Source organism: Pleurodeles waltl, chromosome 1_1 (assembly GCF_031143425.1).
Source record: "Pleurodeles waltl isolate 20211129_DDA chromosome 1_1, aPleWal1.hap1.20221129, whole genome shotgun sequence".
Classification (NCBI taxonomy): Eukaryota; Metazoa; Chordata; class Amphibia; order Caudata; family Salamandridae; genus Pleurodeles; species Pleurodeles waltl.
In genome coordinates, this window is record NC_090436.1 from 33,383,468 (window position 1) to 33,527,646 (window position 144,179).

The following is a 144,179-nucleotide window of genomic DNA, read 5'->3' on the forward strand; positions in this document are numbered from 1 at the left end:
AGGAAGGGAACACCCCTTCCTATTTGCGAGTCTGAAATGCATTTTGCGAGTCGGTAACGACTCGCAAAATGCATTTCTGCATTGGGATACGCGTTTTGCGACTCGCAAACGGCAAAGTTTGCCGTTTGCGACTCGCAAAACGTTTCGTACATCTGGCCCGAAATCTCTTTTATTCAGAAGTTGACTCAGCAAGGCTTTCGAGGAAAAAGTGCTAAAATATTTCTCACCTCCTAGCTAAGACATGCCAACATTTTAGAGAAGGAACGAGGGAGTTTTTTTTTTTATCTGTAAATTGTATTTTCCCAATTGACCTCTATTGAAGCACAGGGCATCTAAGGCGGGAGACAGCCCAAATTAACCAATTTTTTGCTTCACAAAATCGGGGGTCTCCCGCCTGAAACTGCATGCAGTGTCCTGATATTTCAAATAATTCGTCTGACTCTGATCTAAAGATGGTATTATTATTTCAAGTATGTAGCGCTTACTACCCCTGACAGGCGTTGAAGCACTCTGCTGAATAGCACACTATTAGAGAACCCAAAGTTAGCGGCAATTGTTTCAACAGCAGAATTGTTCACACTTTAGCTTGTCTCAATTGTTCGTTAATGCATTCTGGGAAATGTCGTTTTTATGGAAGTAGCGATGAAGCAACACATCAAACGCATTACCATTGCAATCTAGTAATACTGCAAGTCGTTTTCAAGGGAGTGCTTTCCACTTAAATCGATATTGCTGTCAAATGATTTCTTTGACGACTTCTCTACTAGATTTCTGGAGAACTGTGATTGCTTCTGCCATTCTATGTGTCGCAATATTAAATAACTCAGTTTGCGACCCTCAATTCTAGTCTGTTGCACAGCGCTCGCGCTTTTACAGTTCGATTAGGGGCTATGGTCCGGGTTTTTGTTTTGCATTCTGGGACTTGTAGTTCTGACTTTATGATGAACTAAATCAATGCTGCATCAAGTACTCATTCATGCGCGTGGAAAAATCGAGGGCTCCGGTATTTACTAAAATGTAATCTGGCTGTAACTTGTTACTGATTACTAACAGTAACTCAGATTGTGCAGATTCAGAGGTGTTTGGGTCACATGATTTTAGGTTTTCTGTCTGCCAGTTGTGATTTTGGTTACCAGCCTCTTTACTGGTTGGTTGAGTGTTGGCCACAGTGTTCTCTATTTGTTGATCTTCAGTATGTTGTCATAGGTGAGTAGATTTAAACAGGTGGCAATACGATTGATCATTATAACTCTCAGACCATAAGCTGCCGAGTTTCCCAAGTCCATGCGTGATGTGCTGCTCCAGTCCAGGTTTTTTTCTTTGAATTCTGGGACCTGTAGTAATGTTTTACCATAGAATAAACAGGACTACAAGTCCCAGAATTCTAAGAAAAAAAAACCTGGACTTATGCAGCACATCACACATTGAGATGGTAAACTTGGCAGGACTGTCAGAGGTTTTACAGTAGTGTCAGCAAGCTTAATTTTGTGATGAGTTGATTTTCAATTTCATTCAGTTCTTTAGAGAACGTCTTTCTTATTGAGCTTTAAGAATTGTCCATCCAAAACGTAGTTCTTGGTAGCAGGGTTACCAGGTGCCACCTGGCGTTTTTTATTTTTCTCCATATGAACAGTGTTTTAATGTTCCAGTCAGTACAAAAATAAGGAAAATTACCTAAAGCCAGTATTCTTCCCCCATATCAGTGCATACTTAAAATAGTAATCATAAAAATCAGTCAATCAATCATTGGATTTATAAAGTGCAGCTTATCACCCCTGGGAGTATCCAGGTGCCTAGGGTTGTCACTGTGAGTCAATTGCCGTTCCTCAAAGAGCCATGTCTTGAGCGTTCTCCTGACGTCGAGGAGGGTGTGCTAGGTGGGTAGATGGGGCGGGGAGTCGTTCCATGTCTTGGCAGCGAGGAAGGAGAAGTAGCGTCCTCCGCTGCAGCTGCATCAAACTCTCGGGACATGCGTGAGGGCTAGAGTAGTTCAGCGGCGTTCCTTGGTTGACTGGTGGAAGGTGAGTCTGTGGCTGATTAGATTGGGTCCGATGTTGTGGAAGTCTTACTGTCAAATATGGTGCAGAGACGCCTTAAACACCTCTGAGTGAGTCCCAAACAGGTATGGTCTCAATTTTTTCAGTGCCCAGACCACAGCAAAGGCCTCTCTCTCTATGGCAGACCAACGCTTTTCTCTAGGGGTCAACCTTCTGCTGATAAAAGCAACTGGTTGATCCTGGCCCTCAGAATTCAGTTGTGATAGTACTGCACCCACCCTTAATTCAGATGCATCAGTTTGAACAATGAATTTCTTGGAGTAACATGGGCTTTTTAGGACAGGTGCAGAGCACATGGCCTGTTTGAGCTCCTCAAAAGCTTTCTGACAGCTAGCTGTCCATAACACCTTCTTAGGCCTTTTCTTGCTTGTGAGATCATTAAGAGGGGCTGCTATGGAGCCATAATTCTTGATGAATTTCCTATAGTACCCTGTAAGGCCTAAACAGGCTCTCACCTGGGTCTGTGTTGTAGGGGGCACCCAATCCATGATAGTTTGGATTTCCCCCTGTAGTGGTGCAATCTGTTCTTCACCAACCAGGTGGCACAGATAAACCACTTTCCCCTGCCCTATTTGGCACTTTGAGGCCTTGATAGTGAGGCCTGCCTTTTGCAGGGCCTCCAGAACTTACCATAGGTGGACCAGGTGCTCATCCCAGGTGGAGCTAAAGACAGCAATATCATCTAGATATGCTGCACTGAAAGCCTCCAACCCTTGCAGGACTGTGTTCACCAACCTCTGAAAAGTGTCAGGTGCATTTTTCAAACCAAAGGGCATTACTGTGAATTGTTAGTGCCCTCCAATGGTAGAAAATGCAGTCCTGGGTTTAGCATCTTCTGCCAATCTAATCTGCCAATACCCTGCAGTTAGATCAAAAGTGCTAAGATACTTGGCAGAAGCTAGTGTATCCATCAGCTCATCTGCCCTGGGTATAGGGTGAGCATCTGTCTTGGTTACTTGGTCGAGCCCTCTATAGTCAAGACAAAACCTCATGTTTAAAACCTCTTGTTTAATGCAGTCTCTGACATGGTCCGGCTGCCTATAAATCTTACTTTTGACAGGTAAACTGTCTCCAGTATTGATTGTATGCTCACACCAAGTGGTGGTACCTGGTATCAGTGAGAAGAGTTCAGAAAACTGACTTAAAAGATTTACACAGTTATCTTTCTGCTCAGCAGTAAGACAATCTGCAAGTACTACTCCCTCCACTAAGCCATCAGCTTCAGTGGTGGAGAAGAGATCAGGGAGAGGGTCACTCTCTGCTTCCTGTCCCTCATCAGTTGCCATGAGCAGGGTGAGATCAGCCCTGTCATAGTAGGGTTTTAGGCGGTTGACAGGGAGTACCCTAAGGGGACTCCTGGCAGTGCCCAGGTCTACCAAGTAGGTAACCTCACCCTTTTTCTCAACAATTAGATGGGGTCCACTCCATTTGTCCTGGAGTGCTCTTGGGCCACAGGCTCCAATACCCACACCTTCTGTCCTGGGTGGTACTGGGTCAGGATAGCCTTCTGGTCGTGCCATTGCTTTTGCAGCTCCTGGCTGGCCTGAAGGTTTTTACTGGCCTTTTTCATGTACTCGGCCATTCTTGATCTTAGGCCAAGCACATAATCCACAATGTCTTGTTTAGGAGCTTTTAAAGGTTGTTCCCAACCCTCCTTTACAAGTGTTAGAGGACCTCTTACAGGGTGCCCAAATAGGAGTTCAAAGGGGCTGAAGCCCACTCCTTTCTGGGGTACCTCCCTGTAAGCAAAAAGGAGGCAAGGTAACAGGACACCCCATCTCCTGCTGAGTTTTTCAGGGAGTCCCATTATCATACCTTTGAGAGTTTTATTAAACCTCTCAACCAGACCATTTGTTTGTGGATGATAAGGAGTAGTGAACTTGTATGTTACACACAGATTCCCAGGAGGGCCTTTGCCACTGCAGGAGCTGTAGTGGTCCTTAAGGGAATAGCTTCAGGGTATCTAGTGGCATGGTCCACTACCACCAGGACAAACCTATTGCCTGAAGCTGTTGGAGGGTCAGGGGGCCAACTATCCAAAACCCCTACCCTTTCAAAGGGCACCCCAACCACAGGAAGTGGAATTAAGGGGGCCTTTGGAGTGCCACAAGGCTTACCACTGGCTTGGCAGGTCACACAAGAGCGACAAAACTGTTTAGTGTCCTCTGACATATGAGGCCAGTGAAACAATGGAACAAGTCTGTCCCAAGTTTTACTTTGGCCCAAATGCCCAGACAAAGGAATGTCCTGTGCCAAGGTTAGAAGAAACTCCCTATACTGCAAAGGGATGACCAATCTCCTGGCAGCTCCAGGTTTAGGGTCCCTTGACTCAGTATACAGGAGGTTGTCTTCCCAATACACTTTATGGCTATCACTGACATCCCCATTCTGCTGTTTGACAGCTTTCTGTCTTAAACCCTCTAGTGTGGGACAGGCTTGCTGTGCCACACTCAGCTCTTCCCTAGCAGCCCCCCCTGCACCCAAAAGCTCAGCAGTGTCTGCTGCCAACTCATCTGGTGTAGGTTCTGCACAAGGAGAGAATTCCTCTTCCTCAAAAGGGGAATCTTCTGGTGAGGGAGGGATAGTGGGCAAGGATTTACCCTTCCTACCCCTAGCTTTTGGGAGTACTTAGTCCATTGTTCCAGGATCCAAGTTTCCCTGTCCTTTTTGCTTTTTGGCCTGAGCCCTTGTCAAAGCAAACATATGCCCATGCAGGTCCATTGCTGCATGAGCCTCCAACTCCACTTCAGCCCAAGCTGAAGTCTCCAAATCATTGCCTAGTAAGCAATCTACAGGTAATTCAGTGGCTACCACAACTTTCTTTAGACCATTAACCACCCCCCCCAGTTGAGATTCACAACAGCCATGGGGTGGCTAAGTGTGTTATTGTGAGCATCAGTCACTTGGTACTGCTGACCAAGTAGGTGTTGATCTGGGTGAACCAGTTTCTCTATAACCATAGTTACACTGGCTCCTGTGTCCCTGTAGGCCTCAACCTCAACACCATTGATTAGGGGTAGTTGCTTGTACTTACCCATATTAAGGGGACAAGCAACCAAGGTGGCAAAGTCAATGCCAATGCCACCATCAGAGACTAAAACGGATTCTGTGGTCTCCCTAACAAGACCAACCTCAACTACACTGCCAAAAGTGAGCCCAGCTACACCCTTGGATTTGCTATTTGTAGTAGACTTCCCACCACCACTGCTATTACTAGGGGCGCTAGAGGTTGCAGTTGGGGTTGTGGTGGTGGGAGCCTTGGTGTTTTTCTTTGGACAAGTGGCATCACTTGCCCAATGGCCTTTTACTTTACATAAATAACACCATGGCTTTTTCTGATTGTGAGAACAGGATTTGGACCCACCACCCCAAGAGGATTTTTGTGGGCCTGATGAAGACTCAGAATGTTTTTTATCCTTGTCCCCACCCTTGTCAGAAGACTTACCTTCCTTCTTCTTGCCATCCTTGTTACCCCCTGTATGAACTTTTCTGTTCACTCTTGTTCTGACCCATTTGTCTGCCTTCTTTCCCAATTCTTGGGGAGAGGTCAGATCTGAGTCTACCAAGTACTGATGCAACAAATCAGACACACAATTGTTCAAAATATGCTCTCTCAGGATTAGATTATACAGTCAGTCACCTTACTGCCATGTAACCAACCCTCCAAGGCCTTCACTGAACAGTCTACAAAGTCTGTCCAGTCTTGAGAGGACTCTTTTCTGGTGTCTTTGAACTTAATCCTGTATTGTTCAGTGGTTAAGGCAAATCCATCCAAGAGTGCATCCTTCAAAACTTTGTAATTGTTAGCATCACTTTCTCTGACAGTAAGGAGCCTATCCCTACCTTTACCAGTGAAAGATAGCCACAAGATAGCAGCCTACTGCCTTTGAGGGACCAACTGTATCATATAGGCCCTCTCAAGTGCAGCAAACCACTTGTTAATGTCATCCCCCTCCTTGTAAGGGGGGACTATTTTATGCAGGTTTCTGGAATCTTGTTCTCTAACAGGATTGCTATCAAAAACACTGCTGCTGCCACCATTGGGAACTAACTCCAACCTCTGCCTTTCCCTTTCCACATCCAGAGATTCCCTGTCTAAGGCCAGCTGCTGCTGTTTAAGCTTCAGCCTGGCCTCTTGCAACGTACACTTTCTGAGTTCACTTTCCATTAATTTATCCTCAGGGTGGGAGGCTTGGGAATTGTGAGACACAGAAGAAATATGGGAATTGGCAGAGAGAGACATGTTCCCAACTGGCTGGACTCTATTGACTTGGCCTTTAGGAGTGAAAGGTGCCCTATTAGCGTGTGACCCCCCTCCCACTACCAGTGTCACTAGATGGCCTGTTAGCTGACAGGTCCTTGGAAGTACCCTTCCCAGCATCCTCGGGGGACTCCTCTGAGTCTGGCTGGGTACCCCCCTCCTTTACCTCCTGATCCTGGGATGAGCCAGACTAGTTTTGGTCACTTTCTAGGAGAAGGCTAAGGAGAAGATATTTTGTAGGATTCTTACCAATTGCTAAACCTCTTCAATGCAGAGAACCCTCAAACTTTTAAAGTTTAGATTCCCATATGTTGCCTGGACAACTGTGGGAGTAAGCTCTACTGCAGACATGACAGAAAAGGTTTAGGACAGAGAGAGAAAAAAAAGTTTTTAGAACTTTTTAAAGAACAGAGAAAAACTTTTTCAAACTTTTGAAAGTTTTCAGAAACTTTTAAGAAAGTTTTAGAGAAGGACAGTTTAACTGTTTAGGTTACTGTGTATATTCTGAAGTATTTGGTATATGTTTTTCTTATTAAAAGCACCAATGACAAAGTGGTAAAGCAGTTACAAGTAATTATCCCACCGCTGCCACCAATGTAGGAGGCTGGCCTGGCTTATAGTGGGTACCTGATGGTACTTACACCTTATGCCAGGTCCAGTTATCCCTTATTAGTAGATTAGTAGTGTTCTAGCAGCTTAGGCTGATAGATGTAGCTATAGCAGAGCAGCTTAGGCTGAACCAGGAGACCTGCAAAGCTCCTACTATACCACTTAAATCATATAGCACTATATGCTTTGCACAGGGGCAGCCGGGTGCAGGGTGCAAACAGGACGTCGGACTTCCAATTGTGGTCTATGAGGGGACTACAGGGGTCACTCAGAGGCTGCAGGCAAGGTCCAAGGGGGTGTCTCGGGCACACCACTGGTTGGACAGGGAGGAGGGCCGCCTGATGAATGTAGCTGCACCGAGTGTCGGGGGCCTGGGGGCTGCGGGTGCAGTGGGCCTTTGCACGTCAGATATCTTCGTCTGGAGCCTCATGGTCAGGGGGCTTCTCGGGATTCACTCTGCAGGCGTTGTCATGGAGGGGTGGAGAGGTCAACCCTGAGTGTGCACTTGCTCGCAATCGCCTGGGGACCCTCTCTAGCTGGGTGGACGACCTGGACAGGGGCCGTGGGCGGCAGGCGCATCCGGAGGGAAGTGGGAGTCTTTGGTAGTTGTTTTTTCTTAGACAGGGCAGCTGTCCCCGGAGTTCTTGGTCCTTTAGGGTGCAGGGCAGTCCTCTGGAGCTTGGCAGAGGTCACTGGTCCCGCTGGATGCGTTGCTGTTCTTTTGCAGATTCTTTGAAGCAGGAAACAGGCCCGTGGGGCTAGGGCCAAAGCAGTTGTTGTCTTCCTTCTTCTCTGCTGGGGGTTTCAGCTAAGCAGTCTTTCTTCTTCTTGTAGTTCACCAGGAATCTGGTGAGTTGGGTTCAGGGAAGCCCTTAAATATAAGATTTAGGGGCATTAGAGGGGTCAGAGGGAAGTAACCAATGGCTACTGTCCCTGAGGGTGGTGATACCCTCCTTGTGTCCACTCCCTTATTGGAGGGGGGCACATGCCCATCCTTACTGGTCCCTGTCCTCCAAACCAAGATGGGGGATTTTGCAGCTCTGGACACCTTTGGGTGGTTCCTGCTGAAGTGGTCACTCCTTCTTGGTTTTCTTAAGTTTCCCGCCGAACTGGCTGCCAAAATTGTGGGCTTTGTCCGGAGGGTGGCCATCTCCACTACCTGGAGTTCCCTGGGGCACTGTAACACGAGGCCTGAGCCTTTGAGACTCACGGCCAGGTGTTATGGTTCCTGCAGGGGGAGGTGTGAAGCACCTCCACCCAGAGCAGGCTTTGTTTCTGGGCTCAGAGAGCACAAAGGACCTCACCCATGGGGTCAGAAACTTGTCTGCTGGTGGCAGGCTGGCAAAAGACCAGTCAGTCCATTGGGTCAAATACAGGGGGCATCTCTATGATGCCCTCTGTGCACATTTTGAAATAAATCCCACACTGGCATCAATGGGGGGTTATTGTGCTGAGAGGTTTGATACCAAACTTCCCAGTATTTAGTGAAGCTAGTATGGAACTGTGGAGTTCGTAAACTCAGAGACCATATACTTAATATGGCCACACTGCACTTACAATTTCTAAGAATGGACTTAGACACTGTAGGGGCATATTGTTCATGCAGCTATGCCCTCACCTGTGGTATAGTGCACCCTTCCTTAGGGTGCTAAGGCCTGCTAGAAGGGTGACTTACCTATGCCACAGGCAGTATTTTGTGTGCATGGCATCCTGAAGGGGATGCCATGTCGACTTTGCCTTTTTCTCCCCACCAACACAAACAATATGCAAAGGCAGTGCGCATGTGTTTAGTGAGGGACCCCTTAGGGTGGCACAACATATGCTGCAGCCCTTAGGGACCTTCCCTTGCCACATGGCCCTTGGTACCACTGGTAGCTTTTACCAGGGACTTATCTGTGTGCCAGAGGTGTGCCAATTGTGGAAACAATGGTACATTTTTAGGGAAAGAACACTGCTGCTGGGGCCTGGTTAGCAGGGTCCCAGCACACTCTCAGTCAAGTCAGCATCAATATCAGGCATAAAGTGGGGGGGTAAGTGCATGAAGTGCCAGTTTCCTACACCCAGTGTTAACTCTCGCCATCGGCGAGGCATACAGCAACCTAAATCATTTGATCCATGTCTCTCCTAGCCCTATGCGAAGCATGGTAGCTTCTAGATAATCCCACCTCACTGTGTCGTAGGCCCTCTCGAGGTTGACTGACACTACCATTGCTTTAGAGTCAGGCGGATGGGGGTGACTGTACAGCACAGTATACAATCTACAGAGATTATGTGAGGTGTTCTGGGTAGGTATGAACCAACATTGGCCACTGTGAATCAAAGCCGGCATATGTGGCAGCAGCCTATTGACTAAAACCTTACTGAGGATTTTAATTGAAACCTTATTAGTTAACGCAATTACGGCAGATGTCTGTGTGCAATCAGAGAGAAAAGGAAGTAAATCCTGGTTAGCTGGAGGGGTAAAGTGACTAGTGCAATACAGTGCTATGAGGTCCCAGCCCGTGACTGAAAGCACTGTGAACATGCAAGACATTATTTTAAAATTGCACTACACGCAGTATGAGATAGGCTGCCACAAAATGTGCAGACATGGTGTCAAATATAAAACAAATGCTTTTAAAATATATATTTTAGTGATAGGCAATAGGCAATAGGAATACTTTGCAAATAGTTCACAAGTTTAAAGTTCTTTTCAGAGCTTCTTCATGCCCAAAAGGGAGACATTTCTGATGTGTCTTTCCAGGGACTTCACTGCTTTCTTTCGAGAAAGTGTCACACATTTGATGGTTGAAAGTCACTGTTAAGTGCACTGAAACCATGAAAATGACACAGAAGCAATCTGAAAACTGTGGCAGCTGTGGAGCTGGCCCTCCTCCAGGGGAGTGTTTACACCACCCCACCAATGCCTTCAGTGACAGACATTAATGTGCAGTTTCCCCTTCCGCTCTCTCCGCCTCTTGTTGATGGGCCCTCCTCCCCATCCCACCTCCACCCCTAGTTACTGCTGAGGCTCCGAAGGGGTAAGAGCGCCTTCCAGCGCTTGCGGTTTGAGGGGAAGCCTTCGCCCCCAAACTTAACATAAATAGGCACCTGCGCCCGCAAGAAGTTATAGCGCTTAGCATTTATTTTAAATTTAAAGCGTCTCTTCACAGGGCGCTGCTGACCCCCGTTTGTACCGCAAGAGCCTGGGCAGGTCACGTGACATGTCTGGGCACACAACAGCTTTAAAAATGCAGGAAGTAAAGGACGAAATCTCTATTTTATTCAAAAGTTGACTCAGCAGGGCTTTTGAGGAAAAAGCGCTAAAATATTTTTCGGCTCCTAGCTGAGACATGCCAACATTTTAGAGGGGGAAAGAGGGAGTTTTTTTTTATTCTGTAAAATGTATTTTCCCAATTGACCTCTATTGAAGCACAGGCCATCTCAGGCGGGAGACAGCCCCAATTAATCAATTTTTTGCTTCACAAAATCGGGGGTCTCCCGCCTGAAACAGCAGGCACAGTGTCCTGATATTTCAAATAATTCGTCTGACTCTGATCTAAAAAATTTATTATTATTTCAAGTATGTAGCGCTTACCACCCCTGACAGGCGTTGAAGCACTCTGCTGAATAGCACACTATTAGAGAACCCAAAATTAGCGGCAATTGTTTCAACAGCAGAATAGTTGACACTTTAGTTTGTTACAGTTGCTCTTCAATGCATTCTGGGAAATGTCGTTTTTATGTAAGTTGCAATGAAGAAACACATCAAACACTTTACCATTGGAATCTAATAATACTGCAAGTCATTTTCAAGGCAGATGGTATGAACAGTGCTTTCCACTTAAATCGATATTGCTGTCAAATTATTTCTTTGACGACTTCTCTACTAGATTTCTGTAGAACCGTGATTGCTTCTGCAATTCTGTGTGTCGAAATATTAAATAACTCAGTTTGCATGTAGTTGCGACCCTCAATTCAAGTATGTTGCACAGCGCTCACGGTTTTACAGTTCGAGTAGGGGCTATGGTCCGGGTTTTTGTTTTGCATTCTGGGACTTGTAGTTCTGACTTTATGATGAACTAAATCAATGCTGTATCAATGCGCGTGGAAAAATCGAGGGCTCCGGTATTTACTAAAGTGTAATATGGGCTGTTACTGATTACTAACAGTAACTCAGATTATGCAGATTCAGAGGTGTTTGGGTCACATGATTTTAGGTTTTTGTCTGCCATTTGTGATTTTGGTTACCAGTCTCTTTACTGGTTGGTTGAGTGTTGGCCACAGTGTTCTCTATTTGTTGATCTTCAGTACGTTGTCATAGGTGAGTAGATTTAAACAGGTGGCAATACGATTGATCATTATAACTCTCAGACCATAAGCTGCCAAGTTTCCCAGGTCCATGCGTGATGTGCTGCTCCAGTCCAGGTTTTTTTTTCTTTGAATTCTGGGACCTGTAGTAATGTTTTACCATAGAATAAACAGGACTACAAGTCCCAGAATTCTAAGAAAAAAAAACCTGGATTTATGCAGCACATCACACATTGAGATGGTAAACTTGGCAGGACTGTCAGAGGTTTTACAGTAGTGTCAGCAAGCTTAATTTTGTGATGAGTTGATTTTCAATTTCATTCAGTTGTTTAGAGAATGTCTTTCTTATTGAGCTTTAAGAATTGTCCGTCCAAAACGTAGGTCTTCGTAGTAGACATCTGGCGTTTGTTTTCTCCATATGAACAGTGTTTTAATGTTCCAGTCAGTACAAAAATAAGGAAAATTACCTAAAGCCAGTATTCTTCCCCCGTATCAGTGCAGACTTAAAATAGTAATCATAAAAATCAATCAATCATTGGATTTATAAAGCGCAGCTTATCACCCCTGGGAGTATCCAGGTGCCTAGGGTTGTCACTGTGAGTCAATTGCCATTCCTCAAAGAGCCATGTCTTGAGCGTTCTCCTGACGTCGAGGAGGGTGTGCTAGGTGGGTAGATGGGGCGGGGAGTCATTCCAGGTCTTGGCAGCGAGGAAGGAGAAGTAGCATCCTCTGCGGCAGCTGCATCAAACTCTCGGGACATGCGTGAGGGCTAGAGTAGTTCAGCGGCGTTCCTTGGTTGGCTGGTGGAAGGTGAGTCTGTGGCTGATTAGATTGGGTCCGATGTTGTGGAAGTCTTACTGTCAAGTATGGTGCAGAGATGCCTTAAAGACCTCTGACTGACAGTAAAGCAAACAAAGACAGAAAGGCTATGTTAAAATTGAAAACAGACGATTTTGTTTTGAATTTTTTTTTTTTTTTTTTTAGTTGATTTTAGGTATCATGTCCATGCCTTTGCAGAAACTTAAAATGTGATCAAATGGCCAATATTGTTCTCTGGGAAAGATGGCATCCCTACTTAGTAGAGGCATGAACATTCTTGTGAAGGAAGGGGAACTCCAATGACTGTCCTCTGGTTCATGTTTCAGGCTTTCTGCAAAGATTTGCTGTTCTTGGCATTCACTCCAGACTCAGGAGGCATTTTGACAGGGTAGGTATCATATTTAATTGGTTACAAGGATGTTGGTATGTACAAAAGTTTATTTTGTCATCAGTAGCAAATACAATGCTGTGAATTGTAAGGTGTTAATTACAACAAGGAGTCAAATATTGGGGACACAACATGAGTGTTTCCCTTTCCTAACAGCAACAGATTGAAACAAGCGTTGCCAAAGCCAATAGGTTTTATGTATGTGAGAGCTGTTGGCTTTGCCAATGTCTTTTAGACAACGGGTACAGCAGCGGAGAGCTGCTGTCCAGCATGGCTAAAAGTTAGTAGAGTAGATTGGTGTTGAGTGGAGTGGCGCAGAATAAAAGTGGGATGGAGCGGTGTCTAGTAGTGTCACGGTTTCGGGCGGGTCTGATCAGGACTCTGGTTGGGACACCCCTTGAGGTCACAGAATATCCTAAAGAGGTAGTGTACTGGGGCAGAAGAGCAGCTAAAGGCATACACGGAAAGGACAGCTATGGACAGGCACAGGAAACAGGAAAGTAAAAGCAGAGCAACCCTTGTGTGAACAAACAGGAAACAGATTACCAGTGGACAAACATGCTGGGGTTGTACACAGAGTAAGGCGCAGAACCTCCCACAGTGACAGGGAATCTCAATGCCTCTGTGCAGTTTGCTCTTACAGATAGTCACCCTGCCAGCCCGATAGAAAGGAGGCAACAGAAGTGATTCTGTCTCTGGACCCTAGAGCACAAACAAGGATAGTACTTACATACACAGGACACGCTCTTGTGGGTCCAGCTGGAAACACAGTGGCGATTCCTGAGAAAACAGCAATAGCACACTGTCACTGTTAGGCACGAAAGACAACGTATAACACTGGACAAGGATGGGGAGTGGAATTGCCTCCTGGAAACCAGGAGCCAACCCCAGTACAGAGGAGGACACTTATACACTGGTGAAGACTGATGAAAACTTACCAGACACAAAGAACCAAGAGGAAACAGAAACAGAAGGGAACAAACAAAGAGGCAGAGGCAAGAACTGGGAACAGGCTGAAGTAAAGGCAGGACTAGGACTTGAAAACAGGGTGCAAACGTCTGGCTGGAACAAACAGAGATAGGACTTGGAAACTGAGAGCAGGCTCTGACTGGAACAGGCAAGGACAGGACTGGAATACAGGGAGTAGGGATGAGTAGTAAACAGGACTGGGAAACAGAGAGCAGGTTCAGGCTGAAACAAGGCAGGAGCAGGGCAGAGAAACAGCGAGCAGGCTCTGGAAGATACAAACAGGTACAAGGCTAAGAGAAAGGGAGCAGACTCTGGCGGGAACAATCAGGAGCAGGGCAGAGAAACAGGAAACAGGCTCAAGCTGGAACAGAACAGGAACAAAACTGGAACACCATCCAACAAGGGGTCTGTCACACAAAGGAATCGAACTCCAATGCACGACGGGGAGCTTGAGGAAATGGCTGCTTATAAGCAGTTCCAAGCTGGGCTGCACAGGAGAGGTCACAGGTGTGTGTAGTTTCGGACACTTGCAAGTCCTGGAGGAGAGGATCCAGTGAAAAGGAGCAACTGGACTTCTCCCATAGAAGACAATGGGAAACAGAATCCGGGTTTTACTGACTACCAAGCTGTGCATTCTGGGATTTGCAGTCCCAAGAAGCAAATGTAGTCCTACACAAGTGTACCATGGAGAAAAGCGAAACAAACAGGAGTCAGCAAGGGACTCTAGATAGGTGTTCAAGGTGATTCCCAGGCTTCTGACAGTCCCCTTACAGCGCCCCATGGAAATGGGACGACAGAGTCGTAACAAGTAGAGTAGTGTAGAATAGGGTGGCGTAGAGTGGATTGGCATAGAGTGGTGTAAAATACAGTAGTGTTGAGTGGCATAGAGTAATAAAGTTATAGGTGTAGGTAACTAAAGCATCAACAGCTGATAGGGTGAAAGTAATATAAATCGGAAGCCCTATGCCCTGTTAAAAGTAGAAAGCACGTTGCACATCTAGGAGTAATATCGAAACACTTGAAAAATACAAAAAAAAGTGTGTTGCAAAAAAGATGAGGATGAACATATGTACTTGGTCCATTCTCCATGGAGGAGCTAACGCAAGAATCAAAAGGAAGCCGATGGGAGAGCAGCAGCCGAAATATTGCAAATGAGAGAGACTACGAAAGCAATTATTGGTATCCCGTGGGCCGATTGTAAGCCAATTGAATTGTGAATAATACCTGTCGCAGCACAACGCATGCGTTGTGTAGGCAAGACCTAAAAATTGTTTGCGACTTCAATTGCTGCTGCAAACCATTTGTTGGATACCAACACGTGAATGCCTGTGGAATTGTAGGAGCGTTTTTACTAATTAGAAAATAATGCTTATTTATTCATGATTTAGTTAGCATGGATAGGTCTCATACAGATTGCATTGACATCTATTTGTATTTGCAGAAAAAAGTGCACTTTTATTTTACATGAATAAGCTTTTCTGCCTGCACGTGTGCTCTTCCAAGCCAGTGAAAGAGAAGTATTAGCCATGATCTCTGTATTAATAAATTGTATTAATGTGTGTTCTCTCGAGTAAGCCATGCTCATGATGTTATGGTCTTTGTAGCTTTCAAGATCCTTTGCTTGTGTCTAGTCTAGGGACCATTCATTAGCTGAACTGTCTATTGTATTTCTGTGTTAAATAAATGTCATGTCATTTCCTTCATATGCTATGCACACCTCATTCATTGATGCAGTAAGTTAGGCGTTTCTAGATGTGTCTTATTAAATGTATCTAATGTGTTTGACTGTTCATTGGTCTGTCATGTTACATTACTTGTCCAACCCTGACAGACCAGTAGAAGTAACTAAGGGCCTGATTCTGACCGCGGCGGGCGGCGGTCGCCGCCCGCCATGCGGTTACCGCCAGAAGACGTACCGCGGCCGAAAGACCGCGGCGGTCATTCTGGCTTTCCCCCTGGGCTGGCGGGCGACCGCCAAAAGTCCGCCCGCCAGCCCAGGGGGAAACAGCCTTCCCACGAGGACGCCAGCTCAGAATTGAGCCGGCGGAGTGGGAAGGTGCGACGGGTGCAGTGGCACCCGTCGCGTATTTCAGTGTCTACATAGCAGACACTGAAATACTTTGTGGGGCCCCCAGGGGCCCCGCGGCACCCCCTACCGCCATCTTTTCCTGGCGGGAGACCCGCCAGGAACAGGATGGCGGTAGGGGGTGTCAGAATCCCCATGGCGGCGGAGCGCGCTCCGCCGCCATGGAGGATTCTCCCGGGCGGCGGTAAGTCGGCGGGAGCCCGCCGACTTTCCGCTTCTGGCCGCGGCTGTACCGCCGCGGTCAGAATGCCCGGCGGTGCACCGCCAGCCTGTTGGCGGTGCTACCGCGGTCATTCGCCCTGGCGGTTTTTACCGCCAGGGTTGGAATGACCCCCTAAATGTCTGTGGCATTTCTGTCTAAAACCCAAAACAAATTATGTTTTTGGGAGATGTGCCAGACTTTCTTTGCCTTTGTTATTTTGCAGACAGCATGCTAGTCTGTCATCTGATTTATAGTTAGACTTTCTCTGCGTTTTACGCTGAGCAGGCTCTGTTCTTGTCCATTTTTCATTGACTTTTTTTCAGGCTTTTTAATTGCCAGACAGTTGCTTGGATTGCATACTCTGTCCGTCCTCTTGCCTAACTATTTTTGGTTCTGGTTGTTTACTTGCTTCAGAAATATAGTTTGTGCTTATCCACTTGCATTATTTTGTTGTACTATTGAAAGATTTATTGCTAATTCCCTAACTTCTTTATGCCTTCTGTGATGATCCCAAGTTTGAATAAACGTTTATGGTTTTGAATTTGACTATTATCCTGTGTAAATGTATTTAATTTGGCTTTGCCACAGTCTTACGAAGACGTACAAGGTCATTTTATAAACTCAGGTAGTCCCAATCCAACATCTTGTCTCTTAATTAGAGCATCAACAGTATACATTTTCCTAGTTGTAGTTGTCCAAGAGGGACTGCTTCCTCTTTGTGTATGTGGGTTGTGGGCATTAGGGGAGCCCACAGCAGTCCAAGGCACCACTGCATGCTCCCCCCAGTGTCCTTCACATCATGGCTTTCTTTCTGATTGCAGCACAGATCTAAGGTGATGTGCAAAAGTATATTGTGAAGGCAAAGCTTGCCTGCCCAAATTAAACGTCCATTCACAAGGCTGCAGTGTAAACAGACCGCCATCACAGCAGGCTGGAGGGCCCTACACAACTATGCATCAACGAGCACTGAGACATGCAACTCATTATCCCCAGATCAGGAGGTTCCGCCGATAGCAAGAGAGAAACATTGGTGGACACAAGCAGCCTTTGCCCCAGATGCATGCCCTGAAGGTCACATGCAAACACAGGGGCAAGTGAGGCATGGATGAAGAAGAAAGTCAGACAAAGGGACACACTTTGGAGACAGTATGGAGGTAGAGAACCAGCAGTTTCTGCAAATTAACAACCTTGATGGGAACAATGGTCACCACCTATACAGCATGTAAATCTCTGAGATAGAGTAGTACTAAAGAGGTGGGAAAGGAGTTTACACCCAACTCCTAGAGCCCCCTTCCTACGTACATTTCACTGATATTACAATGACGCCTGCGAAATAAATATAGTTGGAATAATGCCACATATTCAGTTACGTGGCTGGTCCTGTGTATCTCCATCTTGCCTTTCTGCCACTTCAGATGAACATAATCTGTAAAGAACAATATATATGACTGAAATCCAGACAAAAAGTATTGTTACCTCTCAGAGAGCTACCAAAATTAGCACTAATACAAAACACAAACGGTGACAGCAGATGCCAAAGACTACTACACAGTCTCTAGATATGAGCTTTGTAGACTTAGATAAAAGTCAGAATCTGTTGATGCCTGGGAGACACTGCTTATTCCCGCCTGATATAAACATGTGAGAAGATAATCGTACTAAAGAGGAAAAACCCCCAGACAATCTTTAAATACAATAGCCAGAGAGAGCTCTCTGTGTACTAAAATGTGAGAGGAGAACTCTACTCCTACAACTATGTTTCCAGCACCCTCACTCCAAACAGAGGCCTACACTGCCTAACAACTATTATTGACTCGTAGAACCAACCGTCCTTCACTACAGATAATAGACCTGGTTTGCTTTTTAAGGGTTTCCGGTATTATGCCTTTGAGACTAGAGTGGCAAAGTGACCCAGTGGAGGTGAGAGGGCAACACCTGCCTTTTTGTAAAGTTGAAAAGTTACTTAGTTGTACTGCACTTGCAGATCTGTCAGCTAAAGTTTACTGTCAAAACAGAACGGAGAATATCCAGTTCTTGCCCATATGTTCACCCACTGCTTACACACCAGTTTACGACAAGTACCTCACATTTTTGTACCCTCAACACCACATTTAGTTCACCCTCTCTTCCAATATGCTGTGGTGCCAACATACAACAGAGTTCAGCGACTCTCTATGGGAGTCTACCTTCTTTTTCCCATTTTCCCTTATACACTTGGACCAGCAGAGTGAACAGTCCATCACCCGGGATAGCACTGCCGGATTGTTGCACATCATACATTGCTACCATGGAAAGCCACTGTTCTCCAAAGCCCCTCACACTATTCACTCTCAATGTCATTGGAATTGTAAATTGCATAAAATAGAAAACGTATTTTCTTACTTGACCAATGTAGGAAAGTACCATCTTGCCTGGCATGTTACCCCCATTTGTACATGTATGTCAGTTTGTTTTTGCCTGTCTCACTGGGATCCTGCTAGCCAGGACCCCCGTGCTCATTGTTTGTGGCCTGAACGTGTATACCTGTGTAGTGCCTAACTGTGTCACAGAGGCTCTGCTAATCAGAACCTCAGTGCTTATGCTCTCTCTGCCTTTAAATTTGTCCCTATAGGCTAGTGACCAATTTTACCAATTTCAATTAGCACACTGGAACACCCTTATAATTCCCTAGTATATGGTACCTGGGTACCCAGGGTATTGGGGTTCCAGGAGATCCCTATGGGCTGCAGCATTTCTTTTGCCACCCATAGGGAGCTCAGTTAAACCCTTACACAGGCCTGCCATTGCACACGTTATTTCACTGCCATTTTCACTGCACTTAAGTAACTTATAAGTCACCTATATGTCTAACCTTAACTTTCTGAAGGTTAGGTGCAAAGTTACTAAGTGTGAGGGCACCCTGGCACTAGCAAAGGTGCCCCCACATTGTTCAGGGCAATTTCCACGGACTTTGGGTGTGTGGGGACACCAATACACATGTGCACTACATATAGGTCAATACCTATGTGTAGCTTCACAATGGTAACTCCGAACATGGCCATGTAACATGTCTAAGATCATGGAATTGTCCCCCAATTCAAGTCTGGTATTGGGGGGACAATTCCATGCATCCCCGGGGCTCCAATATGGACCGTGAGTTCTGCCAAACCAGCTCTCTGGGGTTTTCTATGCAGCTACCGCTGCTGCCAACCCTCAGACTGGTTTCTGTCCTCCTGGGGTCTGGGCAGCCCAGTCCCAGGAAGGCAGAACAAAGGATTTCCTCTGAGAGAGGGTGTCACACCCTCTCCCTTTGGAAATAGGTGTTAAGGGCTGGGGAGGAGTAGCCTCCCCCAGCCTCTGGAAATGCTTTGAAGGGCACAGATGGTGCCTTCCATGCATAAACCAGTCTACACCGGTTTAGGGAACCCCCAGTCCCTGCTCTGGCGCGAAACTTGACAAAGGAAAGGGGAATGACCACTCCCCTGTCCATCACCACCCCAGGGGTGGTGCCCAGAGCTCCTCCAGTGTGTCCCAGACCTCTGCCATCTTGAATCCAGAGGTGTGAGGGCACTCTGGAGGCCTCCGAGTGGCCAGTGCCAGGAGGTGATGTGAGAGACCCCTCCTGATAGGTGCTTACTTGACTAGGTGGCCAATCCTCCTTTAAGGGCTATTTAGGGTCTCTCCAGTGGGCTTTTCCTCAGATAACGACTTGCAAGAATTCATCAGAGTTTCTCTGCATCTCCCTCTTCGACTTCTGCCAAGGATCGACCGCTGATTGATCCAGGACGCCTGCAAAACTGCAAAAAAGTAGCAAGAAGACTACCAGCGACATTGTAGCGCTTAATACTGCTGGCTTTCTCGACTGTTTCCTGGTGGTGCATGCTTTGGGGACCACCTGCCTTCATCCTGCACTGGAAGTCACGAAGAAATCTCCTGTGGGTCGATGGAATCTTCCCCCTGCTCCAGCAGGCACCAAATGTCACCATCACCGGTACTCTGAGACCCCTCTTATCCTGACGAGCATGGCCCCTGGAACACAGGTGGTTGACCCAAGTGACCCAGACTGTCTAGTGGTCCAACTGTCCAAATTTGGAGGAGGTAAGTCCTTGCCTCCCCTCTCCAGACAGTAATCCTGTTCACCGCTTGAACTGCAGCTGCTTGAGCTTCTGTGCACCTTTCCAAGGAATCTTTCATGCACAACCTAGCCCAGGTCCCCAGCACTCTGTCCTGCAATGCTCAGCTCCCTGACTTGATCTCCGGCTTCATGGGACCTTCTTTTGCAGTGTTGAGACGACCGCTGTGTTAAGTCTTCTTGAACCCGTGTTCAAGGGCTTCTGTGGGTGCTGCCTTCTTCTGCGTGGGCTCTCTATATTGCTGAGGGCCCACTCTGTCTCCTCTCCTAAGTGGCAACATCCTGGTCCTTCCTGGGCCCGGGCAGCAACCTTTTTCTTCAACCGCGACCTTTGCAGCTAGCAAGGCTTGTTTGCCGTCTTGTGCCAAAGAAACAACTCTGCATCCTCCAGCACTCTGTGGGACATCTTCTGCATGAAGGAGAAGTTCCTTGCACCTTTCGTTGTTGCAGAATCTTCAGCTTCTTCCACCCAGAGGCAGCCATTTTGCATTTTCATCTGGGGTTTAGTGGGCTCCTGCCCCCCCTGGACACTTTCATGACTCTTTGGACTTGGTCCCCTTCCTTTGCAGGTCCTCAGGTCCAGGAATCCATCTTCAGTGCTTTGCAGTCTGTTGTGGTCTTTGCAAAAAAACAAAAAATCACGACTTTAGTGTGCTTCTGGGGAAATAGTAGTACTTTACTCCTACTTTTCAGGGTCTTGGGGTGGGGTACCTTGGACACCCTTAGTGTTTTCTTACACTCCCAGCGACCCTCTAGAAACTACACTAGCCTAGGGGTCCATTTGTGGTTCACATTCCACTTTCTTAGTATATGGTTTGTGTTGCCCCTAGGCCTATTGCATCCTATTGTATCCTACAACTTTCTGACTGTTTTACTTACCTGATTTTGGTTTGTGTGTATATTTTGTATATTTTACTTACCTCCTAGAGGAGTATATCTTCTGAGATATTTTTGGCACATTGTCACTAAAATAATGTACCTTTATTTTTAGTAACTCTGAGTATTGTCTTTCTTATGATACAGTACCTATATGATATGTGTGGTATGGTACGAGCTTTGCATGTCTCCTAGTTCAGCCTAATCTGCTCTGCTATAGCTACCTCTATCAGCCTAAGCTGCTAGAACACTACTAATCTACTAATAAGGGATAACTGGACCTGGCACAAGGTGTAAGTACCATCAGGTACCCACTATAAGCTAGGCCAGCCTCCTACAACCAACAAAACAGATAACACATTGACCTGTACTGTGCCTTGGACGAGGTGACCTCGTCTAAGGCACCAGTTCCCGTGTGCCTTGGACGAGGTGACCTCGTCCAAGGCACAGGAACTGGGGGGAGCGCTCCCCACCCACCCCCCCAAGGCAGGGATGGAAGGGGAAGCCCTTCCCCTTCCACCCCGACCTCCCCTGTGACGTCAGCGCGCGCTGATTTGTCACAGGGCCTCCTCATCGCTTCCAGCTCTTTCGATCGCGTGGGGGAGGCCCGGAGAGGCTTCAAAGGGGAGGAAATGTATTTTTTTTTGTTGAAAGTGGCATAAGGAGCGACCCCTTGGGCAAGGGTCGCTCCCAATGGGGGGCATTTTTTAGGAAGGCCTTTTCTGCCCTCGGGGGGGCAGAAACCTCTAGGGCACCGGGGATCATATATATATATTTTTTTTTAGGTGGGGAGCGACCCCTTTAGGCAAGGGTCGCTCCCCTAGGGGGCAAATTATATTTAGGCCATTTCTGCCCCAATTGGCCTATTTTGATGAGGCCAATCTGCCCCCAAGGGGGGCAGAAACCACTAGACACCAGGGAGTTTTTTTGTTTTCGGGAATTTCACGCAAGGGGAGCGACCCCTTAGGCAAGGGTCGCTCCCTTGGGGGGGGGGATTATTTTAGGCCATTTATGCCCCCCTGGGGGGTAGATCAGCCTATTTTGATTAGGCCGGTCTGCCCCCAAGGGGGGCAGAAACCACTAGGCACCGTTTTTTTTGTTGTTTTTTTTGTTTTACAGATGGGGAGCGACCCCTTGGACAAGGGTCGCTCCCCTGGAGGGAAAAATTGTATTTAGGCCATTTCTGCCCCATTTGGGGGCAGATCGGCCGTTTTTTGCTACGCCAATCTGCCCCAAGGGGGGCAGAAACCACTAGGCACCGGGGATTTTTTTTGGTGCCAATGTCACGCAGGGGGAGTGACCCCGTAGGCAAGGGTAACTCCCGGGGGTGGGGGGTTTGGTGGTTGGTCAAATTTATTTTAGGCCATTTCTGCCCCCCCTGGGGCCGGCTGAGCTAGAGGCCAAAATCCACAGGTAGGCACTTTGCAAAAAACACCTCTGTTTTCTATGAAAAAATGTGATGTGTCCACGTTGTGTTTTGGGCTAGTTCCTTTCGTGGGCGCTAGGCCTACCCACACAAGTGAGGTACCATTTTTATCGAGAGTCTTAGGGGAACGCTGGGTGGAAGGAATTTTTTGGCTCCTCTCAGATTCCAGAACTTTCTGTCGCCAAAATGAGAGGAAAAAGTGTTTTTTTGGCCAAATTTTGATGTTTGCAAAGGATTCTGGGTAACAGAACCTGGTCAGAGCCCCACAAGTCACACCATCATGGATTCCCCTGAGTTTCTAGTTTTCAAAAATGCGCTGGTTTGCTAGGTTTCCCCAGGTGCCGACTGAGCTAGAGGCCAAAATCCACAGGTAGGCACTGTTTTCTACTGTATGAAAAAATGTGATGTGTCCACGTTGTGTTTTGGGCCATTTCCTTTCGTGGGCGCTAGGCCTACCCACACAAGTGAGGTACCATTTTTATCGGGAGACTTGGGGGAACGCTGGGTGGAAGGAAATTTGTGGCTCCTCTGATTCCAGAACTTTCTGTCACCAAAATGTGAGGACAATGTGTTTTTTTTGGCCAAATTTTGAGGTTAGCAAAGGATTCTGGGTAACAGAACCTGGTCAGAGCCCCACAAGTCACCCCATCTTGGATTCCCCTAGGTCTCTAGTTTTAAAAAATGCACAAGTTTGGTAGGTTTCCCCAGGTGCCGGCTGAGCTAGAGGCCAAAATCTACAGGTAGCCACTTTGCCAAAAACACCTCTGTTTTCTTTAAAAAAATGTGATGTGTCCACGTTGCGTTTTGGGGCATTTCCTGTTGCGGGCGCTAGGCTACCCACACAAGTGAGGTATAATTTTTATCGGGAGACTTGGGGGAACGCTGGGTGGAAGGAAATTTGTGGCTCCTCTCTGATTCCAGAACTTTCTGTCACCAGAATGTGAGGAAAATGTGTATTTTTTTTTTTTTTTTGCCAAATTTTGAGGTTTGCAAAGGATTCTGGGTAACAGAACCTAGTCAGAGCCCCACAAGTCACCCCATCTTGGATTCCCCTAGGTCTCTAGTTTTAAAAAATGCACAGGTTTGGTAGGTTTCCCCAGGTGCCGGCTGAGCTAGAGGCCAAAATCTACAGGTAGCCACTTTGCCAAAAACACCTCTGTTTTCTTAAAAAAAATGTGATGTGTCCACGTTGTGTTTTGGGGCGTTTCCTGTCGCGGGCGCTAGGCCTACCCACACAAGTGAGGTATCATTTTTATCGGGAGACTTGGGGGAACATAGATTAGCAAAACAAGTGTTATTGCCTCTTGTCTTTCTCTACATTTTTCCCTTCCAAATATAAGAGAGTGTGTAAAAAAGACATCTATTTGAGAAATGCCCTGTAATTCACATGCTAGTATGGTCACCCTAGAATTCAGAGATGTGCAAATAACCACTGCTCCTCAACACCTTATCTTGTGCCCATTTTGGAAATACAAAGGTTGTCTTGATAGCTATTTTTCACTCTTTATATTTCAGCAAATTAATTGCTGTATACCCGGTATAGAATGAAAACGCACTGCAGGGTGCAGCTCATTTATTGGCTCCGGGTACCTAGGGTTCTTGATGAACCTACAAGCCCTATATATCCCCGCAACCAGAGGAGTCCAGCAGACGTAACTGTATATTGCTTTCGAAAATCTGACATTGCAGGAAAAAGTTACAGAGTAAAACGTAGAGAAAAATTGCTGTTGTTTTCACCTCAATTTCAATATGTTTCTTTTTCAGTTGTTATTTTCTGTAGGAAACTGTGAGAAGGTAGCCTCTTTCTAGCCTTGTTACCCCCACTTTTGGCCTGTTTGTGAGTGTATGTCAGGGTGTTTGTCACTGTTTTCACTGTCTCACTGGGATCCTGATGGCCAGGCCTCAGTGCTCATAGTGAAAACACCATGTTTTCAGTATGGTTGTTATGTGTCACTGGGATCCTGCTAGTCAGGGCCCCAGTGCTCATAAGGTTGTGGCCTATATGTATGTGTCACTGGGACCCTGTCACACAGGGCCCCAGTGCTCATAGGTGTGCATGTATATGTTCCCTGTGTGGTGCCTAACTGTCTCACTGAGGCTCTGCTAACCAGAACCTCAGTGGTTATGCTCTCTCATTACTTTCAAATTGTCACTAACAGGCTAGTGACCAATTTTACCAATTTACATTGGCTTACTGGAACACCCTTATAATTCCCTAGTATATGGTACTGAGGTACCCAGGGTATTGGGGTTCCAGGAGATCCCTATGGGCTGCAGCATTTCTTTTGCCACCCATAGGGAGCTCTGACAATTCTTACACAGGCCTGCCACTGCAGCCTGAGTGAAATAACGTCCACGTTATTTCACAGCCATTTTACACTGCACTTAAGTAACTTATAAGTCACCTATATGTCTAACCTTTACCTGGTAAAGGTTAGGTGCAAAGTTACTTAGTGTGAGGGCACCCTGGCACTAGCCAAGGTGCCCCCACATTGTTCAGAGCCAATTCACTGAACTTTGTGAGTGCGGGACACCATTACACGTGTGCACTACATATAGGTCACTACCTATATGTAGCTTCACCATGGTAACTCCGAATATGGCCATGTAACATGTCTATGATCATGGAATTGCCCCTTCTATGCCATCCTGGCATTGTTGGTACAATTCCATGATCCCAGTGGTCTGTAGCACAGACCCTGGTACTGCCAGACTGCCCTTCCTGGGGTTTCACTGCAGCTGCTGCTGCTGCCAACCCCTCAGACAGGCAGCTGCCCTCCTGGGGTCCAGCCAGGCCTGGCCCAGGATGGCAGAACAAAGAACTTCCTCTGAGAGAGGGTGTGACACCCTCTCCCTTTGGAAAATGGTGTGAAGGCAGGGGAGGAGTAGCCTCCCCCAGCCTCTGGAAATGCTTTGTTGGGCACAGATGTGCCCAATTCTGCATAAGCCAGTCTACACCGGTTCAGGGACCCCTTAGCCCCTGCTCTGGCGCGAAACTGGACAAAGGAAAGGGGAGTGACCACTCCCCTGACCTGCACCTCCCCTGGGAGGTGTCCAGAGCTCCTCCAGTGTGCTCCAGACCTCTGCCATCTTGGAAACAGAGGTGCTGCTGGCACACTGGACTGCTCTGAGTGGCCAGTGCCACCAGGTGACGTCAGAGACTCCTGCTGATAGGCTCCTTCAGGTGTTAGTAGCCTTTCCTCTCTCCTAGGTAGCCAAACCCTCTTTTCTGGCTATTTAGGGTCTCTGTCTCTGGGGAAACTTTAGATAACGAATGCATGAGCTCAGCCGAGTTCCTCTGCATCTCCCTCTTCACCTTCTGATAAGGAATCGACCGCTGACCGCGCTGGAAGCCTGCAAACCTGCAACATAGTAGCAAAGACGACTACTGCAACTCTGTAACGCTGATCCTGCCGCCTTCTCGACTGTTTTCCTGCTTGTGCATGCTGTGGGGGTAGTCTGCCTCCTCTCTGCACCAGAAGCTCCGAAGAAATCTCCCGTGGGTCGACGGAATCTTCCCCCTGCAACCGCAGGCACCAAAAAGCTGCATTACCGGTCCCTTGGGTCTCCTCTCAGCACGACGAGCGAGGTCCCTCGAATCCAGCGACACCGTCCAAGTGACCCTCACAGTCCAGTGACTCTTCAGCCCAAGTTTGGTGGAGGTAAGTCCTTGCCTCACCTCGCTGGGCTGCATTGCTGGGAACCGCGACTTTGCAAGCTTCTCCGGCCCCTGTGCACTTCCGGCGGAAATCCTTCGTGCACAGCCAAGCCTGGGTCCACGGCACTCTAACCTGCATTGCACGACTTTCTAAGTTGGTCTCCGGCGACGTGGGACTCCTTTGTGCAACTTCGGCGAGCACCGTTTCACGCATCCTCGTAGTGCCTGTTTCTGGAACTTCTCCGGGTGCTACCTGCTTCAGTGAGGGGTCTTTGTCTTGCTCGACGTCCCCTCTCTCTGCAGGTCCAATTTGCGACCTCCTGGTCCCTCCTGGGCCCCAGCAGCGTCCAAAAACGCCAAACGCACGATTTGCGTGTAGCAAGGCTTGTTGGCGTCCATTCGGCGGGAAAACACTTCTGCACGACTCTCCAAGGCGTGGGGGATCCATCCTCCAAAGGGGAAGTCTCTAGCCCTTGTCGTTCCTGCAGTATTCACAGTTCTTCAGCCTAGTAAGAGCTTCTTTGCACCAACCGCTGGCATTTCTTGGGCATCTGCCCATCTCCGAGCTGCTTGTGACTTTTGGACTTGGTCCCCTTGTTCCACAGGTACCCTCAGTCAGGAATCCATCGTTGTTGCATTGCTGATTTGTGTTTTCCTTGCATTCTCCCTCTAACACGACTATTTTGTCATTAGGGGAACTTTAGTGCACTTTGCACTCACTTTTCAGGGTCTTGGGGAGGGTTATTTTTCTAACTCTCACTATTTTCTAATAGTCCCAGCGACCCTCTACAAGGTCACATAGGTTTGGGGTCCATTCGTGGTTCGCATTCCACTTTTGGAGTATATGGTTTGTGTTGCCCCTATCCCTATGTTTCCCCATTGCATCCTATTGTAACTATACATTGTTTGCACTGTTTTCTAAGACTATACTGCATATTTTTGCTATTGTGTATATATATCTTGTGTATATTTCCTATCCTCTCACTGAGGGTATACTCTAAGATACTTTGGCATATTGTCATAAAAATAAAGTACCTTTATTTTTAGTATAACTGTGTATTGTGTTTTCTTATGATATTGTGCATATGACACTAAGTGGTACTGTAGTAGCTTCACACGTCTCCTAGTTCAGCCTGAGCTGCTTTGCTAAGCTACCATTATCTATCAGCCTAAGCTGCTAGACACCCTATACACTAATAAGGGATAACTGGGCCTGGTGCAAGGTGCAAGTACCCCTTGGTACTCACTACAAGCCAGTCCAGCCTCCTACATTGGTTGTGCAGTGGTGGGATAAGTGCTTTGAGACTACTTACCACTCTTGTCATTGTACTTTTCATAAGAGAAAAATATACAAAACAAGGTCAGTGTATATACACATAGCCAAAAAGTTTTGCATTTCCTCTTTTCACTCTTTTCTAAGTGCTGAAAAGTACTTCTAAACTTTCAAAAAGTTCTTAAAAGTTTAAAAAGTTTTTTCTGTCTTTCCAAAAAGGTCTGAAAACTTTTTTCTCTTTATCTATCACTTTAACTCTCTCTAAAAAATGTCTGGCACAGGCCAAAAAGTTGAACTGTCCAAACTTGCATATGATCACCTTAGCTGGAAAGGAGCAAGGAGTCTCTGCATAGAGAGAGGTTTGAGTGTAGGGAAGAATCCTTCCTTAGAACTGTTAATTAATATGCTTAGAGTACAGGATAAGGCCATAAGTGCCCAATCTGTAGAAAAAGTAGCTAATGGTTCTCAATCTGATCCAGGGACTCCCCCAGGAAAAGGTTCAGGAAAGAAACTTCTCAGCCTGCCCATTACTAGACAGTCTAGCATAGTTGGTACAGAGGTTGAATCACACCATACTGATGATGTGATCTCACATTATGCTGGTAGCCAAGCTGTTAGGGTGCCCTCTGTAAGTGACAGGTCTCCTTCTGTTCATTCCCATCATACCTCTGTATCTAGAAATGTCCCTCCCACCCACCCTGATGACAGATTGTTAGAAAGGGAGCTCAATAGATTGAGAGTGGAACAAACCAGACTGAAGCTCAAGAAGCAACAGCTGGATTTGGATAGACAGTCTTTAGAAATAGAGAGGGAAAGACAGAAAATGGGTTTAGATACCCATGGTGGCAGCAGCAGTATTCCCCATAGTCATCCTGCAAAAGAGCATGATTCCAGGAATCTGCATAAGATAGTTCCCCCTTATAAGGAGGGGGATGACATTAACAAGTGGTTTGCTGCACTTGAGAGGGCCTGTGTTGTACAGGATGTCCCTCAAAGGCAGTGGGCTGCTATCCTATGGCTATCATTTAGTGGAAAGGGTAGGGATAGACTCCTTGCTGTGAAAGAAAGTGATGCCAATAATTTTACAGTTCTTAAGAATGCACTCCTGGATGGTTATGGCTTAACCACTGAACAGTACAGGATAAAGTTCAGAGAGACCAAAAAGGAGTCTTCACAAGACTGGGTTGATTTCATTGACCATTCAGTGAAGGCCTTGGAGGGGTGGTTACATGGCAGTAAAGTTACTGATTATGAAAGCCTGTATAACACAATCCTGAGAGAGCATATACTTAATAATTGTGTGTCTGATTTGTTGCACCAGTACCTGGTAGACTCTGATCTGACCTCTCCCCAAGAATTGGGAAAGAAGGCAGACAAATGGGCCAGAACAAGGGTGAACAGAAAAGTTCATACAGGGGGTGACAAAGATGGCAATAAGAAGAAAGATGGTGAAAAATCTCAAGATAAGCATGGGGATAAGGGTAAAACCAAAGATCCCACTTCAAATCTTAAACACTCTTCAGAGGGTGGGGATAAAACAAATTCTTCCTCTTCTTCCCAACCTGCACACATTAAAAAGCCTTGGTGCTTTGTGTGTAAAAACAGAGGCCATAGGCCAGGGGATAAGTCCTGTCCAGGTAAACCCCCTGAGCCTACCACCACTAATACATCAAGCTCTAGTGCCCCTAGCAGTAGTGGTACTAGTGGTGGGACTGCTGGCAACAGTCAAGTAAAGGGTGTAGTTGGGTTCACTTATGGGTCCATAGTGGAAACTGATGTAATCAGTCCCAAGACAGTTTCTGTCACACCTAGTGGCATTGGCCTTGCCACACTGGCTGCTTGTCCCCTTACAATGGATAAGTACAGGCAGACAGTTTCAATAAATGGTGTTGAGGCCTTGGCCTACAGGGACACAGGTGCCAGTTTCACTTTGGTGACTGACAACCTAGTGCACCCTGATCAACACATCATTGGACAACAGTATAAGATTATTGATGTCCATAACTCCACTAAGTTTCTTCCCTTAGCTATAATTCAGTTTAGTTGGGGTGGAGTTACTGGCCCTAAGCAGGTGGTGGTATCACCTAGCTTACCTGTAGACTGTCTCTTAGGTAATGACCTAGAGGCCTCAGGTTGGGCTGATGTAAAGTTTTATGCCCATGCAGCCATGCTGGGCATCCCTGAGGAATTGTTCCCTCTCATTTCAAGTGAAATGAAAAAGCAAAGGAGAGAAGGCCTGAAAACTCAGGATCCCTCTCCATCAACAGGTAAAAAGGGTATCACAGTATCCCCTAACCACCCTACCATTCAGGATACTATTCCTGTGGTGGGAGAAACCTCTCCTGGGGTGGCACCTGTTCCAAGGGAATCATCAGCTGGCAAAGCTGGACTCCCTGAGGTGGAAGTACCTCTCTGTGGGATAACTAACATTGGTGAGAAAAAGAGCACCATTTTAGTTAACATGGAGCATCCCTCCAACCCTCCCAGAGAAACTTTAGTGCAGAAACTCTGCACTGCCTCACAACACTTAGGACAGCATCCCTGCCCTAGTGTGGAGCTGATAGGACAGCATCCCTGCCCTGCTCCAACCCAAGAGAAACAGCATCCCTGTTCTCTCTTCCAGCCATATGGACAAAGTTTTTGCCCAGCTATGGCTTTTCTGAGACAGCATCCCTGTCTGGCATTTCCATCACTACAATTAGGTTCAGTGGACAATTCACACTGCTCTAAACTAAAACTTACTGATAGAAACTCTGAAAATACATCTTCACATTGTTGCTTAGCTAAAAAACTTCAAACAGGGTGGTTTACATCCCCACAGGGAAGTAACCATATAGTGGATGATAAAGGGAGTAACCAGTCTATTGCAGAGCTACTCTCTACTTATCACCACTTAGACAATAAAGTCTCAACTGGCCAAGGTTAGCCTTATTGTCCTTCGTTTGGGGGGGGGTTGTGTGAGAAGGTAGCCTCTTTCTAGCCTTGTTACCCCCACTTTTGGCCTGTTTGTGAGTGTATGTCAGGGTGTTTGTCACTGTTTTTACTGTCTCACTGGGATCCTGATGGCCAGGCCTCAGTGCTCATAGTGAAAACACCATGTTTTCAGTATGGTTGTTATGTGTCACTGGGATCCTGCTAGTCAGGGCCCCAGTGCTCATAAGGTTGTGGCCTATATGTATGTGTCACTGGGACCCTGTCACACAGGGCCCCAGTGCTCATAGGTGTGCATGTATATGTTCCCTGTGTGGTGCCTAACTGTCTCACTGAGGCTCTGCTAACCAGAACCTCAGTGGTTATGCTCTCTCATTACTTTCAAATTGTCACTAACAGGCTAGTGACCAATTTTACCAATTTACATTGGCTTACTGGAACACCCTTATAATTCCCTAGTATATGGTACTGAGGTACCCAGGGTATTGGGGTTCCAGGAGATCCCTATGGGCTGCAGCATTTCTTTTGCCACCCATAGGGAGCTCTGACAATTCTTACACAGGCCTGCCACTGCAGCCTGAGTGAAATAACGTCCACGTTATTTCACAGCCATTTTACACTGCACTTAAGTAACTTATAAGTCACCTATATGTCTAACCTTTACCTGGTAAAGGTTAGGTGCAAAGTTACTTAGTGTGAGGGCACCCTGGCACTAGCCAAGGTGCCCCCACATTGTTCAGAGCCAATTCACTGAACTTTGTGAGTGCGGGACACCATTACACGCGTGCACTACATATAGGTCACTACCTATATGTAGCTTCACCATGGTAACTCCGAATATGGCCATGTAACATGTCTATGATCATGGAATTGCCCCTTCTATGCCATCCTGGCATTGTTGGTACAATTCCATGATCCCAGTGGTCTGTAGCACAGACCCTGGTACTGCCAGACTGCCCTTCCTGGGGTTTCACTGCAGCTGCTGCTGCTGCCAACCCCTCAGACAGGCAGCTGCCCTCCTGGGGTCCAGCCAGGCCTGGCCCAGGATGGCAGAACAAAGAACTTCCTCTGAGAGAGGGTGTGACACCCTCTCCCTTTGGAAAATGGTGTGAAGGCAGGGGAGGAGTAGCCTCCCCCAGCCTCTGGAAATGCTTTGTTGGGCACAGATGTGCCCAATTCTGCATAAGCCAGTCTACACCGGTTCAGGGACCCCTTAGCCCCTGCTCTGGCGCGAAACTGGACAAAGGAAAGGGGAGTGACCACTCCCCTGACCTGCACCTCCCCTGGGAGGTGTCCAGAGCTCCTCCAGTGTGCTCCAGACCTCTGCCATCTTGGAAACAGAGGTGCTGCTGGCACACTGGACTGCTCTGAGTGGCCAGTGCCACCAGGTGACGTCAGAGACTCCTGCTGATAGGCTCCTTCAGGTGTTAGTAGCCTTTCCTCTCTCCTAGGTAGCCAAACCCTCTTTTCTGGCTATTTAGGGTCTCTGTCTCTGGGGAAACTTTAGATAACGAATGCATGAGCTCAGCCGAGTTCCTCTGCATCTCCCTCTTCACCTTCTGATAAGGAATCGACCGCTGACCGCGCTGGAAGCCTGCAAACCTGCAACATAGTAGCAAAGACGACTACTGCAACTCTGTAACGCTGATCCTGCCGCCTTCTCGACTGTTTTCCTGCTTGTGCATGCTGTGGGGGTAGTCTGCCTCCTCTCTGCACCAGAAGCTCCGAAGAAATCTCCCGTGGGTCGACGGAATCTTCCCCCTGCAACCGCAGGCACCAAAAAGCTGCATTACCGGTCCCTTGGGTCTCCTCTCAGCACGACGAGCGAGGTCCCTCGAATCCAGCGACACCGTCCAAGTGACCCTCACAGTCCAGTGACTCTTCAGCCCAAGTTTGGTGGAGGTAAGTCCTTGCCTCACCTCGCTGGGCTGCATTGCTGGGAACCGCGACTTTGCAAGCTTCTCCGGCCCCTGTGCACTTCCGGCGGAAATCCTTCGTGCACAGCCAAGCCTGGGTCCACGGCACTCTAACCTGCATTGCACGACTTTCTAAGTTGGTCTCCGGCGACGTGGGACTCCTTTGTGCAACTTCGGCGAGCACCGTTTCACGCATCCTCGTAGTGCCTGTTTCTGGAACTTCTCCGGGTGCTACCTGCTTCAGTGAGGGGTCTTTGTCTTGCTCGACGTCCCCTCTCTCTGCAGGTCCAATTTGCGACCTCCTTGTCCCTCCTGGGCCCCAGCAGCGTCCAAAAACGCCAAACGCACGATTTGCGTGTAGCAAGGCTTGTTGGCGTCCATTCGGCGGGAAAACACTTCTGCACGACTCTCCAAGGCGTGGGGGATCCATCCTCCAAAGGGGAAGTCTCTAGCCCTTGTCGTTCCTGCAGTATTCACAGTTCTTCAGCCTAGTAAGAGCTTCTTTGCACCAACCGCTGGCATTTCTTGGGCATCTGCCCATCTCCGAGCTGCTTGTGACTTTTGGACTTGGTCCCCTTGTTCCACAGGTACCCTCAGTCAGGAATCCATCGTTGTTGCATTGCTGATTTGTGTTTTCCTTGCATTCTCCCTCTAACACGACTATTTTGTCATTAGGGGAACTTTAGTGCACTTTGCACTCACTTTTCAGGGTCTTGGGGAGGGTTATTTTTCTAACTCTCACTATTTTCTAATAGTCCCAGCGACCCTCTACAAGGTCACATAGGTTTGGGGTCCATTCGTGGTTCGCATTCCACTTTTGGAGTATATGGTTTGTGTTGCCCCTATCCCTATGTTTCCCCATTGCATCCTATTGTAACTATACATTGTTTGCACTGTTTTCTAAGACTATACTGCATATTTTTGCTATTGTGTATATATATCTTGTGTATATTTCCTATCCTCTCACTGAGGGTATACTCTAAGATACTTTGGCATATTGTCATAAAAATAAAGTACCTTTATTTTTAGTATAACTGTGTATTGTGTTTTCTTATGATATTGTGCATATGACACTAAGTGGTACTGTAGTAGCTTCACACGTCTCCTAGTTCAGCCTGAGCTGCTTTGCTAAGCTACCATTATCTATCAGCCTAAGCTGCTAGACACCCTATACACTAATAAGGGATAACTGGGCCTGGTGCAAGGTGCAAGTACCCCTTGGTACTCACTACAAGCCAGTCCAGCCTCCTACATTGGTTGTGCAGTGGTGGGATAAGTGCTTTGAGACTACTTACCACTCTTGTCATTGTACTTTTCATAAGAGAAAAATATACAAAACAAGGTCAGTGTATATACACATAGCCAAAAAGTTTTGCATTTCCTCTTTTCACTCTTTTCTAAGTGCTGAAAAGTACTTCTAAACTTTCAAAAAGTTCTTAAAAGTTTAAAAAGTTTTTTCTGTCTTTCCAAAAAGGTCTGAAAACTTTTTTCTCTTTATCTATCACTTTAACTCTCTCTAAAAAATGTCTGGCACAGGCCAAAAAGTTGAACTGTCCAAACTTGCATATGATCACCTTAGCTGGAAAGGAGCAAGGAGTCTCTGCATAGAGAGAGGTTTGAGTGTAGGGAAGAATCCTTCCTTAGAACTGTTAATTAATATGCTTAGAGTACAGGATAAGGCCATAAGTGCCCAATCTGTAGAAAAAGTAGCTAATGGTTCTCAATCTGATCCAGGGACTCCCCCAGGAAAAGGTTCAGGAAAGAAACTTCTCAGCCTGCCCATTACTAGACAGTCTAGCATAGTTGGTACAGAGGTTGAATCACACCATACTGATGATGTGATCTCACATTATGCTGGTAGCCAAGCTGTTAGGGTGCCCTCTGTAAGTGACAGGTCTCCTTCTGTTCATTCCCATCATACCTCTGTATCTAGAAATGTCCCTCCCACCCACCCTGATGACAGATTGTTAGAAAGGGAGCTCAATAGATTGAGAGTGGAACAAACCAGACTGAAGCTCAAGAAGCAACAGCTGGATTTGGATAGACAGTCTTTAGAAATAGAGAGGGAAAGACAGAAAATGGGTTTAGATACCCATGGTGGCAGCAGCAGTATTCCCCATAGTCATCCTGCAAAAGAGCATGATTCCAGGAATCTGCATAAGATAGTTCCCCCTTATAAGGAGGGGGATGACATTAACAAGTGGTTTGCTGCACTTGAGAGGGCCTGTGTTGTACAGGATGTCCCTCAAAGGCAGTGGGCTGCTATCCTATGGCTATCATTTAGTGGAAAGGGTAGGGATAGACTCCTTACTGTGAAAGAAAGTGATGCCAATAATTTTACAGTTCTTAAGAATGCACTCCTGGATGGTTATGGCTTAACCACTGAACAGTACAGGATAAAGTTCAGAGAGACCAAAAAGGAGTCTTCACAAGACTGGGTTGATTTCATTGACCATTCAGTGAAGGCCTTGGAGGGGTGGTTACATGGCAGTAAAGTTACTGATTATGAAAGCCTGTATAACACAATCCTGAGAGAGCATATACTTAATAATTGTGTGTCTGATTTGTTGCACCAGTACCTGGTAGACTCTGATCTGACCTCTCCCCAAGAATTGGGAAAGAAGGCAGACAAATGGGCCAGAACAAGGGTGAACAGAAAAGTTCATACAGGGGGTGACAAAGATGGCAATAAGAAGAAAGATGGTGAAAAATCTCAAGATAAGCATGGGGATAAGGGTAAAACCAAAGATCCCACTTCAAATCTTAAACACTCTTCAGAGGGTGGGGATAAAACAAATTCTTCCTCTTCTTCCCAACCTGCACACATTAAAAAGCCTTGGTGCTTTGTGTGTAAAAACAGAGGCCATAGGCCAGGGGATAAGTCCTGTCCAGGTAAACCCCCTGAGCCTACCACCACTAATACATCAAGCTCTAGTGCCCCTAGCAGTAGTGGTACTAGTGGTGGGACTGCTGGCAACAGTCAAGTAAAGGGTGTAGTTGGGTTCACTTATGGGTCCATAGTGGAAACTGATGTAATCAGTCCCAAGACAGTTTCTGTCACACCTAGTGGCATTGGCCTTGCCACACTGGCTGCTTGTCCCCTTACAATGGATAAGTACAGGCAGACAGTTTCAATAAATGGTGTTGAGGCCTTGGCCTACAGGGACACAGGTGCCAGTTTCACTTTGGTGACTGACAACCTAGTGCACCCTGATCAACACATCATTGGACAACAGTATAAGATTATTGATGTCCATAACTCCACTAAGTTTCTTCCCTTAGCTATAATTCAGTTTAGTTGGGGTGGAGTTACTGGCCCTAAGCAGGTGGTGGTATCACCTAGCTTACCTGTAGACTGTCTCTTAGGTAATGACCTAGAGGCCTCAGGTTGGGCTGATGTAAAGTTTTATGCCCATGCAGCCATGCTGGGCATCCCTGAGGAATTGTTCCCTCTCATTTCAAGTGAAATGAAAAAGCAAAGGAGAGAAGGCCTGAAAACTCAGGATCCCTCTCCATCAACAGGTAAAAAGGGTATCACAGTATCCCCTAACCACCCTACCATTCAGGATACTATTCCTGTGGTGGGAGAAACCTCTCCTGGGGTGGCACCTGTTCCAAGGGAATCATCAGCTGGCAAAGCTGGACTCCCTGAGGTGGAAGTACCTCTCTGTGGGATAACTAACATTGGTGAGAAAAAGAGCACCATTTTAGTTAACATGGAGCATCCCTCCAACCCTCCCAGAGAAACTTTAGTGCAGAAACTCTGCACTGCCTCACAACACTTAGGACAGCATCCCTGCCCTAGTGTGGAGCTGATAGGACAGCATCCCTGCCCTGCTCCAACCCAAGAGAAACAGCATCCCTGTTCTCTCTTCCAGCCATATGGACAAAGTTTTTGCCCAGCTATGGCTTTTCTGAGACAGCATCCCTGTCTGGCATTTCCATCACTACAATTAGGTTCAGTGGACAATTCACACTGCTCTAAACTAAAACTTACTGATAGAAACTCTGAAAATACATCTTCACATTGTTGCTTAGCTAAAAAACTTCAAACAGGGTGGTTTACATCCCCACAGGGAAGTAACCATATAGTGGATGATAAAGGGAGTAACCAGTCTATTGCAGAGCTACTCTCTACTTATCACCACTTAGACAATAAAGTCTCAACTGGCCAAGGTTAGCCTTATTGTCCTTCGTTTGGGGGGGGGTTGTGTGAGAAGGTAGCCTCTTTCTAGCCTTGTTACCCCCACTTTTGGCCTGTTTGTGAGTGTATGTCAGGGTGTTTGTCACTGTTTTTACTGTCTCACTGGGATCCTGATGGCCAGGCCTCAGTGCTCATAGTGAAAACACCATGTTTTCAGTATGGTTGTTATGTGTCACTGGGATCCTGCTAGTCAGGGCCCCAGTGCTCATAAGGTTGTGGCCTATATGTATGTGTCACTGGGACCCTGTCACACAGGGCCCCAGTGCTCATAGGTGTGCATGTATATGTTCCCTGTGTGGTGCCTAACTGTCTCACTGAGGCTCTGCTAACCAGAACCTCAGTGGTTATGCTCTCTCATTACTTTCAAATTGTCACTAACAGGCTAGTGACCAATTTTACCAATTTACATTGGCTTACTGGAACACCCTTATAATTCCCTAGTATATGGTACTGAGGTACCCAGGGTATTGGGGTTCCAGGAGATCCCTATGGGCTGCAGCATTTCTTTTGCCACCCATAGGGAGCTCTGACAATTCTTACACAGGCCTGCCACTGCAGCCTGAGTGAAATAACGTCCACGTTATTTCACAGCCATTTTACACTGCACTTAAGTAACTTATAAGTCACCTATATGTCTAACCTTTACCTGGTAAAGGTTAGGTGCAAAGTTACTTAGTGTGAGGGCACCCTGGCACTAGCCAAGGTGCCCCCACATTGTTCAGAGCCAATTCACTGAACTTTGTGAGTGCGGGACACCATTACACGCGTGCACTACATATAGGTCACTACCTATATGTAGCTTCACCATGGTAACTCCGAATATGGCCATGTAACATGTCTATGATCATGGAATTGCCCCTTCTATGCCATCCTGGCATTGTTGGTACAATTCCATGATCCCAGTGGTCTGTAGCACAGACCCTGGTACTGCCAGACTGCCCTTCCTGGGGTTTCACTGCAGCTGCTGCTGCTGCCAACCCCTCAGACAGGCAGCTGCCCTCCTGGGGTCCAGCCAGGCCTGGCCCAGGATGGCAGAACAAAGAACTTCCTCTGAGAGAGGGTGTGACACCCTCTCCCTTTGGAAAATGGTGTGAAGGCAGGGGAGGAGTAGCCTCCCCCAGCCTCTGGAAATGCTTTGTTGGGCACAGATGTGCCCAATTCTGCATAAGCCAGTCTACACCGGTTCAGGGACCCCTTAGCCCCTGCTCTGGCGCGAAACTGGACAAAGGAAAGGGGAGTGACCACTCCCCTGACCTGCACCTCCCCTGGGAGGTGTCCAGAGCTCCTCCAGTGTGCTCCAGACCTCTGCCATCTTGGAAACAGAGGTGCTGCTGGCACACTGGACTGCTCTGAGTGGCCAGTGCCACCAGGTGACGTCAGAGACTCCTGCTGATAGGCTCCTTCAGGTGTTAGTAGCCTTTCCTCTCTCCTAGGTAGCCAAACCCTCTTTTCTGGCTATTTAGGGTCTCTGTCTCTGGGGAAACTTTAGATAACGAATGCATGAGCTCAGCCGAGTTCCTCTGCATCTCCCTCTTCACCTTCTGATAAGGAATCGACCGCTGACCGCGCTGGAAGCCTGCAAACCTGCAACATAGTAGCAAAGACGACTACTGCAACTCTGTAACGCTGATCCTGCCGCCTTCTCGACTGTTTTCCTGCTTGTGCATGCTGTGGGGGTAGTCTGCCTCCTCTCTGCACCAGAAGCTCCGAAGAAATCTCCTGTGGGTCGACGGAATCTTCCCCCTGCAACCGCAGGCACCAAAAAGCTGCATTACCGGTCCCTTGGGTCTCCTCTCAGCACGACGAGCGAGGTCCCTCGAATCCAGCGACACCGTCCAAGTGACCCTCACAGTCCAGTGACTCTTCAGCCCAAGTTTGGTGGAGGTAAGTCCTTGCCTCACCTCGCTGGGCTGCATTGCTGGGAACCGCGACTTTGCAAGCTTCTCCGGCCCCTGTGCACTTCCGGCGGAAATCCTTCGTGCACAGCCAAGCCTGGGTCCACGGCACTCTAACCTGCATTGCACGACTTTCTAAGTTGGTCTCCGGCGACGTGGGACTCCTTTGTGCAACTTCGGCGAGCACCGTTTCACGCATCCTCGTAGTGCCTGTTTCTGGAACTTCTCCGGGTGCTACCTGCTTCAGTGAGGGGTCTTTGTCTTGCTCGACGTCCCCTCTCTCTGCAGGTCCAATTTGCGACCTCCTGGTCCCTCCTGGGCCCCAGCAGCGTCCAAAAACGCCAAACGCACGATTTGCGTGTAGCAAGGCTTGTTGGCGTCCATTCGGCGGGAAAACACTTCTGCACGACTCTCCAAGGCGTGGGGGATCCATCCTCCAAAGGGGAAGTCTCTAGCCCTTGTCGTTCCTGCAGTATTCACAGTTCTTCAGCCTAGTAAGAGCTTCTTTGCACCAACCGCTGGCATTTCTTGGGCATCTGCCCATCTCCGAGCTGCTTGTGACTTTTGGACTTGGTCCCCTTGTTCCACAGGTACCCTCAGTCAGGAATCCATCGTTGTTGCATTGCTGATTTGTGTTTTCCTTGCATTCTCCCTCTAACACGACTATTTTGTCATTAGGGGAACTTTAGTGCACTTTGCACTCACTTTTCAGGGTCTTGGGGAGGGTTATTTTTCTAACTCTCACTATTTTCTAATAGTCCCAGCGACCCTCTACAAGGTCACATAGGTTTGGGGTCCATTCGTGGTTCGCATTCCACTTTTGGAGTATATGGTTTGTGTTGCCCCTATCCCTATGTTTCCCCATTGCATCCTATTGTAACTATACATTGTTTGCACTGTTTTCTAAGACTATACTGCATATTTTTGCTATTGTGTATATATATCTTGTGTATATTTCCTATCCTCTCACTGAGGGTATACTCTAAGATACTTTGGCATATTGTCATAAAAATAAAGTACCTTTATTTTTAGTATAACTGTGTATTGTGTTTTCTTATGATATTGTGCATATGACACTAAGTGGTACTGTAGTAGCTTCACACGTCTCCTAGTTCAGCCTGAGCTGCTTTGCTAAGCTACCATTATCTATCAGCCTAAGCTGCTAGACACCCTATACACTAATAAGGGATAACTGGGCCTGGTGCAAGGTGCAAGTACCCCTTGGTACTCACTACAAGCCAGTCCAGCCTCCTACATTGGTTGTGCAGTGGTGGGATAAGTGCTTTGAGACTACTTACCACTCTTGTCATTGTACTTTTCATAAGAGAAAAATATACAAAACAAGGTCAGTGTATATACACATAGCCAAAAAGTTTTGCATTTCCTCTTTTCACTCTTTTCTAAGTGCTGAAAAGTACTTCTAAACTTTCAAAAAGTTCTTAAAAGTTTAAAAAGTTTTTTCTGTCTTTCCAAAAAGGTCTGAAAACTTTTTTCTCTTTATCTATCACTTTAACTCTCTCTAAAAAATGTCTGGCACAGGCCAAAAAGTTGAACTGTCCAAACTTGCATATGATCACCTTAGCTGGAAAGGAGCAAGGAGTCTCTGCATAGAGAGAGGTTTGAGTGTAGGGAAGAATCCTTCCTTAGAACTGTTAATTAATATGCTTAGAGTACAGGATAAGGCCATAAGTGCCCAATCTGTAGAAAAAGTAGCTAATGGTTCTCAATCTGATCCAGGGACTCCCCCAGGAAAAGGTTCAGGAAAGAAACTTCTCAGCCTGCCCATTACTAGACAGTCTAGCATAGTTGGTACAGAGGTTGAATCACACCATACTGATGATGTGATCTCACATTATGCTGGTAACCAAGCTGTTAGGGTGCCCTCTGTAAGTGACAGGTCTCCTTCTGTTCATTCCCATCATACCTCTGTATCTAGAAATGTCCCTCCCACCCACCCTGATGACAGATTGTTAGAAAGGGAGCTCAATAGATTGAGAGTGGAACAAACCAGACTGAAGCTCAAGAAGCAACAGCTGGATTTGGATAGACAGTCTTTAGAAATAGAGAGGGAAAGACAGAAAATGGGTTTAGATACCCATGGTGGCAGCAGCAGTATTCCCCATAGTCATCCTGCAAAAGAGCATGATTCCAGGAATCTGCATAAGATAGTTCCCCCTTATAAGGAGGGGGATGACATTAACAAGTGGTTTGCTGCACTTGAGAGGGCCTGTGTTGTACAGGATGTCCCTCAAAGGCAGTGGGCTGCTATCCTATGGCTATCATTTAGTGGAAAGGGTAGGGATAGACTCCTTACTGTGAAAGAAAGTGATGCCAATAATTTTACAGTTCTTAAGAATGCACTCCTGGATGGTTATGGCTTAACCACTGAACAGTACAGGATAAAGTTCAGAGAGACCAAAAAGGAGTCTTCACAAGACTGGGTTGATTTCATTGACCATTCAGTGAAGGCCTTGGAGGGGTGGTTACATGGCAGTAAAGTTACTGATTATGAAAGCCTGTATAACACAATCCTGAGAGAGCATATACTTAATAATTGTGTGTCTGATTTGTTGCACCAGTACCTGGTAGACTCTGATCTGACCTCTCCCCAAGAATTGGGAAAGAAGGCAGACAAATGGGCCAGAACAAGGGTGAACAGAAAAGTTCATACAGGGGGTGACAAAGATGGCAATAAGAAGAAAGATGGTGAAAAATCTCAAGATAAGCATGGGGATAAGGGTAAAACCAAAGATCCCACTTCAAATCTTAAACACTCTTCAGAGGGTGGGGATAAAACAAATTCTTCCTCTTCTTCCCAACCTGCACACATTAAAAAGCCTTGGTGCTTTGTGTGTAAAAACAGAGGCCATAGGCCAGGGGATAAGTCCTGTCCAGGTAAACCCCCTGAGCCTACCACCACTAATACATCAAGCTCTAGTGCCCCTAGCAGTAGTGGTACTAGTGGTGGGACTGCTGGCAACAGTCAAGCAAAGGGTGTAGTTGGGTTCACTTATGGGTCCATAGTGGAAACTGATGTAATCAGTCCCAAGACAGTTTCTGTCACACCTAGTGGCATTGGCCTTGCCACACTGGCTGCTTGTCCCCTTACAATGGATAAGTACAGGCAGACAGTTTCAATAAATGGTGTTGAGGCCTTGGCCTACAGGGACACAGGTGCCAGTTTCACTTTGGTGACTGAAAACCTAGTGCCCCCTGATCAACACATCATTGGACAACAGTATAAGATTATTGATGTCCATAACTCCACTAAGTTTCTTCCCTTAGCTATAATTCAGTTTAGTTGGGGTGGAGTTACTGGCCCTAAGCAGGTGGTGGTATCACCTAGCTTACCTGTAGACTGTCTCTTAGGTAATGACCTAGAGGCCTCAGGTTGGGCTGATGTAGAGTTTTATGCCCATGCAGCCATGCTGGGCATCCCTGAGGAATTGTTCCCTCTCATTTCAAGTGAAATGAAAAAGCAAAGGAGAGAAGGCCTGAAAACTCAGGATCCCTCTCCATCAACAGGTAAAAAGGGTATCACAGTATTCCCTAACCACCCTACCATTCAGGATACTATTCCTGTGGTGGGAGAAACCTCTCCTGGGGTGGCACCTGTTCCAAGGGAATCATCAGCTGGCAAAGCTAGACTCCCTGAGGTGGAAGTACCTCTCTGTGGGATAACTAACATTGGTGAGAAAAACAGCACCATTTTAGTTAACATGGAGCATCCCTCCAACCCTCCCAGAGAAACTTTAGTGCAGAAACCCTGCACTACCTCACAACACTTAGGACAGCATCCCTGCCCTAGTGTGGAGCTCATAGGACAGCATCCCTGCCCTGCTCCAACTCAAGAGAAACAGCATCCCTGTTCTCTCTTCCAGCCAGATGGACAAAGTTTTTGCCCAGCTATGGCTTTTCTGAGACAGCATCCCTGTCTGGCATTTCCATCACTATTGATCTTCAGTACGTTGTCATAGGTGAGTAGATTTAAACAGGTGGCAATACGATTGATCATTATAACTCTCAGACCATAAGCTGCCAAGTTTCCCAGGTCCATGCGTGATGTGCTGCTCCAGTCCAGGTTTTTTTTTCTTTGAATTCTGGGACCTGTAGTAATGTTTTACCATAGAATAAACAGGACTACAAGTCCCAGAATTCTAAGAAAAAAAAACCTGGATTTATGCAGCACATCACACATTGAGATGGTAAACTTGGCAGGACTGTCAGAGGTTTTACAGTAGTGTCAGCAAGCTTAATTTTGTGATGAGTTGATTTTCAATTTCATTCAGTTGTTTAGAGAATGTCTTTCTTATTGAGCTTTAAGAATTGTCCGTCCAAAACGTAGGTCTTCGTAGTAGACATCTGGCGTTTGTTTTCTCCATATGAACAGTGTTTTAATGTTCCAGTCAGTACAAAAATAAGGAAAATTACCTAAAGCCAGTATTCTTCCCCCGTATCAGTGCAGACTTAAAATAGTAATCATAAAAATCAATCAATCATTGGATTTATAAAGCGCAGCTTATCACCCCTGGGAGTATCCAGGTGCCTAGGGTTGTCACTGTGAGTCAATTGCCATTCCTCAAAGAGCCATGTCTTGAGCGTTCTCCTGACGTCGAGGAGGGTGTGCTAGGTGGGTAGATGGGGCGGGGAGTCATTCCAGGTCTTGGCAGCGAGGAAGGAGAAGTAGCATCCTCTGCGGCAGCTGCATCAAACTCTCGGGACATGCGTGAGGGCTAGAGTAGTTCAGCGGCGTTCCTTGGTTGGCTGGTGGAAGGTGAGTCTGTGGCTGATTAGATTGGGTCCGATGTTGTGGAAGTCTTACTGTCAAGTATGGTGCAGAGATGCCTTAAAGACCTCTGACTGACAGTAAAGCAAACAAAGACAGAAAGGCTATGTTAAAATTGAAAACAGACGATTTTGTTTTGAATTTTTTTTTTTTTTTTTTTTTTTTTTAGTTGATTTTAGGTATCATGTCCATGCCTTTGCAGAAACTTAAAATGTGATCAAATGGCCAATATTGTTCTCTGGGAAAGATGGCATCCCTACTTAGTAGAGGCATGAACATTCTTGTGAAGGAAGGGGAACTCCAATGACTGTCCTCTGGTTCATGTTTCAGGCTTTCTGCAAAGATTTGCTGTTCTTGGCATTCACTCCAGACTCAGGAGGCATTTTGACAGGGTAGGTATCATATTTAATTGGTTACAAGGATGTTGGTATGTACAAAAGTTTATTTTGTCATCAGTAGCAAATACAATGCTGTGAATTGTAAGGTGTTAATTACAACAAGGAGTCAAATATTGGGGACACAACATGAGTGTTTCCCTTTCCTAACAGCAACAGATTGAAACAAGCGTTGCCAAAGCCAATAGGTTTTATGTATGTGAGAGCTGTTGGCTTTGCCAATGTCTTTTAGACAACGGGTACAGCAGCGGAGAGCTGCTGTCCAGCATGGCTAAAAGTTAGTAGAGTAGATTGGTGTTGAGTGGAGTGGCGCAGAATAAAAGTGGGATGGAGCGGTGTCTAGTAGTGTCACGGTTTCGGGCGGGTCTGATCAGGACTCTGGTTGGGACACCCCTTGAGGTCACAGAATATCCTAAAGAGGTAGTGTACTGGGGCAGAAGAGCAGCTAAAGGCATACACGGAAAGGACAGCTATGGACAGGCACAGGAAACAGGAAAGTAAAAGCAGAGCAACCCTTGTGTGAACAAACAGGAAACAGATTACCAGTGGACAAACATGCTGGGGTTGTACACAGAGTAAGGCGCAGAACCTCCCACAGTGACAGGGAATCTCAATGCCTCTGTGCAGTTTGCTCTTACAGATAGTCACCCTGCCAGCCCGATAGAAAGGAGGCAACAGAAGTGATTCTGTCTCTGGACCCTAGAGCACAAACAAGGATAGTACTTACATACACAGGACACGCTCTTGTGGGTCCAGCTGGAAACACAGTGGCGATTCCTGAGAAAACAGCAATAGCACACTGTCACTGTTAGGCACGAAAGACAACGTATAACACTGGACAAGGATGGGGACTGGAATTGCCTCCTGGAAACCAGGAGCCAACCCCAGTACAGAGGAGGACACTTATACACTGGTGAAGACTGATGAAAACTTACCAGACACAAAGAACCAAGAGGAAACAGAAACAGAAGGGAACAAACAAAGAGGCAGAGGCAAGAACTGGGAACAGGCTGAAGTAAAGGCAGGACTAGGACTTGAAAACAGGGTGCAAACGTCTGGCTGGAACAAACAGAGATAGGACTTGGAAACTGAGAGCAGGCTCTGACTGGAACAGGCAAGGACAGGACTGGAATACAGGGAGTAGGGATGAGTAGTAAACAGGACTGGGAAACAGAGAGCAGGTTCAGGCTGAAACAAGGCAGGAGCAGGGCAGAGAAACAGCGAGCAGGCTCTGGAAGATACAAACAGGTACAAGGCTAAGAGAAAGGGAGCAGACTCTGGCGGGAACAATCAGGAGCAGGGCAGAGAAACAGGAAACAGGCTCAAGCTGGAACAGAACAGGAACAAAACTGGAACACCATCCAACAAGGGGTCTGTCACACAAAGGAATCGAACTCCAATGCACGACGGGGAGCTTGAGGAAATGGCTGCTTATAAGCAGTTCCAAGCTGGGCTGCACAGGAGAGGTCACAGGTGTGTGTAGTTTCGGACACTTGCAAGTCCTGGAGGAGAGGATCCAGTGAAAAGGAGCAACTGGACTTCTCCCATAGAAGACAATGGGAAACAGAATCCGGGTTTTACTGACTACCAAGCTGTGCATTCTGGGATTTGCAGTCCCAAGAAGCAAATGTAGTCCTACACAAGTGTACCATGGAGAAAAGCGAAACAAACAGGAGTCAGCAAGGGACTCTAGATAGGTGTTCAAGGTGATTCCCAGGCTTCTGACAGTCCCCTTACAGCGCCCCATGGAAATGGGACGACAGAGTCGTAACAAGTAGAGTAGTGTAGAATAGGGTGGCGTAGAGTGGATTGGCATAGAGTGGTGTAAAATACAGTAGTGTTGAGTGGCATAGAGTAATAAAGTTATAGGTGTAGGTAACTAAAGCATCAACAGCTGATAGGGTGAAAGTAATATAAATCGGAAGCCCTATGCCCTGTTAAAAGTAGAAAGCACGTTGCACATCTAGGAGTAATATCGAAACACTTGAAAAATACAAAAAAAAGTGTGTTGCAAAAAAGATGAGGATGAACATATGTACTTGGTCCATTCTCCATGGAGGAGCTAACGCAAGAATCAAAAGGAAGCCGATGGGAGAGCAGCAGCCGAAATATTGCAAATGAGAGAGACTACGAAAGCAATTATTGGTATCCCGTGGGCCGATTGTAAGCCAATTGAATTGTGAATAATACCTGTCGCAGCACAACGCATGCGTTGTGTAGGCAAGACCTAAAAATTGTTTGCGACTTCAATTGCTGCTGCAAACCATTTGTTGGATACCAACACGTGAATGCCTGTGGAATTGTAGGAGCGTTTTTACTAATTAGAAAATAATGCTTATTTATTCATGATTTAGTTAGCATGGATAGGTCTCATACAGATTGCATTGACATCTATTTGTATTTGCAGAAAAAAGTGCACTTTTATTTTACATGAATAAGCTTTTCTGCCTGCACGTGTGCTCTTCCAAGCCAGTGAAAGAGAAGTATTAGCCATGATCTCTGTATTAATAAATTGTATTAATGTGTGTTCTCTCGAGTAAGCCATGCTCATGATGTTATGGTCTTTGTAGCTTTCAAGATCCTTTGCTTGTGTCTAGTCTAGGGACCATTCATTAGCTGAACTGTCTATTGTATTTCTGTGTTAAATAAATGTCATGTCATTTCCTTCATATGCTATGCACACCTCATTCATTGATGCAGTAAGTTAGGCGTTTCTAGATGTGTCTTATTAAATGTATCTAATGTGTTTGACTGTTCATTGGTCTGTCATGTTACATTACTTGTCCAACCCTGACAGACCAGTAGAAGTAACTAAGGGCCTGATTCTGACCGCGGCGGGCGGCGGTCGCCGCCCGCCATGCGGTTACCGCCAGAAGACGTACCGCGGCCGAAAGACCGCGGCGGTCATTCTGGCTTTCCCCCTGGGCTGGCGGGCGACCGCCAAAAGTCCGCCCGCCAGCCCAGGGGGAAACAGCCTTCCCACGAGGACGCCAGCTCAGAATTGAGCCGGCGGAGTGGGAAGGTGCGACGGGTGCAGTGGCACCCGTCGCGTATTTCAGTGTCTACATAGCAGACACTGAAATACTTTGTGGGGCCCCCAGGGGCCCCGCGGCACCCCCTACCGCCATCCTTTTCCTGGCGGGAGACCCGCCAGGAACAGGATGGCGGTAGGGGGTGTCAGAATCCCCATGGCGGCGGAGCGCGCTCCGCCGCCATGGAGGATTCTCCCGGGCGGCGGTAAGTCGGCGGGAGCCCGCCGACTTTCCGCTTCTGGCCGCGGCTGTACCGCCGCGGTCAGAATGCCCGGCGGTGCACCGCCAGCCTGTTGGCGGTGCTACCGCGGTCATTCGCCCTGGCGGTTTTTACCGCCAGGGTTGGAATGACCCCCTAAATGTCTGTGGCATTTCTGTCTAAAACCCAAAACAAATTATGTTTTTGGGAGATGTGCCAGACTTTCTTTGCCTTTGTTATTTTGCAGACAGCATGCTAGTCTGTCATCTGATTTATAGTTAGACTTTCTCTGCGTTTTACGCTGAGCAGGCTCTGTTCTTGTCCATTTTTCATTGACTTTTTTTCAGGCTTTTTAATTGCCAGACAGTTGCTTGGATTGCATACTCTGTCCGTCCTCTTGCCTAACTATTTTTGGTTCTGGTTGTTTACTTGCTTCAGAAATATAGTTTGTGCTTATCCACTTGCATTATTTTGTTGTACTATTGAAAGATTTATTGCTAATTCCCTAACTTCTTTATGCCTTCTGTGATGATCCCAAGTTTGAATAAACGTTTATGGTTTTGAATTTGACTATTATCCTGTGTAAATGTATTTAATTTGGCTTTGCCACAGTCTTACGAAGACGTACAAGGTCATTTTATAAACTCAGGTAGTCCCAATCCAACATCTTGTCTCTTAATTAGAGCATCAACAGTATACATTTTCCTAGTTGTAGTTGTCCAAGAGGGACTGCTTCCTCTTTGTGTATGTGGGTTGTGGGCATTAGGGGAGCCCACAGCAGTCCAAGGCACCACTGCATGCTCCCCCCAGTGTCCTTCACATCATGGCTTTCTTTCTGATTGCAGCACAGATCTAAGGTGATGTGCAAAAGTATATTGTGAAGGCAAAGCTTGCCTGCCCAAATTAAACGTCCATTCACAAGGCTGCAGTGTAAACAGACCGCCATCACAGCAGGCTGGAGGGCCCTACACAACTATGCATCAACGAGCACTGAGACATGCAACTCATTATCCCCAGATCAGGAGGTTCCGCCGATAGCAAGAGAGAAACATTGGTGGACACAAGCAGCCTTTGCCCCAGATGCATGCCCTGAAGGTCACATGCAAACACAGGGGCAAGTGAGGCATGGATGAAGAAGAAAGTCAGACAAAGGGACACACTTTGGAGACAGTATGGAGGTAGAGAACCAGCAGTTTCTGCAAATTAACAACCTTGATGGGAACAATGGTCACCACCTATACAGCATGTAAATCTCTGAGATAGAGTAGTACTAAAGAGGTGGGAAAGGAGTTTACACCCAACTCCTAGAGCCCCCTTCCTACGTACATTTCACTGATATTACAATGACGCCTGCGAAATAAATATAGTTGGAATAATGCCACATATTCAGTTACGTGGCTGGTCCTGTGTATCTCCATCTTGCCTTTCTGCCACTTCAGATGAACATAATCTGTAAAGAACAATATATATGACTGAAATCCAGACAAAAAGTATTGTTACCTCTCAGAGAGCTACCAAAATTAGCACTAATACAAAACACAAACGGTGACAGCAGATGCCAAAGACTACTACACAGTCTCTAGATATGAGCTTTGTAGACTTAGATAAAAGTCAGAATCTGTTGATGCCTGGGAGACACTGCTTATTCCCGCCTGATATAAACATGTGAGAAGATAATCGTACTAAAGAGGAAAAACCCCCAGACAATCTTTAAATACAATAGCCAGAGAGAGCTCTCTGTGTACTAAAATGTGAGAGGAGAACTCTACTCCTACAACTATGTTTCCAGCACCCTCACTCCAAACAGAGGCCTACACTGCCTAACAACTATTATTGACTCGTAGAACCAACCGTCCTTCACTACAGATAATAGACCTGGTTTGCTTTTTAAGGGTTTCCGGTATTATGCCTTTGAGACTAGAGTGGCAAAGTGACCCAGTGGAGGTGAGAGGGCAACACCTGCCTTTTTGTAAAGTTGAAAAGTTACTTAGTTGTACTGCACTTGCAGATCTGTCAGCTAAAGTTTGGAGAATATCCAGTTCTTGCCCATATGTTCACCCACTGCTTACACACCAGTTTACGACAAGTACCTCACATTTTTGTACCCTCAACACCACATTTAGTTCACCCTCTCTTCCAATATGCTGTGGTGCCAACATACAACAGAGTTCAGCGACTCTCTATGGGAGTCTACCTTCTTTTTCCCATTTTCCCTTATACACTTGGACCAGCAGAGTGAACAGTCCATCACCCGGGATAGCACTGCCGGATTGTTGCACATCATACATTGCTACCATGGAAAGCCACTGTTCTCCAAAGCCCCTCACACTATTCACTCTCAATGTCATTGGAATTGTAAATTGCATAAAATAGAAAACGTATTTTCTTACTTGACCAATGTAGGAAAGTACCATCTTGCCTGGCATGTTACCCCCATTTGTACATGTATGTCAGTTTGTTTTTGCCTGTCTCACTGGGATCCTGCTAGCCAGGACCCCCGTGCTCATTGTGGCCTGAACGTGTATACCTGTGTAGTGCCTAACTGTGTCACAGAGGCTCTGCTAATCAGAACCTCAGTGCTTATGCTCTCTCTGCCTTTAAATTTGTCCCTATAGGCTAGTGACCAATTTTACCAATTTCAATTAGCACACTGGAACACCCTTATAATTCCCTAGTATATGGTACCTGGGTACCCAGGGTATTGGGGTTCCAGGAGATCCCTATGGGCTGCAGCATTTCTTTTGCCACCCATAGGGAGCTCAGTTAAACCCTTACACAGGCCTGCCATTGCACACGTTATTTCACTGCCATTTTCACTGCACTTAAGTAACTTATAAGTCACCTATATGTCTAACCTTAACTTTCTGAAGGTTAGGTGCAAAGTTACTAAGTGTGAGGGCACCCTGGCACTAGCAAAGGTGCCCCCACATTGTTCAGGGCAATTTCCACGGACTTTGGGTGTGTGGGGACACCAATACACATGTGCACTACATATAGGTCAATACCTATGTGTAGCTTCACAATGGTAACTCCGAACATGGCCATGTAACATGTCTAAGATCATGGAATTGTCCCCCAATTCAAGTCTGGTATTGGGGGGACAATTCCATGCATCCCCGGGGCTCCAATATGGACCGTGAGTTCTGCCAAACCAGCTCTCTGGGGTTTTCTATGCAGCTACCGCTGCTGCCAACCCTCAGACTGGTTTCTGTCCTCCTGGGGTCTGGGCAGCCCAGTCCCAGGAAGGCAGAACAAAGGATTTCCTCTGAGAGAGGGTGTCACACCCTCTCCCTTTGGAAATAGGTGTTAAGGGCTGGGGAGGAGTAGCCTCCCCCAGCCTCTGGAAATGCTTTGAAGGGCACAGATGGTGCCTTCCATGCATAAACCAGTCTACACCGGTTTAGGGAACCCCCAGTCCCTGCTCTGGCGCGAAACTTGACAAAGGAAAGGGGAATGACCACTCCCCTGTCCATCACCACCCCAGGGGTGGTGCCCAGAGCTCCTCCAGTGTGTCCCAGACCTCTGCCATCTTGAATCCAGAGGTGTGAGGGCACTCTGGAGGCCTCCGAGTGGCCAGTGCCAGGAGGTGATGTGAGAGACCCCTCCTGATAGGTGCTTACTTGACTAGGTGGCCAATCCTCCTTTAAGGGCTATTTAGGGTCTCTCCAGTGGGCTTTTCCTCAGATAACGACTTGCAAGAATTCATCAGAGTTTCTCTGCATCTCCCTCTTCGACTTCTGCCAAGGATCGACCGCTGATTGATCCAGGACGCCTGCAAAACTGCAAAAAAGTAGCAAGAAGACTACCAGCGACATTGTAGCGCTTAATACTGCTGGCTTTCTCGACTGTTTCCTGGTGGTGCATGCTTTGGGGACCACCTGCCTTCATCCTGCACTGGAAGTCACGAAGAAATCTCCTGTGGGTCGATGGAATCTTCCCCCTGCTCCAGCAGGCACCAAATGTCACCATCACCGGTACTCTGAGACCCCTCTTATCCTGACGAGCATGGCCCCTGGAACACAGGTGGTTGACCCAAGTGACCCAGACTGTCTAGTGGTCCAACTGTCCAAATTTGGAGGAGGTAAGTCCTTGCCTCCCCTCTCCAGACAGTAATCCTGTTCACCGCTTGAACTGCAGCTGCTTGAGCTTCTGTGCACCTTTCCAAGGAATCTTTCATGCACAACCTAGCCCAGGTCCCCAGCACTCTGTCCTGCAATGCTCAGCTCCCTGACTTGATCTCCGGCTTCATGGGACCTTCTTTTGCAGTGTTGAGACGACCGCTGTGTTAAGTCTTCTTGAACCCGTGTTCAAGGGCTTCTGTGGGTGCTGCCTTCTTCTGCGTGGGCTCTCTATATTGCTGAGGGCCCACTCTGTCTCCTCTCCTAAGTGGCAACATCCTGGTCCTTCCTGGGCCCGGGCAGCAACCTTTTTCTTCAACCGCGACCTTTGCAGCTAGCAAGGCTTGTTTGCCGTCTTGTGCCAAAGAAACAACTCTGCATCCTCCAGCACTCTGTGGGACATCTTCTGCATGAAGGAGAAGTTCCTTGCACCTTTCGTTGTTGCAGAATCTTCAGCTTCTTCCACCCAGAGGCAGCCATTTTGCATTTTCATCTGGGGTTTAGTGGGCTCCTGCCCCCCCTGGACACTTTCATGACTCTTTGGACTTGGTCCCCTTCCTTTGCAGGTCCTCAGGTCCAGGAATCCATCTTCAGTGCTTTGCAGTCTGTTGTGGTCTTTGCAAAAAAACAAAAAATCACGACTTTAGTGTGCTTCTGGGGAAATAGTAGTACTTTACTCCTACTTTTCAGGGTCTTGGGGTGGGGTACCTTGGACACCCTTAGTGTTTTCTTACACTCCCAGCGACCCTCTAGAAACTACACTAGCCTAGGGGTCCATTTGTGGTTCACATTCCACTTTCTTAGTATATGGTTTGTGTTGCCCCTAGGCCTATTGCATCCTATTGTATCCTACAACTTTCTGACTGTTTTACTTACCTGATTTTGGTTTGTGTGTATATTTTGTATATTTTACTTACCTCCTAGAGGAGTATATCTTCTGAGATATTTTTGGCACATTGTCACTAAAATAATGTACCTTTATTTTTAGTAACTCTGAGTATTGTCTTTCTTATGATACAGTACCTATATGATATGTGTGGTATGGTACGAGCTTTGCATGTCTCCTAGTTCAGCCTAATCTGCTCTGCTATAGCTACCTCTATCAGCCTAAGCTGCTAGAACACTACTAATCTACTAATAAGGGATAACTGGACCTGGCACAAGGTGTAAGTACCATCAGGTACCCACTATAAGCTAGGCCAGCCTCCTACAACCAACAAAACAGATAACACATTGACCTGTACTGTGCCTTGGACGAGGTGACCTCGTCTAAGGCACCAGTTCCCGTGTGCCTTGGACGAGGTGACCTCGTCCAAGGCACAGGAACTGGGGGGAGCGCTCCCCACCCACCCCCCCAAGGCAGGGATGGAAGGGGAAGCCCTTCCCCTTCCACCCCGACCTCCCCTGTGACGTCAGCGCGCGCTGATTTGTCACAGGGCCTCCTCATCGCTTCCAGCTCTTTCGATCGCGTGGGGGAGGCCCGGAGAGGCTTCAAAGGGAAGGAAATGTATTTTTTTTTGTTGAAAGTGGCATAAGGAGCGACCCCTTGGGCAAGGGTCGCTCCCAATGGGGGGCATTTTTTAGGAAGGCCTTTTCTGCCCTCGGGGGGGCAGAAACCTCTAGGGCACCGGGGATCATATATATATATTTTTTTTTAGGTGGGGAGCGACCCCTTTAGGCAAGGGTCGCTCCCCTAGGGGGCAAATTATATTTAGGCCATTTCTGCCCCAATTGGCCTATTTTGATGAGGCCAATCTGCCCCCAAGGGGGGCAGAAACCACTAGACACCAGGGAGTTTTTTTGTTTTCGGGAATTTCACGCAAGGGGAGCGACCCCTTAGGCAAGGGTCGCTCCCTTGGGGGGGGGGATTATTTTAGGCCATTTATGCCCCCCTGGGGGGTAGATCAGCCTATTTTGATTAGGCCGGTCTGCCCCCAAGGGGGGCAGAAACCACTAGGCACCGTTTTTTTTTTGTTGTTTTTTTTGTTTTACAGATGGGGAGCGACCCCTTGGACAAGGGTCGCTCCCCTGGAGGGAAAAATTGTATTTAGGCCATTTCTGCCCCATTTGGGGGCAGATCGGCCGTTTTTTGCTACGCCAATCTGCCCCAAGGGGGGCAGAAACCACTAGGCACCGGGGATTTTTTTTGGTGCCAATGTCACGCAGGGGGAGTGACCCCGTAGGCAAGGGTAACTCCCGGGGGTGGGGGGTTTGGTGGTTGGTCAAATTTATTTTAGGCCATTTCTGCCCCCCCTGGGGCCGGCTGAGCTAGAGGCCAAAATCCACAGGTAGGCACTTTGCAAAAAACACCTCTGTTTTCTATGAAAAAATGTGATGTGTCCACGTTGTGTTTTGGGCTAGTTCCTTTCGTGGGCGCTAGGCCTACCCACACAAGTGAGGTACCATTTTTATCGAGAGTCTTAGGGGAACGCTGGGTGGAAGGAATTTTTTGGCTCCTCTCAGATTCCAGAACTTTCTGTCGCCAAAATGAGAGGAAAAAGTGTTTTTTTGGCCAAATTTTGATGTTTGCAAAGGATTCTGGGTAACAGAACCTGGTCAGAGCCCCACAAGTCACACCATCATGGATTCCCCTGAGTTTCTAGTTTTCAAAAATGCGCTGGTTTGCTAGGTTTCCCCAGGTGCCGACTGAGCTAGAGGCCAAAATCCACAGGTAGGCACTGTTTTCTACTGTATGAAAAAATGTGATGTGTCCACGTTGTGTTTTGGGCCATTTCCTTTCGTGGGCGCTAGGCCTACCCACACAAGTGAGGTACCATTTTTATCGGGAGACTTGGGGGAACGCTGGGTGGAAGGAAATTTGTGGCTCCTCTGATTCCAGAACTTTCTGTCACCAAAATGTGAGGACAATGTGTTTTTTTTGGCCAAATTTTGAGGTTAGCAAAGGATTCTGGGTAACAGAACCTGGTCAGAGCCCCACAAGTCACCCCATCTTGGATTCCCCTAGGTCTCTAGTTTTAAAAAATGCACAAGTTTGGTAGGTTTCCCCAGGTGCCGGCTGAGCTAGAGGCCAAAATCTACAGGTAGCCACTTTGCCAAAAACACCTCTGTTTTCTTTAAAAAAATGTGATGTGTCCACGTTGCGTTTTGGGGCATTTCCTGTTGCGGGCGCTAGGCTACCCACACAAGTGAGGTATCATTTTTATCGGGAGACTTGGGGGAACGCTGGGTGGAAGGAAATTTGTGGCTCCTCTCTGATTCCAGAACTTTCTGTCACCAGAATGTGAGGAAAATGTGTATTTTTTTTTTTTTTTGCCAAATTTTGAGGTTTGCAAAGGATTCTGGGTAACAGAACCTAGTCAGAGCCCCACAAGTCACCCCATCTTGGATTCCCCTAGGTCTCTAGTTTTAAAAAATGCACAGGTTTGGTAGGTTTCCCCAGGTGCCGGCTGAGCTAGAGGCCAAAATCTACAGGTAGCCACTTTGCCAAAAACACCTCTGTTTTCTTAAAAAAAATGTGATGTGTCCACGTTGTGTTTTGGGGCGTTTCCTGTCGCGGGCGCTAGGCCTACCCACACAAGTGAGGTATCATTTTTATCGGGAGACTTGGGGGAACATAGATTAGCAAAACAAGTGTTATTGCCTCTTGTCTTTCTCTACATTTTTCCCTTCCAAATATAAGAGAGTGTGTAAAAAAGACATCTATTTGAGAAATGCCCTGTAATTCACATGCTAGTATGGTCACCCTAGAATTCAGAGATGTGCAAATAACCACTGCTCCTCAACACCTTATCTTGTGCCCATTTTGGAAATACAAAGGTTGTCTTGATAGCTATTTTTCACTCTTTATATTTCAGCAAATTAATTGCTGTATACCCGGTATAGAATGAAAACGCACTGCAGGGTGCAGCTCATTTATTGGCTCCGGGTACCTAGGGTTCTTGATGAACCTACAAGCCCTATATATCCCCGCAACCAGAGGAGTCCAGCAGACGTAACTGTATATTGCTTTCGAAAATCTGACATTGCAGGAAAAAGTTACAGAGTAAAACGTAGAGAAAAATTGCTGTTGTTTTCACCTCAATTTCAATATGTTTCTTTTTCAGTTGTTATTTTCTGTAGGAAACTGTGAGAAGGTAGCCTCTTTCTAGCCTTGTTACCCCCACTTTTGGCCTGTTTGTGAGTGTATGTCAGGGTGTTTGTCACTGTTTTCACTGTCTCACTGGGATCCTGATGGCCAGGCCTCAGTGCTCATAGTGAAAACACCATGTTTTCAGTATGGTTGTTATGTGTCACTGGGATCCTGCTAGTCAGGGCCCCAGTGCTCATAAGGTTGTGGCCTATATGTATGTGTCACTGGGACCCTGTCACACAGGGCCCCAGTGCTCATAGGTGTGCATGTATATGTTCCCTGTGTGGTGCCTAACTGTCTCACTGAGGCTCTGCTAACCAGAACCTCAGTGGTTATGCTCTCTCATTACTTTCAAATTGTCACTAACAGGCTAGTGACCAATTTTACCAATTTACATTGGCTTACTGGAACACCCTTATAATTCCCTAGTATATGGTACTGAGGTACCCAGGGTATTGGGGTTCCAGGAGATCCCTATGGGCTGCAGCATTTCTTTTGCCACCCATAGGGAGCTCTGACAATTCTTACACAGGCCTGCCACTGCAGCCTGAGTGAAATAACGTCCACGTTATTTCACAGCCATTTTACACTGCACTTAAGTAACTTATAAGTCACCTATATGTCTAACCTTTACCTGGTAAAGGTTAGGTGCAAAGTTACTTAGTGTGAGGGCACCCTGGCACTAGCCAAGGTGCCCCCACATTGTTCAGAGCCAATTCACTGAACTTTGTGAGTGCGGGACACCATTACACGCGTGCACTACATATAGGTCACTACCTATATGTAGCTTCACCATGGTAACTCCGAATATGGCCATGTAACATGTCTATGATCATGGAATTGCCCCTTCTATGCCATCCTGGCATTGTTGGTACAATTCCATGATCCCAGTGGTCTGTAGCACAGACCCTGGTACTGCCAGACTGCCCTTCCTGGGGTTTCACTGCAGCTGCTGCTGCTGCCAACCCCTCAGACAGGCAGCTGCCCTCCTGGGGTCCAGCCAGGCCTGGCCCAGGATGGCAGAACAAAGAACTTCCTCTGAGAGAGGGTGTGACACCCTCTCCCTTTGGAAAATGGTGTGAAGGCAGGGGAGGAGTAGCCTCCCCCAGCCTCTGGAAATGCTTTGTTGGGCACAGATGTGCCCAATTCTGCATAAGCCAGTCTACACCGGTTCAGGGACCCCTTAGCCCCTGCTCTGGCGCGAAACTGGACAAAGGAAAGGGGAGTGACCACTCCCCTGACCTGCACCTCCCCTGGGAGGTGTCCAGAGCTCCTCCAGTGTGCTCCAGACCTCTGCCATCTTGGAAACAGAGGTGCTGCTGGCACACTGGACTGCTCTGAGTGGCCAGTGCCACCAGGTGACGTCAGAGACTCCTGCTGATAGGCTCCTTCAGGTGTTAGTAGCCTTTCCTCTCTCCTAGGTAGCCAAACCCTCTTTTCTGGCTATTTAGGGTCTCTGTCTCTGGGGAAACTTTAGATAACGAATGCATGAGCTCAGCCGAGTTCCTCTGCATCTCCCTCTTCACCTTCTGATAAGGAATCGACCGCTGACCGCGCTGGAAGCCTGCAAACCTGCAACATAGTAGCAAAGACGACTACTGCAACTCTGTAACGCTGATCCTGCCGCCTTCTCGACTGTTTTCCTGCTTGTGCATGCTGTGGGGGTAGTCTGCCTCCTCTCTGCACCAGAAGCTCCGAAGAAATCTCCTGTGGGTCGACGGAATCTTCCCCCTGCAACCGCAGGCACCAAAAAGCTGCATTACCGGTCCCTTGGGTCTCCTCTCAGCACGACGAGCGAGGTCCCTCGAATCCAGCGACACCGTCCAAGTGACCCTCACAGTCCAGTGACTCTTCAGCCCAAGTTTGGTGGAGGTAAGTCCTTGCCTCACCTCGCTGGGCTGCATTGCTGGGAACCGCGACTTTGCAAGCTTCTCCGGCCCCTGTGCACTTCCGGCGGAAATCCTTCGTGCACAGCCAAGCCTGGGTCCACGGCACTCTAACCTGCATTGCACGACTTTCTAAGTTGGTCTCCGGCGACGTGGGACTCCTTTGTGCAACTTCGGCGAGCACCGTTTCACGCATCCTCGTAGTGCCTGTTTCTGGAACTTCTCCGGGTGCTACCTGCTTCAGTGAGGGGTCTTTGTCTTGCTCGACGTCCCCTCTCTCTGCAGGTCCAATTTGCGACCTCCTGGTCCCTCCTGGGCCCCAGCAGCGTCCAAAAACGCCAAACGCACGATTTGCGTGTAGCAAGGCTTGTTGGCGTCCATTCGGCGGGAAAACACTTCTGCACGACTCTCCAAGGCGTGGGGGATCCATCCTCCAAAGGGGAAGTCTCTAGCCCTTGTCGTTCCTGCAGTATTCACAGTTCTTCAGCCTAGTAAGAGCTTCTTTGCACCAACCGCTGGCATTTCTTGGGCATCTGCCCATCTCCGAGCTGCTTGTGACTTTTGGACTTGGTCCCCTTGTTCCACAGGTACCCTCAGTCAGGAATCCATCGTTGTTGCATTGCTGATTTGTGTTTTCCTTGCATTCTCCCTCTAACACGACTATTTTGTCATTAGGGGAACTTTAGTGCACTTTGCACTCACTTTTCAGGGTCTTGGGGAGGGTTATTTTTCTAACTCTCACTATTTTCTAATAGTCCCAGCGACCCTCTACAAGGTCACATAGGTTTGGGGTCCATTCGTGGTTCGCATTCCACTTTTGGAGTATATGGTTTGTGTTGCCCCTATCCCTATGTTTCCCCATTGCATCCTATTGTAACTATACATTGTTTGCACTGTTTTCTAAGACTATACTGCATATTTTTGCTATTGTGTATATATATCTTGTGTATATTTCCTATCCTCTCACTGAGGGTATACTCTAAGATACTTTGGCATATTGTCATAAAAATAAAGTACCTTTATTTTTAGTATAACTGTGTATTGTGTTTTCTTATGATATTGTGCATATGACACTAAGTGGTACTGTAGTAGCTTCACACGTCTCCTAGTTCAGCCTGAGCTGCTTTGCTAAGCTACCATTATCTATCAGCCTAAGCTGCTAGACACCCTATACACTAATAAGGGATAACTGGGCCTGGTGCAAGGTGCAAGTACCCCTTGGTACTCACTACAAGCCAGTCCAGCCTCCTACATTGGTTGTGCAGTGGTGGGATAAGTGCTTTGAGACTACTTACCACTCTTGTCATTGTACTTTTCATAAGAGAAAAATATACAAAACAAGGTCAGTGTATATACACATAGCCAAAAAGTTTTGCATTTCCTCTTTTCACTCTTTTCTAAGTGCTGAAAAGTACTTCTAAACTTTCAAAAAGTTCTTAAAAGTTTAAAAAGTTTTTTCTGTCTTTCCAAAAAGGTCTGAAAACTTTTTTCTCTTTATCTATCACTTTAACTCTCTCTAAAAAATGTCTGGCACAGGCCAAAAAGTTGAACTGTCCAAACTTGCATATGATCACCTTAGCTGGAAAGGAGCAAGGAGTCTCTGCATAGAGAGAGGTTTGAGTGTAGGGAAGAATCCTTCCTTAGAACTGTTAATTAATATGCTTAGAGTACAGGATAAGGCCATAAGTGCCCAATCTGTAGAAAAAGTAGCTAATGGTTCTCAATCTGATCCAGGGACTCCCCCAGGAAAAGGTTCAGGAAAGAAACTTCTCAGCCTGCCCATTACTAGACAGTCTAGCATAGTTGGTACAGAGGTTGAATCACACCATACTGATGATGTGATCTCACATTATGCTGGTAGCCAAGCTGTTAGGGTGCCCTCTGTAAGTGACAGGTCTCCTTCTGTTCATTCCCATCATACCTCTGTATCTAGAAATGTCCCTCCCACCCACCCTGATGACAGATTGTTAGAAAGGGAGCTCAATAGATTGAGAGTGGAACAAACCAGACTGAAGCTCAAGAAGCAACAGCTGGATTTGGATAGACAGTCTTTAGAAATAGAGAGGGAAAGACAGAAAATGGGTTTAGATACCCATGGTGGCAGCAGCAGTATTCCCCATAGTCATCCTGCAAAAGAGCATGATTCCAGGAATCTGCATAAGATAGTTCCCCCTTATAAGGAGGGGGATGACATTAACAAGTGGTTTGCTGCACTTGAGAGGGCCTGTGTTGTACAGGATGTCCCTCAAAGGCAGTGGGCTGCTATCCTATGGCTATCATTTAGTGGAAAGGGTAGGGATAGACTCCTTACTGTGAAAGAAAGTGATGCCAATAATTTTACAGTTCTTAAGAATGCACTCCTGGATGGTTATGGCTTAACCACTGAACAGTACAGGATAAAGTTCAGAGAGACCAAAAAGGAGTCTTCACAAGACTGGGTTGATTTCATTGACCATTCAGTGAAGGCCTTGGAGGGGTGGTTACATGGCAGTAAAGTTACTGATTATGAAAGCCTGTATAACACAATCCTGAGAGAGCATATACTTAATAATTGTGTGTCTGATTTGTTGCACCAGTACCTGGTAGACTCTGATCTGACCTCTCCCCAAGAATTGGGAAAGAAGGCAGACAAATGGGCCAGAACAAGGGTGAACAGAAAAGTTCATACAGGGGGTGACAAAGATGGCAATAAGAAGAAAGATGGTGAAAAATCTCAAGATAAGCATGGGGATAAGGGTAAAACCAAAGATCCCACTTCAAATCTTAAACACTCTTCAGAGGGTGGGGATAAAACAAATTCTTCCTCTTCTTCCCAACCTGCACACATTAAAAAGCCTTGGTGCTTTGTGTGTAAAAACAGAGGCCATAGGCCAGGGGATAAGTCCTGTCCAGGTAAACCCCCTGAGCCTACCACCACTAATACATCAAGCTCTAGTGCCCCTAGCAGTAGTGGTACTAGTGGTGGGACTGCTGGCAACAGTCAAGTAAAGGGTGTAGTTGGGTTCACTTATGGGTCCATAGTGGAAACTGATGTAATCAGTCCCAAGACAGTTTCTGTCACACCTAGTGGCATTGGCCTTGCCACACTGGCTGCTTGTCCCCTTACAATGGATAAGTACAGGCAGACAGTTTCAATAAATGGTGTTGAGGCCTTGGCCTACAGGGACACAGGTGCCAGTTTCACTTTGGTGACTGACAACCTAGTGCACCCTGATCAACACATCATTGGACAACAGTATAAGATTATTGATGTCCATAACTCCACTAAGTTTCTTCCCTTAGCTATAATTCAGTTTAGTTGGGGTGGAGTTACTGGCCCTAAGCAGGTGGTGGTATCACCTAGCTTACCTGTAGACTGTCTCTTAGGTAATGACCTAGAGGCCTCAGGTTGGGCTGATGTAAAGTTTTATGCCCATGCAGCCATGCTGGGCATCCCTGAGGAATTGTTCCCTCTCATTTCAAGTGAAATGAAAAAGCAAAGGAGAGAAGGCCTGAAAACTCAGGATCCCTCTCCATCAACAGGTAAAAAGGGTATCACAGTATCCCCTAACCACCCTACCATTCAGGATACTATTCCTGTGGTGGGAGAAACCTCTCCTGGGGTGGCACCTGTTCCAAGGGAATCATCAGCTGGCAAAGCTGGACTCCCTGAGGTGGAAGTACCTCTCTGTGGGATAACTAACATTGGTGAGAAAAAGAGCACCATTTTAGTTAACATGGAGCATCCCTCCAACCCTCCCAGAGAAACTTTAGTGCAGAAACTCTGCACTGCCTCACAACACTTAGGACAGCATCCCTGCCCTAGTGTGGAGCTGATAGGACAGCATCCCTGCCCTGCTCCAACCCAAGAGAAACAGCATCCCTGTTCTCTCTTCCAGCCATATGGACAAAGTTTTTGCCCAGCTATGGCTTTTCTGAGACAGCATCCCTGTCTGGCATTTCCATCACTACAATTAGGTTCAGTGGACAATTCACACTGCTCTAAACTAAAACTTACTGATAGAAACTCTGAAAATACATCTTCACATTGTTGCTTAGCTAAAAAACTTCAAACAGGGTGGTTTACATCCCCACAGGGAAGTAACCATATAGTGGATGATAAAGGGAGTAACCAGTCTATTGCAGAGCTACTCTCTACTTATCACCACTTAGACAATAAAGTCTCAACTGGCCAAGGTTAGCCTTATTGTCCTTCGTTTGGGGGGGGGTTGTGTGAGAAGGTAGCCTCTTTCTAGCCTTGTTACCCCCACTTTTGGCCTGTTTGTGAGTGTATGTCAGGGTGTTTGTCACTGTTTTTACTGTCTCACTGGGATCCTGATGGCCAGGCCTCAGTGCTCATAGTGAAAACACCATGTTTTCAGTATGGTTGTTATGTGTCACTGGGATCCTGCTAGTCAGGGCCCCAGTGCTCATAAGGTTGTGGCCTATATGTATGTGTCACTGGGACCCTGTCACACAGGGCCCCAGTGCTCATAGGTGTGCATGTATATGTTCCCTGTGTGGTGCCTAACTGTCTCACTGAGGCTCTGCTAACCAGAACCTCAGTGGTTATGCTCTCTCATTACTTTCAAATTGTCACTAACAGGCTAGTGACCAATTTTACCAATTTACATTGGCTTACTGGAACACCCTTATAATTCCCTAGTATATGGTACTGAGGTACCCAGGGTATTGGGGTTCCAGGAGATCCCTATGGGCTGCAGCATTTCTTTTGCCACCCATAGGGAGCTCTGACAATTCTTACACAGGCCTGCCACTGCAGCCTGAGTGAAATAACGTCCACGTTATTTCACAGCCATTTTACACTGCACTTAAGTAACTTATAAGTCACCTATATGTCTAACCTTTACCTGGTAAAGGTTAGGTGCAAAGTTACTTAGTGTGAGGGCACCCTGGCACTAGCCAAGGTGCCCCCACATTGTTCAGAGCCAATTCACTGAACTTTGTGAGTGCGGGACACCATTACACGCGTGCACTACATATAGGTCACTACCTATATGTAGCTTCACCATGGTAACTCCGAATATGGCCATGTAACATGTCTATGATCATGGAATTGCCCCTTCTATGCCATCCTGGCATTGTTGGTACAATTCCATGATCCCAGTGGTCTGTAGCACAGACCCTGGTACTGCCAGACTGCCCTTCCTGGGGTTTCACTGCAGCTGCTGCTGCTGCCAACCCCTCAGACAGGCAGCTGCCCTCCTGGGGTCCAGCCAGGCCTGGCCCAGGATGGCAGAACAAAGAACTTCCTCTGAGAGAGGGTGTGACACCCTCTCCCTTTGGAAAATGGTGTGAAGGCAGGGGAGGAGTAGCCTCCTCCAGCCTCTGGAAATGCTTTGTTGGGCACAGATGTGCCCAATTCTGCATAAGCCAGTCTACACCGGTTCAGGGACCCCTTAGCCCCTGCTCTGGCGCGAAACTGGACAAAGGAAAGGGGAGTGACCACTCCCCTGACCTGCACCTCCCCTGGGAGGTGTCCAGAGCTCCTCCAGTGTGCTCCAGACCTCTGCCATCTTGGAAACAGAGGTGCTGCTGGCACACTGGACTGCTCTGAGTGGCCAGTGCCACCAGGTGACGTCAGAGACTCCTGCTGATAGGCTCCTTCAGGTGTTAGTAGCCTTTCCTCTCTCCTAGGTAGCCAAACCCTCTTTTCTGGCTATTTAGGGTCTCTGTCTCTGGGGAAACTTTAGATAACGAATGCATGAGCTCAGCCGAGTTCCTCTGCATCTCCCTCTTCACCTTCTGATAAGGAATCGACCGCTGACCGCGCTGGAAGCCTGCAAACCTGCAACATAGTAGCAAAGACGACTACTGCAACTCTGTAACGCTGATCCTGCCGCCTTCTCGACTGTTTTCCTGCTTGTGCATGCTGTGGGGGTAGTCTGCCTCCTCTCTGCACCAGAAGCTCCGAAGAAATCTCCCGTGGGTCGACGGAATCTTCCCCCTGCAACCGCAGGCACCAAAAAGCTGCATTACCGGTCCCTTGGGTCTCCTCTCAGCACGACGAGCGAGGTCCCTCGAATCCAGCGACACCGTCCAAGTGACCCTCACAGTCCAGTGACTCTTCAGCCCAAGTTTGGTGGAGGTAAGTCCTTGCCTCACCTCGCTGGGCTGCATTGCTGGGAACCGCGACTTTGCAAGCTTCTCCGGCCCCTGTGCACTTCCGGCGGAAATCCTTCGTGCACAGCCAAGCCTGGGTCCACGGCACTCTAACCTGCATTGCACGACTTTCTAAGTTGGTCTCCGGCGACGTGGGACTCCTTTGTGCAACTTCGGCGAGCACCGTTTCACGCATCCTCGTAGTGCCTGTTTCTGGAACTTCTCCGGGTGCTACCTGCTTCAGTGAGGGGTCTTTGTCTTGCTCGACGTCCCCTCTCTCTGCAGGTCCAATTTGCGACCTCCTGGTCCCTCCTGGGCCCCAGCAGCGTCCAAAAACGCCAAACGCACGATTTGCGTGTAGCAAGGCTTGTTGGCGTCCATTCGGCGGGAAAACACTTCTGCACGACTCTCCAAGGCGTGGGGGATCCATCCTCCAAAGGGGAAGTCTCTAGCCCTTGTCGTTCCTGCAGTATTCACAGTTCTTCAGCCTAGTAAGAGCTTCTTTGCACCAACCGCTGGCATTTCTTGGGCATCTGCCCATCTCCGAGCTGCTTGTGACTTTTGGACTTGGTCCCCTTGTTCCACAGGTACCCTCAGTCAGGAATCCATCGTTGTTGCATTGCTGATTTGTGTTTTCCTTGCATTCTCCCTCTAACACGACTATTTTGTCATTAGGGGAACTTTAGTGCACTTTGCACTCACTTTTCAGGGTCTTGGGGAGGGTTATTTTTCTAACTCTCACTATTTTCTAATAGTCCCAGCGACCCTCTACAAGGTCACATAGGTTTGGGGTCCATTCGTGGTTCGCATTCCACTTTTGGAGTATATGGTTTGTGTTGCCCCTATCCCTATGTTTCCCCATTGCATCCTATTGTAACTATACATTGTTTGCACTGTTTTCTAAGACTATACTGCATATTTTTGCTATTGTGTATATATATCTTGTGTATATTTCCTATCCTCTCACTGAGGGTATACTCTAAGATACTTTGGCATATTGTCATAAAAATAAAGTACCTTTATTTTTAGTATAACTGTGTATTGTGTTTTCTTATGATATTGTGCATATGACACTAAGTGGTACTGTAGTAGCTTCACACGTCTCCTAGTTCAGCCTGAGCTGCTTTGCTAAGCTACCATTATCTATCAGCCTAAGCTGCTAGACACCCTATACACTAATAAGGGATAACTGGGCCTGGTGCAAGGTGCAAGTACCCCTTGGTACTCACTACAAGCCAGTCCAGCCTCCTACATAAACCCTTGTAGGATCTACACAAATGACCCCTTGCTGAATTCAGAATATTGTCTACTTTTCAGAAATGTTTAGGTTTCTGGGATCCAGCATTGGTTTCACGCCCATTTCTGTCACTGACTGGAAGGAGGCTGAAAGCAAAAAAAATCGTAAAAATGGGGTATGCCCCAGTAAAATACCAAATTTGTGTTGAAAAATTGGGTTTTCTGATTCAAGTCTGCCTGTTCCTGAAAGCTGGGAAGCTGGTAATTTTAGCACCGCAAACCCTTTGTTGATGCCATTTTCAGGGAAAAAACCACAAGCCTTCTTCTGCAGCCACTTTTTCCCAAATTTCACTGTATTTTGGATAATTTCTTGGCCTCCTTCAGGGGAACCCACAAAGTCTGGGTACCTCTAGAATCCCTAGGATGTTGGAAAAAAAGGACGCAAATTTGGCTTGGCTAGCTTATGTGGACAAAAAGTTATGAGGGCCTAAGCGCAAACTGCCCCAAATAGCCAAAAAAAAGCCTGACAGCGAAGGGGTTAATATAAGAAATCATCCCCTATCCTCTGAGTTGACTTGAGACTGGGATGAAGGGGTAATAGTCAGAAGTAGCCACAGCACCAGGTCAGAACTCCCTCACATAGAATGACATCTATCCACCATCTGGAATTGTGGAGTAGCAATATTTATCCACAAATCATTGCATATTAGAATATTGAAAACCTGGAAAACCAAGGCACAAATTCATATTTGCTTCATATTTGATTTAAAAAAAAGCTCAATCTACCCACCCAGTAACTCTAGGGCACCTTTCCTATCCTCGCTCTCTCGACTAGGCATTGAAATTGGGGACTCAAGACTCATTTTGGGTACAGACCGGAACCGTGGCACTGGACCCCCATCCTGGATGGATCAGGCACACCAGATGAAAAGGAAATTAGAAACCCAGCCATACTAAGAGATGGACTGGTAGACCCCTGGAGGCTAACACATCCTAGAGCCAAACAATTCTCTTTCATATGCTGTGTTCACAGTATGTGTTCCAGCATTGGTTACTTCTTGATGACCACAACACTGCTGCATAGAGCTGTGAACTGCACAAGAGCGGTAGGCAGAATCTCAGACCATTCCTCTGTTCTGTTGACCCTATAGCGAGGACATACCGGGCTGACTGCTGAAAGATAGAGAATGAATATCTCAAGGGTTCAAACTTCCAAATGAGAAGGCAGCATTGAAAGATAAATTATGAGACCACCTGACTTTGACCAAAGATTTAGTACCGTCCCCACAGGCTTTACGGGCTGTCGGTGAACCACTCCTTCAAGGGGACATGATGATGGAAACAGCTCTCACTAAACAGGACGAAGGATATGCAGGCCACGCTAGAAAAGTACATTAGACAACATATGATATGATGCACAGAAACACCAACACATGACATATAATAAAACCTAGAGAAGAAACATTTGACTCAAGCACTCTTTGTACAAATCAATGCAGAGAACTCCCCAACAAGACTGAAGCAGTGCCACTATGAACAGGGTAAGAAATCTGACGCTTGTAGGAATCTAGCTATCTATGTAGTGTACCAATGTAAGGGGGCGCTATGCACATAGTCCAGGGGGACCCTTTTTAACTAACGGGGGTTAAAATGATAACCCTAAAGGCTCTCTTTTGTGGTAGTGTGGGCGAGCAGTTAGGCTTACTAGAGGGCAGTGTTAAGCATTTATTGCAAACACAGAGCCAGTAAGCGATAAGCGCTCAATAAAGAAATCCGACACCAACTAATAAAAATAGTAAATTTTTACATGAATTTAGAGACCAAGATTATCAGAATCAGGTAGATACTTTTTGAGGTATGAATTTTTATACTTTTCAAATGTTGACAGTGCAATTTCTGGAGCAGTATTGTTATCCTATGGGGAAAAGACATATGCTGCATTCAGGCACTTAACAACGCCTTACAGGGCTATTCTTCTGGAGTTAAGGTAAGTTTGGGGAAAGCTCCCAAAGCAGCACCAACAGGTCACTTCAGGAGGCACTGATGCTTCCCGGTGCAGAGGTGCTGTTCAGCCTTGAGTGCCCATGTTATCTTATGGGAAAGAAACAGACACTGTATATGGGTACTTGGCAACAACTTACAGAACTGTTCTTCTCGACTTGAGGTAAGTTTGGGGCAAGATCCAAGGCCACTCCAGCGGGTCACCTCGGGGGGCTTTGGGGAGTCTGGGTACAGGGAAGCATCTCATCTACTCCACAGGAGATCCTGGTTACTTCTTGAAGTGCTGGCAGTCCCCCCAGGCTTTTGAAGGCAGAACAGCTGCAAGATAAATCGTCTTTCGTGCAATTGTTGAGGACAGTAGGCAGGCCCGCAGGGTTGGGGCCACGTCAGTTGCTGCGCCTCAGTTCTTGCATTTTGTAGCTCTTTACGTCCTTCTTCTTCTTTAGTCCTGCAAATCTGAAGTCCTGGTATCAGGTGGTTCCCTAAATACTCGATTTAGGGGTGTTAAGGGGAGTGAAGAGTAGAAGCCAATGGGCTACTTACTCCTAGGGTTACTACACCCCCTAGATGACCACTTCTTGTGGGGAGTGGGTACCACTCTGTCCCAGAATTCCGAATTCCACCATACAGAAGATGTTGGTATGTCCAGCCTGGTAGTGCAACATGCCTCCTGCATAGCTAATTTTCCCACATTCCCTAGTGCCAAATGGGCCTCAGGGCAGGGGGTTGCCTATCCCAGGTGTGTGGGAAGCTGGGGGACACGTGCCAAAGGCGGCAGGGACTTGAAGTCTCTGGCCTTGGAATGCAGATTTACTGTATTATCCAACCTATTGGCGGAGGTGATAACACCTCCTGCCAGAGCAGGCATTGTGTCTGACCAGGGAGAGCACAGGCTTTCACCTCCAGGGTCAGAAACTTGTCTGTGGTGGCAGGCTGGTGAAAACCAGTCAACCAGCACGCTAAATGACTACTAGGTTTCAGGGGACACCCTTAAGGTGCCCTCTGGGTGCATGTCATAATAATCCAATACTGGCATCAGTATCGATTTTATTAAGATGAGGAGTTTAACACCAAACCCCACTAGTTTCTGTGCAGCCTTCATGAAGCTGGCTCATTCATGCTGACCAGTGTCGAGTACATGCTTTAAGATGGCTTCCCGGTCACTTGTAATACCTAGGAATAGAATTAGACATGACAAGGGCATATCTGCTCATGCAGATATGTCCTCACATGTATCATAATGCACCCTGCTTTATGGCTCTTAAGGCCTGCTGTAGGGGTGACTTACTTATAATGTATGTAGGGACTTTAGCATGACATACAATGTGTGTGCCAGGTTTTTCACTCAGGGCGTGCACCCTGACACGCAATCTACGATGGAAGGCTGTGTGAAATATGTGTGTGGGTCCCTTATGGTGGCATAAATTATGCTGCTGCCCTTAGAGACCCTCTTTAGTACCCATGCTCTAGGTACCAGGGGTACCATGTACTTGGTACTTACAGAGGTGCTAAAATCCAGTGCTAATTGTGGAACTTTGGGCCTCTTTTACAATGCCCTAACAGCACACTGTGCCACCGTAGCGTAATGTTTTTTTTAGTGCTCCAGTGACGCAGTGTACCAGCCCATATTTACAAATCCATGCAAAGCCACCTTGCTTAGCTTTTCATGGCGCTGTAAATATGGACCCCTTTCATGCATAACACTGCCTGAAAGGGGTGTTCCATGTGTGTTGCTTGGGGTGCTCCCATGCAACACCCATGGAACCCGAGGGAATCTGATGCATTTCCAGATTTACAAGTCTGGGAATGTATCATATTCCTACGCCACCTCAGGGGTGGCGTAAGAGTGATGCAAAGGGGGGAAATAGCTTTATTTTTCCCGTTTTCTTCCTCTTTCTATTTGTGCTTCACAGAAAGAGGAAAACACCTCTTGTGATTGTTTTTGTACAGAAGGGACACCTTCCTGCACAAAAACAATCATCCTCACAACCCAGGCACCCTTGCACTGTCGTGCAAGGGTGCTTGCATTGGCGCTGGGCAGCAGTTTGTGCACCAGAGGAGGGGGAGAGGACAGAAATGCACCATATCTTGTAGATACGGCACATTTCTGCCCTTTACTGGTGGCGCAGAGCGGCCTGGGCCTCATAAATGAGGCCCTTTGTTTTATGGAAAGAGCACTGGCAGGGACGTATGTTTAGCAGATCTCAGTGTACTATCAAAGTCAAAAATCACCATCTAGTAGTTCTGAAAGGGGGCAACAAGTGGGGGACATTTGCAAAGAAGCCCAGTTTCCTACACAACACCCCATCCTCCAGCCAACATGCCCTGGAGAATCAGCCCACCATTAGGAGAGTTTTCCTAGTATGTCAGGCGATGAAGAGTAAGGAAACTTGCTATACTATTGCAGGGCCTACTAGGTTTAAAACCCCCAGAAATATTTGGAGAAAGGAAGGCATTATTTGATGATGAGACTGCCATAGAAGAAATAGACAGTGCAATAAAAGAATTACCCTCTAGGAAAGGCACCCGGAGATGATGGGCTACTCTCCTCTCCCCAATTCTGCATGGTATCTTGAAGGAGGCAAAATACACATGAGTCCTCCAGTCTGCATTTAAAAAAACCAACCTCAATCACCAAACCAGACAGGGACCATTTGCATATGTTAAATATGTAGACCAGTCGCCCTCATTGACATACACGTCAAGATACTGAGCAAACTACTGGTGAACTGTTTCAAGAAGTCATCCTTTGCCACATGCAGGAGACTCAAGTGGGCTTTGTGCTTGGACCCAAATCCAGGAACCCCCGATGACAACTTGTGAACTTGCTGTGGATGAACAAAGCTGATCCAGAAGAGACCATACCAGCCTCACTAGAGATGGAAACACATTTGACCAGGTAGAATGGGGATAGTTAATATGTCGACTACAGAGAGGTTCTGTCTTGTGCAAAATGTTCTGTCTAAAGAGAACTGTTATATAACAACCCCTCTGCTCAAATTGACAGTGCGACCTTTCTAACAGACATGTTCCCGGTCAGCAGAGGGGCTGTACAGGACTATTGCTATGCCCATTACTCTTTCTAATTGAACTAGAACAGCTCGCTTGCATTGCCAATTAGACAATCTGGTAACATCAGTGGTATCCATACCCCAGGCGGTACCTCTAAATTGATGCTCCATGCTGATGACATTCCCCTCACACTAAAAGACCCAGGGTAGTTGCTATCACACCTCATGGAGCTAACCAACCTACTCTCCAACTTCTCCAACTATGGCATCACCTGGGACAAAAGTTAAATATTACCCATATCAAATCGATTCAAGTACAAGGGTAGCTGAGATATGATGCTTCAGGTGGAAGTCGTCCACACATAAACTACTAAATAGAGAGAAACCTTGATAAATAAAATGAACAATGACTTTGTGCTATGATCCCTGTGCAACTAGCACTGTGAGGGAGAGTCAAGTTGTTAAAATGGTGGTGGCACCCAGATATACCTTATTATAGGGATGTAGCCCATTCCAGTCCATGCCACATTGCTAAAAGACATCTTGACTGACATTAAGGTTTTCGTATGGACTGGAAAAAATCCATACCGTGGCCTTCAAAAGTACCTGCAGCCCCCACATTGGGAAGACTGCCCCTCCCACATATGCAAAGGTTACTGTTCAGCACATCATTAATCCCGGATTCTGTGTCTAGGACAGTGGTTCCCAACCTGTGGTCTGGGGACCCCTGGGGGTCCATGAAGCCTTCTCAGGGGGTCCGTGACTAATTACAAAATTAAATAATATTAACAGATTAGGTCCCCAGCTTTCAGTAATGACACAGTGGGGGGGGTCCCTAGATTCCAATAATAATTCAGTGGGGGTCCCCGGGATCCATTAATGATAAAGTAGGGGTCCACACAAGTCAAAAGGTTGGGAACCACTGGTCTAGGAGATAGCTTATGCAAAAATCATTTTGAGGACACAAAAAAATGTGTTTCTTTCTAATTAACATCTTTCCTTTTACCCTGCATTTTATTTCAATATCAAGCCAACATGTGTTTCATGATACACATCGCTTCTTCAGGGCCTCAATTATTCTTATCCAATTCTGTGTTCCAATGGAACTCATGTCTCTCTTCAATATTATAAATTATGGTCCATTCCATATCACTGATAATCACATCGGAGAAACAGGCATCAGTGCAACCCAGAATTGGATAAGACTAATTGAAGCCTTGAAGAAATTATTTGTATCGCGAAACACATGTTGGACTGTATAACACGTGTTACATGCAAGGAATTAATTTGGAAGAAAAATATTTTTTCGTGCCCTCAAAGTTATCTTGGTCTAAAGTATCAAGAAATATTATATTCAGCTGGGCAGGCTGGTATTATAGAGAGGGCAAGAAGCGCCAGTCTTTTATGGTGACTGTCATGAAGTAGCAAGCTGGAAAGAACACCCAATGTGGGCAGCTCTACAGAGAGCCCAGTTAGATAACATCACAGACATAGATTGCCTTTCCTAAAGAAAGACAACTCAAACAACATCCTTCCCACCCACTAATAGATCTATGCTAGTAGTATGGGAAATGATCGATAAAAAGTCTAAAAAACGCAAACACCTACACTCTGGAGCAACAGTAGATATTCAACAGGGGAAATACTGTCTGGTGGCATACATGGGATAGAGGTGGGAATACACAGAATAGATGACCTGGTGGGTGATGGAACCCAGAAATCCTTTTCTTATATGACTGTAGAATATACTAATCCTTCCAAGCAGGCCTGGGGTCTAGGCAAGTATTCTATTGTCTTAAAAGTGAACTGGGACACAGACCCATAGAACTGACCACCTCATCGATATTATTGTACACTTAGCGATGGAGTACATGGAAGTAGATCGTATTGCGTACATATGACACATTAACCATAGAACGAAAGCTTGAAAACTGTCTTTCTGCCCAAGTATAATTTGGAAACCTATTCAATGAACAACAGCACTGAATCAAAGGCGCACACACCCACCCCGAGAAGGTGGGAAGAGAGCAGAGACATTGAGTGGACCAAACCAAATACATTGTGAAACAGATTATACAAACACTCCTAAATCCCATGCTAAAATACTACATTTAGAATCACACAGTTCAGTAACCAATTTAAGACACAAGAAGCTCCATCAGCGTGGAGACGTCTGACCCCATCCTCTGCCTATTTGTTATCCAAGAAGTCCTAAGCAGATTTGGGCTGCGTTAAAATATAAGTCGTACTGCCACCTTACATGCAGTATTTGTCTGAGTCATTCAGCAGAAATCATGAACAAGGATAAGATATAAAATACCCCATTGATCCCTCATCTCTCATCACCGCCTCTCTCTGCGAGTATTTTCTCATTTCGACAATGGCTGTGCCACTGCCTGGGATTCTGGCTCCGGGTCTATTGGTTGGAATTCTGGAGCTGCACACAGCTCCAAAGGAACTTAAGAATCAGGGTCCAAGATGTTTCTCAGGACATGCAGTATGAGAGACTTATGGTCATCTTACACTATTAGCAGACAGTTTGTTGGTGATGAAATATGAATTGCCCTTATAATAGTTTGTTGGTCTTATATTTGTGGCTGGTGCATAATACACTTCTGGAGCTGACCCATAATTCCACAGGATAACATAACATTGAGGATTAGATTTATCATAATTGGCATTCTGCTTTAAATACATTACAGAGTCTTTTAATCTAAAATAAATAATGTTAATTATTACTACTTTATTGTTAAAAAAGAACCACAAATTATGACATTGATCTTGACTCAGTCTCTGAGTACAGGTTTTTAGGTATCACTAACACGTGTTTCTTTACACACCAGTGGGCCACTGACATTTTGCAAGGCAGTAAAAATGTTCCCACAATTTGGTGCATAATGTAATTTAACTTGCTTTCTCTCAGTGAGTAAAGTAACAGCAGTTCACATTCAGTTCTGTTGGTGTCCGAGACCGAAAGAATACTGCTGTTACCAAACATACTGATATAAAGCAACTTGGATTACATTATATATCCTGCACCAAACTCCAAAACCTTACCTTGCCAATGTTGAATTCACATATCAGCAGATCTTAGGCCCTAAAGCAATTTTGTGCTCAATAAATTAAATGTATTTTACTTCCAAATGTAGTTGAGAATTTAATGTATCTGTTATTTACAGGCTACTTTTGCTTTCTTGTTTTTTAGGACCTTAATATGAGAAAAGAACCATGGTCAACTTCTGCATTCGCAAATATGAAGGCAGAGACTATGAAGCAGTGCGTCATGTTTTCACCCTTGTGAGACCTGAAGTGGTTCCGGCTACCTTTGTCCATGTTCTGAAGCGCCCCCAGACCCACCTTAACCTGTTTGGTCTTTTCTTGCTGCTCTTCGTGTGGTCCAAATCCATTCTTGTTTCTGCTAGTCTTGTGGTCCTTGCTCTGTATTCATACCGTCTCTTATTGACTTTTCTGATCCAGCAATACATCCAGCAGGCACTGCAGGAGGACCTGTTAGACATTCATGCTTCTTATATGCAGACTAAAGGAGCCTGTTTTTGGGTCGCTGAGGTAGTTGGAGAAGTCTGTGGCATTATCGGAGTGCTTCCGGTGGAGACCGCAGATGGCCGTACAGGGCTAGTTCTCAAGCGCCTGGCAGTGCTGAAGACCTACAGAGGGTGTGGAATTGGCAATGCTTTGTGTAGGGCAGTCCTTGATTTTGCCAGGAAGCAGGGATATCAAGAGATAACACTGGCCAGTGCCATGGTGTATCCTGCAGCTCACAAACTGTTTGAGGGTCTTGGGTTCAAAAAAGTCAGTGAGCAGAAACGTTTAACACTGTTTGGAAGGTTGACTAACTTTGTAATGTTTCATTTTAGATATGATGTGCATATTTAAACTGCTAAATCATTTTCGTTTTTAGTGACAGTAATGGTCAAAAGTATATTTCATTCCATAACTGTACTGTGTAAAGGGATCCACCTTCCAGCCATGCTAAAATTATCCTCTACGTTTTTGCACAATAAACATATCCGGCATAGAAGTTGACTAATTCAATTTTACATCGATTGACGGAAATGTAATTTTGCAATAATATTTAGGGTTTTCAGTCTTCAAATAAAACCAATTACAACTGATAAAATGCCATCAAAGGAATATTTGTTTTTCAGTAAAAACCATAAATCTCTGGATTTTGCTGCACTGTTAATGCCCTGGTACCCTCTGATATCATAGCATTGAAAAGTTCAGGCTCTTCCTTGAAATACTCTTCTGTCAGATGCTCTTACTATGAGCCTCTTGAGCCATGGTAAGTACCTCAATATGGACATTTGACTGTCCACAAGGTCTCTGTATTTCCTGGATTTTCTTCCATGCCCATTTTAGGAGCATGGCTCACCTCCTGTGGATTCAGCCTATCGGGGTGTACTGTCCAGCAGGTTCATAGCTGAACTATGAGCAGGGTCTTAGTCCAGAGCAAGAGGCAGAAGTGTGATGCCATCCTACTTCACTGAGAGTTTGACAGAGCTTTGATGTTGAAAAATTCAGGTATCTGGATAGTGGCAACAATGATCACTGCACATACGAACCCCTCTAGTAACAACGTCCTTTCAAAAGCACAGTACCAACAGTTCTGTTCTTAGAAGTCCATGATGATGGTCTGAAAAGCATGTCTTTAGAAACCGAACCCCTCCTAAAACATTGACCAGCGCCCTATTATGAACATTGTTTGCAACTTTGTAAAGGCCTAGAAGAGGTCCATCTACCATCATTGATTTAACTGAGCTGCCTACAGCACGTAGACTAACTCACAAAGTCTAAGAGTTAGTTTATGAGCTACAGACCATGCATTTCAGAAACATGAATTACCCTACTTTTCCAAAAAATGTGCTTCAGGCAGCACAGCTGCATCAAAAATAGCTGCATGGACCCATTCCAACCCTGCATACTGAACTAGAATGTCTATAATAAAGCCCCAGATGCACAAGTACAACTTTCATTCCTACTGCTTCCATAGCAAAATGAATAATGGAATTTATGGAGTGTTTAAGCCATGCAAGTGTACCCCAACGAATATCCTTTAGGTGTATAAATCACCTGCTCATCCGGTTAAATTTCAGATAATACTATAGCAGGCTGAAAGATATTAAATACTAAAACATATTTGCCACGTTATTGCCACACATACGAGTTTTTACAAAGTCGGATCAAACAAATACCTTGATTTCGCGGCCTTTGCATAGACACGTTCATCAGTGGGTTGAAGGAAGATATTTATTGTTGACATATGTAATTTGATTCTGTTGTGACTATGCTGCTGCGGGGTTTCCAAGCTGTCAATTGCTGATTGACCCCTGTCCTGCAGAAGTTACTTCTTCTCTACTTCTTCATTCAATAAGTAATATTGTTTATTGCTTCTCCGCTCCTTTTTAAAAAAAAAATATTTATTTGAGATTAGATATTTTTGTGTATAGAAGAGGACTGATGACAATCATACAGACAGTCACTGGAAAGTATCCTGAAATGCCCTGTGAATAGAATATTGAAGGGCTTTGCTCACAGAATTGTTTTTAAAAGATGTTTTTACTCCCAAGGTACATGAGGTGTGAGGACTGAAGATAACACTATACCTATAGAAACTTTCCATTAGAGCATAGACACATCAGATTGGTTAGCTCCTGTTCTATTGGCAACAAAGACCAATCACAAAACTATGATGTGTGTTGTTATCTGGGCTCATGATCCAATCACATGAGTAGACCAGCATCCTTTACCAATATCTAAGCAAGACTAGCCACCCTGAGGGTAATTACCATGCATGCCATAAAATTGCCTTGTATTAGCATTTCAACAATTATCCTCCTATACCACCTTGGAGGGATTGTATAGATTTTGCCACTTACGATTCTCTATGTCCTTGGCCTGCATAGTATTTCACAGGGGATTGCACCAACACTTCAAGAGAAAATCAAACATACATCTAGGATGATATGATATATTAGTTATGCAAATGTACTTACAACCACTGCAAAATGTTTAGATGGATGCATTTCGAGAAGAATTTAGAGTTCGGGACAAAGCTTTCCTCCATACCCGTGAAGGTGTTGTTACGGCTGCCTTGAAACATCAAATATGAGACTGCATTTGTTCCTTTGAGACCAGGATGCTGTATAATTGATCTGTGATGAAGCAATTGGCTTCATAAGACTGCTTGGCTCCAGGATAGCAATTAAGCCAAAGTCCAAAGGAAGTGGACTGAACGTTGAATGCAGATACAGTTTAATGCAGACTTTCAGCTCAAATAAGGATGGAATGTGTAGACAGGTTGTTATTTAGTTATAGCGCCAACACTGTGCTTGTGTGTGTGTATATGTATGTTTGTATGTTTCTATCTTTCTATATTGTCACAACAAAACTTTAAAGGTAAGTTATGATTTCTTTGAAACACAATCTGAAAATTAGGAAAATGGCCAGGTATGTTTATTTGTTCAAGACATAATTTGCCCCAATGCATTCCTCATGTCTTCATATATTACAGATGACAGTCAGTGACAAAACTGGTGACATTACAGATCACCACATTGTTTTCGTCACTGTGTGCTGTTTGTAGAAAAAAAGACAAAAAAATCATTATGTAGTTGATAATGGAGAATTTTACAAAAATACTCTTTGCTTTACTGTTTTAATCCAGTGACATCACCAATTACATCACTATGAATAGTTTTTTTTTATATATATATATATATATATATATATATCTATCTATCTCAAAACAAGGCCCTTTCAGGGTTAGAGTGACGCATTTATTATGCAAAAAACAAAGGAGAACTCTGGGAAGTTCCCAAATTTAGGTGGAGAGCAGCTCTAGTAAGGAGCACCCTGCAACACCAGCGACACTCAAGATTTGCTCACCTCAAATGTCTGCTTATCTAGCAAAGTTTTTAAGCATAGGATGAGCACAGTGCTATCCATGCTGGTATAGTCCATTGAGGACTTTCTTCCCCACAGCAGGAAAGTGTCCTGCTGTCACTGACAATGTTGACTCTAGTATTTATAACAGGGCTAGTGGACATGGTGAGGAACTTAGGCCTGATGTATTAACTTATATTGCCATAGATACAGAATGGGAAAACGCTTTGAAACATCAGGACCTTAAATCTGTACAATAATGGCGATGATACACTCATCCACTCATAAAATAATACAGATTTAGGCCCTTCACTCTTGCTAATTAAACTAACTTTATAGCACCAAAGTAACACAGGTGGCTCCCAGCAGTACAGATATTTAGGTTCAAAATAACACTGCAAATGTTGTGTATTAGCCACACAAACCTAAGCATTTGGATCAATGGCCACAGAAATACCAGGCCTAAATGGGAGCACAGATTAACTAGGTCCCTCACAAATGAATCAACAAAATCAAGTTTAACGATGAGATTGGACCGGTTTTTTGGAATGATGTAAGAAAGAAGACCCTCATCCCAAATTTCAGTCAGATGTTCATGGAAATTGTGCATTCTCAACAAAAGGGTGCCATTTCTCACTGCTACTGCCTCAGTATTATAGGTGCAGTCTGGTCTTCAAAAGCCCCTTAACCAGCATCCCCAAACAAAAAAAGGAAGGTATATAAACAAACAATGCTTGGTGGGATGATGGAGATCTATCACTTATAAAAGGAGAAGCCATTTGTCCTTCTGCAGAAGTTCCTGAAATTACTACTGCATCAACATTGATTAGGACAGAAGCAGTGGAGAGCTACAGATGGGCAATTACACTTAGAAGACCCATGGTCAACTGTGTTCCAGATCTAATTTTGATAGCAAAGAGAAAGCCTACCTGTTGGAAAAGAGTTAAATGCCTGAACTGCAGACAATGAGGAATACTTTTGTGCAGTTTTGGATAATGGGGGATAGAAATGCCTCAGTAACTCATTGGGACATCTTAGCCTCTGAGGCCAGGTGGGAGGTGGGGGGCGGATCAGTCTTAGCCTTTCCCTGACACTAGAAGGCAGTGCCAGAGGACATAGATGTTGTTGCCAAAAGCTTGAAGTTAAATGACATAATGATTTAGAAAGAGTGAAAAATATAGCTAGATGGACTGTAGATTGCCTTCTAGCCTTTGCACAGTGCTAGTCAACCCAGCTGAATCCGAGGACATTTTGTAAGGCCAGAGGACCCTATTGAAGCAGTACTTTCTATTGCATGGGAGGCTGATTACTTTTTTTCATGGGTCTTGGGCTTCTGGCCCGAAGACCTCAGCCAGCCCTACATTCTCATTGACTGAATGGCGTTTATTGGGCCGCTGGCAGTACGAGGGAGGTCATGGGAAATCAGAAATGTGTCCATGTCTAGGTTAAGCATAAGCATAGACTCTTCCTGACCACAGAGATGAAGAGTGTCTTTGGATACTGCAAAGACAGAGCTACCTTACTCAGATGGCAACTTCTTCCAGACTTCTTGAGGACACAGACACGGATATTAAGTTATGGTTCTACTGAAGGAAGCTGGTGCTGCAACTAGATGCCTTCCTTCCTGGGTAGATGGGGGAGATTGTGTTACTGGTTGAGTGAGGTGAAATCCTACTCAAGAAGCAACCACAATTCTTGTCAGAGTGAAACACAAGGAATCCCCATTTTAACCTGGGCTTAACCCTGTGGTAGTTTGGCACAAAATGCAGTTAGGCTTAACTGAGAGACAATGTATGAAGTATTTATGCAGCATAAAAAACAGTAACAAAGTGAAAACATGAGAAAAATCCCACACCAACTTATAAAGATAGAATAAAATTTAATAAGTAATTTGACACAACAACAAGTCACTCGGTAGAACTGGAGATGTGCAATTTTAAAGATTTAGGTAAAAACTGTGATTAAAAGGACAAAGCACCAGCTGTGGTTACCTGGTTTTGCTGGACCTGTAGAAAGTCACAAGCTTAGGCTGACCATGACCGATATAGAGACCACGTTAGGCCTGCTGAACAAATTACCTTAAATACTGGATGTGGAGCGTAGCAAGATCGTGCTTTGAGGATGCGTCACACATTGGCAGTTCTGGAGCTGCATGGCTGAAATGCATGGACCTGCATTGCTGAGGCTTCGTACAGCAGTGTGTGTGAGGTCCTCAATTGAGGATGCGTCACATAGTGGTGGTTCCGAGGAGGTGCCAGACCCTGTGTAGCGGATATGTTGTATAGCGGCGGTTCCAGTGCGGAGTTGTGAGGCTATGTGTCGCTCTGTATTAGTTATCCTAGGACTACAGCTGGGCTGGCACAGCACCTTTTGACCTATTTCCAAGGGCCAAGGACTGGGGTGGCACCAGTCGGGGGTGAAAGACTCACAATAGGCAAAGTCTAGTTGCAGGGCTCAAGGTGGATCGAGCCTTTTCTGTTCCTGAGGCTCTGATTAGGAGGAAAGTAAACTAGTCCTTTGAGTCACCCTGGTAGCTCTGGGTTCAAAGTTTAGGTGTAGTACTTCTCACTTCGGCAGCAAGGAAGCAGAGAAGTCCTTCTGAATCTTCCACAGGTTCAGAGGTGTTCAGAAGAGTTGGGTCTGAGGGTCCAATATTTATACCTTGTAAAGTTGGAGAAGGTTCCAAAGTCCCTCCCGGCCCAACAATGTGTCTAGAATTACTTTCCTCCCTGCCCTGGCACCAGCTTGTCTGAGGACACAAAAGACTACTGTGAAACCCTTTGAGACTGAGCAAGTGTGGTAAATGACGATGACTTCTTGAAGAAAGAAGATTAAGATAGGTTCATACTTCACCTCCATTCCATCATCTATGTATAGGAGCATGGGGACTTCAGACCTCTTAGGGTGGGATTTGAGGCAATTTAGAAGCATGACCCATAGAAGGTTCCTGGGGGTCTTGAGGTCCACCAGGTAGTCTCCCTTTTGCTCCTTCACCTCATAGACCCAGGCCAACAGTCTTGCTGGGCTCAGGGCTCCACAGGATCCATCACAAAACTTTCTGGCCAGGCTGAAACTCGACCAGAGTAGCTTTCTTGGTATAACGAACTAGTTACTTACCTTCGGTAACGATTTATCTGGTATAGACATATTCCAGTTGCAGATTCCTTACCTTAGAATTTCCCTCAGGCGTCAGACTGGATCCAGATATTTTTCGTCGAGCAGTACCCTAGCGCACTGTCAGGTGGCGTCGGTCGACTTCGTTTTCGTCATTGGCGTTGTGGTTGCAGTGATGACATCGAGGTCATACATAGGCACTGCTCGGCGCGGTGACGTCAGTTTCTTTTCACAACTTTCCACACCAAAGCATGGAGCCATGAAGAACACTGAAAATGGTGCTCCAGAGCCAAGGCCTTGAAAAGGGAATCCCTGTCCCTAGAAATCAGTTTGCAAGCGGGGAGGATGAGTCGGTCCATAAGGAATCTGCAACTAGAATATGCCTCTACCAGATAAATCATTAAAGAAAGCAAGTTGAATTACTTTATGATCCAAATTGTGGGAACACTTTTACTGCTTTTTGAAATATCATTGGTCCACTGGTATGTAGAGAAACAAGTGTCAGTGATACCTAAAACCATGTACTCAGAGTCTGAGTCAAGATCAATGTCATAATTTGTGGTTCTTTTTTAATCCATAAAGTAGTAAGAATTAACATTATTCATTTTGGATTTAAAGACTCTGTAATATATTTAAAGCAGAATGCCATTTATGATCAATCTAATCCACAATGTTATGCTATCCTGTAGAATTATGGATCAGCTTCAGAAGTGTATCATGCACCAGCCACCACAAATATAAGACCAACAAATTATTATATGGGCAATTCATATTTCATCACCAACAAGTTGGCCCGCCAAATGTGTAAGATAACCATAAAGCCCTCATACTGCATCTCCTGAGAAATATCTTGGACCCTCAATCCAAAAGTTCCTTTGGAGCATGTTTTTTCGTGTCCTCAAAATTATTTTTGTCTAAGCTATCTCGTATACAAAGAATCCGGGATTAATGATGTGCTGTACAGTAAAGATGCATATCTGGGAGGGGCAGTCCTCCCTATGTGGGGGCTGCATGTACTTTTGAAGGCCACAGTATGGATTTGAAATTCTTAATGTCAGTCATTATGTCGTTTAGCAATGTGGCATGGACTGGAATGGACTGCATCCTTATAAAAGGCATATCTGGAGCCACCACCATTTCAACTACTTGACTCTCCCTCACAGTGCTAGTTGCACAGGGATCATAGCACAAAGTCATTGTTCATTTTATTTATCAAGGTTTGTCTCTATTTATTGGTTTATGTTTAGACGACTGCCACCTGAAGCATCATATCTCCGCTACTCTTGTACTTGAATCGATTTGATATGGGTAATATTTCACTTTTGTCCCAGGTGATGCCATAATTGGAGAAGGTGGAGAGTAGGTTGGTTAGCTCCATGAGGTGTGGGAGCAATCACTCTGGGTCTTTTAGTGTGAGGGGAATGTCATCAGCATGGAGCATCAATTTAGAGGTACCGGCTGGGGTGTTGATACCAGTGATGTTACCAGATTGTCTAATTGCCAATGCGAGTGAGCAGTTCTAGTTTAATTAGGATGAGTAATGGGCATAGCAATAGGCCTGTACATCCCCCTGCTAACTCGGAACGTGTCTTTTGGAAAGGCTGCACTGTCAGTTTGAGCAGAGGGGATGTTATATAACAGTTCTCTTTAGTCAGAAAAGTATGCACAAGACAGAACCTCTCTGTAGTCGACTTATTAACTATCCCCATTCTACCTGGTCAAATGTTTTTCCACATCTAGTGAGGCTAGTATGGTCTCCTCTGGGTCAGCTTTGTTCATCCACAACAAGTTTACAAGTTGTCATAAGTGGTTCCTGGATTTACGTCCAAGCACAAAGCCCACTTGAGTCTCCTGCATGTGGCAAAGGATGACTTTTTGAAACAGTTCACCAGTAGTTTGCTCAGTATCTTGACGTGTATGTCAATGAGGGAGACTGGACTACATACTGAACATATGCAAATGATCCCTGTCTGGTTTGGTGATTAGGGTCGGTCTGTTAAATGGAGACTGGAGGACTCGTGTGGATTTTGCCTCCTTAAGGATACATTGCAGAATTGGGGAGATGAGATGTTTAGTGATTTTGTAAAATTCACCCAGCAGCCCATCATCTCCGGAGGCCTTCCCTATAGGGTAATTCTTTATTGCGCTGTCTATTTCTTCTATGGTAGTCTCATCATTCAAAAATGCCTTCCCTCCTCCAAATAATTCTGGGAGTTTTAAACCTAGTAGGCCCTGCAATAGCATAGTCAGTTTCTTCCTCTTCCAAATGTGACATACTAGGAAAACTCTCCCAATGGTGGGCTGAGTCTCCTGGGCATGATGGCTGGGGGGCTGTGCAGGAAACTGGGCTTCTTTGCAGATTTTCCCCACTTGTTGCTCCCTTTTAGCACTACTAGATGCTGATTTTCGACTTTGACATTGCACTGAGACCTGCTAAACAGATGTCACTGCTAGTGCTCTTTCCTTAAAACAAAGGGCCTCATTTATGAGGCTCATGGCGCAGGATGCCCTGCACCTCCGGGAAAGGGCAGAAATGTGCTGTATCAACAAGATACAGCGCATTTCTGTCCTCTCCCCCTGCTCTGGTGCACAAATTGCTGCCCAGTGCCACCTCAAGCACACCATTGCACTATAATGCAAAAGTGCCTGCGTTGTGGGGATGATTGTTTTTGTACAGAAGGGACACCTTCCTGCACAAAAACAGTCACAAGAGGTGTTTCCTCTTTCTATGAAGCACACATAGAACAAGCATTTGCAATGCAACAGGTCTCTCATTTGCTCGAGTTATAGCTATTAGCATTGTAAACTCTTAACCAGACTTTTCTTGCCACACAAATTGGAAGAAAAAAAACGAGTGCAATCGCTCTGAAATTGAAAACCAAAAAACGAGTGCGATCGCACTATGTAAAACCCAGCACGATTAAGCTGTATGGAAAATAAAAAGATAAAGTAGTCCGGAAGCCATGCAGAAACATGGAGCCTCGTATGTTTTCAGTAGTTGGCTGGTGTGTTCCAGGAGGGCTAAACACCGGAAAAGGCATGACGTATGCATGCCTTTCACTAATGAAATCAAGCTGATTTTAAAAGGCAAGCCCACAAATAAATGAAAGAGAGAGGCGTGACATGGGCGTGATTAACATCCCAAAGAGAGATTGCAACAGGGAAAAAACGCGGAGAAATAAAGATATTTATCCCTGAGGTAGTGTAGGAATATGATGCATTCCCAGACTTGTAAATCTGGGAATGCGTCAGATTCCCTTGGGTTCCATGGTTGTTACATGGAACACCCCAAGCAACACCCACAGAACCCCCTTTCAGGCAGTGTTATGCATGAAAGGGGTCCATATTTACAAGGGCATGAAGAGCTACATTGTAAATATGTGCATGGCATTGTAAATATTGTATTGTATTGTAATATTGTATAGTATTGTAATAGAATTTATATAGCGCTTAGTACCCCTGATGAGGCGTTGAAGCGATTTTCGGTGGGTAGCACGCTACTCTGGAACCCAAAGGAATTAGTGGTGGATTAGTATAGGGAAATATGAGTACAGTATTAGTATTTTTATGAGTTAATTTGAGCAGCGGATATGTGAGTTTGTTAGTTGCACTGACTAGAGTAATGGAGGAATAGAGGAGGGAAGAATCCAGTAGTGTTAATTGGGAGTTTATGGTAATAGGATGAGACTTGGGATGAGTAAAGGAGAGATGGAGGAGGGAAGAGTCTGTGGAAAGGATTAGGAAGGTCATAGGGGTTTGGATGAGTCAAAGGTGAGATAAATGAGGGTACATTTAGTAGGGTTGTTTAGGAGATCAGTAGTAAACTGAGGTTTGGGTGAGCTAGATGTGGAAGAGGAGGGAGACCTCATGCAGGGTTATTTTGGAGATGAAAGTAGTAAAATGGGTTTGGGATGAGAGAGTGGAGATGGAGGGTAGATTGATAGAGAGAGTGATGGGGAGACAGAGTAAAGCTTACAAGAGAGTACATTTATATATATATATTCTTTTTTTTTTTTTAATATATATATATATATATATACTTTTTAATTAATATTTTAACTTTAATTTGTATATGTATTTATTATTTATATATATTTTAAATTTAATTTAATTATTTATAATTTGAATTTTATTTTATTTATTTTTATTTAACTTTTCTCTAGTACAGTAGGACTGGAGTAATACATATATATGTAAATACATAGTAAGGGAATATATGTGCAAGCAATATAATAATGGGAATAATATGAGAAGAAAAGTAGTACTTTTCGAACACTTATCTATCTTTCCTTAATTTTTGATTAGCAAAATGCTAATAATAATAACAAATTTGATCAGTGTGATATAAAAACAAAAGCAGGGATTCATAAGTATCTAATATAACAAGTTATCTAGGAGTTATGCAACGACCTATGAACATGTTAAGCATAGAATGATATATATATATATATATATATATATACATATATATATATATATATATTCGCACATGCACACACACACATATATATTTAACCGTGAGTAAATATACATTTGTTAAACAGGCGTAAAGAGCATGTCTATAATTTATTATTATGACATAGTAACGATAAATATTTCCTAAAGACCTATACATATCTACAATATACACATAATCAGATTATAAATATTTATAAACACAGACATATGCAGTCCATTGCTGTTTGGATATGGTGGTTATGAGAAAAAGAGCCAACTCTTGAGTAGTCTTCTGAAGGCAATATATTCATCCATGGATTTGGGAGTAATGAATTCCATAGTTAGGCTGCTTGGACAGAGAAGGATGTACCACCTACTGTATTTTTCTTGTGTGGTGGTGTTCTAAGGCGGGTGCCAATCTTGAGCAGAGGTTTCTTTGTTGAATGTATTTGGTTATTTTGTTTCTGATAAAAAGCGGTCCTGTTCCATGTATAGCTTTGTGGGTGATACAAAGCAGCTTGAAGTGGACCTTCTGGCAACGGGCAACCAGTGTAGTGCTCTCAAGGCAGAGGAGATGTGGGCTTGTGGCTTTACATGTAGTAGTAGCCTGGCAGCGGAGTTCTGAATATGTTTTCGTTTTTTTATAATAGATAGAGATGATCTATGGTAGAGGCCATTGGCATAATCCAATTTGGATAGTACAAGAGATATAGTTGGCTGTACCTTGTGTGGAAATCCGAGGTGGGGGAAGATGTTTCGCAGAGTCTTCAAGGTGATGAAGCTTGATCGTACTGATCTGTCCACTTGGGAATTCATTGTTTACTTACCTCCTATTGGAGTATTGTCTATCTAGTGTTTGTGCTACCATAATAAAGTACCTTTATTTTTGTAACAATGTGTGGTTCTTTCATGTGTGTAAGTGCTGTGTGACTACAGTGGTATTGCATAAGCTTTGCATGTCTCCTAGATAAGTCTTGGCTGCTCATCCACAGCTACCTCTAGAGAGCCATGGCTTCCTAGACACTGCCTACACTTCACTAATAGGGGATACCTGGACCTGGTAAAAGGTGAGAATACCATAGGCCTCACCAAACACCAGGCTAGTGTAGGAGGCTGGCCTGGCTTATAGTGGGTACCTTGTGGTACTTACACCTTGTGCCAGGTCCAGTTATCCCTTATTAGTAGAATAGAGGTGTTCTAGCAGCTTAGGCTGATAGAGGTAGCTATAGCAGAGCAGGTTAGGCTGAACTAGGAGACATGCAAAGCTCCTACTATACCACTTATATCATATAGCACTATATCACAATAAAACACAATACTCAGAGTTACTAAAAATAAAAGTACTTTATTTTAGTGACAATATGCCAAAAGTATCTCAGAGGATACCCTTACTTAGGAGGTAAGTAATATACACAAATTATACACACACAAACCAAAAACAGGTAAGTAACAGTTAGAAAAGTAGTGCAAACAACGTAGAATCACAATAGAATGCAATAGGTAGAAATAGGCCTAGGGGCAACACAAACCATATACTCCAAAAGTGGAATGCGAACCACAAATGGACCCCAGGCCTAGTGTAGGTTGTAGAGGGTCGCTGGGAGTGTAAGAAAACACTAAGGGTGGCCAAGATACCCCACCCCAAGGCCCTTGAAAAGTAGGAGTAAAGTTACCCTACTACCCCAGAAAGACAGTAAAATCAAGATAGGGGATTCTGCAAAGACAACAACTGCCAGCAAAACACTGAAGACGGATTCCTGGACCTGAGGACCTGTATAGGAAGGGGACCAAGTCCAAGAGTCACGCAAGTGTCCAGGGGGGGCAGGAGCCCACTAAACCCTGGATGAAGGTGCAAAAGGGCTGGACCAGGAGGTCGCGTCCTTGGAGGAGGAGACAGAGGGGGTGCTCAGCAACACAGAGAGCCCACGCAGAAGCAGGCAGCACCCGCAGAAGTACCTGAACAGGCACTTAGAAGATCTGAGGACAGCGGTCAACTCAGAGTCACAAAGGAGGGTCCCACGATGTCAGAGTCCAACTCAGCGAGGTGGGCAATGCAGGACGGAGTGCTGGGGACCTGGGCTAGGCTGTGCACGAAGGAATCCTTGCAAGAGTGCACAGAAGCCCGACAGGATTACTGTCTGGCGTGGGGAGGCAAGGACTTACCTCCACCAAATTTGGACAGAAGGGCCACTGGACTGTGGGAGACACTTGGACCCAGCTCCTGTGTTCCAGGGACCACGCTCGTCAGGATGAGAGGGGGCCCAGAGGACCGGTGATTGTAGGAGGCTGGACTGGCTTGTAGTGAGTACCAAGGGGTACTTGCACCTTGCACCAGGCCCAGTTATCCCTTATTAGTGTATAGGGTGTCTAGCAGCTTAGGCTGATAGATAATGGTAGCTTAGCAGAGCAGGTTAGGCTGAACTAGGAGACGTGTGAAGCTACTACAGTACCACTTAGTGTCATATGCACAATATCATAAGAAAACACAATACACAGTTATACTAAAAATAAAGGTACTTTATTTTTATGACAATATGCCAAAGTATCTTAGAGTGTACCCTCAGTGAGAGGATAGGAAATATACACAAGATATATATACACAATAGCAAAAAATATGCAGTATAGTCTTAGAAAACAGTGCAAACAATGTATAGTTACAATAGGATGCAATGGGGAAACATAGGGATAGGGGCAACACAAACCATATACTCCAGAAGTGGAATGCGAACCACGAATGGACCCCAAACCTATGTGACCTTGTAGAGGGTCGCTGGGACTATTAGAAAATAGTGAGAGTTAGCAAAATACCCCACCCCAAGACCCTGAAAAGTGAGTGCAAAGTGCACCAAAGTTCCCCTAAGGACAAAATAGTCGTGTTAGAGGGAGAATGCAAGGAAAACACAAATCAGCAATGCAACAACGATGGATTCCTGTCTGAGGGTACCTGTGGAACAAGGGGACCAAGTCCAAAAGTCACAAGCAGCTCGGAGATGGGCAGATGCCCAAGAAATGCCAGCGGTTGGTGCAAAGAAGCTCTTACTAGGCTGAAGAACTGTGAATACTGCAGGAACGACAAGGGCTAGAGACTTCCCCTTTGGAGGATGGATCCCCCACGCCTTGGAGAGTCGTGCAGAAGTGTTTTCCCGCCGGATGGACGCCAACAAGCCTTGCTACACGCAAATCGTGCGTTTGGCGTTTTTGGACGCTGCTGGGGCCCAGGAGGGACCAGGAGGTCGCAAATTGGACCTGCAGAGAGAGGGGACGTCGAGCAAGACAAAGAGCCCTCACTAAAGCAGGTAGCACCCAGAGAAGTGCCAGAAACAGGCACTACGAGGATGCGTGAAACGGTGCTCGCCGAAGTTGCACAAAGGAGTCCCACGTCGCCGGAGACCAACTTAGAAAGTCGTGCAATGCAGGTTAGAGTGCCGTGGACCCAGGCTTGGCTGTGCACGAAGGATTTCCGCCGGAAGTGCACAGGGGCCGGAGAAGCTTGCAAAGTCGCGGTTCCCAGCAATGCAGCCCAGCGAGGTGAGGCAAGGACTTACCTCCACCAAACTTGGGCTGAAGAGTCACTGGACTGTGGGGGTCACTTGGACGGTGTCGCTGGATTCGAGGGACCTCGCTCGTCGTGCTGAGAGGAGACCCAAGGGACCGGAGATGCAGCTTTTTGGTGCCTGCGGTTGCAGGGGGAAGATTCCGTCGACCCACGGGAGATTTCTTCGGAGCTTCTGGTGCAGAGAGGAGGCAGACTACCCCCACAGCATGCACAAGCAGGAAAACAGTCGAGAAGGCGGCAGGATCAGCGTTACAGAGTTGCAGTAGTCGTCTTTGCTACTATGTTGCAGGTTTGCAGGCTTCCAGCGCGGTCAGCGGTCGATTCCTTATCAGAAGGTGAAGAGGGAGATGCAGAGGAACTCGGCTGAGCTCATGCATTCGTTATCTAAAGTTTCCCCAGAGACAGAGACCCTAAATAGCCAGAAAAGAGGGTTTGGCTACCTAGGAGAGAGGAAAGGCTACTAACACCTGAAGGAGCCTATCAGCAGGAGTCTCTGACGTCACCTGGTGGCACTGGCCACTCAGAGCAGTCCAGTGTGCCAGCAGCACCTCTGTTTCCAAGATGGCAGAGGTCTGGAGCACACTGGAGGAGCTCTGGACACCTCCCAGGGGAGGTGCAGGTCAGGGGAGTGGTCACTCCCCTTTCCTTTGTCCAGTTTCGCGCCAGAGCAGGGGCTAAGGGGTCCCTGAACCGGTGTAGACTGGCTTATGCAGAATTGGGCACATTTGTGCCCCACAAAGCATTTCCAGAGGCTGGGGGAGGCTACTCCTCCCCTGCCTTCACACCATTTTCCAAAGGGAGAGGGTGTCACACCCTCTCTCAGAGGAAGTTCTTTGTTCTGCCATCCTGGGCCAGGCCTGGCTGGACCCCAGGAGGGCAGCTGCCTGTCTGAGGGGTTGGCAGCAGCAGCAGCTGCAGAGAAACCCCAGGAAGGGCAGTCTGGCAGTACCAGGGTCTGTGCTACAGACCACTGGGATCATGGAATTGTACCAACAATGCCAGGATGGCATAGAGGGGGCAATTCCATGATCATAGACATGTTACATGGCCATATTCGGAGTTACCATGGTGAAGCCACATATAGGTAGTGACCTATATGTAGTGCACGCGTGTAATGGTGTCCCCGCACTCACAAAGTTCAGTGAATTGGCTCTGAACAATGTGGGGGCACCTTGGCTAGTGCCAGGGTGCCCTCACACTAAGTAACTTTGCACCTAACCTTTACCAGGTAAAGGTTAGACATATAGGTGACTTATAAGTTACTTAAGTGCAGTGTAAAATGGCTGTGAAATAACGTGGACGTTATTTCACTCAGGCTGCAGTGGCAGGCCTGTGTAAGAATTGTCAGAGCTCCCTATGGGTGGCAAAAGAAATGCTGCAGCCCATAGGGATCTCCTGGAACCCCAATACCCTGGGTACCTCAGTACCATATACTAGGGAATTATAAGGGTGTTCCAGTAAGCCAATGTAAATTGGTAAAATTGGTCACTAGCCTGTTAGTGACAATTTGAAAGTAATGAGAGAGCATAACCACTGAGGTTCTGGTTAGCAGAGCCTCAGTGAGACAGTTAGGCACCACACAGGGAACATATACATGCACACCTATGAGCACTGGGGCCCTGTGTGACAGGGTCCCAGTGACACATACATATAGGCCACAAACCTATGAGCACTGGGGTCCTGACCAGCAGGATCCCAGTGACACATAACAACCATACTGAAAACATAGTGTTTTCACTATGAGCACTGAGGCCTGGCTATCAGGATCCCAGTGAGACACTGAAAACAGTGACAAACACCCTGACATACACTCACAAACAGGCCAAAAGTGGGGGTAACAAGGCTAGAAAGAGGCTACCTTCTCACACAACCCCCCCCCAAACGAAGGACAATAAGGCTAACCTTGGCCAGTTGAGACTTTATTGTCTAAGTGGTGATAAGTAGAGAGTAGCTCTGCAATAGACTGGTTACTCCCTTTATCATCCACTATATGGTTATTTCCCTGTGGGGATGTAAACCACCCTGTTTGAAGTTTTTTAGCTAACCAACAATGTGAAGATGTATTTTCTGAGTTTCTATCAGTAAGTTTTAGTTTAGAGCAGTGGGAATTATCCACTGAACCTATTTGTAATGATGGAAATGCCAGACAGGGATGCTGTCTCAGTAAAGCCATAGCTGGGCAAAAACTTTGTCCATATGGCTGGAAGAGAGAACAGGGATGCTGTTTCTCTTGGGTTGGAGCAGGGCAGGGATGCTGTCCTATCAGCTCCACACTAGGGCAGGGATGCTGTCCTAAGTGTTGTGAGGCAGTGCAGGGTTTCTGCACTAAAGTTTCTCTGGGAGGGTTGGAGGGATGCTCCATGTTAACTAAAATGGTGCTCTTTTTGTCACCAATGTTAGTTATCCCACAGAGAGGTACTTCTACCTCAGGGAGTCCAGCTTTGCCAGCTGATGATTCCCTTGGAACAGGTGCCACCCCAGGAGAGGTTTCTCCCACCACAGGAATGGTATCCTGAATGGTAGGGTGGTTAGGGGATACTGTGATACCCTTTTTACCTGTTGATGGAGAGGGATCCTGAGTTTTCAGGCCTTCTCTCCTTTGCTTTTTCATTTCAGTAGAAATGAGAGGGAACAATTCCTCAGGGATGCCCAGCATGGCTGCATGGGCATAAAACTCTACATCAGCCCAACCTGAGGCCTCTAGGTCATTACCTAAGAGACAGTCTACAGGTAAGCTAGGTGATACCACCACCTGCTTAGGGCCAGTAACTCCACCCCAACTAAACTGAATTATAGCTAAGGGAAGAAACTTAGTGGAGTCATGGACATCAATAATCTTATACTGTTGTCCAATGATGTGTTGTTCAGGAGGCACTAGGTTTTCAGTCACCAAAGTGAAACTGGCACCTGTGTCCCTGTAGGCCAAGGCCTCAACACCATTTATTGAAACTGTCTGCCTGTACTTATCCATTGTAAGGGGACAAGCAGCCAGTGTGGCAAGGCCAATGCCACTAGGTGTGACAGAAACTGTCTTGGGACTGATGACATCAGTTTTCACTATGGACCCATAAGTGAACCCAACTACACCCTTTGCTTGACTGTTGCCAGCAGTCCCACCACTAGTACCACTACTGCTAGGGGCACTAGAGCTTGATGTATTAGTGGTGGTAGGCTCAGGGGGTTTACCTGGACAGGACTTATCCCCTGGCCTATGGCCTCTGTTTTTACACACAAAGCACCAAGGCTTTTTAATGTGTGCAGGTTGGGAAGAAGAGGAAGAATTAGTTTTATCCCCACCCTCTGAAGAGTGTTTAAGACTTGAAGTGGGATCTTTGGTTTTACCCTTATCCCCATGCTTATCTTGAGATTTTTCACCATCTTTCTTCTTATTGCCATCTTTGTCACCCCCTGTATGAACTTTTCTGTTCACCCTTGTTCTGACCCATTTGTCTGCCTTCTTTCCCAATTCTTGGGGAGAGGTCAGATCAGAGTCCACCAAGTACTGGTGCAACAAATCAGACACACAATTATTAAGAATATGCTCTCTCAGGATTGTGTTATACAGGCTTTCATAATCAGTAACTTTACTGCCATGTAACCACCCCTCCAAGGCCTTCACTGAATGGTCAATGAAATCAACCCAGTCTTGTGAAGACTCCTTTTTGGTCTCTCTGAACTTTATCCTGTACTGTTCAGTGGTTAAGCCATAACCATCCAGGAGTGCATTCTTAAGAACTTGGAAATTATTAGCATCATTTTCTTTTACAGTAAGGAGCCTATCCCTACCTTTTCCACTAAATGATAGCCATAGGATAGCAGCCCACTGCTTTTGAGGGACATCCTGTACAGCACAGGCCCTCTCAAGTGCAGCAAACCACTTGTTAATGTCATCCCCCTCCTTATAAGGGGGAACTATCTTGTGCAGATTCCTGGAATCATGCTCTTTTGCAGGATGACTATGGGGAATACTGCTGCTGCCACCATGGGTATCTAAACCCATTTTCTGTCTTTCCCTCTCTATTTCTAAAGACTGTCTATCCAAATCCAGCTGTTGCTTCTTGAGCTTCAGTCTGGTTTGTTCCACTCTCAATCTATTGAGCTCCCTTTCTAACAATCTGTCATCAGGGTGGGTGGGAGGGACATTTCTAGATACAGAGGTATGATGGGAATGAACAGAAGGAGACCTGTCCCTTACAGAGGGCACCCTAACAGCTTGGCTAACAGTATAATGTGAGAGCACACCATCAGTATGGTGTGATTCAACCTCTGTACCAACTATGCTAGACTGTCTAGTAATGGGCAGGCTGAGAAGTTTCTTTCCTGAATCTTTTCCTGGGGGAGTCCCTGGATCAGATTGAGAACCATTAACTGCTTTTTCACCAGATTGGGCACTTATGGCCTTATCCTGTACTCTAAGCATGTTAATTAACAGTTCTAAGGAAGGATTCTTCCCTACACTCAAACCTCTCTCTATGCAGAGACTCCTTGCTCCTTTCCAGCTAAGGTGATCATATGCAAGTTTGGCCAGTTCAACATTTTGGCCTGTGCCAGACATTTTTAGAGAGAGTTAAAGTGATAGAAAAAGAGAAAAAAAAGTTTTCAGAACTTTTTGGAAAGACAGAAAAACTTTTTAAACTTTTAAGAACTTTTTGAAAGTTTAGAAGTACTTTTCAGCACTTAGAAAAGAGTGAAAAGAGGAAATGCAAAACTTTTTGGCTATGTGTATATACACTGACCTTGTTTTGTATATTTTTCTCTTATGAAAAGTACAATGACAAGAGTGGTAAGTAGTCTCAAGCACTTATCCCACCACTGCACAACCAATGTAGGAGGCTGGACTGGCTTGTAGTGAGTACCAAGGGGTACTTGCACCTTGCACCAGGCCCAGTTATCCCTTATTAGTGTATAGGGTGTCTAGCAGCTTAGGCTGATAGATAATGGTAGCTTAGCAGAGCAGCTTAGGCTGAACTAGGAGACGTGTGAAGCTACTACAGTACCACTTAGTGTCATATGCACAATATCATAAGAAAACACAATACACAGTTATACTAAAAATAAAGGTACTTTATTTTTATGACAATATGCCAAAGTATCTTAGAGTGTACCCTCAGTGAGAGGATAGGAAATATACACAAGATATATATACACAATAGCAAAAAATATGCAGTATAGTCTTAGAAAACAGTGCAAACAATGTATAGTTACAATAGGATGCAATGGGGAAACATAGGGATAGGGGCAACACAAACCATATACTCCAGAAGTGGAATGCGAACCACGAATGGACCCCAAACCTATGTGACCTTGTAGAGGGTCGCTGGGACTATTAGAAAATAGTGAGAGTTAGCAAAATACCCCACCCCAAGACCCTGAAAAGTGAGTGCAAAGTGCACCAAAGTTCCCCTAAGGACAAAATAGTCGTGTTAGAGGGAGAATGCAAGGAAAACACAAATCAGCAATGCAACAACGATGGATTCCTGTCTGAGGGTACCTGTGGAACAAGGGGACCAAGTCCAAAAGTCACAAGCAGCTCGGAGATGGGCAGATGCCCAAGAAATGCCAGCGGTTGGTGCAAAGAAGCTCTTACTAGGCTGAAGAACTGTGAATACTGCAGGAACGACAAGGGCTAGAGACTTCCCCTTTGGAGGATGGATCCCCCACGCCTTGGAGAGTCGTGCAGAAGTGTTTTCCCGCCGGATGGACGCCAACAAGCCTTGCTACATGCAAATCGTGCGTTTGGCGTTTTTGGACGCTGCTGGGGCCCAGGAGGGACCAGGAGGTCGCAAATTGGACCTGCAGAGAGAGGGGACGTCGAGCAAGACAAAGAGCCCTCACTAAAGCAGGTAGCACCCAGAGAAGTGCCAGAAACAGGCACTACGAGGATGCGTGAAACGGTGCTCGCCGAAGTTGCACAAAGGAGTCCCACGTCGCCGGAGACCAACTTAGAAAGTCGTGCAATGCAGGTTAGAGTGCCGTGGACCCAGGCTTGGCTGTGCACGAAGGATTTCCGCCGGAAGTGCACAGGGGCCGGAGAAGCTTGCAAAGTCGTGGTTCCCAGCAATGCAGCCCAGCGAGGTGAGGCAAGGACTTACCTCCACCAAACTTGGGCTGAAGAGTCACTGGACTGTGGGGGTCACTTGGACGGTGTCGCTGGATTCGAGGGACCTCGCTCGTCGTGCTGAGAGGAGACCCAAGGGACCGGAGATGCAGCTTTTTGGTGCCTGCGGTTGCAGGGGGAAGATTCCGTCGACCCACGGGAGATTTCTTCGGAGCTTCTGGTGCAGAGAGGAGGCAGACTACCCCCACAGCATGCACAAGCAGGAAAACAGTCGAGAAGGCGGCAGGATCAGCGTTACAGAGTTGCAGTAGTCGTCTTTGCTACTATGTTGCAGGTTTGCAGGCTTCCAGCGCGGTCAGCGGTCGATTCCTTATCAGAAGGTGAAGAGGGAGATGCAGAGGAACTCGGCTGAGCTCATGCATTCGTTATCTAAAGTTTCCCCAGAGACAGAGACCCTAAATAGCCAGAAAAGAGGGTTTGGCTACCTAGGAGAGAGGAAAGGCTACTAACACCTGAAGGAGCCTATCAGCAGGAGTCTCTGACGTCACCTGGTGGCACTGGCCACTCAGAGCAGTCCAGTGTGCCAGCAGCACCTCTGTTTCCAAGATGGCAGAGGTCTGGAGCACACTGGAGGAGCTCTGGACACCTCCCAGGGGAGGTGCAGGTCAGGGGAGTGGTCACTCCCCTTTCCTTTGTCCAGTTTCGCGCCAGAGCAGGGGCTAAGGGGTCCCTGAACCGGTGTAGACTGGCTTATGCAGAATTGGGCACATTTGTGCCCCACAAAGCATTTCCAGAGGCTGGGGGAGGCTACTCCTCCCCTGCCTTCACACCATTTTCCAAAGGGAGAGGGTGTCACACCCTCTCTCAGAGGAAGTTCTTTGTTCTGCCATCCTGGGCCAGGCCTGGCTGGACCCCAGGAGGGCAGCTGCCTGTCTGAGGGGTTGGCAGCAGCAGCAGCTGCAGAGAAACCCCAGGAAGGGCAGTCTGGCAGTACCAGGGTCTGTGCTACAGACCACTGGGATCATGGAATTGTACCAACAATGCCAGGATGGCATAGAGGGGGCAATTCCATGATCATAGACATGTTACATGGCCATATTCGGAGTTACCATGGTGAAGCCACATATAGGTAGTGACCTATATGTAGTGCACGCGTGTAATGGTGTCCCCGCACTCACAAAGTTCAGTGAATTGGCTCTGAACAATGTGGGGGCACCTTGGCTAGTGCCAGGGTGCCCTCACACTAAGTAACTTTGCACCTAACCTTTACCAGGTAAAGGTTAGACATATAGGTGACTTATAAGTTACTTAAGTGCAGTGTAAAATGGCTGTGAAATAACGTGGACGTTATTTCACTCAGGCTGCAGTGGCAGGCCTGTGTAAGAATTGTCAGAGCTCCCTATGGGTGGCAAAAGAAATGCTGCAGCCCATAGGGATCTCCTGGAACCCCAATACCCTGGGTACCTCAGTACCATATACTAGGGAATTATAAGGGTGTTCCAGTAAGCCAATGTAAATTGGTAAAATTGGTCACTAGCCTGTTAGTGACAATTTGAAAGTAATGAGAGAGCATAACCACTGAGGTTCTGGTTAGCAGAGCCTCAGTGAGACAGTTAGGCACCACACAGGGAACATATACATGCACACCTATGAGCACTGGGGCCCTGTGTGACAGGGTCCCAGTGACACATACATATAGGCCACAAACCTATGAGCACTGGGGTCCTGACCAGCAGGATCCCAGTGACACATAACAACCATACTGAAAACATAGTGTTTTCACTATGAGCACTGAGGCCTGGCTATCAGGATCCCAGTGAGACAGTGAAAACAGTGACAAACACCCTGACATACACTCACAAACAGGCCAAAAGTGGGGGTAACAAGGCTAGAAAGAGGCTACCTTCTCACAGTGATGCAGAAGTTTGGTGCCTGCGTTAGCAGGGGGAAGATTCAGTCGGCCCACAGGAGATTTCTTCTTGGCTTCCAGTGCAGGGTGAAGGCAGACAGCCCTCAGAGCATGCACCACCAGGAAACAGTCGAGAAAGCCAGAAGGATGAGGTGCTACAATGTTGCTGGTAGTCTTCTTGCTACTTTGTTGCAGTTTTGCAGGCGTCCTGGAGCAGTCAGCGGTCGATCCTTGGCAGAAGTCGAAGAGGGAAGTACAGAGGAACTCTGGTGAGCTCTTGCATTCGTTATCTTATAGGAATAGCCCAGAGGAGAGACCCTAACTAGCCCACAGAGGAGGATTGGATACTGAGAAAGGTAATCACCTATCAGAGGGGGTCTCTGACGTCACCTGCTGGCACTGGCCACTCAGAGCTGTCCAATGTGCCCCAACACCTCTGTATCCAAGGTGGCAGAGGTCTGGGACACGCTGGAGGAGCTCTGGGCACCTCCCCTGGGAGGTGCAGGTCAGGGGAGTGGTCACTCCCCTTTCCTTTGTCCAGTTTCGCGCCAGAGCATGGCTGGGGATCGCTGAACTGGTGTAGACTGGCTTATGCAGAGAGGGCACCATCTGTGCCCACCAAAGCATTTCCAGAGGCTGGGGGAGGCTACTCCTCCCCAGCCCTTCACACCTATTTCCAAAGGGAGAGGGTGTAATACCCTCTCTCAGAGGAAATCCTTTGTTCTGCGTTCCTGGGACCAGGCTGCCCAGGCCCCAGGGGGGTAGAATCCTGTCTGAGGGGTTGGCAGCAGCTGCAGTGGAGACCCCGGAAAGGCAGTTTGGCAGTACCCGGGCTCTATGCTGGAGACCCGGGGATGCATGGAATTGTCCCCCCAATACCAGAATGGTATTGGGGGGACAATTCCATGATCCTAGACATCTTACATGGCCATGTTCGGAGTTACCATGATGACGCCACATATAGGTATTGACCTATATGTAGTGCACTCGTGTAATGGTGTCCCCGCACTCACAAAGTCCGGGGAATTTGTCCTGAACAATGTGGGGGCACCTTGGCTAGTGCCAGGGTGCCCACACACTAAGTAACTTGGCACCTAACCTTCACCAAGTGAGGGTTAGACATATAGGTGACTTATAAGTTACTTATGTGCAGTGTAAAATGGCTGTGAAATAATGTGAACGTTATTTCACTCAGGCTGCAGTGGCAGTCCTGTGTAAGAATTGTCTGAGCTCCCTATGGGTGGCAAAATAAATGCTGCAGCATATAGGGATCTCCTGGAACCCCAGTACCCTGGGTACCTAGGTACCATATACAAGGGAATTATAAGGGTGCTCCAGTGTGCCAATGAGAATTGGTAAAATTAGTCACTAGCCTGCAGTGACAATTTTAGAAGCAGAGAGCATAACCACTGAGGTTCTGGTTAGCAGAGCCTCAGTGATACAGTTAGGCACCACACAGGATACACATATAGGCCACAAATGTATGAGTACTGGGGTCCTGGCTAGCAAGATCCCTGTGACACATATCAAACATACTGACAACATAGGGTTTTCACTATGAGCACTGGGCCCTGGCTAGCAGGATCCCAGTGAGACAGTAAAAACACCCTGACATATACTCACAAACAGGCCAAAAGTGGGGGTAACAAGGCTAGAAAGAGGCTACCTTCCTACAGCCAGCTTCCTACATTCAGATACTTTGATAAGTATTCATGCTTTGAAACCATAACTTTAACATATTAGTACCAGTGGAGTTCAAGTGTGCAGGACTTATGTGGCTCCCAAAAGTATTCCCTCACCCAGAACCCCCTGCAAATCCCAAACTTTGCCTAAAAAACACATTTTACCTGCATTTCCATGAGGGAAAGTCCCAGAATCCGCAGGCAGCCACAAATCTCCTACCACCCGGCGTTCCCCCAAGTCCCCAGAGAAAAAGTTGCCTTACCCGTGTGGGTGAGAAAGTGGCAGTGACAGGGAAAGGCCTAAAAGTTTTTGTGGAAACATCAAAATTACCTATCACAAAACAGCCTAATTTTGTAAGATGGTCACCTGTGTCTTTAGTCCTCGGCTCGACGGCCATACAGGCAAACCTACCAAACCCAGACATCAGGACAAGTTGGGGAACGGTAGGTGGTAAGATGTTTATGGATCCATGCATATTCCTGTAGTTTACTTCACAGAAATGCAAGGAAAAATTGTGTTTTTATTCAACGTTTAACATTTGCAGGGTGTGCTGGGTTAAACTAAAAAACTTTCGGGAATTCACACAAGCCACACGTCTGTGGACTCCCCTGGATGTCTAGTTTTCAGAAATGTCTGGCATTGGTAGGTTTCCCCAAATGGTTCAAGATCCCAGGACTAATTAGTACACTCATCTTGGTGATCATCATCGCCACAATATGTTTTGGGCCCTTCCCTGTTTCAGGCACCTACTTGGCCCACCCACACAAGTTAGTCACCTCTTCCATGTGACCATGAGAAACACTGGGTGGAAGGAAGTCCGTGCCTCCCCTCAGACTCCAGAAGTTTCCACCACCGAAATGTGAGGAAAAAGTGCTCTTTTAACTAAACCTTGAGGTTTGACAAGGATTCTGGGTGCTAGAACATGATGAGAGCCCCACAAGTCACCCCATTTTGGATTTGCCTAGGTGTCTAGTTTTAAAACAAATATTTAGGTTTGCTAGGTTTCTTTAGGTGCCGGCTGAGGTAAAGGGCAAAATCTACAGCTACGCACTTTGCCAAAAATGCATCAGTTTTGCGTGGAAAAATGTGGTGTGTCCATGTTGCGTTTTGGGGCATTTCTTGCCACAGGCACTAGGCCCACCAACACAAGTGAGGTACCATTTATATCAGGAGACTTGGAGGAACAGAGAATAGAAAAGCAAGTGTTATTACCAATTTTCTTTCTCTACATTTGTGCATTCCAAATATACTACAGTGTGTAAGAAAGGAGTCATTTTGAGAAATGCCCTGTAATTCACATGCTAGTATGGGTACCCCCCGAATTCAGTGATGTGCAAATAACCACCACCTCTAAACTCCATATCTTGTGCCCATTTCGGAAATACGTAGGTTTCCTCGATACCTATTTTTCACTCTTTATATTTTACCAACTGACTTGCTGTATACGCAGTATACGATGAAAATCTGTTGCAAGGTGCAGCTCATTTATTGGCTCTGGCTATCCCCGCAACCAGAGGGTCCAGCAGACGTAATGGTATACTGCTTTCAAAAGTCTACCATAGCTGGAAAAAGTTACAGAAGAAAACGTAGACAGAAACGGCTATTTTTTTCAACTTAATTTCAATATTTTTTTTCATTGCAACTGTTACTTTCCATAGAAAAACCTTGACGGATCTACACAAATGACCACCCCTTGCTGAATTCAAAATGTTGTCTACTTTTCAGAAATGTTTAGCTGTCCAGGATCCACCATTGGTTTCACACTAATTTCTGTCACTAACTGCAAGGAGGCTGAAAGCACAAAAACATAGTAAAAATGGGGTATGTTCCAGTAAAATGCCAAAACTGTGTTAAAAAAAAATGTTTTTCTGACTCAAGTCTGCCTGTTCCTGAAAGTTGTGAAGACAGTGTTTTTAGCACCATGAACCCTTCGTTGATCCAATTTTTCCAAAAACCCCAAATTTTAGCTGTATTTTGGCTAATTTCTCGGTCTCCTCCAGGACAACCCGCAAACTGTGGGTACCTTTAGAATCACCAGGATGGTGGGAAAAAAAGGATGCATTTTGGTGTAGATAGGTTATGTGGACAAAAAGTTATGGGGGCCTAAGCACAAACTACCCCAAATAGCCAAAAAAGAGCTTAGTTCTCGGGGGCTGGAGAGGCCCAGCAGCAAAGGGGTTAAACGCTGTTTAAACAGAAGCACACAGAAGTCCATCAAGTCAAGAGTTTCCAAGCTGTATTCTTTTCATGGTATTGCATCCTCATGAAAGAAAATCATTTAGTATGTCCAATTGTAGAAGGAGATGAATGTGCCTAATTTACTAGCACTGAATACCCACTATACCAAATTATAAAACTGAAAAACACATTTTGCCTGGAACAAAAGTGACTTACCCTCAAATCTTTCACTTCCTCCTGTAGTTTCAATTTTTCATAAAATTAAGAAAAAAAGTCACTTCTGTCAACAAGTCTTGTGGTGACACGGAGAGCATCAATATTTGCACCTTTTGTGTGCACTGGCTGGCACCCTGCGCCACCGGAGCGATAAAAACACAAATAACAGTCTGGTGGCGCAGTGTGCTGCTAGGGCCTTGTAAATGAGGACCAAAGTATATATAATTGTTACACAGCTGGCACAGGATGTTTGCATTTTAGCACCTCTGGAAGTCCCTAGTACATGGTATACCTGGTACCTAGAGCATGGGTACTAAAGAGGGTCCCTAAGGGCTGCAGCATAATTTATGCCACTATAAGGGTCCCGCACACAGGGTGCTATCAACCTGTGATGCCATTGCAGATTGCGTGTCAGGGTGCACGCCCTCAGTGAAAACACGACCTGGCACACGTATTGTATGTCATGCCAAAGTCACTACATTCATTATATATAAGTCACCCCTACGCAGTCCTTAAGAGCCCCAAGGCACGAATTATGATACATGTGAGGACATATCTGCATGAGCAGATATGCCCTTTTCATGTCTAGTTCTATTCCAAGGTATTGCAAGTGACCGGGAAGCCATCTTAAAGCATGTACTTGACACTGGTCAGCACGAATGACCCAGCTACGTGAAGGCTGCACAGAAACTAGTGGGGTTTAGTGTTAAATGCCTCATCTTAATAAAACCGATACTGATGCCAGTATTGGATTATTATGACATGCACCCAAAGGGCACCTTAGAGGTGCCCCCTGAAACTTACTAGTCATTTAGCGTGCTGGGTGACTGGTTTTGACCAGCCTGCCACCACAGACACGTTTCTGACCCCTTGGAGGTGAGAGCCTCTTCTCTCCGAGGTCAGGCACAATGCCCGCTCTGGCAGGAGGTGTTATCACCTCCGCCACCAGGATGGATAATAAATCTGGATTCCAAGGCTAGGGACTTCAAGTCTCTGCCACCTTTGGTATGTGACCCCGCTGCTTCCCCCACACCTGGGAGAGGCACCCCCTCCCCTGACGCCCATTTGGCAGCAGGACAGGTGGGAAAAATAGCTATGCAGGAGGCATGTTGCACTACCAGGCTGGACATACCAACATCTTGGGTGTGGTAGAATTAGGAATTCTGGGACAGGGTGATGCCCACTCCCAACAGGAAGTGGTCATCTAGGGGGTGTAGTGACCCAAGGAGTAAGTAGCCCGTTGGCTACTACTCTTCACTCCCCTTAACAGTCCTAAATCGAGTATTTAGGGGAGCACCTGATACCAGGACTTATGATATGCAAGACTAAAGATGAAGAATGACCCAAAGAGCCTCAAAAAGCAATAACTGAGGAATAGCAACTGACGTGGCCCAATTCCCGCCTGCCTCCCTACTGTCCTCGACAATTGCACCAAAGATGACTCATCCTGTTGCTGTTCTACCTCCAAAAGCCTGGGAGGACTGCAGACAATTCAAGAAGTAACCAGGATCTCCTGTGGAGTAGAGGAGCTGCTTCCCTGCACCCAGACGCACCAAAGCTCCCGAGGTGACCCACTGGTGTGGCCTTGGACCTTGCCCCATACTTACCTCAGGTCCAGAAGAACATTTCTGTAAATCGTTTCCAAGTACCCATATACAGTGTCTGTTTCTTTCTCATAAGATAACATGAGGGCACCCAAGACTGAAAAGCCCCTCTGCACCCGGATGCATCAATGCCTCCCGAAGTGACCTGTTGGTGCTGCTTTGGATGTTGCTAAGTGCCTGAATGCAGTATATGTCTTTTCCCCATAGGATAACAATACTGCTCCAGAAATTGCACATTTGAAAAGTATAAAAATTCATACCTAAAAAAGTACTTACCTAATTCCGATGATCTTGGTCTCTAAATCAATGTGAAAATGTGCTATTTTTATTAGTTGGTGTTGGATTTCTTTATTGAGTGGTATTGTTTACTGGCTCTGTGTTTGAAATAAATGCATAACACTGCCCTCTGGTAAGCCTAACTGCTCACCCACACTACCACAAAAGAGAGCCTTTAGGGTTATTATTTTAACCCCTGTCAGTTAATAAGGGTCGCCCTGGACTATCTGCATAGCGCCCCCTTACATTGGTACACTACATAGATAGCTAGATTCCTACAAGCGTCAGATTTCTTACCCTGTTCATAGTGGTACTGCTTCAGTCTTGTCAGGGTGTTCTCTGCACTGCTTGTGAAAAGAGTGCTTGAGTCAAATTTTTCTTCTCTAGGTTTTATTATATTTCATGTGTTGGTGTTTTTGTGCATTGTATCATATGTTGTCTAATGTCTTTTTCTAAAGTGGCCCTGCATATCTTTCATCCTGTTTAGTGAGAGCTGTTTCCATCATCATGTCGCCTTGAAGGACTGGTTCTCCAGCAGCCCGTAAAGACTGTGGGGACGGTACTAAGCCTTTGTTCAAAGTCAAGTGGTCTCATAATTCATCTTTCAAAGCTGCATTCTCATTTGGAAGTTTAAACCATTGAGACGTTCATTCTGTATCTTTCAGCAGTCAGCCCAGTATGTCCTCACTATAGGGTCAACAGAACAGAGGAATGGTCTGAGATTCTGCCTACCGCTGTTGTGCAGTTCACAGCTCTATGCAGAAGTGTTGTGGTCATCAAGAAGTAACCAATGCTGGATCACATACTGTGAGCACAGCATATGAAAGTGAATTGTTTGGCTCTAGGATGTGTTAGCCTCCAGGGGTCTACCAGTCCATGACTTAGCATGGCTGGGTTTCTAATTTCCTTTTGGTCTAGTGTGCCTGATCCATCCAGGAGGGGGGTCCAGTGCCACGTTTCCGGTCTGTACCCAAAATGAGTCTTGAGTCCCTAATTTCAATGCCTAGTCGAGGGAGCGAGGATAGAAAAGGTGCCCTAGAGTTACTGGGTGGGAATAATGAGCTTTCTACCAAAGTATTACATATCTTTAAGCAAATATGAATCTGCCCTTTGGTCCTTCCAGGTTTTCAATATTCTAAAATGCAATAATTTGTGCACAAATATTACTCTACAATTCCAGATGGTGGATAGATGTCATTCTATCTGAGGGGGTTCTGACCTGGTGCTTTGGCTACTGCTGTCTATCAACCCTTCATCCCAGCCTCAATTCAACTTCTCAGACTCAGAGGATAGGAGGAGAGTTTCTTATATTAAAGGATTATCTGGGGTTTTTTGGTGGTCAAGTAAGATAATACTTTTTCTATTTTATGCAATGTACAGTTCCAATGACATTGTGAGTGATCAGTGTGAGGGGCTTTGGAGAACAGTGGCTTTCCGTGGTAATAATGTATGATGTGCAACAATCCAGCAGTGCTATCCTGGGTGATGGACTATTTACTCTACTGGTCAAAGTGTATAGGGGGAAAATGGGAAAAAGAATGTAGACTTCCGTAGAGAGTCGCTGAACTCTGTTGTGTGTGTTGGCACCAGATCATTCGTAAATCAGCATATTGGAAGAGAGGGTGAAATAAAAGTGGTGTTAAAGGTACGAAACGTGAGGTACTTGTCGTAAACTGGCATGTAGGCAGTGGGCGGACATATGGGCAAGAACTGGATATTCTCCCTTCTGTTTTGACAGTAAACTTTATCTGACAGATGTGCAAGTGCAGTACAACTAAGTAACTTTTAAACTTTACAAAAAGCAGGTGTTGCCCTCTCACCTCCACTGGGTCACTCACCCTTTTTAGACTCAAAGGCATAATACCTGAAACCCTTAAAAGGCATACCAGTGCCATTATCTGTAGTGAAGGGCGGTTGGTTCTGCGAGTCAATAATAGTTGGTAGGCAGTGTAGGCCTTTGCTTGAAGGGAGGGTGTCTGTGGTGTCGTCATGTTCAGTGCATAGTTTGATGAAGGTCATAGTGATAATGAGCTGCATGTCTCAGTGCTCGTTGCTGCATAGTCGTGTAGGGCACCCCAGCCTGCTGTGATGGCGCTCTGTTTACACTGCAGCCTTGTGAATGGGCGTTTTTGAACTGTCCGTTCTTGGTAAGGGACTTTTAATTTGTGCTGGCAGACCTCGCCTTCACAATATACTTTTAAATGCCATCTTTGACCTGTGCTGCAATCAGAAAGAACGCCATGATGTGAAGGACACTGGGTGGAGCATGCAGTGGTGCCTTGGACTGCTGTGGGCTCTTCTAATGCTCACAACCCACATACACAAAGTGGGAGCAGTCCCTCTTGGACAACTACAATTAGGCAAATGTATACTGTTGATGCTCTAATTGAGTAAATAAGAGAGGTGAGATGTAGGATTGGGACTACCTGAGTTTTTGAATGATCTTGTACGTCTTCGTAAGACTGTGGCCAAGCCAAGTCAAATACATTTACACAAGATAATAGTCAAAGTCAAAACCATAAGGATTTAAGCAAACTTAGGATCATCACAGAAGGAAAAAAGATGTTAGGGATTAGCAGTAAATCTTTCAATAGTATATCAAAATAATACAAGTGGATCAACATAAACTATATTTCTGGAGCAAGTAAACAACCAGAACCAAATATAGTTACAGAGTATGCAATGCAAGCAACTGTTTTCCAATTCCAAAAGTCAGTAAAAAGTCTAAGTAAATAGACTACAACAGAGTATGTCCAGTTTAAAAGACAGGGAAAGTGTAACTATAAATCAGATGACAGACTAGCATAGTGTCTGCACAATAAGAAAGGCAAAGAAAGCCTGGCACAGCTCCCAAAACATCAATTTTTTATTGTTTTTTAGACAGAAATGCCACAGACATTTAGTTACTTCTACTGGTCTGTCAGGGTTGGACAAGCAATGTTGCATGGCAGACCAATGTACAGTCAAACATATTAGATACATTTAATAAGACACATCTAGAAATGCCTACTTTACTGCATATCAATGAATGAGGTGTGCATAGGATATGAAGGAAATGATATGACATTTATATAACACAGAAATACAATAGACAGTTCAGGTAATGAATGGTCCCCAGACTAGACACGGGCAAAGGATCTTGAAAGTTACAAATACAAGAACATCATGAGCATGGCTTCCTCAAAAGAACACACATTAATACAATGTATTAATACGGAGACCATGGCTTATGCGTCTCTTTCACTGATATGGAAGAGCACACATGCCGGCAGAACAGCTTATTGATGTAAAATAAAAGTGCATTGTTTTCTGCAAATATGAATAGATGTCCATGCAAGCTGCATGAGACCTAATCATGCTAACTAAATCATGTCTAAAATACGCATTATTTTCTAATTAGTAAAAACACTCTTACAATTCCACACACATACACGTTTTCATATCCAACCAATAGTTTTCAGCAGCAATTGCACTCGCAAACAATTTTAAGTTCTCGACTATACAGCGCATGCGTTGCGCTGTGAGAAGTATTGTTGACAATTCAATTGGCTTACAATCGGCCCACAGGATACCGCTAGGCTCCCATAGGCTTTCATTTGATTCTTTTGGTAGCTCCTCCCTGGAGAATGGACCTGGTACATATGTTCTTCCTCATCTATTTGCAATACATTTTTTTTTTGTATTTTATAAGTGTTTCAGTAATATTCCTGGCAGTGGTGTAACAAAACTTGAGTCCCCCCCTGCAAAATACCTTGAGGGGGCTCCTCCCCTCTGGTCCCAGTCAGGGGTCTACCACCTGTGCACAGTGTGGTGTGCTGAGAGGGCCCCCTGGAGTTGGGGGCCCCTGCACTGTGGGGGCTGCAGTGGCCTTTGTTATGCCACTGATTCCTTTATGTGCAATATGCTTTCCTATTTTAAACTGGGCATAGGGCTTCCTATTTATGTTACTCCAGGGGTGTGGAATGCCTATAGCCCGACGCCCAGGACATATTATATGGGGTCAAGGACAACAAGTTTCCATGTTTATTTTGTCCTTGGTACAAGTAGGCCCAACCCACTGCAGCACAAGCCCTTTGGCTGCCAGTTTACAGGGAAGGAAACTGTCTGCCGTTGGGGTAATATTTGTGTCCACACGTTAACGCTGTTCAAACTTGTGTTTATGGTTCATTAATGCAAAGCCTTTATTATTAGGGTCTGGCTCAGATTAGGGTGAGCGCTCCAAATAAACGTTGTAAGGTGATACTGTGGTTCCAGTAAAAAAAAAAAAAAATGCTCCCAAAATGCTGTCTAATTAGATGCAAATGTTTACAGAAGCTTGTAAGCAAGATTGATGATTGTTCGCTTTCAAAATAAAATGTTCAGAAAAAAATGCAAGTAGGAAAAAAACATTTCGCTAAATTACTGTGAAAGTTTAGGTACTAATTCTTTGAAGCATGAGTTAGGAAAAAGTGTTGGTGGAAGCTAGTATTTTCAAAAAATATTCCTAATGGAAAATCAGTATAACCATTGTCCACAAGATTATGGGAAATATGGAAATAAAAGAGCACTGCAAAGCTCATCTATACGACATCGGTGGCGAGTCCTTTGGCTTTGTCAATGCGTGTCTTGTTTTGTCATGGCGTTTGTAACACTATTCTTGTGGGAGCTGTCAGGCCCTCGCCACTGTAACAAACATTGGGAAAAAAGCAAAATAAATGTTGGTCTCAAAAAGCACACATTAGCTCCTGGCAGTGAATAAAACTACTTTGTGTGCCAGTATTCTCCTTGTGGAAGAGCAGAATGCGATCACTGACAGTAAACCTGTTGATAGATAGAGAGATAAATAGAATTTTAATTAAAAGAGTGGGGCAGATTTATTAAACTGTCAGGCAATGCAGCATAGCAGCCAAAAATGCTGCGCTGTGCCTCGCTGCGTGACAGGGAGGGAGCAGGAGAGCGCCAGATCTACAGAGATATGGCTCTCTCCTCCCTCTCCCTAGTACTGGCGCAGATTTTTGCTGCCGTGCGCCAGGCACACACCTCTGCGCCATAGTGAAAAGTTGTGTGTGAGAATCTAGCATAGGTTTTGTACTGAAAGTGTTCCCTTCCAAAACAGAATGATATCCCTAAATAACATTTTTTTAAAAACCTTTCCTACTTCGCATGTGTGCTGCACTGTATGCAAAGTATGAAAAGAAAGGAGAAATTACAACATTTCTCCTTTTGGCGCAGTTTCAAAAGGCGTTATTTTATGTTGCAAAACCTTGCCTCACATTTTTGGTAGATAGTTTTTTGTGTCAAAAAGGGTGGGTAGTTGCATGGGAACGCCCATGTAATGCCGCATTGACGCAAAGTATTGCAATCCGCGCTTGGCGCTGCTTTGCGTTACTTTTAGTTGATTTCCAGTGCAAAACAAGTTTTAGGCTGGAAAGTAAATACAAAAATAAATAAATTGTGCTGGTTTAGGTCACTGTTATAATGCTGAGCCAGTGAAAAACATTAGTAATCACCCCCCAAAATGTCTTAGTTAATGACAGACCTAATTAGGAGCCCAATTCTTAAAGAAAGTCACAAAAGGGCACCCATGGTGTATGTCTTTGCATTAGTGGCTTTCAGGAATTCACAAGAATATACAGACATAAACTAGGAAATCGTACTTTTAAATAATAATTGCAAACTTTATTTTAGCATGAGCAAATATGCATGTGTAGATTTCCTCCTGCAAAAACCTATTGAGAGATTACAAGTTCACATTCCCTCCAACCACATTTTCCCAACCCAGGAAGAACTTCTACCTCTGTCCTTGTGAGGAATACATTCCCGGTATTTCTCAGTATGGGAAAAGATTAGAGAAGACCTGTAAGTAAGTAAATTTGCAAAGACTCAAAGGTATTCCAGCCCTGGATCTATTGCTTACTGCTTCCTCCAGCTCCAGCATGTAGATCGGTTAAAAGGTGGTAAAATAAGGAAATTGCTACAGTAGGGCTTGACGTTCCTAGTATTCAAGCCCCACTATAGCAGGCATAATCAGAAGGGCTATTATCTTACATAACGAGTGCTGACATATTTTGTTGTTGCACTACATGGCACTAAACGGACAAGTAGATTTTTTTACAGGACAAGGTGATTTATTAAGCAACCTGTCTTATGGACAATTAGGTATTTTGTTAAATTCCACACCCCTGTACTTTCACCCTATCTGCTGTTGACACTTTAGTTACAATTACAACTGTAGTATTCTATGCCACTCCACACTACTGTACCTTACACCACTCTATGCTAATCCACTCTACGCCACCCTATTCTACACTACTCTAATAGACACCACTCTACCCGCCTCTTATTCTGCGCCACTCCACAGCACTCCACTCTACTCAATACCAATCTACTATACGCCACTTCACTAACTTTTAGCTATGCTGGAAAGAAGCTACACTGCTGTACAACATTGATAAAAGACATTGGCAAAGCCAACAGCTCTCACATACGTGACACCTATTGGCTTTGACAATGCTTGTTTCATTCTGTTGCTGTTAGGAATGGGAAACACTCATTGTGTGCCCCAATATTTGACACTTTATATTGGTTCACAAAGTGTTCATTACAACAAAGACAATTTACAAATGGCAGTACTGTACACGCTCCTGACAACAAAAGAAGCTTCTGTACATACCAACGCCCTTGTAACCAATTAAATATGATATGTATCTCGTCAAAACGCCTCAGGGGTCTGGAGTGAATGCCAAGAACAGCAAATCTCTGCCAAAAGTCTGAACCAAAGCCCAGAAGATAGTCATTGGAGTTCCCCTTCACAAGAATCTTCATGCCTCTTCTAAGTAGGGATGCCATCTTTCCCAGAGAAATATACTGGCCATTTGATCACAATTTAGGTTTCTGCAAAAGCACGGACATGATACTTAAATAAAACTTGAAAATAAAATCTGCTGTTTTCAATACTAACATGGTCTTTCTGTCCTTGTTTACTGTAATTAGCAGTCAGGGGTCTTTAAGGCATAGTCATTTCTGTTCATGATTATTGTTTTAAGTTTGCACTTATATAAGGGAAAATACTGGCTTTAGGTGATTTTCCTTATTTTTGTACTGACTGCAACATTAAAATACTGGTCATATGGTGAAAAAGCGCCAGGAAGCACCTGGTAACCCTACTACCAAGACCTAGGTCTTAAAGCTCAACAAGAAAGACGTTCTCTGAAGAACTGGATAAAACTGAAAATCAATTCATCACAAAATATAACTTGCTGGCACTGCTGTAAAACCTCTGACAGTCCTGCCAAGCTTCCCAAGTCCACGTGTGATGTGCTGCATCAGCCCAAGTTTTATCTTAGAATTCTGGGACTTGTAGTCCTGTTTATTCTATGCTGAAACAGAACTGCAAGTCCCAGAATTCAAAGGAAAACAAAACCTAGACTGGAACAGCTCATCACAAATGGACCTGGAAAACCTGTCAGCTTATGGTCTGAGAGTTATAATGACCAATCACATTGCCACCTGTGTAAATCTACTCACCTATGACAATGTACTGAAGATCAACAAATAGCGAACACTGGGGCCAACACTCAACCAACCAGTAAAGAGGCTGGTAACCAAAATCATAAGTAGCAGACAGTGGCAGCTGGTGACATTTGAAAGGGGTGGGGCGTAATAGTCTGGGTACGACTTTTATGAAGCGAGCAAGCTCAGTGGACAAAAGTGGGGTCCAGGGTGGGTCCTCCACCCAAGAAAAAATTGAAAAAAGATTGACAAGTGGTCCATTTGAAAGGAAATAAATTTAGTGAGAAAGCAAGGTTTATAAAGCAGTGGGAATGTATAGTCTTGAAATATTAAACACATATCTTACTGCATTAATACGTTCACCCTTTACTTTAATGTGCGAATTGTACACTGCAACAACTTCAGGCCCTTTAAAGTGTGTGTTTACCCACTGTCTTGCACTCCATGCAGCATCAACTTTGGATGAATATGTTCTAACCAGGCATCAGGAAGCACACACAACTGCTGGCTGCCATCAATCATACAGAAATATGTGCAGACAGATCTTCAAGTGGGATGAAAAAAGTGGGGGCTCTCTAAACGAGAAAATGCAAAATGAGATGTTATTGCATCCAGAAATATAACACAACAATTGACATCACGTAAAGCCTGTCAGTACAGTTGGCTTTGTCAATGGTTGTTAGCTGTGGACGATAAATGAGTTACAACAATGATTAGTTACAAATAATTAACATTGAAAATGTTTCAATTCTGAAATTTTGAGACTATTAATTAAATATTGTTGAGGCCTGCGGAAGGAGTAGGGCCTTCAGTTATGTGTTCTTTAATGTTAGATATGTTTGCCCTATTTCTCTTCACATCTCATCCATCTGCACATTTTCAACCTCCTCTCTCATCTTCAGCACCCTCTTTTCACTCTCCCCTGAATGCACTCCCTGCATTTCTCTCATTTTACCACCCAAAACATACATTGCACTCATTTCCATATGAGCACTTTATTTCCTTTTGCTTTTGCCTTCTAAATATTATGACCTCTGTGCATCCTTTTCACACACATTTACACTAAGGGCCAGATGTATCAAGGTTTTTTGCATTCGCAAATGGTCAAATGCCCGTTTGCGAATGCAAAAAGCAAGTTCAGAATGTAAGAAAGACATTCTGAGCGCAATTTTAAGGAATCGCTAAATTAGCGATTCCTTAAAATTGCGACCCTGTTTAGAGAGTCACAAATTGCGACTCTATAAATAAGAAATCGCAAATAAGGATTCCTTATTTGCGATTTCTTAGCACATGTATGAAGCCATTCCTAAATGCGATTTGGGCATTTAGGAATCGCTATTTACCACCAGGTTCAACCTGGTGGTAACCATGTGCAAAATTTAAAAATGCATCTTAAATGCATTTTTAAAATGTACATGTAAAGCACACATGACCTTTTGGCATGTGTGCACCTTACATGTCCCCCCAAAAATTTTTGGGGTGCAGCAGAGGGGGCCTAAGGCCCCCAGCACCCTGGGGTTTTGCATTTCCAAAATTGTGATTTCTGGTTAAGAAATCACAATTTTGGAAATGCAAAAAATGTGCAGATATGTGCCAACAGGCCCATAGGTGCGAATGGGGCCGGTATCGCAATTTGCGATTCGGTAATAGCATTTGCGATTTTTAAGAAATCGCTATTACCAATTCGCAAGTGTGATACATGCCATTTTGCGCGTCAGAAATAGCGATTTCTTAAAAATCGCTATTTCCGAATCGCAAAAGGCCTTCATGATACATCTGGCCCTAAGGGGGTTATTACAACTTTGGAAGAGGTGTTAATCTGTCCCAAAAATGACGGTAAAGTGACGGATATACCGCCAGCCGTATTACGAGTTCCATAGGATATAATGGACTCGTAATACAGCTGGTGGTATATCCGTCACTTTACTGTCACTTTTGGGACGGATTAACACCTCCTCCAAAGTTGTAATAACCCCCTAAATGTCAAAAGTAACTGGAAAACGTGGCCATTGTTCTGTGTGCTTTGTGAAGACGCCAACACACTGAGAGGCACTTTGCTTTACATTCAGCCTCAGCACCAGCACTCTCAATGAAAGCCCCTCATAAACACCTGGCACGAATCAAAGTGTGCACTAGGCAAGACAGAAACAGATCATGATGAAACAGCTAACTCTCTTGGTGAAAGCAACATTAATTAAAACATGTGGAATAAGAGTAACTAAATCACTTTTTAATATTCATTGTTTGCATATCAATTCATGTTTTGGGCATTAATGCTAAGGGCATGATGATGGGGACAGTTTCAAGGCCATACAGCAGATAAATGCCTTTACTGTAAGCACATATTTCTCCCTTTGTGCTTGAATCCAATATTTGGATCAATTTTGCAAGGGAACAAGAACCATGCTCGTCTTTTGGATCAATTTCATGAGGGAACAAATGCAGCACCTCCACTTCTAAAGGAGCCAGCGATTTGCAGCCAGGGCCTGGGGCGTCACAGTGGGGAGGTTAGTGTGGCAAGGGGTCTCAGTACCAAAAAGATAACATAAGATTAGCATTATAACACTTACCATTACCCAAGACAAGACACCAAGTACTCAAGCTTGCATCCACTTCTACTGCGTGAGGAATGGGGGAAAGAGTGGCTCTATGTCAGTGAATGTTAGACGGCTGGGCTGAAGAAGTTTCAGTGATAAAAGGTACACGTTTATTTGAACTGCGGATTGCATGTTTAATATGACATATCACGTCATTAGTCTGCAGAAGAAATAAAACAAGCATAACTAGCCATGATAAATTACTGGAACCATTACTGCCTTTGAGAGTAGTTTTCTACTAGTTTTCTTATTGTCTGTAAAAAAAGATAGAGCTCCAACTTACTTGTGTGCAGGGTTGTCTTTGGCATATTTATGACTTGAGGTCTTCAGGTCACACTCCTGTCTCCCAGAGAGCCCTGGATGGAGTTATTTATTGTATGTATTCCATTTCTCTGCCACAGACTGCTTGTAATGCAGGAAAAGGGGATTTATGTTGCAAAATGCCACATTCTTTTAATATAATGTGACCTCTAGTACGTAGACCCTTCTGACCACACCCCACCATTTGAGTAAATAGGAAAGGGTGGATAATAATATGGGGGTGACATGAAGTTTTCAGAAACCCGGGCAGAACAAAAAACGCTCCAAGCTGTTTACTATCAGGGCTTCTGGTGGAGGAGGAGATAAGCCAGGGACGTCACTGCGTTCTGAGAAAACGTAAGGGCTTTGCGTGGGCAAGCCCTGTCAGCCCTACTGTGCAGCTTTTAGCCACATACTGATGCAGACGCAGTGGGGCTTTTCAAAGTGCACAACTTTCACTCGGAAAACGTTGTGCAGAAAATGTTTTACTTTCATCATGTAATTAATATATGCTTCACTAGAGAGGCCAGAAAAGGCTAGGGGCGCAGCCCGTTAGCCCTTGAACACCAGCCGCCCCTGGTAGCAGACCTAAAAACCTAAAATCATGTGACCCAAACACCTCTGAATCGCACAATCTGAGTTACTGTTAGTTATTAGTAACAAGTTACAACCAGATTACATTTTAGCTGGAGCCCTGAATGTTTACACCTGAATGCATGAGTAGTTGATCCAGCATTGGTTTAGTTCATTATAAAGTAAGAACTACAAGTCCCAGAATGCAAAACAAAAACCCGGCCAAGAGTCTTTACTAGACTGTAAAAGCGTGAGCGCTGTGCAAGAGACTTTCATTGACGGTCGCAACTACATTAAAAGTGAGTTATTTAATATTTAGACACATAGTATTGTAGAAGCAATCACAGTTCTCTAGAAATCTGTTAGAAAAGTTGTCAAAGAAATCACTTGATAGCAAATATCGATTTAAGTGGAAAGCACTGTTTATAGCATCTCCCTTGAAAATGACTTGCAGTATTATTAGATTACAATGGTAATGCGTTTGATGTGTTTCTTCATTGCTACTTCCATAAAAACTTCATTTCCCAGAATGCATTGAAGAGCAACTGTGAAAAACTAAAGTGTGAACAGTTCTGCTGTTGAAACAATTGCAGCTAACTTTGTGTTCTGTAGTAGTGTGCTATTCAGCAGAGTGCTTCAACGCCTTGCCAGGGGCAGTAAGCGCTACATAAATGCAATTATATTACCATCTTTAGCTCAGAGTCGGACGAATTATTTGAAGTACCAGGACACTGTGCATACATGCCCACAAACCCGTTTCAGGCGGGAGACTCACGGTTTTGTGAAGCAGAAAATAGGTTAATTTTGGTTGTCTCCGCCTGAAAGTGCCTCTGCTTCAGTAGAGGTCAATTGGAAAAAATGATTTTTTTCTTCCTCTAAAATGCTGGCATGTCGTAGCAGAACGGTTTTACAAGTAAAAGCTCAACTAGGAATCGAGAAATAGTTTAGCACTTTTTCCTCAAAAGCCTTGTGTGTCAACTCCTGAAAAGAAGAGATAGTTTTCCTTTAATTCCTGCATTTTTAGGGTCGAGCCTGCGTCGCATGCGCCTGTACATGCGTATCGCTTGTGAGACGCTTTAGGAGTTAGAAAAGGGCTCAGAGCCCTCCTCAAGCGCAGCGACCAAGTACTGAAAGCATGCGCGGCTCGCTGTTTTCTGTCCGGTTTGTGGACTACTTATTCTGTATTTTCGCTGTTTTTCGAGCACCCTGGGGGTGCAGGCGTCTGCCAGTCTGTCTCCTCTGAGTGTTTGTAAACAAAAGCCTGGGGGATGTGGGGAGGGTGAGATGTGCCCTTGTCAGGGACATAGTTACTTTGGTGAGCTGCACTTCCTTCGTCACTCATGCAGGGCTTTTGGGGGCATTCTGGTTAATGCACTTTGTCCAGTGGGCACGAGGCAGCTTTTTGAGGCACGAGGAGATTTTCCCAGGGTCACAGGCTGTTGAGCCGACTCAGAGACTCGAACCTTGAATCCAGCATTTCTTTTTGCTTTGTGTGCCGATCCTTACACAAACATCACGCGTGAGCAGCAGATTGTGTTTTCTGTTTCTCATTTTCCTTTCAGAGTCTGCCCAGACTGTGAGACCACCAGGCTGTGCTCCTCATAGACGCTACGCGAAGGCGCTCTAGAGGTCTTGGAGCGAGCAGGTCACTTTTTCAATAAATAAGTCAACTCTTTAGGGGCCGCCGTGGTGTGATCACAGCTGCGAATCTTCACCAGTTGTTGGATTTCACACCTCTGGCTGTTAACATCTGTTCATAGTTCACTTGCAAGTAAAATAAGGTCACCAAGGCATGGCAGCGCTTCTGCAACGGATGTAAAATTAAAGAAGGGTATCCAAAGGGTGGACATATGTCAGGGCATGGGCAAGAAAACTGGGATCCATCTCCTTTGGTAAATACAAATAAGTATTGCTCTAAAGATACCCCAAACGGTTGAGGCGGACTCCGTAATCCGAAGAGGCAATTGGGTACTTTCTTTTTTAAACAAACATGTTTACTGACGACGTACATGTATAATTGTTGCGCTATAACAAACATTACACATAATTGTTAAATTAGACGCTTGCTGCCCCACTATAGATTTTGTAGCGCTGTAAGAATACATCTCGTTTTTAGCTATTAACTCCGGAACAGTGAAAGGCTAGGTCCTCCTGACAGACTCACACTCACGCGCGCCCACCTACCTCTTTCACCCTCAAACTAAGCTATTTTGCTATGTGTTACACTCATCTCGTGGACTATGCTAATTTTATTTTTAATTGCGGATTTGTACTGAACCCGTAGATTTGGCATATGGGCTAAATAGGCACAGTATGTGCCATAATGGTAGCGTTGCGCCACTGTAGGGTAAAGTTAGAGACGCAAAGTTGCAGACTGTTCACGACTAAATCAAACTAACATTGCAAACTGCCTTCACATTCGTTTATTACCACAAAGTGAGTTTTTGGCATGCACTTTCAATCAGCTTCTAGGGGGAATACTTGGGTGTGAAGAGCACAGAGTGCACTGTCTCCACTCGAAGCAGCAAGAAGAAATGGAATGAAGTGGCGATGTTTGAAAGAAACCTTACTGTGATACCCAAGTGTGTAGGTCAAACATTGTGTTTTAAGGAGATTTAGGGCCAGATGTATCAACTGATTTTGCACTCGCAAACTGCGAAATCGTCGATTTGCGAGTGCAAAATCGGGGTCTGCAATGCATCAAAGGCATTCGCAGACCAAAACACGAAAATCGCGAAAATTTCGATTTTCTGCGTTGCGACCTGGATTTTGTGACTCGCAATTTGCGATTCGCAAAATCCAGGTCGCAAGGCAATTCTGCAAAAAATCGCAAATTGCGATTTTTCGCAGAATGGTATTTTGCACTTGCAAAATACCATGACCTGCAACCAGGTGGTAACCTGGTGCAAAATTTAAAAATGCAGTACAACTGCATTTTTAAATTAGATATGTAAAGCACACATGGCCCTTTGCTTTTCACAAATTGCGATTTCTGTTTCAGAAATCGCAATTTGCGAAATGCAAAAAATTCGCAGCTATGGGCCAACAGCTGCGAATGGGGCCAGTATCGCAATATGCGATTCGGTAATTGCATTTGCGATTTTTAAGAAATCGCAATTACCAACTCGCAAATGTGATACATGGCCCTTTGCGAGTCGGTAAGCGCAATTACCGAGTCGCAATGGGCCAGATTCATACATCTGGCCCTTCGTTAGTTGTGTAAGTCCTTCTGTCATTCTTGCTAAATAAAGGTTTGTATGCAACGTCAACTTTTCACTGTGATTTTCTTAACCAAAACGTTGTGCAGTTTACGCCTTTTGTTTAAAAGATAACCATGTACACAAGAGGAAAGAGCTGCCTGGAGATACAGTTTACAAAAGAGTCGCCTCTTTCGATGGCTGGGGTATAAAGTATCATCTTTCTATCATGGAGTTCAAGCAGAGGCAGGAACAAGGCTTCTTTCTGTAACAGTTTATAATGTCACAACTCAGCTATGACTTGCTTTCTTATGGTGCTTCCTGTGATTACGACAAAGTACCATGCTGCGTCAGCGAGCATCCCTGCCTCTCTCTTTTGGTGATCGGCTAGAGTAGACTGCGGAATTAGATAGGGTTCCTGTGGGACTGGAAAAACAGCTATAGAACATTTCGGAATTTTGTGCTAAAATGTGGCCTTTGTAACTCTATTAGATGTTAACACTGCAGGCATTGTAGCTTTTAGGACTCGCCTGAGGCAGTCCATGTGCTGTCACTTGTGAAACTTTTTTTTAACAAAACCAGTGGCTCTCGCCTATATGTGATCTATAGGCTTTGAAGGTGTTTTTTTAAACCATGTAAAGCAGCACTACTGAATGTAAAAAAAATAAACAAAAAAAACCCTCCACTACAAAAACACATAATAGATCCCAAAGGCGAGAACTGTTGACTTTGCCAATGCTTTAAAAAAAAAATTGGCTCTCGGCCCCCCCACCTTGTGCTGCTCCTTTGTAGGGTCCAGCCTGCGTTGCATGCGCTTGCGCATGCATATCGGTGGCAAGACGCTGTAGTACTTAGAAAAGGACTTGGAGCCCCGCCTATGTCACATCAGTGTTTTTCATTGGTTTGTGGGCTTGCCTTTAAAAATCTGCTTGCTTTCATTAGAGGAAGGCATGCATACGTCATACCTTTTCCGGTGGTTAGCCCTCCTCGAGCGCAGCAAGCAAGTACTGAAAACATTTGAGGATCGCTGTTTTCCGTCCAGTTTGTGGACTACTTTTTCTCTAATTTCGCAGCATGATCTTGCTTGTTTAGCAGCGCGATCGTGCTAGTTTTTTTTCCATTTAATGAGGCAAGAAAAGTCCAGTTGGGAGTTTACAACTGCTAATAGCTCTAACTTCGAGAAATGCGAGACCAGTTGCATTGCAAATGCTTGTTAAAGCTCTGTGTGCCCAGACATGTCACGTGACCAGCCCAGGCTCTTGCAGTACAAACGGGGGTCAGCAGCACCCTGGGAAGAGATGGACTAGCCGCAGGTGCCTATTTATATTAAGTTTAGGGGCGAGGGCTTCCCCTCAAACTGCAAGCGTTGGAAGGCACTCTTACCCTTTCGGAGCCTCAGCAGTAACTGGGGGTGGGGAGGAGGCCCCCCAAGAATGGGCGGAGAGCGCGGAAGTTGAAAGAACATATTAATATCTGTCAGTCGCAGGGTGGGATTGTTAAAGCGGGCAATCAGCCGATGGGCCAGTGCCTAAGTGCCCGCAGTGGGGCCGCTGTTTTTGGGGCGTCTGTTAGCTGTCCACAGTGTTTCCTATTGTCCTCTCCGGCCGCCGCCATTCCCACATGCCCAGGTCATTGTTTTTGGGGCGAGCATGCAGGCTAGTCAAACATAGCGCTATGTTCTGAGATGGGGTAAGGATGTGGGAGCTTGCAGCATCATCGAGTGGAGGATGCCTTGGCCCCTGCGGGGCTGGACCTGACTCCAGAAACAGTGTTCTTCCCCATCTCTGCTCCCCAGCGCCACACTGAGGCCATGGTGAGCAGGGGAGGGACGAGTGTTAAGAGGCCAGGTGTTCCTCTGGCCCCTGGGCCATTCTCAGCTAGTTGCCAGGTCTCACCTGGGCCCCCATGGGACCATCCTGGTCCAGACGTGAAACAATGTCATTCATTTTAAAACTGACCCCTCCTCCACAGGACTCCACATTTAGGTCATAGTGGGAGGGGGTGTAGCAATGCACAAAGGCTGAAAGTCCTCCCTGGAAGGCCAGGTCAGGTGTTGTGGCCATTTTCACTTCGATCTGCTGGTCCAAATTTCATTAAGAAATTTCCCAGCACATGCCCATTTTCGTTTTTTTCCCATACATGCTGGAGAGAACCCTGTGTTGTCTAGTCAGTTTTATCTCTGCATAACTTAGCAGACACGGTTTATGTACCTGCTGAAAATCACATGGTGTGGTTTGCAGATCAGATTTACATTTTATGTTGAAAGGTCAGTGGGTTACTACTTCGAAGTCCTTTTGTTATTTGCTGCTCATACGTTATACTCAGGGCCACAGGAATTATGCAGCTTGGGAGAACCAAATAATGAGGCAGTGTTGACTCAATTTTGGAGCAAGAAAAGATAAATTATTCAACGTTTGTCATGGTATTGCTTTATTAATTTGTCACTTTAAAACACTGTAAACCAATCTGGACAAATGTTTCACCTCCTTAGTATCAGTTTAACAATCAAACACAGCAATTAACAAAAGGATGATGGCCAGTCGACATCTAAGAAGGGCCTTCCAATGCGCAGGAACAATGTGTGAACACGTTTTTGTTAACTTTTAAACCGACTGAGCTACAAACAATGTTTTCCTTAAAGTCTGCATACTATGCAGTACATGACCAACACCAGTGACACCATTGGTGCCGCCGAACACTTACACTTCCAGATTCACATCAACACCAACACCACTCTCAGAAGAACCCTTGTCTACAGACCCTCAGGACCCCGACCACAGTTCTGCGACGCCATCGCCGACACAATCACCGCCCATGCCCTCGCGTCTCCGGACTACATGCTCCTTGGCAACTTGGATTTTCACCTAGAGAACGCCAACGACAGCAACTCCTCCACCTTAATTGACAACCTCGCCAACCTCGGTCTCAAACAACTCGTCACTACACCCACCCACTCAGCCGGCCACACGCTCGACCCTATTTTCGCTGCCAGCAGCCACATCACCTTCACCCATACCACCGAACTCCACTGGACCGACCACCGCTGCGTCCACTTCACCTTCCAGAAACCCACCGCTCACCACCACCTGCATAAAATCATTCGCCCGAGCTGGAACAAGATCTCTGGAGACCAGCTGATCTCCACCCTCGCCCATGCCCCGCCACCCAGCACCAGTGACCCCAACACTGCCACCCTCAACCTCAAACAGTGGTTAAACGACTGCGCCAACACCCTCGCCCCACTCAGGAAACCATCCAACAACCACACCAGCACGAAAGGACTCTGGTTCACCGCCGACCTTCAGGCCTCCAAGCGAGAGTGCCGGAAAATTGAGAAGACATGGCACCACGAACGAACATAGAGCAACCTTGCTGCCCTCAAGACAGCCATCCGGAGGCATCACCAGCTCATCCGGACGACCAAAAGATCCTTCTACAAAGACCGAATCGACAATGCGCACAACAGCAAAGAACTCTTCAGCATCATCAAAGAACTCGCCAACCCCAAGTCCTGCTCCATCAACCCCCACCCTCGCAAGACCTCTGCGACTCCCTCTCCACCTTTTTTCACCGCAAGTTCACGGACATCCACAGCAGCTTCGCCTCTCTGATCCCCACAACCACCGCGGCCACCACTAACCCCAACGCACCCAGCCACACGAACCTCCTGAGCACCTGGACCCAAACCAATGACGAGGACACCACCAAGACCATGAGCACCAAACACTCCGGATCACCCTCCGACCCCTGCCCTCACTATGGGGGTCATTCTGACCTCGGCGGTAAAAGGCCCTTACCGCCGGTCAGAAGACCGCCATTATACCGCCGCGGCCGCGGTAAACCGCCACGGGCATTCTGACCTCCAACTGCCAAACCGCCAAAAATCCGACTTCCACTCCATCCCGCCACATCAGCAGCCAGCGGTAAATTGGAGATGACCAAACCTCCACCGCCACGCCAACAGAAATACGCCCATGCCATTACGACCCGCAAATCCACGCGGCGGTCTTTCAAACACGGTAGTCCATTGGCGGTACACACCGCCGCGGTCAAAATACACACACCTTTACAAAACACTGCCACATTGGACAATGCGAAAGGCACACACCTGAAACACATACACATACCACTCCCACACACCCATTACAATATAAAACACACACCCACATCACCCACAAACCCCTACAACAAAAAATCTGAGACGAAGGAGAGGGAGAGACATCACACAATTCACACAATAGAGAGCGACATCACACAGAGGCACACTACACCATCACACACACCACATAGAAGCACAAAGCACCACACACCAACACACTCATCACCACATACACCACTCCACACCTCATCCACACCACCCCATGGCACCCCAAAGGCACCCACGCTTTTTGGACCAAGAACTCCGGGTCATGGTGGAGGAGATCATACGAGTTGAACCGCAGCTCTTCGGCTCACAGGTGCAGCACACCACCATAGCCAGGAAGGCGGAGCTATGGCAGCGGATCGTGGACAGGGTCAACGCGGTGGGACAGCATCCCAGGAATCGGGAGGACATCCGCAAACGGTGGAACGACCTACGGGGGAAGGTGCGCTCGATGGTCTCCCGACACAACATCGCAGTGCAGAAGACTGGCGGGGGACCACCACCCACTCCACCACAATTCACATCCTGGGAGCAAGAGGTGCTAAACATCCTGCATCCTGATGGCCTCGCTGGAGTAGCCGGAGGAATGGACTCTGGTAAGTACAAGCTCAACTACTTCACCCCCCCAGCATGCTAACCCCCACCCCCACCCTCACCCCCAACCCCCCATCACACATCCTCCCTGAGAATGTCACTCCAGCACAACCCACCCCACACCAACCCCTGCATGCCACCAATAACTATGGACACCCATCACCTAAGCATGACCACTGCACATACCCATCTCCCCCCCCCCACAAACCACCCTCACAACACCTCCCCCAAGGAAATGCCAGCACTGGGGGACAAGGGCACCCATAGATCGCACGCAATTGCACACACAGAAACAATAACCATACTCTCTTACCCCATGCAGGACCCGAACGCCAACACACCGGTCAGGAGGGTCCAGAAATGTCCATACCACCCCCGGAAGAGGCCACCAGTGATGACAGCAGCTCTGTCGACCTGGAACCTGATAACCAGCCCGGACCATCGGGGACCTCTGGACAGTCGGTTCCCCTCAGGCAGCCACAGGCCACTGCAGACCCAACCCCCTCTGGGAACAACAGCACAGCTCCCACCCAGCGGGCCCATGCCTCTGTCTCCAGGACAGGTCAATCAGGGGTGTGTCTGCCACTACAGGGCACCCAGGCTAACCCACCACCCCAACAACAACAGGGACCTGGGGGCAGTGGTAGTGGGCACACCGTCCAGGGGACAGAGGCCGGGGGAAACCAGGCAACTCGGAGGGCTGCTGTGCGACAGGGGGGGGGAGGAGAGGCCCAGGGAACCCACTCTCCAAGAGGCCCTCACCACCATCATGGCAGCCTACCACCACTCACAAGAAACAATGGCGACGGTACTGGCCAGGTTCCAGGAGATCCAGGCACAGCAGGAGGAACGGTACATGGGGTTCAGCGACCACCTCAACAACATATCTACTGCCATGGGGAGCATTGTCCAGGCCCTGAACCGTTTGGAGGACACGTTTCGGGACCATGTGGCATCACACAGGGCCCCTGTCACTAGCCCGGACCAAGAACAGCCTACCACCTCCGCCGGCGCTAGTGGACAGGAGGCCCCACCACAACGACAGGCCACCAGAACCCCACCTCCTGCTGAACAACAACCTCCCCGCAAGAGGAGCCTGAGATCCAAAAAGCCGACAGAGTAGGATGTCAAGACCCCCGCCAGCATGAGATACCCCCTGAAGTCATCCCACTGTCCCACATTGCCACCCTGTCAAACCTTGAACTGCCCCTGCTCCATCCTTCCACAGGCATATGGACAATGCACCTGTGAGACTGAGAACTGGACTCCGCCATGGACATTACTCCACCCCCACCCATCACCGTTTTACTTTCTTGTACCATTTTCTTGCACTAAAAATAAATCACTCATTGCACTGAATTCAATCAGGAGTCAGCCTGTATTATTTACAAATGTATAACACATTACATATCAACTACGTTCGGTTAACTTTGTGCTGAACACATCCCGAGGTCAATTAGCATTAGTCCATAGGCTAACCAAGCAGACGTCACGCAGTGGGTCATACAGCACTGAAAAGGGAAGGGAAAACAAAACATCAGTTTAAAAGAACTGGGGGGAAATAGACAAAGTTGAGATGCAGGAGGCTTTCAGGAAATGTTAAATGGCATGTGTGATTCTTACCTGTCTGCTACTGAAAATACTGTTCTATAACTCTGTCCCTGTTGTCTGTGTCGTCCTCTGAGTCTTCCTCCTCTTCACTCTCCGCAGGCTCCAGAGCAGCTTCAACACCACCATCTGCACCATCCTCCTGCAGGAAAGGAACCTGACGTCGCAATGCCAGATTGTGAAGCATACAGCAGGCTACGATGATATGGCACACCTTCTTTGGTGAGTACATCAGGGATCCCCCTGTCATATGTAGGCACCTAAACCTGGCCTTCAGGAGGCCAAAGGTCCTTTCTATGATCCTCCTAGTTCGCCCATGGGCCTCATTGTACCGTTCCTCTGCCCTTGTCCGGGGATTCCTCACTGGGGTCAGTAGCCAAGGCAGGTTGGGGTAACCAGAGTCACCTATTAGCCACACACGTTGTCTCTGTAGCTGCTCCATCACATAGGGGATGCTGCTATTTCGCATAACATACGCGTCATGGACTGACCCAGGGAACTTGGCATTTACATGGGAGATGTACTGGTCAGCCAAACAGACCACCTGGACATTCATCGAATGGTAATTTTTCCTGTTTCTGTACACCTGCTCATCGTCTTTTGGGGGCACTAAAGCCACATGGGTCCCATCAATGGCACCAATGATGTTGGGGATATGTCCAAGGGCATAGAAATCACCCTTCACTGTAGGCAAATCACCCTCCTCTGGGAAAATGATGTAGCTCCGCATGAGTTTCATCAGGGCAGACAACACTCTGGACAAAATCTTGGAAAACATAGGCTGAGACATTCCAGATGACATGGCCACTGTTGTCTGGAATGAGCCACTTGCAAAAAAATGGAGGACTGACAGAACCTGCACTAGAGGGGGGATGCCTGTGGGTTGGCGGATGGGGGACACCAGGGCTGGCTCCAGCTGGGCACACAGTTCATGTATAGTGGCACGGTCAAGTCGGCATCTTAGAATTATATGGCGTTCTTCCATTGTCGACAGGTCCACCAGCGGACGGTACACGCGAGGATTCATCCTTCTCCTCGCTAGTCCCAGCGGACGGTGCCTAGGAAGGACAACATGGAGCACAGAGTCAGGCAAAACACAGGTACGTTCACACAGCTTGCACAGTTAAAGAATCTCAATGCATTGAAAGGCGTGTATGTGTGGCAATGCAAGGCCTAGGCCTGTGTGACGCAGTTGAAATTAAGCCATGTGGGCCCTTGAAATGGCGGCTGCCTGACCTGTGAAGTGGGACAATGGGATGTGAGGTCAATGCGCTGGCGTGCAACACCGTGGCGGTAGGCGGTCGAAGACCGCTGTACGAAGCCGCATTGGTTAACATTGAACCCTATGGGATTCATAAGCCAATGACGATGTGCGCCGGCGGTCGCGGTACGCACCGCCGCGGGCGTGACCGCCATTTTCTATCTGATTAATCACTCGAGACCTGATCATCCACAGGAGAGGACCTATACTGCAAGTGCTGCTGTGAACTCGGTCTGGAAGAGACAATGGCTGCTGCGACTGGGGAAAGGGCCCCTGCCTTCACGTCAGAAGAGTTGGAGAAACTTGTGGATGGGGTCCTCCCCCAGTATGCGCTACTCTACGGTCCTCCAGACCAACAGGTGAGTACACTGAGTGCTCCTTGAATGGGCTATGTCTGTGTGGAGTGGGGTGGCTGTCAGTTGGTGGGGTGGGGAGAAAATGAGGAGTGCAACGCACAACAGATGTGAGAATGGGCCACATGGCAAGGTTGGGGAGGTGGGGGCATTTACTCCATACATGCCGAAATGTGACGTTTTCTCTTTCCCACCCTGTACATGTCAAACAGGTGAGCGCCCACCAGAAAATCGATATTTGGCGTGCCATCGCCAAGGAAGTCCGGGCCCTGGGGGTCTACACCAGACGGGGCACTCACTGTCGGAAGAGGTGGGAGGACATCCGCCGCGGAACCCGTAAGACCGCAGAGACACTGCTGGGGATGGCCTCCCGACCTAGGAGGGGTGCCAGTCGTACCCTGACCCCCCTGATGTCCGGGATCCTGGCGGTGGCCTACCCTGAGTTGGATGGGCGCTTGAGGACAGCACAGCAGACACAAGGGGGTGAGTATCAGCACATTCTGCTATCCTTACGCGCAGTTGAAGCGTCTGGGGGGGGGAGGGCTGTGTGTGACAGTAGGCCAGGGCGCTTTCCGTAGTGTAGTCCCCTCCCTTAGACATGGCCCTGTGCCCCCGCCCCCCACCTCTGTAGGGTGCCAAGTGCAGCTATCCATGGTCCTCCATCACCCATGTGCGCGTCTGTTGTCCCTACACCTGTTGGCCTAGTCAGAAGTACTGAGTAGTATACCCCAAGTTCGCGGCTTAGTGCACGAGGCACCTGTGTCTGTCCTCTCCGCCAAGGGTATTGACAAGGCATACACTCAACGTTGTTTTTTTTCTCCCCCCACCCTTATTCTTTGTTTCTTGTGCATTAGCATCATCAGGCGGAGGAGAATTGGCGTCAGAGCACGAGAGAGCTGCAGGTCACCAGGCCCCGGTGGGCACTGACACAGACACCGAGGGCACCAGTGATCCGGAGGGCGAGGGGAGCACCACAACGGGGGCCGGTGGAGACACCAGCGACACGGACACGTCCTCGTTTGGGAGCTCCCTAGCGGGGGCGGCAACATCTGTGCCCCCCGCAACAACAGGTACAGCCGCCACCCAGCGCACCAGCACCGCCCTCCCAGCAGCCCCTCAGTCTTCGCTCCGTGCCCGTTCGCCCAGGAAGGCGCGTGTCTCCTTCGCCCCAGGCACCTCACCCCCTGCCTCTGTTACCCCTGCTGCCCTCAGTGCGGAGCTCATTGACCTGGTGAGGACGCTCATTGTTGGGCAGACTACCCTTTTGAATGCCATCCAGGGGGTGCAAAGGGAGGTGCAACAGAGCAATGCCTACCTGGAGGGCATTCATTCGGGTCAGGCTGCCCATCAACGAGCGTTCACTTCTCTGGCCTCAGCACTGACGGCAGCCATTGTACCTGTCTCCAGTCTCCCTCTTCTAACTGCCTCCACCCTTTCTCTGTCTCCTGTTTCTCAGCCTATCCCATCCACACCATCAGACCAGCCTGCACACACCTCAACACCCAAGGGCAGCTCATCCAAACATAAGCACCACAGAACACACAAGCATTCACCCAAGCAACACCCAGATGCAGACATACCAACAGTCACTACCACCTCTGTGTCCCCCTCCTCCTCGTCTCCCTCCTCCCTCCCTGTGACGTCTACACTCACACCTGCATGCACACCAACATCAGCCAGTTCTTCCATCACCAGCACACCCTCCACTACAGTCCTCACACGTGCAGTCACCACCCCCACTGCCATGTACACGTCCCCTGTGTCCTCTCCCACTGTGTCTGTCACCCCCTCTTCCAAGACACATAAACGCAGGCAGCCACCCAAGCAACAGCCAACCACCTCACGACAGCCTACGTACCAGTCACCTGCACCCAAGGACAGCACACCTGACTCTCCTACAACCACATCCTCTTCCTCCACTTCTATCACCACTACTCCTACCCTTTACCTTGGTCCAAAGAAATATTACCTCTCCAATATTAACCTCTTTCCCTCCCCTGACCCACCCCCTCCATCTGGGAAAAGTCCCAAAGGCACCTCAGCCACCACCAGCCCATCTGCTAAGGTACAAGTGGTGCATGGATTATGGAGTCCACCCTTTGGCGGCAGTGACACTTCACTGAGCAGCAAGGGGACTGCCAGCCCCCAACCAGGCAAGAGGACACGGAAACTAAAGGGCCGCCGTGAGCGGACTGAGACGGCTGCCCCCAAGGAGGTAACTACGGCCACTTCACCTGCCACAACAGCCAGGGGAGGCAAGGGCCCGAGAGCCCCATCTAAGGAGCGGAAGGGCAGCAGGGCGGAGAGGCCAGCCAGCAGGAGCGCGGAGCAGGAGGGCCCCACAAGCCCCATCCCGGCTGCAAGGGACGACACCAAAGGGCCCAGGACTCCGTCTCCGAAGGGGCCTGACACTGCACGTTCGGAGGGCGAGTGAGGAGGTTGTCAAGGCCAGGTCTGACTCCCTACACTGACTGGAAGAGCACCGCTGAACAGGGCCCCGCCGTGCAGAAGAGCACCGCTGAACAGGGCCCCGCCGTGCAGAAGAGCACCGCTGAACAGGGCCCCGCCGTGAAGACAAGCACCGCTGAACAGGGCCCCGCCGTGCAGAAGAGCACCGCTGAACAGGGCCCCGCCGTGCAGAAGAGCACCGCTGAACAGGGCCCCGCTGTGAAGACAAGCACCGCTGAACAGGGCTCCGCTGTGCAGAAGAGCACCGCTGAACAGGGCCCCGCCGTGCAGAAGAGCACCGCTGAACAGGGCCCCGCCGTGAAGACAAGCACCGCTGAACAGGGCCCCGCCGTGAAGACAAGCACCGCTGAACAGGGCCCCGCCGTGAAGACAAGCACCGCTGAACAGGGCCCCGCCGTGCAGAAGAGCACCGCTGAACAGGGCCCCGCCGTGAAGACAAGCACCGCTGAACAGGGCCCCGCCGTGAAGACAAGCACCGCTGAACAGGGCCCCGCCGTGAAGACAAGCACCGCTGAACAGGGCCCCGCCGTGAAGACAAGCACCGCTGAACAGGGCCCCGCCGTGCAGAAGAGCACTGCTGAACAGGGCCCCGCCGTGAAGACAAGCACCGCTGAACAGGGCCCCGCCGTGCAGAAGAGCACTGCTGAACAGGGCCCCGCCGTGAAGACAAGCACCGCAGAACAGGGCCCCGCCGTGAAGACAAGCACCGCTGAACAGGGCCCCGCCGTGAAGACAAGCACCGCTGAACAGGGCCCCGCCGACAAGACAAGCACCGCTGAACAGGGCCCCGCCGTGCAGAAGAGCACCGCTGAACAGGGCCCCGCCGTGAAGACAAGCACCGCTGAACAGGGCCCCGCCGTGCAGAAGAGCACCGCTGAACAGGGCCCCGCCGTGCAGAAGAGCACCGCTGAACAGGGCCCCGCCGTGAAGACAAGCACTGCTGAACAGGGCCCCGCCGTGCAGAAGAGCACCGCTGAACAGGGCCCCGCCGTGAAGACAAGCACCGCTGAACAGGGCCCCGCCGTGAAGACAAGCACCGCTGAACAGGGCCCCGCCGTGCAGAAGAGCACCGCTGAACATGGCCCCGCCGTGAAGACAAGCACCGCTGAACAGGGCCCGCCGTGAAGACAAGCACCGCTGAACAGGGCCCCGCCGTGAAGACAAGCACCGCTGAACAGGGCCCCGCCGTGCAGAAGAGCACCGCTGAACAGGGCCCCGCCGTGAAGACAAGCACCGCTGAACAGGGCCCCGCCGTGAAGACAAGCACCGCTGAACAGGGCCCCGCCGTGAAGACAAGCACCGCTGAACAGGGCCCCGCCGTGAAGACAAGCACCGCTGAACAGGGCCCCGCCGTGAAGACAAGCACCGCTCCGCTGGGCCCTTCCTGTCAAGCACCGCTCCGCTGGGCCCTTCCTGTCAAGCACCGCTCCGCTGGGCCCTTCCTGTCAAGCACCGCTCCGCTGGGCCCTTCCAGTCAAGCACCGCTCCGCTGAGCACCGCCGTCTCAAGCACCGCTCAGCTGGGCCCTTCCTGTCAAGCACCGCTTCGCTGGGCCCTTCCTGTCAAGCACCGCTCCGCTGAGCACCGCCGTCTCAAGCACCGCTCCGCTGGGCCCTTCCTGTCAAGCACCGCTCCGCTGAGCACCGCCGTCTCAAGCACCGCTCGGCTGGGCCCTTCATCTCAAGCACCGCTCCGCTGGGCCCTTCCTGTCAAGCACCGCTCCGCTGGGCCCTTCCAGTCAAGCACCGCTCCGCTGAGCACCGCCGTCTCAAGCACCGCTCCGCTGGGCCCTTCCTGTCAAGCACCGCTCCGCTGGGCCCTTCCTGTCAAGCACCGCTCCGCTGAGCACCGCCGTCTCAAGCACCGCTCCGCTGGGCCCTTCCTGTCAAGCACCGCTCCGCTGGGCCCTTCCTGTCAAGCACCGCTCCGCTGAGCACCGCCGTCTCAAGCACCGCTCCGCTGGGCCCTTCCTGTCAAGCACCGCTCCGCTGAGCACCGCCGTCTCAAGCACCGCTCCGCTGGGCCCTTCATCTCAAGCACCGCTCCGCTGGGCCCTTCTAGTCAAGCACCGCTCCGCTGGGCCCTTCCTGTCAAGCACTGTTCACAGTTCACTGTGCCCACCATGCATCCTCCATGACCAGTGGACTCTGTTATCCACCTGATGGACTGTGGCTTTGCACTCCCCAGGATGGCACAGTGGGCAGGCCACCCACTGTAGAGACTTTGCGAGACTGTGGCTTTGCACTCCCCAGGATGGCACAGTGGGCAGCCCACCCACTGTAGAGACTTGAGAGACTGTGGCTTTGCACTCCCCAGGATATGTCAGTGGGCATGGTGTGCCCTTCGTGGATCTGGCGTCGTGGACTCATGTGGCTGTGGTGCCCCCCCCCTTCCCTTCCCCCTGAGGTGCCTGTAGTTTTTACATCAGATGCCCCTGCAGTGTTCTCTCCAAAGGACTCAGGTCTCCTGTGTGGGCTTTGCCCTTGTATCGCTACACTGTGGCCCACGGACTATTCTATTTGATTTAGATGTACAGGACTGATTGCCTCGGTTCTCCATGGCATTGTATATAGTTTTATTTTGGTATAGATTTTTTACATAGTTGACCTCTATTTGTCCGAGCCTATTATTTACATAAATGTTTCAACACAATTTAAAAATGTCTTTGCATTTTTCAGGGATGTTTGGGTGGTGTCACTGTGACTTGTTGCTCTGCATTGGTGTGTACATAGTTGGGGGAGGTGGGTGTGTCAGGTATGTGTGTGCCCGTAACCTTTCCCCCTCCCCCCTCCCGTGTGTCGTAGGTGCAGTACTCACCGTTGTCGTCTGCGCCGGACTTCGTACTCGTGGTAGATGAGGAGGTAGACGAGAACAGGTATGATGTTTAATTCGGGTTCCATGCTGTCCTCCGTACTCGTGGAGTGTGTAGAGGTGAGCGTTTTCCCGTTCGTAGTCTGTTTCCGCCGTGTTTTTATCGGCGGGGCTCCCGCCCCGGAAAAGGTGGCGGATTGGTGAGTTGTGATAGTGTGGGCGGTACATTGTCTGCCGCCTGCCTGTTGGCGGTGACCGCCGCGCTGTTTGTCTGTACCGCTGTGGCGGTCGGAGTGTTAAAGTGGCGGGCTGTGTTGGCGGTTCCCGTCGGGGTCAGAATTCACTTTTTTGGACCGCCGGCCTGTTGGCGGGTTGGCCGCCGCATAATCACCGACCGCCAGGGTTAGAATCACCCCCTATGTCTTCAACAAAACCAGCCAAATCATCGCCCCCCCAACTCCGTGCTATCATCAACAGCTCCTTTGAGACCACCACCCTCGCGGAAAGCTGGAAACACGCTGAAGTCAACGCCCTGCTCAAAAAACACAAGGCAGGACCCGAAGACCTCAAGAACTACCGACCCATCTCCCTCCTTCCCTTCCCAGCAAAGGTCATCGAAAAGATAGTCAACAGCCAACTGACCCGCTTCCTGGAGGACAACCGCACGCTTGACATCTCCCAATCCGGCTTCTGCAAAAACCACAGCACCAAGACCGCTCTCATTGCCGGAAGCGATGACATCAGGATCATGCTCGACAAAGGTGAAACCGCTGCCCTCATCCTCCTTGACCTCTCAGCAGCCTTCGTCACCGTCTGTCACCACACCCTCTGCACACGCCTCCACGATGCCGGGATCCGCCATAAGGCCACATAATTCTTCTCCGGTAGAACTCAGAGAGTCCACCTCCCTCCGTTCCTGTCGAAAGCCACCAAGACCATCTGTGGAGTCCCCCAAGGTTCCTCTCTTAGCCCAACCCTTTTTAACATCTACATGGTGCCACTCGCCAACATCGTCCGATCTCACGGCCTCAACTTCGTATCCTACGTGGATGACACTCAAATGATCCAGTCACTCACCAAGATCCCCGCCACTGCTAAGATCAATCTCCACAACGGTCTGCATGCCAGCACCAACTGGATGGAGATGAGTTGCCTCAAACTGAACTCGGACAAGACTGAGATCCTCATCCTCGGCTCCAACCTCTCCTCATGGGACGACTACTGGTGGCCTGCCACCCTAGAAACTGCACCAACTCCCACCACCCACGCACGCAACCTTGGCTTCATCCTAGACTCGTCGCTTACCATGGCCCAGCAAGTCAACTGCGTCTCATCCTCATGTTTCAACACCCTCAGCATGCTTCGCAAGACCTTCAGATGGATCCCCATCGAAACCAGAAGAACGGTCATCCACGCCCTCGTCAGCAGCAGACTGGACTACGGCAATGCACTCTACTCGGTAACAATGGCCAAGCTCCAGAGGAAACTTCAACGTATTCAGAACGCCTCCGCACACCTCATCCTCAACATCCCACGATACAAACACATCTCAGCCCACCTCAGAGACCTACACTGGCTCCCCGTCAACAAGAGGATCACCTTCAAACTTCTCATCCACGCTCACATGGCTCTCCACGATGCAGGCTCTGCCTACCTCAACGAGCGTCTCGGCTTCCACACACCCACCCGCTAGCTCCGCTCCACCAACCTCGCCCTCGTCCCCCGCATCCACAGTACTACAGCCGACGGCAGATCCTTATCTCACTTCGCCGCCAAAACCTGGAACTCCCTCCCCGTCGACCTACGTCTGACCCAGGACCTCCTGACCATCAGGAAACGACTCAAGACCTGGTTATACGAGTAGTAGCAACCCCCCCCCTCAGTGCCTTGAGACCCTAACGGGTGAGTAGCGCGCTTAACAAGTTGATTGATTGATTGATAGGATTGAGTGGCAACCACGGCAAATCCGTAATTACATGGAAAATGTTGTGGCAGCTGAATCACATAGTTCCAGTGCAGGAAAGTAGGCTCTTTCTGGCATGCTTACCCCCACCTTTGGCCTGTTTGTCAGTGTGTTTGACTGTGTCTACCAGGATCCTGCTAATCAGGACCCCAGTAGCTATGCTCTCTCCCTTAAATTATGGTTATAAGATACTGGTAATCCAATATTCCACCCACAATTGGCATACTGGTGCCCCCTTATAAGTCCCTAGTATATGGTACTTAGGTACTCAGGGCATTGGGGTTCCAGGGGATCCCTATAGGCTGCAGAATTTCTTTTGACAACCATAGGGATCACATGCAAACGCTTCTACAGGGCTGCCATTGCAGCCGGTGTGAAATGGTGCATGCACCCTTTCACTGCCATTTACACTGCATCAGGTCACTTATAAGTCACCCATATGTCAGGCCTTTCAAACCTGAAGGCTGGGTGCAGAGTACCTGTGTGTGAGGGCACCCCTGCACTAGCCCAGGTGCCCCCACGCCATCCAGGACAATTTTCCCAGACTTCGTAAGTGCTAGGACGCCATTTTACCTTGCACTGTACATAGGTTACTACTTATGTACAGCTTCACAATGTTAACTCTGAATATGGCCATGTTTGGTATCAAGCATGTTGGAAGCTTACCCAAAGGCTTTTGCAAGCATAGGTTGTATGATTCCTTGCAATCAATCTGGGAACTCCTTAGAGGACCCCAATACTGCCATTAAAGCTTTCTGAGGTTTTCCAGGCAGCCCTAGCTGCTGCCACCTCACAGACAGGTTTATGCCCTCCTGTTGCTTGAGCAGCTCAAGCCCAGGAAGGCAGAACAAAGGATTTCTTTCAGGGGAGGGATGTTACACCCTCTCCCCTTGGAAATAGGTGTTACAGACATGGGAGGGGTAGCCTACCAGAGCCTCTGGAAATGCTCTGAAGGGCGCAGATGGTGCCCCCCCCTTGCATAATCCAGTCCAGGGACCCCAAATCCCTGCTCTGGCATGAAACTGGACAAAGCAAAGGGGAGTGACCACTCCCCTGTCCATCACCACCCCAGGGTTGGTGCTCAGAGATCCTCCAGAGGGTCACTGGGTTTTACCATCTTGGATTCCAAGGTGGCAGGGAACTCTGGGAGCATGTGTGGCCAGTGCCAGCAGGTGAGTCAGAGCTCTCCCATGATTGGTGCTTACCTGTGTATTTGACCAATCCCTCTTTCAGGGCTTTTTAGCGTCTCTCTCTTGGGTGGTTCTTCAGATTCAGATTGCAAGACTCCAGCAGGAATCCTCCGCATCCTTTACTTCACCTTCTTACCGAAGAAACTGCATCTGGACCCTCCAGGAACTCTACAACTGCAACAAAGAAGCAAAAACGACTGATGCAGTATTGTATCTCCAGCTCCTGCCAGCAACTGCAACTGTTTCCTGGTGGTGCATCCTCAGAGGAAAGCCAGTCTTCAGCCTGCACCAGAAGAATGACGGAATCTCCCATGAAGTGAAGGAGTCACTTCCCTGCTTCAGCAGGCACCCCTCTGCAGCAACAAACAGTGGCTTGGGTCCACTCTCCTTAAGAAGTGCGTGGATCCAGCAACACAGGTGATGGACTGAAGTGGTGTGGATGGTCCAGACGTCCAACTTTGGTGGAGGTAAGAGTTTGCCTTCCCATGCAAAACAGTACCCCTGTGCACCACGTGTTTTGCTATTGCCAAGGCTTGTTGGCATGCTTCCACAACGTTTTTTGCTGCACCATGCAGCTCCGGCCGCCAGCTATCCTTCCTACGACGCACAGCCTCCTGCATGGTTCTCTGAAGGCGTGAAATCCCTTTGTGTAGTGCTGCACAGGCCTCATTTTGCACCTTCTTTGTCCCCATGCTGTGGGACTCCTGTGCGCGCTGCCTGGTCTTCTGAGGGCTCTCTGAATTGCTGAGAGCCCCCTCTTTGTCCCCCTCCTGGGTAGAGGCCACCAGGTCCCTCCTGATCCCGAGCAGCACCATTTTCCGCTAACCCCGAGCTTTGCGTAATGCAAGGCTTGTTGGCGGAATCCAGCGACGCAAACCAGACTGCAATCCATCCAGCGTGGGACATCACCTGCACCAACCAGGAACCCCCTTCCGTCTTCTTGGGAGGAGTACTGACTGTTGTTCTTCACAGGTGGTTCTTCTTTTGCACCTTCATCCGGGTTAGCAGGGGCTTCTGTTTTCCCTGGACTCTTCTGTACTTGATGGACTTGGTCCCCTTCTTCCACAGGTCCAGGAATCCATCGTTGGTGTCTTGCAGTCTCTTCTGGTTCTTGCATAATCTTCTATCACGTGTTCATGTTTGTTCTAGGAAACCTACTGAGATTTACTCCTGCTTTCCTGGGCTCTGGGGTGGTTTCTATTACTTACCTTTGGTGTTTTCTTACACTCCCAGTGCCCCTCTATACACTACACTTGCCTAGGTGGGATACCGACTTGGTTTGTGTTCCCCCATGCCCATTTTTAACTATTGTGATTTTCACTATTTTCACTGTTTTATGTTTTTACAGCTATTTCTGCATTCTAGTGTATATACTGTGTATATTACTTACCTCCTAAGGGAGTATAGTCTCTAAGGTATTTTTGGCATTTGTGTCACCAAAAATAACGTGCCTTTATTTTTGTAACACTGAGTATTTTCTTTCATGTGTGTGAGTACTGTGTGACTACAGTGGTATTGCATGAGCTTTGCATGTCTCCTAGTTAGGCATTGGCTGCTCATCCACACTACTCCTGGAGAGCCTGGCTTCTAGACACTGACTACATTTCACTAATAAGGGAAACTGGACCTGGTATAAGGTGTAAGTACCTTGGGTACCCACTACAAACCAGGCCAGCCTCCTACATCCAGAGCCCCTAGTTATACTCTTTCTACTGCAGCACAGTGAGCTATGAATTAGCGTCAAGGAACAGCATGCAGAATGCAAAGCATAGAAACATATTGCATCTTTAATCAATCTTTATTTTGATATTGCTAAAAGGGGTTATGATCTCCATAGAATATAATGGGATCCTAATACAACGGATGGGATATCCGTCACGTTTGTGACAGAGTACTCCCCTCCACCAAGTTCTAAATCAGGCCCAAAGTCTCATTAGTGAAGAGATTCTTAACCACTGTGTTATCCTTTAATTTTTGTTTGTGTTTCACCAGACCGAGCATATAATACCAACCAGTATGGAAGATGTGCATCTTCTACACCTTGTAACCCTCATTGTCTTATGTATCGTTTCCTATGAATTGATTTACACACTGGTGTGATTCATTTCCTGTGTACAATAAGTGAGTGTGATGTAAATCGCTATGACACCCCCCACTGGGACACACAGCTTTATAACAGAAATTAAATAAGAAAATACATTATTCCTGTCCCTTACATACAGCGGTTGAACAAAGTCAAACAGCTGCTTTGACAGTGGAGTGGTGAAATACTTGCTCTGAATTCCAGTGAACAAGCAAAGCAAGCATACCCAACTTTCAGGAAGGTTCTAGGGATGTTTTTCCCTAAATTTGTTTTACAAAAACAAGATCAAATAATGCATTTGAAAGCAGACTTTTCACATAAACTGGCTCAAAAATCACTGTCCCTCAAAGTGCACTATTAAATTCTGAAATACTTTAAGGCTGTAGCAAGCCACTGAAGATAGACACTGCCCAGGAGTTGACCCCATTTAATTCAAAATGTACAGCGGGTGCACCTGTACATTAATAATTACCTCTGTGTCAGAGCTAGAATTGTGGTATGAATGGGTCCCATATGCCATGGGCACTCTGTTACAAATTACATACACTATGCCAGCGGCAGAATTTTGCCATTGGCTGCATTCATATATATATGAGGGGTGACCCATAGGTCAAAATTACCACTAGTATGTCAAGGTCTGAATTTTGTTGTGATTGCCTGCGTCCCCCGCCCTACATACTATGGCTGTCCTCCCTAATGCCCAGACTTATCTTGAGTATGGTAGCACCAGCATTTTGCCATAGGTGCCCCATCCCATATGCCAATAATTATCTTCACTATGTCAGTGCCTGCATTTTACCATACGTTCCCTGTGTACCAATAATTATGCCCTGTATGTCAGCACCAGTATTTTGCTACAGGTGTCCCATATGATCCAAGGATTACAACTTATGTGCCTGCATTTTGCCTGTGTACATCATATACTAAGAATTACCTACTTCACTCTTCTTCATTTTCACTCACTCAGTCAGTCTAGCTCACACTCACTTCCACTCACTTCTTTCACTCTCTTATTCCAGCTTAGTCTCCCTTTTCCCCCACTCCCTCAGACTCACTCAATCTTACTTAGTTACACCATCACACACATACACACACACACTCCTACCCTCCCACACACACCCACATGCGCACACACACACACACACACTCTCACACACATTTCAAAGGGTTTTATTTTACCTACTTACCTTCAGCTACCTGACCTGTTGTGCGTCAGCTGGTGGTACTGGGTAGACTCTCAGGGCAGGTACACACCTCCTTCCATCCTCAAGAACTGGAGTAAATTGTTGGAGTCTGCACAGTAATACATAGGCCGCAGCAGTCAGTTTCTTGCCTTTTCACCTCACCTTCCCCCATCTGGTCATAAGGTAGGGTGCGGTGAGTGACGCTCTTGCCAACCCCTCTCTCCTGTGATGAGATGGGAAAGGGAGAGCTGACTGCATGACTGATGGTAGCCCTGGGCACAGTCGACATTACGACAAAAGCACTCAGAGCTATACCCCTTGTCAACCAGGATTTACTTCCTTATCTCTCTGGCTACACACACAGACATTTGCAGCAATTGCATTAACTAATGCGGTTTCAAAGTGCATTTTTCACTAATTGTCAGTCAGGCTGCAGCTCCTCATCTTCAGTAGTGCAGTAACACAATGCTGGTGCTCACTGCTGATGGTGAGATGGTGTCAGTTGCGCTGTAGGTGACATCCCAGCGTTGTGGAACAGAGCAGAGCATGCAGCTAGGCAGCACTGCGTGCTCGCTGCTTAAATGCAGCCTGCCCCTCATAATAGAGTGCGCCCTGGCAGTGGCATAACAAAGCCATTTATGGTCTTATCTACAAACTCTGGTATTTCACAAATGCTTTGCACAAAACAAATTAAAGAATTAGACAGTTTTTTTCATAAGATAACAATACTGCTCCAGAAATTGCACTGTCAACATTTGAAAGGTATAAAAATTCATACCTCAAAAAGTACTTACCTGATCCTGATGATCTTGGTCTCTAAATCCATTTACAAATTTGCTATTTTATTAGTTGGTGTTGGATTTCTTTATTGAGTGCGTATCGTTTACTGGCTCTGTGTTTGCAATAAATGCTTAACACTGCCCTCTACTAAGCCTAACTGCTCACCCACACTACCACAAAAGAGAGCCTTTCGGGTTATTATTTTAACCCCTGTCAGTTAATAAGGGTCGCCCTGGACTATCTGCATAGCGCCCCCTTACATTGGTACACTACATAGATAGCTAGATTCCTACAAGAGTCAGATTTCTTACCCTGTCCATAGAGGCACGACTTCAGTCGTGTCAGGGTGTTCTGTGCACTGCTTGTGAAAAGAGTGCTTGAGTCAAATGTTTCTTCTCTGTGTTTTATTATATGTCATGTGTTGGTGTTTCTGTGCATTGTATTGTATATTGTCTAATGTCCTTTTCTAGAGTGGTCTGCAAATCTTTCATCCTGTTTACTGAGAGCTGTTTCCATCATCATGTCGCCTTGAAGGACTGGTTCTCCAGCAGCCCGTAAGGCCCGTGGGGACGGTACTAAGCCTTTGTTCAAAGTCAAGTGGTCTCATAATTCATCTTTCTATGCTGCCTTCTCATTTGGAAGTTTAAACCATTGAGACGTTCATTCTCTATCTTTCAGCAGTCAGCCCAGTATGTCCTCGCTATAGGGTCAACAGAACAGAGGAATGGTCTGAGATTCTGCCTACCGCTGTTGTGCAGTTCACAGCTCTATGCAGCAGTGTTGTGGTCATCAAGAAGTAACCAATGCTGGATCACATACTGTGAGCACAGCATATGAAAGAGAATTGTTTGGCTCTAGGATGTGATAGCCTCCAGGGGTCTACCAGTCCATGACTTAGCATGGGTGGGTTTCTAATTTCCTTTTCATCTAGTGTGCCTGATCCATCCAGGAGGGGGGTCCGGTGCCACATTTCCTGTCTGTACCCAAAATGAGTCTTGAGTCCCCAATTTCAATGCCTAGCCAAGGGAGCGAGGATAGAAAAGGTGCCCTAGAGATACTGGGTGGGTAGGTTGAGCTTTCTATCAAGGTATTACCTATCTTTAAGCAAATATGAATCTGCCCTTTGGTCCTTCCAGGTTTTCAATATTCTAATACACAGTAATTTGTGGATAAATATTGCTACACCACAATTCCAGATGGTGGATAGATGTCATTCTATCTGAGGGGATTCTGGCCTGGTGCTTTGGCTACTGCTGTCTATCAACCCTTCATCCCAGTCTCAATTCAACTTCTCGGGCTCCGAGGATAGGAGGAGGGTTTCTTATATTAAAGGACTATCTGTTATTTTTTGTTGGTCAAGTAAGATAATACTTTTTTCTGCAATTTACAATTCCAATGACATTGAGAGTGATTAGTGTGAGGGGCTTTGGAGAACAGTGGCTTTCCATGATAATAATGTATAATGTGCAACAATCCGGCAGTGCGATCCTGGGTGATGGACTATTAGCTCCGCTGGTCCAAGTGTATAATGAAAAATGGAAAAAAGAATGTAGACTCACATAGAGAGTCGCTGAACTCTGTTGTGTGTGTTGGCACCAGATCATCTAAAACACAGCATATTGGAAGAGAGGGTGAAATAAAAGTGGTGTTAAAGGTACGAAACGTGAGGTACTTGTCGTAAACTGGCATGTAAGCAGTGGGCGGACATATGGGCAAGAACTGGATATTCTCCATTCTGTTTTGACAGTAAACTTTATCTGACAGATCTGCAAGTGCAGTACAACTAAGTAACTTTTGAACTTTACAAAAAGGCAGGTGTTGCCCTCTCACCTCCACTCAGTCACTCGTCTTTTTAGTCTCAAAGGCATAATAACTGAAACCCTTAAAAAGCATATCCGCACCGTTATCTCTAGCAAGGGGTGGTTAGATCTACGAGTCAATAATAACTGGTAGGCGGTGTAGGCCTTTGCTTGGAGTGAGGGTGCTGGAAACATAGTTGTCGGTGGTGTTGTCATGTTCATTGCATAGTTTGATGAAAGTCATGGTGAGGAACATAAAGTATTTGTGATGAACATCATGGAACTCTCACATCAATCATTCTAATCTCACCTTGTGATGAGGAACATGAGGTGACAATGTTAATGCATACACCCAGGAGGGCAGAAAGTGCTGGTGAGAGAGAAAGGGGTGGGAGAGGAGAAGAGTGCTGACCTGGTTTTATGGCACAGTATCATCTTCATATTTGTTTCTCTCCAAGCCCCACCTCTGGATGATGTTCTATATTATCCTTTTCTGATTTCAGTGGGGTTGTTAGTCACAATGTATGGGTTTTGGGCGTACCCTTCTGACATTTTCACCTCCTCTTCCTGAAGTGTTAGGTTCTTGTCATAGAGGGCACCAGACCATACTAGAGTATGGTCAAAGTGTCCAAGAATTTTACTAGGTCTTCCGGAACATGTAATTGTCAATTTTTCTTCATTTTACAGCTCTAGGGTTTTTTGGTAGAGAAAACTAAGTTTTACAGTCCGGTCAAGGTTCATTCGATATGTTCCAATCTATGCTCCACCTCTGCAATCTTCCTGACCACTATGTTCATGTTTGCCTGATACTCCATGCACTTCATATCTCAGTGATTTCCCTTCGGGGGTCGTAATCTCTGAATCCTCACTGATTGAACCCTTGGACATTTTGGTGATGCTAGCTCCTCCATTATAGATTTCAGTCATGGTTGCAGATGGTCCATTTGGCCTCCCAGATCTGCCTTTGGGAATAGGCACAGTCTTGAGGTTTTTTTCTTGCACACATGCTTGTTGGACAGACTTAAATTTGGTATGCAGTGGTGTTCAGGTCCATGTCCTCTATTTCGATTGTTTGCTTGTGGCTTAGTCTATTCATATCATAGAGTTCTCCTCTGATACAAATTTTAGTACACAGAGAGCTCCCTCTGGCTATGGTATTTATAGTGACAATATGAGAGATTGTCAGGGGTTCTTTTCCTCTTTAGTACGATTATCTTCTCACATGTTTCTATCAGGTGGGAATGAGCAGTAATCTCTTTGTGTTTCCAGCCATCAGCAGATCCAGACGTTTGTATAGGTCTACAAAGCTCATAACTGGAGATTGTGTAGTAGTCTTTGGAATCTGCTGTCACCGTTTGTGTTTTGTTTTAGTGCTCTTTTCAGTAGCTCTCTGTGAGGGAACAATACTTTTTGCTCTTTGTAAGATTTATTGGGAGTCTGTTATTCTTCACAAAAAGACCCTGGATTTTAGTGGCAAAAAGGCAAGATGGAGATACACAGGACCAGTCACATAACTGAATATGTGGCATTATCCCAACTATATTTGTTTCGCAGGCGTCATTGTAATATCAGTGAGATGTACGTAGGAAGAGGGCTCTAGGAGTTGGGTGCAAACTCCTTTCCCACTTCTCTAGTACTACTCTATCTCAGAGATGTACCTGCTGTACAGGTGGTGACCATTGTTCCCATCAAGGTTGTTTTTTTGCAGCGACCTTTGGTTCTTTACCTCCATACTGTCTCCAAAGTATGTCCCTTTGTCTGAGTTTCTTCTTCATCCATGCATCACTTGCCCCTGTGTTTGCATGTGACCTTCAGGCCATGCATCTGGGGCAAAGGCTGCTTGTGCCCACAAATGTTCCTCTCTCTTGCTATCGGCTGAACTTCCTGGTCTGGGGATAATGAGCTGCATGTCTCAGTGCTCTTTGCTGCATAGTCGTGTAGGGCCCTCCAGCCTGCTGTGATGGCGCTCTGTTTACACTGCAGCCTTGTGAATGGACATTTCTGAACTGTCCATTATTGGTGAGGGACTTTTAATTTGTGCTGGCAGACCTCGCCTTCACAATTTACTTTTACATATCACCTTAGACCTGTGCTACAATCAGAAAGAAAGCCACGATTTAAAGGACACTGGGGGGAGCATGCAGTGGTGCCTTGGACTGTTGTGGGCTCCCCTAATGCCCACAACCCACATACACAAAGTTGAAGCAGTTCCTCTTGGACAACTATAAGTAGGCAAAAGTATACTGTTGATGCTCTAATTAAGTAATAAGAGAGGTGAGATGTAGGATTGGGACTACCTGAGTTTTTGAATGACCTTGTACATCTTCGTAAGATGGTGGCCAAGCCAAATCAAATACATTTACACACTATAATAGTCAGAGTCAAAACTATAAAGGTTTATTCAAACTTAGGATCATCAAAGAAGGCACCAAGAAGTTAGGGAATTAGTAATAAATCATTCAATAGTACATCAAAATAATGAAACTGTATCAACATAAACTGTATCTCTGAAGCAAGTAAACAACCAGAACCAAATAGAGTTAGGCAAGAGGACTGACAGAGTATGCAATGCAAGCAACTGTCTGGCAATTAAACAATTCTAAGTAAATAGACTAGCACAGAGTCTGTTTAGTTTAAAAGACAGGAAAAGTGTAACTATAAATCAGATGACAGACTAGCATAGAGTCTGCACAATAAGAAAGTCAAAGAAAATCTGGCACATCTCCCAAAAACATCACTTTTTATTGTTTTTTAGACAGAAATGACACAGACATTCAGTTACTTCTACTGGTCTGTCAGGTTTGGACAAGTAATGTAACATGACAGACCAATGAACAGTCAAACATATTAGATACATTTAATAAGACACATCTAGAAATGCCTACTTTACTGCATATCAATGAATGAGGTGTGCATAGGATATGAAGGAAATGACATGACATTTATATAATACAGAAATACAATAGACAGTTTAACTACTGAATGGTCCCTAGACTAGACACTTGAAAGTTACAAAGAGAAGAACATCATGAGCATGGCTTCCTCGAGAGAACACACATTAATACAATTTATTAATACAGAGACCATAGCTTATGCTTCCCTTTCACTGACATGGAAGAGCACACATGCAGGCAGAAAAGTGTATTCATGAAAAATAAAAGTGCACTTTTTCAGCAAATATTAATAGATGCCAATGCAAGCTGTATGAGACCTAATCATGCTAACTAAATCATGTCTAAAATAAGCATTATTTTCTAATTAGTCAAAATGCTCCTACAATTCCACACCATTCATGTGTTGTTATCCAAGCAATGGTTTGCAGCAGCAATTGCAGTCGCAAACCATTCTTAGGTCTCGCCTACACAGCGCATGCGTTGTGCTGCGACAGGTATTATTTACAATTCAATTGGCTTACATGCGGGCCACGGGATACCATTAATTGCTTTCATTGTCGCTCTCATTTGCAATATTTAAATTGCTGCACTCCCATAGGCTTTCTTTTGATTTGTGTGATAGCTCCTCCCTGGAGAATGGACCAAGTACATATGTTTTGCCTCATCTTTTTGCAACACACTTTTTATGTATTTTGTAAATGTTTCATTATTCTTCCTGCCAGTGGTGAAATGAAACTTGAGGGCCCCCCCTGCAAAGTACATTGGGAGGGTCCCCTCCCGCTGGAGCGAGTCGGTGGCCTACCACCTGTGCATAGTGTGCTGTGCAGGGCCCCCACACTGTGGGGCTGCAGGGACCTTTGTAATGCCATTGATTCCTGGATGTGCAATATGCTTTCCTACTTTTAACAGGGCATAGGGCTTCCTGCTCAGGGGTGTGAAATTCCTATAGCCCGACGCCCAGGCCATATTGTTTGTGGTCAAGGACAACAGGTTTTCATGTTTATTTTGTCCTTGGGACAAGTAGGCCCACCCCCTGCAGCACAAACCCTTTGGCTGCCAGTTTATAGAGAAGGGATCTGTCTGCAGTTGGGGTAATATTTGTGTCCATATGTTAATGCTGTTCGAACTTGTATTTATGGTTCATTAATGCAAAGCCTTTATTATTAGCGTGCATGCTCTAAATAAACGTTGTAATGTCATACTGCACTACTGACAGAGGTTCTAGTAAGAAAAAATGTGCTCCCAAAATGCTCTCTAATTAGATGCAAATGTTTACAGAAGCTTGTAAGCAAGATTGATGATTCTTTGTTTCAAAATAAAATGTTCAGAAAAAATGCAAGTAGGAAAAAAACGTTTTGCTAAATTACTGTGAAAGCTTAGGTACTAATTCTTTGAAGCATGATTTAGTTAAATGTGTTGATGCAAGCTAGTATTTTAAAAAAATATTCCTAATCAAAAATCAGTATAACCATTGTCAACAAGATTATGGGAAATATGAAAATAAAAAAGCACTGCAAAGCTCACCTATACGACATTAGTGGTGAGTCCTTTGGTTTTGTCAATGCGTGTCTTGTTTTGTCATGGCTTTTGTAACTATTGTAGTGAGAGCTGACAGGCGCTCGCCATTGTAACAAACATTAGCAAAAAAACAAAATACATTTTGGTCTCAAAAAGCACACATTGCCACAGTAGTTCCTGGCAGTGAACAAAACTACTTTGTGTGCCAGTATTCTCCTTGTGGAAGAGCAGAATGCAATCACTCACAGTAAAGCAGCCGATAGATGGACAGAGAGATAAACAGAATTTTAATAAAAACAATGGGGCAGATTTACTAAACTGTTGGACAACGCAGCATAGCAGCCAAAAATGCTGCCCTGCGCTGCGCCTCACTGCATAACAGGGAGGGAGCAGGAGAGCGCCAGATCTACAGAGATATGGCTCTCTCCTCCCCTCCCCAAGGACTGGTGCAGATGTTTGCTGCCGTGCGCCAGGCACACACCTTTGCGCCATAATGCAAGGTGGTGTGTGAGAGTCTAGCATAGGTTTTGTACTGGGAGGTTTCCCCTCCAATACAAAATGAAATCCCTAAACAATATTTTTTTTAAATGTTCCTACTTCGCATGTGAGCTCAATGCATGCAAAGTATGAAAAGAAAGGAGAAATTACATCACTTCTCCTTTTGACACATGGTTTTAAAAGGCATTATTTTTTGTCGCAAAACCTTGACTCACATTTTTGGTAGATAGTGTTTTGCGTCAAAAAGGGTGGGCAGTTGTATGGGAACGCCCATGTAATGCCCCTTTGATGCAAAGTGATGCAATCTGCGCTTGGCGCTGCTTTGCATTATTTTTAGTTAATTTCCAGCGCAAAATAATAAAAAAGTAAATAATAAAAAAATACATTTTGCTGTGGTTTGGGACACTTTTATGATGCACAGACAGTGAAAAACGTTAGTAAATCTCCCCCATAATGTCTTAGTTAGTGCCAGATCTAATTAGGGTCCCAATACTTAAAGAAAGTCACAAAAGGGCACCCATGGTGTATGTCTTTGCCTTACTGGCTTTCAGGAATTCACAAGAAAGTACAGACATGAACTAGGAAATCGTACTTTCAGAAAACATTTGTGAACTCTATTCTAGCGCGAGAAAATTTGCACGTGTAGGTTTGCTCATGCAAAAATCTATTTATCATTTACAAGTTCACTTTCCCTCCAACCACATTTTCCCAACCCTGGAATAACTTCTACTTCTACCCTTGTCAGGGATAAATTCCCAGTCTTTCTCAGTATGGGAAAAGATTAGAGAAAGCTGGTGAAAATCCTTAAGACATGGAAGTTAGTAGGCCTGCATAGACTCAGACGCATTCCAGCCTGTAATAAGCCCTTACTGCTTCCTCCAGCCCTAGTGTGTAGATCTGAGAAAAAGTGAAAAAATAAGGAAATTGCTATAGTAGGGTTTGAAATTCCTAGTATACAAGCCCCCTATAGCAGGCATAATCAGAGGGGCTATTATCTTACATAATGAGTGCTGCAAAAGGGACAAGTAGATTTATTAAGCAACCTGTCTCATAGACAAGTAGATATTTTGTTAAATTCCACACCCCTGTACTTTCACCTATCTGCTGTTGATGCTTTAGTTACAACTACAACTGTAGTACTCTATGCCACTCCACACTGCTGTACTTTACACCACTCTATGCCAATCCACTCTACTACACCCTATTCTGCACTACTCTACTAGACACCACTCCACCCAACTCTGAGATTCTGCGCCACTCTACAGCACTCCACTCTACTCAATACCAATCTACTATACAATCTACTATACACCACTCCACTAACTTTTAGCTATGCTGCTGTACAACATGGCTAAAGGATATTGGCAAAACCAACAGCCCTCACATATGTGAAACCTATTGGTTTTGGCAATGCTTTTTTCATTCTGTGGCTATTAGGAAAGGGAAACACTCATTGTGTGCCCCAATATTTGACACTTTCTATTGAGTCACAACGTATTCATTACAACAAAGACAATTTACAAATGACAGCACTGTACTTGCTCCTGGCGAAAAAATAAACTTCTGTACATACCAATGTACTTGTAACCAATTAAATATGATATGTATCTTGTCAAAACGCCTCAGGAGTCTGGAGGGAATGGGAAGAACAGCAAATCTCTGCCAAAAGTCTAAAACAAAGCCCAGAAGATAGTCATTGGAGTTCCCCTTCCTTCACAAGAATCTTCACGCCTCTTCTAAGTAGGGATGCCATCTTTCCCAGAGAAAAATACTGCCCATTTGATCACAGTTTACGTTTCTGCAAAGGTACGGACATGATACTTAAATAAAACTCAAAAATAAAATCTGCTGTTTTCGATTCTAACATGGCCTTTCTGTCCTTGTTTACTGTAATTATCAGTCAGGGGTCTTTAAGGCATCTCTGCACCATATTTTATGGTGATTTCTTTTTATGATTATTGTTTTAAGTATGCACTGATACGGGGGAAAAATACTGGCTTTAGGTTATTTCCTTATTTTCGTACTGACTGGAACATTAAAATACTGGTCATATAGTGAAAAAGCGCCAGGTGGCGCCTGGTAACCCTACTACCAAGACCTAAGTCTTAAAG

At 46.5% G+C, this 144,179-nt stretch overlaps 1 long non-coding RNA gene across 2 annotated transcripts; it reads left to right on the forward strand.

The window, feature by feature from the left end:
• The first annotated feature begins 9,876 nt into the window (after positions 1-9,876).
• On the forward strand, positions 9,877-72,056 carry LOC138259593 (uncharacterized). Of its 2 annotated transcripts, none has more exons than XR_011198759.1 (4): positions 9,877-9,947; positions 12,363-12,424; positions 43,088-43,149; positions 72,033-72,056. It is a non-coding gene; the product is annotated as an uncharacterized lncRNA (long non-coding RNA). The 2 variants fall into 2 exon arrangements; XR_011198756.1 differs by lacking the exon at positions 72,033-72,056 and adding an exon at positions 68,579-68,710.
• Positions 72,057-144,179: the final 72,123 nt, after the last annotated feature.